At 38.4% G+C, this 144,179-nt stretch overlaps 1 protein-coding gene across 3 annotated transcripts; it reads left to right on the forward strand.

Moving 5' to 3' along the window:
* The first annotated feature begins 20,680 nt into the window (after positions 1–20,680).
* On the forward strand, positions 20,681–84,246 carry LOC128545596 (ephrin type-A receptor 5). Of its 3 annotated transcripts, XM_053516050.1 has the most exons (17): positions 20,681–20,959; positions 25,018–25,082; positions 31,631–32,294; positions 50,202–50,357; positions 51,853–52,188; positions 64,649–64,773; positions 66,130–66,289; positions 66,764–66,866; positions 70,469–70,536; positions 71,115–71,240; positions 71,625–71,810; positions 72,459–72,520; positions 73,205–73,414; positions 74,060–74,209; positions 78,594–78,787; positions 79,625–79,780; positions 81,554–84,246. In XM_053516050.1, the coding sequence occupies exons 1-17, from the start codon at positions 20,863–20,865 to the stop codon at positions 81,657–81,659; spliced, it is 2,964 nt and encodes a 987-aa protein (XP_053372025.1). In that variant the 5' UTR covers positions 20,681–20,862; the 3' UTR covers positions 81,660–84,246. The 3 variants fall into 3 exon arrangements, with proteins under 3 accessions (XP_053372025.1, XP_053372026.1, XP_053372027.1); XM_053516051.1 differs by lacking the exon at positions 79,625–79,780; XM_053516052.1 differs by lacking the exons at positions 50,202–50,357; positions 51,853–52,188; positions 64,649–64,773; ... (9 more) ...; positions 79,625–79,780; positions 81,554–84,246 and adding an exon at positions 37,521–37,554.
* Positions 84,247–144,179: the final 59,933 nt, after the last annotated feature.

Below are 144,179 nucleotides of genomic sequence, written 5' to 3' on the forward strand. Positions count from 1 at the left end.
TGTGTGCGCGTATGTGTTTGAGGTTTGTCTTGTTTGCACGTATAGTTGTAAAGGATGGAACTGACCCTCAGCCAGCTCCAAATCGAGACGGTCAGCAGCCAGAAAGACAGTATACATGGATCGAGTGCAAGAAATACATATGCAACACACACAGTTAAACCCTGCCCCTCATGCGCTTTATAGGATGGCATGAATAGACTGTGTATTCAGTGGGATTGATGTGTTGTGTGTATCGCCATGGATACTGTATCTCTTCAGTGGGGCTCGCTTTGCTGAGACCGGCATAAACATTTTCAACTTGAAAATAAGTTTTAAAAAATCATTAGTGATTAAAAACAAAAAGCTTTTTTTTCATATATACAACATCACCATGGTTGAACTGAGACTGAAAAATGATGATCAAATTAATGCATTAATGAATTATATAAATGAATTATACCCACCCCCCTATTTCAATTGTGTAATTTTGTGTAAAAGTGAAATTAAAATCATTGCTCATAGTGGGTCTTAGTATTTGTCAAATACAACCTCAGATGCATAACAACATATAACTTTTTTCACAGTTTCATTATTTATTTAAAGAAATTAAACAAATAAAAAAGTACTAACAATACTATGTAAGGGGGTTACTGCTGGCATGTGATTTTTTTAAATTATTTTTTTTTTAAGTTGCACCCAAGTGATCAGCCCTTAATTACCTGATCATTAGTACTGTAGGTGTGCAGACCTCTATAAAAGCAGAGGTTTTGGCAGTTTGCTGGTCTGAAGCATTCAAGTGTGTGTTACCACAATTCCAAACAGGGAAAGACATAAGCAATGGTTTTAGAAAAAAACAATTCTTGCTGCACATCAATCTGGAAAGAATTATAAAACCATTTCCAAACAATTTGAAGGTCAATGTACTGCAGTGATAAAGATTATTCAAGTGGAAAACAGGACAAGACAGATGCCAACCTTCTCAAAAGTGGACGCACATTCTCCGCAAGGTCAAACAGTCCAATGCTCAGAGAATTATAAAAAAAAAAGACCCTACCGGCCTCGTTGAACATATTAAATGTCCATGACCATACAATTACAAGAAGACTGAACCTGTACAGTTTGCTTGTAATGGTTGCCAGGAGAAAGCCTCGTCTATTTCTGATGTTCACAAAACTGCATCTGAACTAAGCATAAGGCTCCTGAAACAAAGCCCTATAGACGTGTGAGACTGAAGAGGAGTTGTTTGGCCTTAGCATGGCAGTGGATAATTTGGGCTTGTCTTGGAGCCACAGGACTTGGGCATCTCGCAGTCATTGAATCGACTATGAACTCCTCTATACACCAGAGTATAATAAAGGCAAATGTCCATCTGTCCGACAGCTAAAGATTGGCCGAGTTATGCAACTGGACAATGCTATGGCATGATCTAAAGAGAGCGGTGCATAAGCCAATCCCCCCCCCCAGACAACCCCCCCCCCCCCCCCCCCCCAACAAAAAGAGCTGAAACAATGTTAATTTTATTTTTATTCTGTTAAAAAAACTTTGCCCCAATTGTCTGCCTGCAAACATACTGTTTTGTTTGGTTCCAGTTTAACAAATGTAGTAGATTAATGCATTTGGTCTGCACAAATAGACCAAGTTAATAGGTTTGCTACAAAGCTCCTTGCCACAGTAAAACATAAGCCTAACCAATCCCGTTTGTCCAATCGGTATCAAAATATCTACAATGTTCCTGCCTCATCACTTCATTATCAAAACACATACAATAGCTTGTATAAATGTGATCTACATTAAAAATCTAATATTAATAGCAAACTATCTATCCAACAAAACAGAAACAACTGAATGAATCAGTGAAGTGACACTATGGCCCTTTATTTTCCAGAACTGCGTAAAAAATGACACAACTTAAGTCTGTGGAGGGACTTCCCACTCATCTGCTTAACTGGCCATTATCTTCAGCCATTAATGCAATTACACTTGTCTTCTTTATGAAACAACACTTAGCATTGTCATATTGTAATAGCTGAGTGTAGCGTAATGACACATTGAAGCACTTACTATGCCCAATACACTGCGTACTGTGGAAGAGCATCAGCTTACTATGATCAAGTTACTGTTCGTGATGATGCAGGTTGATAGTAATCGTCTCCATACTGGCCGGCACTCAGACAGTCTGATGGCTCCAGCGTGTGTTGATGCGATGAAGCAATACAGAACAATTTCCCTTGTATGTTTGTAAACTAATTACTGGCTTTAAATGGATAGATGCACATACATGACGGGAGTCAACTACACTCCCGACCAAAACAAAAAACTCACATTTTTTAGATTTTGTTGGGCCACCTTTAGCTTTGATTACAGGGTGCAATGTGGTGGCCAAGTCATGTGTGAAAATAATTGCACATGCTCCCAAAACCAGTTTTACACAATTTAAGTCCTGGAATATGTCTGTGCCGTCAGGGAAGAAAAACACCATTGATGTGACGCCATGGTCATTCAGTACATTCAGGTAGTCAGTGTACTTTATTTTATTGCCACATAAGATAGACCTGACCAACTGAAACAACCCCAGATCACAATAATACTTCCCAAAGGACAATGGGCTTGTACAATGGGCACAATGCATGATGGGTGCATCGGTCCATGCACTTCTGTTCCTGTCACGCCCATCACTCTGGAATAGGGTCGATCTGGATTCCACTTGACCTTTTTGAATCTTTATTCTTCTTAGCAAATTGAAGCCGTTTTTCTGATTTGCCTCACTAATAAATGGTTTTCTGTGAAGGCCATACAGCTGTTTTGTCCCAATCCTATAATGACAAGTCACTTTGGACTTGTGAAGATTCACTTATTTTCTCTATTAAACCCAGCCTGTGATTTCTAGTGTTTCACCATGTGTTTAAGTGATCTCCTACTTTGACGACTATGACGATCTTTAAACGACGACTCAAGACGTATCTGTTCCTCCAGTACTTGGACTAATCCCATAAAAAAAAATAAAAAAAAACTCTTCCCAGTTGTGTTTGACTAATGGCACTTAGTTATTCACCTCATTAACCCAGTGTAAGTATCTATCCAGTGATGTAAACTTTAAAGCACTTTTTTTAAGTCGCTGTGGATAACAGCGTCTGCCAAATGCCTAAATGTCAATCTCCCATTATAGTCCTTCATTATTTTTTCAAACCACAACATTGGACAGTTCTTACATCCAGTTCCAGTATCTTTATCAATCTCCTTAGTTATTATCTTTGGTTGATGCGGGTCCTTATGAATCAGTGACCTTTTGTTTGGTCAGGCTCTATAATGTTCACTCATTTGGCTTGACCATGCTGTATGCATGTTAATTCCATCTTTTCTGTCCATGGTACACTGAAGTAGTATTTTCCTCCCAGCATAGGACAGGTTCCAGGTTACACACTACAGCATCATTTATCATGACTTTCTTCAAACTGGAAACCTGAGACATCTGGCGGTCTTTGACAAAACATGCCTATGCTTTTTTAAACTGATATGTGGTGAGGTAAGATGTGGTTTGAAGCCTAAAGGTAAACTCTATCCTTTTATTCATCGTAGGTTATAGTCTGGCCTGAAGTGCCTTAGTCCAAATAGTACAAAAACCTAAGGATATTCCTACACAAGCAAGATGTGAGGAAATCATGTTTAACTGCAATGATGACAAACACAAGAAACAGACAATCATGAATTAATTTATGGCTTATAATATGCAATACAATGGGTTATCATTTAAAAATATATATATATATATATATGATGGACTAAGGTATGTTTAAAGCTGTTGTAAAATCCTTTATATATGGAGACTGTGACTGCATCACAATAAATGCACGTTGGTACAAATTGTTTGAACCTACAGTGTTTTGAACCAATAAATCTTTTAAACTTAATCCATTGTTCTGTCCAGAGAGTACCCTGTTTTTTTTGTCTGATATGTTGCTTAGCAACCAGGGATTACTTTTAATAGACTATGTTGCATGAAGGAGGTGTTGTTCATAGTGAATATTATTAATAATTATGCATGTAAATAATGATCTAACATGAGTAAATTATTTATTTTACTTTATTTTACTGTATAAAACACTGTACAAACAGCCACCATTTATTTTATTTTTTATTTTTTGGGATCGCCACACACTTAACAATCCATCAGTTATTGGCCGAGGATGCCAATGTGGATACTGGATGCCCTTCCTGGTGCAACCCATCCATTCCTTGGGGTTTGGCACCAGTGTTAATGATGCCCTGCATACCCAGTGGCTGGGTATTTTATATGGGCATAGGTTTATATGCCTTGCACAAGGAACCAATAGTGGCATCATGGAGCGAGCAGTGCTTGAACCCCAACCCTCTGATCAGAAACCTACAGTGGAGCCTGAACTGCCTCAGCCACTTTTGACCCAAACAACTAAAAATAAATATATATATATATATTAAATTATTAGTTTTATTTATTTATTTATTTATATAATAGAATCTATGTCATCCTATCTGATATTGAGGCTATGATACAACTTTGAATTCAGTGACTAATGTGATGAAACCTTTATTATATAATACACTAAGCTATAAGGAACAAGACTGGATCAGAAGATCCGATGTTCAGTTCTCCTAAAGAGTGATGTGTAAGACAGAATTCATAGCCTACTGAATAATTCTGATTTCTGATAAATGAAAATGCATGAACTTAATTGGTGTAAAGTAGCACTTTAGAGAGGCAAAATATCCGAAGACATAATTAAAGACAAAATAAAGTTCTGAGCATTTTTATTATTTTTATGCCATTTTAATTTTTATCTCAGTCATTTAAATTCATACGACTATTTTGATTGTTTTATGGTTGTGGGGCTAAACATAGCCTTTCTCCATAGGGGGCTCAGTTCTGTAGGAGGAATTGCAAATGCAATAACCCAACTGGGCGTCTCTAATCAGCTCTGTGTGAATGTGTGCTCGCGTCGGTGGCGGGGGTCTTTCATCCTATCTGGGTACTGCCGGGTCAACTGCTATCGCTCTTCTCCAGTTCTGCACAGGTCCAAGTGGCAAATCTGGCTAGTGTGTAGCAATTGGGAAATTCTGCAGTTAATAAAGCTGTCAGGAATGACACAACCAACTAAGCCTAGGCATGCATATAACCCAGTACCTCCCTTTTCTCTCACACACTCTCTGTCACTCTCTCTCTCTTACTCTTGGACAAGAGGGATTATGGAGATGAGGACGGACATTGTTAGGAACTGTTAGACACACCTAACAAAGCTGTTTTGGGCTGGCACTTAAACAGATGTGGCAGCCTTGTCAGCCAGAAAAGCATGTTTATTTATATATATATATTTTTTTTTTTATGTTTTCACTCTTTGAAGTTTTAATTGCCCTCCTCACTGTCTAGTCCAGCTATTGTTCTTTTACTGGTTTAGTAAAGTTGGCATTTAATCTGAGACAGGGTCTTGAATTACAGTCAAGTTCTGATTATAGAATGCATTAGATTTTACAGCTTGTGTCAATTAATCTTGATTATTTATTTATTTATTTATTTACATGGTTATCAAAGTGGGCCCAGGGACTGCCAGGGGTTCCTGAAGCATATCTAGGGTCTGTATATATATATATATATATATATATATATATATATATATATATATATATATATATATATATATATCTTTTTTTTTTTCCTTGTCTTTTCTTTTTTTAATTACTGCAGTGGAAAACCAACCCCCCTATTGTAATATTTATTATATTCTATCTTTTTATTTCTCTTTTTTTTTTTACTGGTCATGTAAATTGAATAGGTTTAATCCAAACAACACTAACTTACATTTTTACACCTTTTTATTCTGCATACATATATCATATAAAAAATATTTTTGTTCTTCCTACCTTTTTGTATATCACATATTTAATCATGGCGTATTGCACTCTTTTGTACTGTATTGTATTTCAATATACTGTATTGCATTTAACTGTATTGTGCTGTAATTTATTATGTTTTATAATTATAATATATGTTTTATTTTATCCTATTGTTGCACTCTAATGAATGCTATTGTAATCTATTGTATTGTGTTCCACAATGCTGTTTTGTGTTGCACTGTATTTTATTGTATTTTATTTTTATTGCATTGTATTGTGTTGTGTTACTCTGTGCTGTATTGTTTTGCACTGCATTGCATTGCATTGTATTGTATTGTATTCTGTTGCACTGTGCTGTATAGTACTCTCTAATTTTGAACATTTTTAGCAACATAAAAATCATGCCTTAGGTAATGTTTATATCAAACATCGGATTGGGAGAATGGTATAAAAAAAAAAAAAAACGAAAAAAGCAAAGAAAAAAAAACAAAGGCTTGAGCTAACAAGACAGCTTTTATATCTCAAATAAACACTATTTACAACAGTTGTAAGCAGACAAGCATCTCAGAATGGACAACATCTTGAACTCGAAGTTGGATGGGCTATTACAGCAGAAGTCTACATCCGGTCCCAGTCCTGTCAGCCAAGAACAGGAATCCGGGCTAAAGTAGGCACAGTCTCACCGAAACTAGACAGTTGAAGATGCCTTGCCTGGTCTTTATCCTCAACTGTCTCATTTTGCCTCTTGAACCATCGGTATGGTTTTACTCTATGCATTATACTGCTACTGCATGATTACTTGATTAGTGTTAATAAAATGGTGTATAGTTTATGCATATATTATGTAGATAGATATTACTGATAGATATTAGATATTATATATATATATATATAGTATACTATAATATATGTCAGTAATATCTATATCTAATGTTAAATTTGACCTACTGATATTTTAATAAAATGTGCTCAATTAGTAGAAATACAAAATCAAGGTTTGAAAACCCCTGAGTTATTCAATTATAAATGATGAATGTCTGATAAGTCAATTTAATGATCCTTAGTGCATAAATTATAACGTGGGTGCTCACGTGTAAATCTTCATCCTTATCACCGATTATAATACACAACCATATTTATACAAAATGATGCTATTTCTCTCATGCTGTGTGGCCCTCCTTTTTAACTATGCAATCCATGTTCCGGCGCAGATGCCAGACTTTACGACTGAAGGTTATGTTTGCCTTTTGTAGATCACCCAGCTGCTGGGTTTGACTGCAGCCATCAAGAGAATACACTTGGAGCAGCCGTAAATTAACACCTGCTGAAATCTGCGGCTCCGTGCCCTGACTCACCTAGAATGAAATGACGCTTACTGTATGTTGCATCAGATTCTGCCATGCAGTGCCATACTGAAACCTTCACACAGAGTCAGTTCTTACTGTGTTAATCACATATATGTGAGCAAGACCACCATCGAGGCCAATTTCGAAACCCTTCCACTGCAGATATATTTGATAATTATGACATTGGTGTAATTATAACCTCATGTCATCTATTTGCAACCATTTAAACCCAGCATGATACAACAATATACTTTAAGCAATGATGCACACATTTCAGTATTCATTGTTTCTATTAATGAAACAATGAATTTGGTTTATCATGGTACTTTTAAACAAGCCAGTCGCCCTTCACTGTAAAACATATTTAAAAGATAAAAATAAGCAGACATGTTGAAGTGTTAGAAATTAGGCATAAACTTTTTTTTTAATAAATGGAGTGTTTGTACATATTTGTTGGTGTGAAAGTAGCATTCAACTCACAGTACTGCATCTCTTTGGTGAAGCTATAAATACCCAGATCTGCGCCAGTACCTAAGAAAAAAATAATTTAGCAACTTCCTCATGAAGCAAGTTGGTTTTCACACTAAATCTAAGGACTTTGAGCCCTGAACACTGTCGGGATTCGTACATAAAAGCTGCGCCCCCTCTGTAGTCATTACGATTCTAGGTACTAATAAATAACTTGTACCTTTTGAAGCAGGCATGGCAGATCATAATAACACCAAACTTTTCACACACAATTCAGGGCTTTATAGGGCAATAGTAACATGTTTGAATCAATGACCCATTTTACTGGAATCGAATGTTGGTGTAGTGTAACAAAGGGGGTAATAAGGTGCAATTTTCTGTTTCTACGACTGCATTGTCATGGCATTGATTGACCTTAAGCTTTTGTAATGTGTGCCAATTTATACTGCCTTGGAAATGTTTTCATGACAAAAAGCCCAAAAGCAAATGCACCACAGAACAACACAGAAATTTCCCCACATCGCTGAGATGATGGAATTTATGAGCATCTGCTACTGTTTATTAAGTTTATCTCAGTCCTGAATCATGGCAGAAAATCATTAACTGATTGAAGAAGTATGGGGTCTGATCAGGGTCTTGGATGCATCGGAACTGCGGAAGCTAAAGCAACTTGAAGTGCATGCAAGACACAGACAGATCTGTATTAGACTACAACATGACTATGTTAGGGATTAAAAAAAAAATCATCACATCAATCTATTGGTATCATTTTTAATGACATATGCCTGGATTGTAATTAGGCATAATCATCACATTATGAAGTCTGTAGCCTGTGCACACACAGAATAAATAAAAACCCAACCGTACTGACTTGATTTAACAGATGGTCTGTTTTCCAACCCCCATATTTTCCTGGTAAAGTAGATCTGTGGTTAAAAAAGCTGAGTTAAGCAAACCAGTACCAAGACACTAAGTATAGCATTGTTATACTAGCTAAATGAATGTGAAATACACGTAAGGTTATGTTAACAGTCATCCATAACTAATGCCGTTTTCAACTGGCAATTTAATGGGGCACGTAATTAAGACCAAGAGAGGGAAAGCATGCCGAGCACGCAATTGTGAAACGCACAATGCGGTAGCTTATTATCATTGCAAATTAGCTGAAAAGCTTTTACTACTTCAAGAAGTAGGCACATTAAAGCCAGTGGTATTTAGTTACTTGTCTTAGGTATCTACATAAATTAGCATCTATTTTACAGCTTTATCTGCAGTACATAACTTTGTATAGTTTGCATTAGTTTGTGTTAGTATGCGTACTTGTCATGAATACGAAAGATTCTTTGTAGTTTTTTGTTTTGAAGACTTTGACAGACACTGATTGATTGTCCAACTTCATTATCTCTGTTTGTCCTGCACTGCACATGTTGAGTGGAAGTCCTAATTAGTTAATTAGAGACAGGGCCAGACTCATTGACTTCCTTTCAGATTAATGGGCAGCTGACTGACCCCTGACATAAATCATTTGGTTTAGAGGATGAAGGAGCTCAGCAAGGTCCCGCAAGCGGTATCTTATAATATATAATGCGTATATAACCACAGAGTACAAAAATACAATTATTTTTTATTATGCATTATGGTGCCATAACTTTATATGCATGTTAACACCTCTTAATTAATTGAATTTAAAGACTACAGTAATTCCAGTTGACGAAGACGTGAAGAAAATTTATATATATATATATATATATATATATATATATATATATATATATATATATATAGATAGATAGATAGATAGATAGATAGATAGATAGATAGATAGATATACATTGTGCCACTAGAAATATACACTGCCTGGTCAAAAGCATCACCCCATTTATATAAGGGTACAAATATTGGCCTGCATCAAGCGAATAAATCTTTTAAAATGCTAGAATTGGGTTAAGAACTGTACAATGCATTTTTTTAAACCTGGAAGATTAGAGCTGAACCTGCAGCTCTACAGAAGAAATATTATGGGGGGGAATCATGAATGACCATGATAAGAGATCACTTAAACATTTGAAATTGCATTGTAAAAGAATCAACAATATAAATCACAGCTACTGTATATTTAGTACTAAATTAAATAGCAAAAGTACTAGCATTTCCACACACACATAATGCAATGAAAACTCACAGGGTTGGGACTAAACAGCTTTGTGGCCATGAGAAAACAACTTGTCAATGAGACAAGCTTCAATTTCCTAGCGAGCATAACGATAAGACTTTGGAGCAATGGGAAAAGGTCATGTGGTCTGTTGAGTCTAGACTGCCCCTATTCCAGAGTAATGAGTGTGTCAGGGTAAGACAGGAACCATGTGCACTGATGCACCCATCATACATAATGCCAACTGTACAAGTCTCTGGAGGCAGGGTTACAGTATGATCTGTGGTTGCTTCAGTTGGTCAGGTCTAGGCTTAGCAACGTTTTGTGGCAATAAAATGAAGTCAGCTGATGACCTGAATGCACATATTGAACAGATTAAAACATTAATGGATTTGTCCTTTCTATTCCATAACTTATATTGGAAAAGAGTGGTTTTTGGAGCCTGAGAAATAATTTTCTCACACATTGTGTGCGATAGTCACAGCTAAAGGAAGTTGAATTAAATATTCGAGTGTGTGATTTTTCACCAAGATTAAAATACATAAAGAGAATTGCATTGATAATTAGTTTCTTTTATGTTGGCTGTCAATCAGGCCCATTAATTCATTCGGTTACCTACAAAGTATGAACGTACTGTATGTGCAAATAACTTTGGGAATTAAAATATTACACAAAAGAGTCATTAAAAAAATTAAAGAAATTTATTTTTTATATGTATTTATTAAAATCATGCATTACTTTTACTTTTGCTAATTTACCCATAAGATTACTACATACAGTTTATAGTTTAATATTATAGTTTATTATTAACTATAACCATAGCAAACATACAGTACATGTAATAATCTATGAATGTATGTATTATCTTTAATTGTTTTAAGCTAATTGGTCAGTAAAACCTCAGTATTTTGTCCCATTGTGATTGATTTTTTTGCCGGCCATAAAATTATCACATGTTCTTGCCTCATTTACTGTATCATAATTGCAAAACTGTAAATTATATTTTTTTTATTTAATTGACTTAAAAATGAGTAATCATGGCACAATTATCCAGTCTAATACATTGTGATACTAATAGTGTTTATGTATTTGATTATATGATATTTTATTATTATTGTTGTTGTTGTACTTGTTGTTATTATTATTGTTGTTGTTCTTGTTTATTGACACAAATTCAATTAAATAAAGTTTTATTTGTATAGCACTTTTAACAATTGACTGTCACAAAGCAGCTTTACACAATCAAAATAATTATTTAAGTTCGTACTGTATGAAATGGCATTAGGTAATTAAGTAACAAAAACAACAATCAATTCAAGGTCAGTTGTTCTGGAATAGTTCTTGCGTGTGTGATTTGTATAAGCTAACCCAACACACTGTAGTTTCGAAAGAACTGAGACGTGTAATTTCAAAGAGTTCCATGGAAGACTTTCAAAGGAGTCATGACTACTCTTGTTTTCATGTCTGATCAAAAGAACAATGAAGACATCAATTAGCATTATTCACTACTGCAACACTGTCAGGCTAAAATAAAAATGAAAAAATCCAGCAGTGACATGTGACCAGTTAGTTCATCCTGGTTAAAGTCCAAGAAAAGAGGAATCAATGGTCATTGAAACAGTGTGATACATTACTTCTCCATTACTTTCCTTTCTGTAACTCTTTGTTTAAAGACTCTGAAATGTTACCATTTAACTTTGTAAAGTAAGAACCAGGCAGTTAACTAGATGTCCCTTAATTGATTTATTAATTGTGAGTTTTGCAAACGTATCCATTTGGTTTGGTTAATCAAAAACATCCAAAACTTTATAATAATTATAAAGAGCACCATTAAACCCATTCATCTCTTGTACTGTTACCAGTACAACTACCACTTTCATGTTGAGAGTGACTCTTGGCCTTTTGGTTGCTCCTCTGACTAATACCATGCTAACCTGCCCACTAGACTTCAATTTTTAAAATAGTGGATATCATTTTTATACCCAAACCCTGACTGATATTTTTCTTGAAATTTGACCTACTGTAGACTTTAACAGCTCCTTCACAGCTTGTTGCACCAGACTTAATTGAGGGGTTTTACAGCAAAGAAGGTGAATACTTATACACCAACATAATTTATAGTTTTTATTTGTAAACAATTTTAAAAGACATTTTTTTCTCATAGCTTTAATATTATAGTCTCGTGATATTAAAATCTCAGTTAGGTCACTTTCAGTTGCAGTTTGAAACTACAAAATGTGACGGTGTTTATAGAATACTGTGACTACAGATTTCCATGTCAGTTACAACCCATTGTTGTTTCAACAGCACATTGCAGCATACCAATCTCAACTGTTCCACTGCTAATCATTAGTGACAGCACAACTATAGCTGTCTACAGGGAACCTTTGCTCTGCCTCTGACCCTACAAATATAGAGACTGCTATGACAACATGGCTTCACAGCTTAAACCCTTTCTTTTTCAATAACTTAATTTGTGTAAAAAAAATAAAATAAAATTTTATATAGGCTACTGTAAATACTAAAATTTTGCATAATCAGCCAATATGCCAATGTACAATATATAGCATAGCAATTATTAAGTGATGACAAATATTTAAGTGATTTTTGTATTTTATTTTATGATAATTAAACCTGCCACCAGCAAACTGGTGACAGGATCCTGGGCACCCGAGGCTCATGCCAGACACCACAACACACCCTCAGAGGTCTTGTGGAGTCATGCACCAAAGGGCGAAAGTAACCCTGGTGGCACAAGGGAAACTTAGACATTACTGGGAATAATCCTTTGTGTAGTTAATGACTAATGGTATGTCATACCTGAGTCATATACAGTAATATTTAGTTTTAAGTGAATGTCTTGAAATGCCATATGTAAGTTTCAAATTCAAGTTTTATTTGTCACATGCACAAATATATACAGTATGATATGTAGTGAAATGCTTATACAACTACCTAAAAAGAAAAATTTATTTGCTTAAAATAAATTGTCCTAAAGAGTGCAATTGCATTAGAAATAGAGTATTCCAATAAAGTAATAAAAATATAAATATTTTTATAATAATTTTATCTTATTCAAAATAAGATGAAAAATGTACAATATTTGAAAAGTTATCAAACATATATATATATATATATATATATATATATATATAATTAAAATAATATTGTAAAAAGTGTATAAATTATGCAGGATAAATTACAGATCGTACAGAATGGAATTAGAAACTCTAAGTGCACTTAGTCCTATACAATAATTATAGTACTTGCTGTGGTCTATAAATTTGAGCAAATATTTGTTGCTACAAGTCACTATGTAAGACAACTGGGATTTTTTTTTTTTTTTTTTTTGGCAAAATTAAATATCATTCAGCCTGTCTTAGTGTAAAAGCAAAACTGTGCTATAAATTGTTTAAATCATTATTTTTATAAAGGTTTTTAAAGCAAAACATTAGCTGAACCCCCCCCCCCCCCCTTTTTTTTTTTACACCTAAATACATTAACTCCCTCGGGGTATAGGCCTATCTGTTTATCCAAGCCATGTTTAATGAGAAAGAAGGAGCTCTAGCTGTTGTTTCCCATTGATGTTTAAATGTCAGGGCTGTTTCTTATGATGTTCTGTCCTTGGAATACATGGCATAGAAACATGACCAGACTGATATGGTACATTTCTGGTAAATGGAATATGATATCAGTTTCAGAAAATATTAATTTCATGCAAAAAGGCGACACTTAACATATGGGTTGTTAATCAGAAAAACTTTAAGGTGGTTCATTTATATTTATGTAGCGCCTTAGAATAGTGTTGGGGAAATTCATACTATCAATTTAATAATTTCCAATTGATGATCTTAAATTTTACAATATAGTTAAAATAGTTACATCTTAGAATATACTTACAATATCTTACATTTTTGTGCAATAGCAACTGCGCAATATCTTATGTGGGCCTTCATCCAAAAGTGAAAGCTCACAATCATATAGAATGTCTTAGTACGCTGTAGGACTACAATTTAACCTTCATTGGAACTAATGGCAAAATAGTGTATGTCTGAATTTTATCACAATAGCATTGGTGAACAAGCAGTGGAAGAAACAATGAAGAAAAAATATTATGTCTAAAGTATTTAAAAAGAAATACCCTGAAATCATAAATTAGCAGAGTCAGCTAAAACAGAAAGCTGTAGGTCATAAGCGGTCATAAAAACAACATTAAAAGAGCCCTGGAGTTTGTGTATGGTTCAGACTGAAGATCTGTCAACATATATGTGAACAGTTACTTCCCACAGCCCATTAGACTGAGTGCTTTAGTTCATTTGGTTTTATTCTGGTTCCTCTCCTTCCTGCTTTACCCATTATATTTATGAATTCCACACATACAGTACAAGCCACTTTAGATGTTTATATTGTTTCTGAGGACACCAAAGTTTGGTAGACTGATAATCACTCAGGGTCACCATGGAACATTTTATTAAACTTTGGTTAGGTTATTTGCTGGCATTTGTTGTAATAAACACCTTATACTGAACTGTGTGGTTAAGATGTTATTGCATTTAAACACTTGCGCGAGGGGAGCCAATATGAGTTTGCAGAGCACACAATCAGTGAGTATGGTAATTAAACATAAGCACATAAATTGCACTTTGACTGTAGACCCTAGAAAAGTGAGTGTAAACTTGAATTGCTTTCATTGTGAAATTTTCACCAATTATTTTAATTAAATGCATTTGATTTTAAATACATTAAACACAATGATCATACTCACTGATCAGTCGCACTCTTTATTACAGATAATGTTCAAATATCATACTATGTTTTCTCATGTTACTTGTACGGTGTTGTGAAAAGGTGTTATAAATCTTCATCTTGATATTTTTACAGCACCCAATTTTGAATATTGATTTATTAATTTTGTTAAAATGAATTCATTATCTCTCTTGCAAGAGCGTTCTGGGAAACACGGGCAGCAAGACATCACACGTTCCAGACAAACAAGGCGAAACAATTCAATCACAATTACCCTCAGTCAATGTTGAGTAATAGAATCCAAATAAAATTTACAAGAGAGAAAAACGAAATATGAAACCATAGGATATGCTTAAATTAATAAAAAAACACAACATTAAAATCTACTGATGAATAGATAATAAGACACAGAAATCTTGCAATAAGGGTTTTAATCTACCCTAAGGAAACAGTGACTTTAATTTAAGCTAATTTTGCAGAAGTTCGTATGGGGAACTGCACACTGCACAAAATTTAATCGATCTTCAGCTGCAGACGACAGAAAATGATTGTGTGAATAAATTGCATACTTATTTTTGCTCTTTCCTTTCTGTATTTTATGTACACGCAGATTTAATAGCCCAAGATAACAGCCCAAGAATGGTTTTATGAATTAAACAATGCCAATGATAAAGCCTGTGAGAAGTCAGAGTGCCAACCAACCCGAGCATACAGTGTGCAGTGGCGAGTGAGATTCTTACAGTCCGTAATAAATCTCAGTGCTCCATGTTATACAGAGTCCAGAAAGTGTAAGCACTGAGAAGACAAATTCATGTATAAAATATCCCCAAAATCAAATAAAGAGAGAAATGTTGCAGAAGCCAGTCTATTCTAAGCATTAAAATGTAAACAATAGTAAATTATTTTCTATTTAATAATTTATGAAGCATTAATTATAAAATAGAGGACATCCAGATCACTGTTATTTTATGGTACCAGGTTATTAATGCAGTAACGCACACCTGGTTTATTTCATATACTGTATTGTCATGTGATATAAGTTGGTATCTGAGCATTTGTTTTTTTGTGTATGAGTAAATGCCTGATGCTAGTATTTATAATGGTGCATCCTTAATCAAAACATTACTGTACAGTACAATATAGCTTGTATTTATGTGCTTATTCTGTTGTCTGACTGTTTCCCATTAAATTATCCCCGGTACATCTGACTATGATAAGAGAAATTACAATAAATGCCCCTTGCCTTGACTTGAGCAAACTGTATATAATAAAGGTGCAGAAGTTAGAATGGAAAGCATTAAGGTCATTCCTTCACCCAAGAATGTGATCACTGTAAGACAGATAGCAAACAGTGAGGTTTGTATATCTTATTTAACAGTAAATGCTTTTTATTTTTATGAGCTGAGAGCAGAACCATGAAGAAATGTGGCTATCTCAGACTGGCCTGCTCTTTAGAGTGGCATAATCATCATGTTATTTAATCATTATGTTAGCAGGGAGGGATAAAGCAGGTCATCAGAACAGGAGAGCTCAGAGAAAAAAGAGAGGGAAAAAAAATAAGCTCGGCTCAATGTCATAAGAGGTGTGTTTTTCATTTCACAGGTAGGATGAAAGAAAGGATATTTAAAATAAATTTATGATCCAAAATGTTACTTAACAGAATAATTGATTTGAATTGAATCGAATTAAATACGTGGCCATGAATATGACTACAAAAGGTACCCAGCTTCCACACCATATTTAGATGTAAATTGTTCCCAGCTTGATTCCAGGTGTCAAGGTATTATTTGGTCAAAACTGAAATCTACACGCTTTCCCTCTTACGTGAAGATGTAATCAATCATCCGAGACATGTTCAGACAACCAAGACATGGAGCTAACAAAGGGAAGCTTATAGCTGCCAGTTTCACAAGTTTACATTCTCAAACCCTGTTGAGATGTTCAGTATCTGTCAGTAACATTGCTGTCTGGAACGCTATCTAACTCTGTTATATATAAAATGGGCAAAAGTACATCACAGTACTAAAATAGAACTAGCAGCGTTGTTGAACCGGGAGTCACTTTCTTTGGTAAGGACCAGACTCGTGTGGGAAGATTTGGATTCAAAATTTTCAGCATAAAATATGTAACCATTGGTGGGTTGTTTTTTTTTTTTTTTTTTTGGGGGGGGGGGGGGGGAGTTGTATGTGGCGCAGTTCTGAGCGAAACAAAGACTCTCTCTATGGTACACAGATTTTCTCTCTATGGTACCCTTCAAGAGGTTCATATTGATACTCAAGATTTAGATCGGCTAAGGTAGAATAATATGCTTTGCCCAGTTCTCACATTATTTGCATTAATATATACATAGGAAGAACTAAGGCAAAATCTAGCTATGCTAAATCAAATAAAATAAAACCACAACCACAAAGCTTTGCTGTCACATGAGCCCCATTATGCCAGCTGTTGCCATAGCTTGCCCTAGCTAACCGTAGTTCTAATGTCTACGGTCACCATAGTCTGCCACAGCTGCCCTAAGGTGCTACTGTTGTTAAACCGTAGCTCTGCCATAACCCTGTTATAAATCTCTTGTGTTTCTCTAGCCCCTTGGCCAGCTAAGGCTGTCTAGCATTTACTACAGAAAGCCACAAATGGCCATGTATGGTCACACACATATCTCTACAGAAAACTATAAAAAGGTGTAGCTCTGCCACAGATTTTGAGCATGCTTCGAAAAGGTGTAGATCATCCCTGAAAGCTATGAATCCCTCGACACCCCACAGCAAGCCACGATCTTGCCATTGTAAAAATGTGACACAGTATTTTTTTTAATAGTAATTATTTTAATTTAATAAACATGTTTACATTTTCATAAGAACCTTTTTTGCAATTTAATGAACATGTGTGTTGAAGTGAGTCTGTGATGACTTAGAAAGTAATTAATGAGGTTTGCATGATGCTTAACTAAAGGCTATAAGCTTTATGTACTTGTTTACTATTTTAGCCTCAGGCCTTCACTGCACAACAAAGTCCATCGCTGATATCAGATGTGAGTCCCTGAGAGAGGAAAACAGCCGATTGATTCATCCTGAAACTAGTTTGTCCAGATAGCAGCAGTGAAAAGCTTTTTAAAAAAAGGTGAGAAGAATGGCATGGCTTAGACCAGAGCACATATCTGTAATGACCAGCAAGGCCCAATGTGTGAGAGACGTTCAATGAAGCAGAAACAAGTACACTTCCAGAGTAAATAATCAACATTGGAGAATAATAGGAAAAACACCTCACGAATTAGAAAGCATTAACACAAGGGAAGTTGGAAGGAGGACATCAAATAATTGTAGCTATAAGTGAAGTGAATGCAGACAATTCCAATGGACATTAAGCATTAGGAAGAATTAGGGCTAATATCAAAATGCAGGAACCCCTGTAAAAGCTCTGATACGGGTGTGCATCACGGCAGCATCGCAGGAAGTACCCCTGCCTTGTTATCATCTAACTGACTTGCTTAAGTTGGTTACAGTGAATGCACGAGTGCATCTGTCAAAATGAAGATGACTTTCCTACTGGGAAGTCTAAACAGGAAGAGAAAACAGGAAGAAGAGAAACAAAGGAAGCAGGATAATTTTAAGCACTAAAGATGATGAGAATTTAAGATGACAGCTGTAAACACCCAAGAATCTGCACTCTACTTGAATATTAATTTACATCTTATAATAGAATTCATTATTTTGTCCAAACTGTGATTCTGACTTGACTTTTAAGAGTCTGAAAATATCCTATGTAAACAAGTAAACATTAACAAAAGAATCTGCTTTGACTTGCACACATTTAATTTAGTAAGATATATACTGTAGAGATATAATTTTATTGTCAAGGCACAGTACAAGTACTCATCAATTAAATGCAGTTTAGCATCTGCCAGAAGTACAAATAGTAGTGTAAGTACACCAGTGCAAATCAGGTCACACAATTTAACATCTTTATTTGCAAGAAATTATTCTAAATGGCTAGTTAGCTGGAACGCAAACTATCCCGCGGGGCTAAAGTCTGGACTAGGAGAGATATTTGTTTTCAAATTCATGTGTCTAGTCTAGCCCTAATTAGACGTACAAAAAAAAGTTTGCATACCCTTAGGACAAAATGATTAAGACACAGACACATAGTTTATGCTAACAGGACATTTTATGTGGTTCACAGACATTACTTTTTCTTTAATAGCATATCACAAGTGAGTTAAGTGATCGGTGACTCTGTTAAATAGCATAGTGTACCATAGCATGTTTGTCTCTAGAATTTAAGTTTGGGCAGATGAAAAGACAAAAAATACCAGGAAATCTTAAGGTGTCCTGTTTCAGGGAGCCATGGCCCACATGGACTTACATTTCTGCTTTTCTGCTCATCACGGTTGTAAAGAGTGGTTAAATTGAAAAAAGAAAAAAAAATACATGTTAGCAAATAAAAAGATCATGAATATGGGGAAGTTTAATTAATGTCTTGTTGTTATTTTATTATAAATCAAGAACTTTACAATTCAGCCTATTTTTAGATCCCATTATTTACTTAAACCTTTAATGTTCTTATTTAATTAACAGGTCATTTGACTTATTTCTAGAAACAAGTGCTTAAAATTAGTAAGATTATCTGCCAAAAGAATGCAATTTTAGGCTCATGAGCAGAAATGTTCTATAGAAACGGGTTTTATACTCCGAGATGTTTTCATTATAATCTTATAATAGGAAGTACTAGATATATTTGGCTGTCTTTTAAATATTTTGAAGCATATTTGAGTTTTTATATCCATCTTGTCCTTTCGATCTTTCCCGTCAAGTTGAACAAGACTTTTCCACCCACAGAACTCCCACTCACTGGATATTTTATGTTTTCTGTGTAAACTCCAGAGACTGTTATGTGTGAAAATCCATTGAGATTTCTGAAATACTCAAACCAACTAGTCTGGCAACAATAACCATGTCATTGGTAAAGTCACTGAGATCACATTTGCCCCTGTTCCGGTGGTTGATGTGAACACTGACTGAAGCTCTTCACTTTTTTTTGCATTGTGTAGCAGCTATATTGTCAATTTCATGAATAAAACAGACTCAGTGGGCGCAAGACTAGCCCTCAGGTCGAACATAAAAGGTCTTTTAAACTCAAGATGGCTTAAGAGTACTTTATGTCATCTTCACAAACATAAGGTAGTACAAATTACTCTTTGATGACACTCTAAAGATGACTAAGGTATTTACTTTAGTTTCAAACTTGAATTTAGTCCTGGAGATATCTGTGGTGTTAACATTTTCAGGGATTGTTGGGTCCCCAATAGGTCTTTAAGTTTGTATGGTCTTGAAGACTTCCTGCAGTCATATATATATATGGCCACTGGGAAAGAACAGGTGTTTCTACTAAACCTGCGTAAAGAGTTCGATTCCCACCTCAGGTCTGTTTACATGGAGTTTGCATGTTCTCTCTCTGGTGGGTTTCCTCTGGGTGTTTTGGTTTCCTCCTACAGTCCAAACATGCAGATTAGGCTCATTTGTGTTCCTAAATTGCCCGTGTGTGTGTGTGTGCGTGCGTGCCATGTGATGGCATGGCACTCTGTCCAGGTAGTGCCCGAAGTTTCCTGGGATTGGCTCCAGGCCCCCTGAGACCCTGCAGTACAGAAAATGATTAAATGAACTATTTAGTATGATTTTTGGGTAAAAAACCAACAATCACTGGTTAGAAAAGACCGATGCTTTCTTACTTACTTTCTTTCTCTCTCTCCCTCTTTCTATCGTTATTTCTTTCTTTCTCTGTCTCTCTCTTATTTATTCTATCTCTCTGTATTACCTTCCGTCTTAACTTCTCTCTCTCTCTTTCGTTCTTTTTCTCACTTGTTTCTCCATTTCTCACACACACTCTCTCTCACACACACGCACGCGCGCACGCACGCACCAGCACTGATTTTGCTCATGAAGCGCTCTCCTCGTTTGGCTCCTGTCACCCGCGCGCTCACTGTTGTCTTTATTTATCACGCGAAGCGCGCGCGCGCGCGCGCAGCTCTGCTCCGCCCCTCCCGCGCGCGGCGGCGTCTGACAGCTCGCGAGCTTCGCGCGCGCGCGCGCACTCACACGCGCGCACGAGCCGCGGCGCTCAGCACTTGAGCGTTCCTTGTCCATAGCTCCGCGACTGGCGCGCGCCGCTCAAATGCCACTTGATTCCGCCGTCATTAGCGCTGATAGCGACGCTCTCATGTCTCCGGCTCGGACCGCGGGACGGATTTAGTACTGAGTCTGAATTTCAGTACAGTCGTTTAAAACGTTTATTTTTTCCCCGCTCCTCGTCAGTATGGTTTCGCGGTGGAGTTGTGTCTCTGTTAAAACAACATGTCTTTTCTTTTTCGGCTTTGCTGTTATTACCGCGCAGGGGGCACCGAGCAACGAAGGTAGGAAGAATATCTCATACGAATTCAGTGAAGCTTATGTCATGTTGTTTGAGAGTCACGAAAAAAACAAAAGAAGTACATCTGGACCAGAAATGTTAGTCTGGTTTTTAATGAAACTCTCTCTCTCTCTCTCTCTCTCTCTCTCATTCTATACACTCTGTAGTCTATTATCATCATCCATGTACCTGTTATAAGCAGCACTAATTCATTGTGCTTCTTTTGTTCTTCTTCATCGCATTGCTGTGATACAATGTTACAGTGATACGTTCTAAGTTACATTTTGTCTGGTTACATTTTGTCTGGTTACATTTTGTCTGTACTGTTTCTTCTTTCTTAAATTTGATTGCAACACACACACACACACACACACACACACACCATCATCATCATCATTAAAGAAGCGGTATGCAGACCTGTGTGAAAAAAGTTCCTCATGTCACCATCGTGTCTTGGTCCTCTCTATAGATCTAAACACAGACACACACACACACTTAGGAACAAAAATATGCAACGTTAATATTTCATGATGTACCCAAAAGAGCACACCTGGGTAAAGAGCATGTAGGTTATGTTTTTACCTGGACATGTGCATACAATGGAATTAGAGTCTAATTATGTACCTGAAATCTCCTCAAAAGGCACACGAAGTCCAGAATAAGATGTCTATTAACGAAAAACAGATAAAGACGAGGAAAGGTTCAGTATTTTTTTGCAGAAGGTCCTTAAATTTCCACATATTTAGCCAGATGTCAAAACAAGCACAGAGTTTTTATTTTCTTTGTAGAGAATTTAAAGATTAACCTGGAGTAAACTGTGTAATCTGTATTATCAGGATGCTATCAGCATGATACACCCCTCTCGTCCCACGCGCTTTCTTTTTCTTTCTCACAAAGTGCTACACGGTCCAATATGCAGTGCCATATATTGTGTTTCAACAGACCCATAAACCTATGAGGTGTCTAAGACACACACGATTACCAAGTGCTCATTTTGCCAAAAAAAAAAAACCCAATCAGAAAACCTGAAAATGAGAATGCCAACAAGTCAAAGAGTAGAATAAACAAATGTGTTCAAGTACGCATTTTAATATTGCTGTATCAGTGTTTCAGTAACAATTAACAATTGATCTATGTCTTAAAAAAAAAAAATCTTAATTAAAACCCAATGAACTATACCGGTATACACACACACACACACACACACACACAGAGTGGGGACAAGATATAAAAACATGCCCCTCTCACCCATACAGAAACCTAGACATACACTGCTAATACAAATCCTACCCCATATACACTGTATATGTTTATATATATATATATATATATATATATATATATATATATATATATATAAATGTGTGTGCATATACAGTATATTTGGGGTAGGATTTGTAATAACAGTCTGGGTTTCTGTGTGGGTGAGAGGGGCATGTTTTTATATCTTGGCTAAAACCTAAATCCAAAATTCCCCACAAGGGTAAGACTTTGTGACACTTGTGGGGACGTTTGGTTAATTTTTGGCTTATTTCAGTGGTTGTTGAGGTTTAAGTTTGGGTTGCACTTACAAGTAGGTCTAATGTTTATTAGAGTTGCATTAATAATTCTTAGTGTGAGGTTCTCATAAGGATAGTAAGACCGTGTGTGTGTGTCTGTGTGTGTGTGTCTGTGTCTGTGTGTGAGTGCGTCTAATGGTACGATCCCTGACAGCGGCAGACGAGGACAGCACTACTTATATTCCTGTAATAGATTTAATAATATCCCAGATGTTGTTAAATCTGCCATATTCACGGCTATACATATTTTTTTCTCATTGAATTAAGAGCTCTGTCTCTGTTCGGTTCATGTCGATGGCTTGTTCCCAGGGCATCTAAGATTGTTTTGTGCTTGTTCGTCTCTGTAGATAGATGAGTTACTACTTTATGTGAGTGCTCTGTCTTCCCCCTCTCTCACTTTCTCTCTCACTCTCTCTCTATCTCTCTCTCGCTCTCTGTCTTTGATCCTACACACTTGATAATCCCATCAAAACATGTTGCATCAGACCACTCACTGACTTGATAGGTCAAAATTGTGAACGAAAAACCCGACGTGTGATGTGCTGTTTGCAATTTGAGAACAAAATCTAAAATCCAGAGTGTGAATGTGTGTGCGTGTATATAAAAGCATTTTATATACAAGCCTACATTGTGATAATTATTTAATATAAAATAAAGCCTAGAAATAAACGATTTTTGTTACATAAGTACTATTGTACTCATATTTAAAAAGGCCAGCAGTATATTTGGTGTGATGTCCCTGACTTTGGATTCAGTTGGAAAAAGTGTGTCTGGGGGGGGAAAAAGTGTGTCCCCGAAGATAAAACAAAGGCGAAGAAGGAAAGTTGTTCAGGTTCATCAGCATGTAATACACACATTTACGCCTCTACATCCCCGGATCAGTTTCCACATGGCAAGAATCCACGTTCGTCATTTTTATCTCTGCGTTTTTTCAGCATTGCAGCATTTTAAACTGACTCAAAACACACAAAGCACAGGCGCTCACCATGCCAAGTGCCAACCATTCCTGTTTAATTATAATTGATGTGCTCTAATTTGTCATTCAGTCCTAGTGCTTTCACGCTGTCATATAGAATATGTAAATTGTTCAGATGACTGCTTGGAGTGAGCATATGGATGGTGCATGACAGGTATGTGGAGTGCGTGATTGATTGCCGCTGACGGAGGCACAATGAATCGTGGAGCAGCGTGGGGGCACCAGACGGCTCTGTGCCTCCATCGGCACTCACAACAGCACGGAACACGAGGAAGGATAAAAGTCACCATTCCTTAACCCTGGCAGAATTTTAATATGTTGGCCAAACGCCGACCTGTACTCTAATCTGCCATGGCCATGCAGATTAGAGAGTTTTTATTTCTTCTTTTCTAGACAGGTCAGACCTTTTTTTTTTTTTTTCTTTTAAACTGTTTTGTCTTGGCTTCTTTGTTCGAACTTTTTTTTTTTTGCCTTTGAATTATAAAGAAGTTTTTCTTGTTAGGTCACGATCGCTGGCTCTATTCATCTTTTACATGATCGCCTGTGACACAATAGCACCTTTTTTATCATTCAGTTAAAGAACAATGTCAAGAAAGAGCAGACTGGACGTTTTTTTTCCCCCTTCTTTATTCGCCGTAGGACGGACATAACCTTAGAACATGATCTAGTTCAGCAGTTTATACTTTAGACTTTTTTGTCCTAATTAGATTTACGGGATTCTCCCCAGGATATATTTCATCTTAAGTAGAACAATGTACACTGATATCTGTCATTCAAGTGGAACACATCTGAAACCCAGATTAATTGTCCCGAAGAGAAGGTGACACTGAAGAGAAGGAACGAGTCGTTTCCTATCAGACTCATGGCGAATGAGTATGATGTTTTTCCTGTGATTAGTTAATGAATTTCTGTAAAATTAAAGCCCGTCCCCTGATCCGGACCACCACCTGGAAAGTGACACTTTCCTTTCACTGTCACTGTCATTTTCCAATATTAGCTAGCCGTTCATTTCTTTTTTTATTGAGCTGTTGGGTGGTTTTATAATGCTGCCTGCTGTTGCCTGTAAATGATTTCACACATGCTAAATGGGGCTGCCACGTAACATCTGATTAAAGTCCAATTCACTGATGATCAGACAGACTGTAAAGGTCATGTAATTAACACTAGCCCTATTCATTTCGTAGAATCCTCCAGCTGTAGTCACAGCGTTGTGTTTCAAAGCTGATTTGAACATGACAAAGATTTATGTTGGCACATTTCCTCACACAGAGCACACACACACACACACACACACACACACTACAAGTGATTGTGTCCTACTCAGCTGGAAAATAAGAATGAAACGAATGAGTGATGGAATGTTAATTTTAAGAAACCAATTTAAAAGTAACAGAATCTACATTGTCTTTGAAGTGATTTATAGATTTTCTACAATATTTTGTATCACTGTGTACTCTGAAAGCCTGCGGTATCCTAATAACATACCCCCCTCCTCCACCCCCTCTCCTGTGTCCTGCTCTCCCACAGTGAACCTGCTGGACTCGCGCTCTATTATGGGTGACCTCGGATGGATAGCCTACCCGAAGAACGGGGTGAGTTATACACTGCCTCACTCCCGAACACTGCATTAAGATTGGGCCCAGGATAACATCTCAAGGTCTCACAATTCCCTTGAGAGTGGCAAAGATTCAAAGTGAAAAATAATAGAACACGAACACATCAGAGACATGGGGGAGAGAGAAAGAGATAGAGAGAGAGATTTATTTTTCTTAAAGGGAAACTGACTAGTCTTTGTTCTAATTTCATAGAAAACTTGTGAATGTAATCAAAGCTGAATAATTACGGGAGGTTATATAGAGAAGTTTTAGAACTAATTAGATTTTGAAACCTGTGGAACAGTCATGTGAATAAAATGATAGCAAAAGGAAGAGTAGAAATTAATTGGGAAAAACATGTCACAGATTTGTTTTCTGTATAAAAGTAATCAAATTTCAGGGATTGTTTGACTGGAACACATTAAGTTGCTACCAGACTAAACTACACACATGCAGCATAATGATAATTTTAGAAATGCAGCAAGTTTTATTATTTAAAAAGATCTCGCTTTTTTAGAATACTTTAAAATGTGGCCGGGCCAGCGTTAGTGTTTCGTAAAGTATTACGTCAAACACCTCATTAATAACAATAAACATTAAGAGCGGTGTTTTGAGCAGCAGAGAATGCGAAATATGAAATATGAAAAAACACAAACCTGACCAAAACTTGTACTCTTTAGAAAGCTCCATTGAAAATCTCTGCTCACAATGTGGTGAATTTAGGAGCGTTACAGTGCAGTTCCAATTTCTTAACATGAAGGTGTAATTATAAAAAAAAAGGAATTAAATTCCAAGCATATTATGCAGTAAGACATTACAGGCTGCAAAGTAAGAGCCTGGTCAACAGCCATGATGAACAGAGCCCTACCATGAACACATGCTAAGCGGGAATACGCAGGTCGAGGGTATGGCGTCAGACTTTTCAAAAGCATGTAAAGGATTTAAAAAAAAATGTGTCTTTTGTGTGAAGGTAAAAATGCAGAGTTGTTTTCAGGAATATCTGTATACATGTGGAAATCCACCAGATGAGAGCGTGTTATTTTCAGCTCCACAAGCCGTTCATGGTCAGCGAGTAACAGACAAGCTTTAATTCACAGTAAAACAAAGGACATCATCAACGCAACATCTGATCATAATGACATCACCATTTGCCCATATCCTGGTGCGATGGTACAGTTCATTAACAAAGCGTTGCATATGATTATGTATGGGGCCATCTGTTAGAGGACGCACTCTCTGTGTGTGTGTGTGTGTGTGAGTGTGTGTGTGTGTTTATATGTTTATTATATCCACTTACAGTCAGAATGCGTAGAAGAAAATTGCATGCCTAGACTCATACTTAAACACTACGTTACAAAAAGCCGCTTCCCCTTCTGTTTAGATCACGTCTGTTTTCGCTCAGATTAGCCACCGTCACGAGCATTGTGTATCGTCTGGGCGTCGTGTGAACGTTCACCCATCGCTGTATGCGCATGCAGCAATAGCTGACCCTGGGGGTGCTCAGTGGCCTTTGTGTGTGTGCCAAGCCTGTAGTCGCTGTTGACAGTGTGCAGTCACGGCTCAATTCAGCTTCCCGTGGCGAAGTGAAGGGAGAACCCGAGCATTGTGTTACCTGCACCTGCAACAATGCAGCCCACAATGAGCTCTTAACTCTCCTGTTAGTGTGGAAACGAATATATAGCTCGCTATACAAATATCCTCGACTAATATCAAGCTTGTGGCTCTGAGGGAGAAATAAATCTGTGCCAAATAAATGCCAGCTTCTTAAGTAACTCTCAGTGGTAAGTGATACAAAGCTGTGTAGTCGAATTGTCTAATTTGTATTGTTATATCTGAAATAGAACTATATACACAATATACATATATGTATATATTAGATTATATACGTATAATAAAAATTTAAAGTTTTTGTGTCTGTACATTGAAGATATTTGTAAAAAAAATTATTTGTGTTGAAGTAAGATGAGTAATAGAACACATCAAGAATTTTTGTCTGTTTGTTTGTACACACATCACATAAAAACTACTGATCGAATCCTAATGGGGTTTCCACATGTGTATTTGGCTGAGCTTGAGGTAACATACAGGCTTAGTTTCATTGCAATCGGCCCACGGGAAGACAAGATATGGAAGACTGCTTTAAAATTTAAATGGAAAATGCTGTTCTAGCATAAAAAAAAATTCAACCTTGAAAAAAAATCATTCGTTCATCTCAAAATTCAACAGATGGCGCTGTACATTTCTTAGTACTTTTGAGTTTGCGGTTGAAATCTACATTTAAATCTAATAAACGTGTTCTCGCACCTTCATTACGCGTACTTCACGGTAACAAGTAAAAATATTAGTTCATTCCAAAATTCAACAGATGGGTGTGAAATTAAATTCCATGAGAACGAAGTCGTGGGCACATCTAGTGTGTGTGTGTGTGTGTGTGTGTGTGTGTGTGTGTATATAAAAAAAAACTATATAAATAAAACAATATATATAGTTTTTTAACCTTGTTAGTTTACAGGTCATATTGCATATCTCTGGTAATTTATTTTTAATTCTTGTTTTGCTAATCTTCCGTCTAACGCAAATAATTTAGCCGCCTTTGGTTTTTCAGAAGCGTCTAGGGCAAAAAATAAGAAACAACTGTACAGTTTCACCACAAACCTCCTCCACACCTCCACCAGCAATCAGAGCGAAAAACCTTGTTCCAGCCGGAAATTAATCATAAACGGATAAAAATGTATTTCTGTTTTCTGCTTTATGTTGTCTTTAATGGATTGGGTGCTTGAAAGCTGGTCTGAATAAAACTCAGGATGTACCGTGGTGAATTGTGATTATTTATCATAAAGGAGGGAACTGTAACATGTTAATAGTGTTGATGGTGCACTGTAGATTAAGAAAATAAATATAAATATGAAGTAAGAGAGATAAATTTAATGCCTGTGATGTGGACAGAACATAAGTTATAAAGCACTCTACCCGTGACTGGTATTGGCTTCATATATATTTAGACAAATATATATTTATATATATAGACAGATGTTGTTTTTATTTTAGTGTTATTTCCATGCTAGTGTATAATGGTCCTGCTTCTCAGCACTGTGTGTAACAAAATGTGGCAAAAAAATTGCTGAACATGAATTTTGAAAAGCAGCTTTAGATCAACAAGAGCTTGTAGGCGGCTGATTTGTAATCACCTTTTATGTGCGTGATTACACTGTCTCTGGTATAATTAGGTCAAATGAGTGTGTAGCTCAGCAGCTGTTTGGAGAGACAGTCTGGCTCTGCTAAACGTCTTTCCTGCCTGCATTCAGCAGTGTTTATTGTGAGAGATTGTTGTCCTTTTTTTCCTGAAAGTCTAGCACCTATTCTGTTAAATATGTTTGTTTTCAGCTCTTGCTCCTTTAACTGCCGTCAGAACACCGGGTCAAAGAAGCGATTTACAGGAGATCAGCTAAATCCAGGCTTTGTGCTGGCTTGTAGCACCTTCAGTTTCAAACACTGCTCTTTTTTTTTTTTTTTTTTTGCCAGAAGACATTTATGTGACCCTTAGCAGAGGATCACTATTCCCTGGCTTCAACCTGCTTAGAAAGCCTCGCTCACACCCACACACACAGACAAACACACACACTTTCTTTTCATGTTGTAACCACAGGGAGTGAGTTTTACCCATGCTCATCAGGTCTGTGTAGCTTCTCCTTTGCTGAACGCCAGGCCTCGGTGACAGGGGTTAGCCAGGTGTCTCAGTAATGGTCATTGGGAAATGGGAGGTAATGACAGGTTATTGATTCAAAGTCAGCAGGTTGTGCGTGGAGGCTTGAGTGCTTTCGCTCCCTCGCTCTCTGCATGGTGCAGCTCCTACACTGAGGGAGAAAGGACCAATGCCAGCAGAGTTTGAAGTGCTTGGGTAAATTTGTGCTTAAGGCACACAAGAGCTCACACAGAGAGAATTGACGTTTCGCAGGGAAAAAAGCAGTTGCAAATAAGCAGTGTGGGTTAGTGGAGGTGAGGGAACAGAGAGAGCGCCTCAGCAGGAGACTCGCCAGAAAGGAGGTCTGGGGATTTAGAAGAGTCGAGAGCAGAGGATGATGATGATTCAGACACATTTTTTTTTTTTTTTAAATCGTGCCTGGAGTGTTGGAGTGCCTCTGTGCTCGCCAACTTTACTAAAGGCAGATTGGCTGTAAGTGATAGCCATTCTCACGTGAAAGTACTAAAAGGCGCTTTCAAGTCTGGACACTCCACATGTTTCCTTTTTGCTCATGCAAAGGAAGGGTATAACGCGAAATAGCTTCAATTTGAATTTACATAATTTTTTTGTTTAACTTTTAATGTTTTAGTGCTCTTAGTGATTTATATTCATGAGCTCAAAATATTACTTACTGTGCACGTTTCTTATTCCTGTTTTGTATTAATTTTTACTCATTTTCAATGAAGGGTGCCAATGCTGTTGGCGGCACTAGAATATTTAAAGGGTGAGAAAATTGGTGAGAAGGCTCTCGAGTGGCGCAACAAAGAAACAAAGAATCGATGTGAATTTTAATCCCAACAACAATCCCAACAGCCATTCGTAATTGAGAGCTGAGAGAACAAAAGAGAAAACAAAATTGGCCAGCTCTCTGGGAGGGATGCATAGCATACTGTCTCCACCATCAATTACAGCGGCGCTGGCCAATTATGGGCATCTGTGAGTTCATGTATGCGGAAGAAGGCAGATGGCGCCTTCCTCCGAGTGCTTATGCTGCCCGGAGACACAGCACCGAAGAGAAGACTTCTGGGACCAAACCAATTCGTGTATAAAAGAAGACGAAGAAATAAAGGAGACTCAGACTTGCACCCTTCAGGGCTATCTCTAAAGCTTCCTCAGCAGTTTTGACCAGGATTGTCAATTTCTATTTAGGCTTTTGTCCTGTTTGCATTGTAATCAGAGCAGTTTGTCTGTTGCAGACTTGTGTGATCTCCCTCCTTAGCTGGTCAGCTTAACAGTGTTCAGTGTTGCAGTGGCTCTTAGTGTCTGCATATCATGACCCAGCTAACAGAAGCACATTATGGAAATATGAAAGGATCCTATTTGCTGTGGTTCAGTGAGATTTTTATAAGCGTGCCCCCCATACCATCACCCCTTCTGCTTGGTGCATTAACGCAACCCATCTGAAAGGACTCCTGTGTTTATTAGTGGAATATAATCATTTATGGCTGAGTGAGCTTCAAACCATGTTATGTGGACATTTGGCTGCCTGGAATGAAATGGAAATTTGCCGTGAACAGAGCTTGGAAAAAAAGGGTGCTGCTAATGTGTTTTCTGAACCACATTTATGGTCCACCTTGACAGGGGGAAATGTGGTTAGACTATAAGTGGAGTAATAGATGATACAGTTGGAGCGTCAATGAAAAACAGCCAGGGTAATGTGTCAATGCTGCCATTATGGGGTCACCTATGGAGACGCGTTTTAAAGCTGGAATCTTTTTTTTTTTTTATCTAATTTTTTTCCCCCCTGTAAATGACTTTGCTTTTGTGTCACTGTTGTATTTACAAACCAGACAGAACCACAGTAGAGCTGTGGTATTGTGCTGAACTGCACATGTTCTTTGTAGGAATTGTGCTGTTCAGGTACTTTGCAAATCCCCAATGCAAACGAAGTCAAGGTACATGGATGTTTTTTTTTTTTTTTTTTTTCTGCAGAAATGATGGCACTGGGATACTCCTGAGACCAGCATGAATACTCATACTCATGCGATCAGTATGAAAAGTTCAGAGCCTGGAGCTCTGCTCTTTTCATGCAGCTCTGGTAACACACTCCCAATGCAATTAGCTCAGTTAAGCCTCGAGCTAGGGCCACCGCTTGGCACATGTGGTCAGGAGGGCTCGTCTGACTGGAATTGAACCGCAGAAATAGTAGTATGAGATAACTCGTAGTCTGGCTAACAATGAGCTTCGTAGCCGCTGAGTAACACACCTGCTGTGATCCCTTGTTTTTAGCTTCTGCTTCCTCAGGGACCAAAATAGTTGTGTGACATGAATGAATCATCTGTGCTACGTTTGCACTGTTCTTGCGTCGGACCCTTTAGCCAGACTTCTGCATGTTTCTGTGAGTGTCATCTCGGTCCGGTGGTAATGTGATGCCTCAGGAGGATCACGGTGGTCATTGATTGCAGTTTTAAAGAACACCAAGCCCTGTTTGCGCCCTTGGGCTACATTTAAGAGGTCCTGCCTTGTTAACTGCAGTGTTGTACTGTAGTTTTCCGGACTGGGTATTACAGGTAGCGCTGTTTTTTCAATCTGTCAGCTGTCTAATGTATTGTTAGGAGTGTTTTCTGGTTGTGATATCCAGAAATATAGAATAAAAGAGTAATAGCTGTGTTGTCTTCAACAATGTTATGGTTGAATGGAAACTACAGTATATGTGATTCTTACTGCAGCAACACATTTCATAAATCATGCAGATCCCTACACACTATGAATTTATTGACAAAAATGTATTTAGCTAATCCCTGAAAAATACTGTCTATCATTTCAGCAGAATTTAATTACATTTTCTCTGTCTTTTTGCCAGTGGGAAGAAATCGGAGAGGTGGATGAGAACTATGCTCCAATTCACACGTATCAGGTGTGCAGAGTGATGGAGCACAACCAGAACAACTGGCTTCAGACGAGCTGGATCCCAAACGAAGGCGCTCAGCGAGTGTTCGTGGAGCTCAAGTTCACCCTGAGGGACTGTAACAGCCTGCCCGGCGGCTTAGGCACCTGCAAAGAGACTTTCAACGTCTACTACTACGAGTCGAACGACGACGAGGACAGGAACATCCGCGAAAGCCAGTACACCAAAATCGACACCATCGCGGCTGACGAGAGCTTCACTGAGCTGGATCTGGGTGACCGAGTGATGAAACTCAACACCGAAGTAAGAGATGTCGGCCCTCTCACTAAGAAAGGCTTCTACCTGGCCTTCCAAGACCTGGGAGCCTGCATCGCCCTAGTGTCTGTACGGGTCTTTTACAAAAAGTGTCCCAGCGTGGTGAAGAACCTGGCCGTCTTCCCAGATACCATCACCGGGTCCGACTCTTCTCAGCTTCTGGAAGTGTCTGGGACCTGCGTCAATAACTCGGTGGCCGAGGAGCTTCCCAGAATGCACTGCAGCGCCGAGGGGGAGTGGCTGGTGCCCATCGGGAGGTGCATGTGCCAAGCAGGCCACGAGGAAGTTAATGGTTCCTGTCAAGGTTGGTGAACATCTTCATTATTATGCAAATGCAGGCTGGCAAATGGCACCGCACGTTCAACGTTCCTCCTTGAACCAAGCCTATGAATGTCACGGACATTGAAGAGTGTTCACGCCTTCGCGTAGCCGGGGAGTGCGGTGACATTCAGCTCGGATTCTTAACACGATCCCGGTTTAGTTGTACGCCATCGATTTATAGGTCATTGAAAGAAAAAAGATTTATGTAGGACATTTGAAGAGGAGTAGTGTTGTGAATATTGCCAGTCTTATTAGAAACACTTGGCATGGCTCAGTGGTTGAAGGGAATGATTAGATGAGAAAGGGAAGAGGTGTGTGTGTGTGCGTGTGTGTGTGTGTGAAGGGTTGACTATCTAACAGCTGGCGGAGGGTGCAGTGACTCCTGCAATGAATCATAGAATCTGGACAGCACAATAGCCCAGACCTCACAGCACCCTGCTTTGTTTTAGGCTGGCTTTGTCATTACGGTGAACAAAAGGCATCACGGGGACAGTTACTAGGATCAGGACTCTTCCCTGAAATCATGAATTCTGTATACATAGATGTTAGTCTTTGCTGGCTGATGGAAAAGGCATTGACCCAGTTTAAGTCATTATTTTTAGAAATGCTTACTCCGTTCCCGCCTCGAGCTAGACAGTTGAGCGTCAGTCTGTTTCGAAGTCATGAGCGGAGTATTTGCTTCCTGATTTCCGTGCGCACGCAAAAGATACTAGTAGTTTTACTAAAACAGGCTACAATCTTTTGACCCGTGTGTTGACAGAACAACCGCAGACGTTACTTTCCCCGTACTGAAGAAGTGTCATCATTGATTGAGTCATACTCTCTAAAGTGCTTGCAGCAACCTCTCCCCGCTCTTTTCGCTGCTGTTATTCCTATTTGTAGAGACGCTCCTCTGTGAGATACTATCCTACCTTGTATATATATTTTTTTATAGACATTTCCTACAACGGAAAACTCAACTTTGTTTTCCCCGCGTCCGTGTCTGGAGTCGATAAATACAGTACATCCTCATTTCGGTTTCTATGGCAACTGGAGACTTCTCCTCAGTCTTTGACATTCAGAGATATAAAATTTTTACACTTTCCCCCAATGTGAGCCAGACACACTGCAGGAGGAGGATGAAAGCCGGCTTTAGAGTTTTCACAGCTGATGAGCATGTTGCGCCTTTTCTCATCATTCCTTAGACGTGAACGACACCGTGCAGGAAACGGGCGACGGTAATTCTTGGGAGCAAATCCGGTTGTTATGGCATATAAAGTAGTTCCCCGTGTATTTATCCGTACTGTGTCTCGTGCCTGCAGTAATTCAGCAGTGCCCTTAATTCAGCCCCTTCCTCGAGCCACTCATAGATTATCAGTGCTGGCTGCTCAGTGTGCCGTGTGATGATGGAATCCCAGCAATTCACTTCTCCCCTCCACACACACACACACACACACATACACACACACACACACACACACACACAGAGCCATCTCTCTCTCTCCTGCAGATACTGTCTCTCCTTTGCTCTCACTCCTGTTCTGCAGGCATTTAATCATTTATCCTCCAGTGCGACATCAGGTGCTTCTCTCTTTCCTACGAGCCACACTGGTGATCAGCCTTCCCCGCAGCCCCCCACCCGGAGCTGGAGGCTATAATGATGGCTGGGACTGAGGGATAGAGAGGGATAGCAGAACAGAGGATAAGAGAGAAGAGAAGCCATGGTTACACGCTCCAGCGGTGGAGGAGGGCAATGTGTCCTGAGAACGATACGGGCCTTTCCTCTTCTGTCCCTATCCCTCGTTTCCCTGCTTTCCACAGATTGCTCCTTTTGTCTGCCTCCCGAGTTGGTGCTTTGCGATAAGACTTTTTTTTTTCCTTCTTCTTTTTTCTCCCCCTCCTTTTTTTTCTTCTGGAGCATGGTGTGATATTTCTGTGTGAATTAATTTCCATTGAGCCGTCCTAAGGGAACGCCCATCGGCCCTGCGCTGGAAGCTGCGGCTTTTTGCGCGGTTGCCCAGGTCACGTGCAGACAAGGCAGCAATGCGTTGAAAATGAATTTTGCCCAATCGTGTGTGGGATGGCCCCCCGTTCAGCAGGCACGAAGCAAGAGAGCGTTGCAATCCGTTCCTAATGAGACAAACAAGCAGAAGGAGTATACACAGCGTCACTCCTTATTCACAGGATTGTTGCACGCAATTACAAAATGAGTGTAAACACAAGAGCGGAATCCACCAGAGATGCACAAGAAAAGGAGCCACATGCTCTTCAGGGAGACATCCTGATATCATCCGGCTTGTCACTTGAACAAGAGCAATTTAACTAGATTGAGAAAGGAAATCGTGACGGTTTAAATTGTGTATAGTAACAGAAGGTGCAAAGGGATGTAAAGGGTGTACATATTGAAATTCCGCTCATACCCCTGGCCTGTCTGATTAACAAAACCCGTGTCTTATTCGTCTAAGCTCAGTCAGTACCTGATAGTTACGGTACGGTCTCGACAGCTCGGGGAATACGCTCAGTTGTAGCATAAAAAATTAACCTCCAAAATACGAACACCCAGAAATGTCATTTTTACAGCCCGGCTCTTTTTTATGTGCCTGTCTGATTTGGATGATGGACTACCACGGGCCGCTGATGGATGAAGACGTGACTTCTCTTTGGTGTAGTGTTCCGTTTTATGCCCTTACAAGAATATAGGTCACATTTCCACTGAGTGGCCAACTCACACTCCCAGGGGTCCTTCTCTGAGCACAAGTGAAAGCTCTCTGTTTATGGACTAACAAATCTGACGCCATCCACAGACACTTTATATCCAGAACACAGGAACAGAGGTCACTGAGCCATTTTTGAAGACTATTTCTTAACGTATTTCTACCTTAATCGCTGGACCTGTTATGGCTAAAGTAGGATAGACCAAGACACAAATGTGATTTTAAACAGACACTCGTGAATAATTCAACACTTCCATGACGTAGTCAAAGCTGGACACCTAAAAGTAGTGGAGTAGTGGTTAACACTGTGACCTCGAGGGTATGATTCCCACCTTCAGGTCTGTGTGATCGAAGGTTTCCCATCCCTCCCTGCTTGGTGGGTTTTCTCAGCTTACTCCAGTTTCCTCCCACAGTCTAAAGAAATGACAGGGTAGACTAATTGGCGTTTATAAATTGCACGTAGTGTGTAAATGTGTGGGTGTTTGTGACACACCCTTTAGGGTGTACCCCTGCTTGTGCCCCGAGTCTCCTGGAATAGGCTCCAGCCTTCCTGCGACCCTGTCCAAGATAAGCACTATAGAGAATTAGTAAAAGATACAAGTCTTATAGATAAAACATCACATTAGTGTGTTATTTTAAGCAAGAAATAACAAAAGCTAGGCGGCATAGTGGTTAGCATTGAAGCCTCGCACCTCCATGGTTGAGGGTTTTAGTCCTGCCTATGGGCTGTGTAATGTTCTCTCTGAACTTGGTGGGTTTTCTTCAGGTACTCTGGTTACTTCCCACAGTCCAGAGACATGCAGATTAGGCAGATTAGGACTGCACTTTTTCAAAACAATTTTGGTGCATCTTGTTTAATATCGACATTCAAAACTAATGGATACCATAAATATTTACCTTTTATTTTATTTCATCTTACCAATGACTTTCTGGGGCTGTGTGTAAGCAAGTTTATAAAGTTTACTATAAAATATTTATGGTAAAAACAAATGTCACAGGGCTCCAGACAAACATAAATCATGAACAGCCAAATAAAATGGTTTGGAGCCAAAATCTAACTTTTCATAATTGAACCAGGCGAACCTATGTAGCTAAACTGACACAAACTGGAGCTGTGGGTAAAAACAAAAATGTAGTTAGCTTTGCTTTGCTAGCGTTATCTGGTAATCATGACTGAATACTGACCAAGTGCGAATGGGCAACTGTAGATAAGAACTCGTGCTGTGCAGCAGATGCATGAGAAGAGAAGCTAAGAGCACGAGAGTACAGCAACATGTGTTAATACAACAGGATTAAAGATTACTGCATGAATTTTACATTTCTTTGTGATGGATGGTCCCAACTGGTGGTTGTCCATCCATCCATCCATCCATCCTTCTTCAAACGCTTATCCAAAGTCGGGTCGCGGGGGTAGCAGTTCCAGCAGGGAACCCTGAACTTCCCATTCCTCAGCCACCTCAACTAACTCTGACTGGGGAATCCCGAGGCGTTCCCAGGCCAGTGTGGAGATATAATCTCTACTGGCGGTTGTCTGGATAAACAAATGTCGCAAAATTAAAACATTAGGCACATAAGCAACCATTTTCCGTGCCATCTCGAGTCCTGTGTCAACTCTGGAAGCTCTGTTTTCAGGTGTTTTGGTCAGGACGAAAAACATGCCTCTTCAGATAACCTGCTTTAGCTAACTTCTTAGAAAAATTCAGTTATCCCTTGACAGGGTGGACAAATCACAAGTTCATAATAGAGCCCACTGGGAAAAAGAGTGTGCTGTCCAGTCCAATGATTTGGTTGTCCAGATGCATAACTGATTAGTTAGTTAGATAGGCTTAATAACACAAATTAAGTTCAATTAAAAGGTTAGCAGCTATGTTTTTATTTCGTTAAAATGTTTGTAAACATATATTGATATTTGAAATTATTGTTGAATTATTATTATTAGCCTTGTTGTCTGTCATATGTAACATCAAGTTGATGGTATTTAGTTAATAGGAAACGTACAGTATGCAATGGAATCCTATTTTTCTTGCTTCTGCCAGTATTACCTGCATATTCTTTATTCCCGGGTTAAAATCATCTTACAAAGACGATCACATTTAAACATACAGTAGCTACCTACTGAATTTATTAATAAATATTATATCCTTCTTATTCTGTGAAGTATCTGGACCTAAACTTCATGCGTGCTGGCTGGAGACGAAATTTAAACCCCAACCCTGGAGGTGTGAGGCAACAGTGCTAGCTGCTGAGACCCCGTGCCCCGTCCGTACTAAATGAAAGCATTTATTTATTTTTCTGCTTGGTGAACTTAACTTGGAATACAAATTCCTGCAGCACAATGGGACAAATGTTTTTCATTTGCAAATATGTGCAATGCTACTTAGTGCAGCCAGACTACATGACTAAAGGGAAAGGATGTCGTATGCAGAGAATGAAAATGCCAGCTCACTGAGAGGGACAGTGATGTGCTGAGTGAACTGCCAGGCTGATTTTTTTTTTTTTTTTTTTTTTTTTTACAGTATGACAGATAGAGAAGGAAAACATAAACATGGGGGGGTATAAGGATACACCCTTGCTTGTTTGGATACATTAAAACAAGGATGTCCTGAAAGAACCGGATCCTCCGTGATCTCCAGTATTTTCATAACTGTCATTTGTAACTGGAGGAAATGTCAAACTGGATCTAGTCCCTCACCACACACTTTCACTTGCCAAAAGGAAGACATGACAGAGATGTCAGGAAGCTCTCCCACCCTGAAGCACAGAGACGTGTGCACCCTTTATTTATCACAAGATAGGAAAAATAAATTTGCCGTCAGTTTATCTGACTAAAGTCGAACTAAAGTAAAGCAGCAGAGGATAATCAGGACATTTGGAGTAATACGAGAACAGGAGCCGTGCGTGGATGGCAGTTCCTCTGCGAGGAGAAAAGGGGGAGTGTCTGCTACTCTAGTCACTGTTTGACACTTTCTCAGAGGGCTGATCTAATCAGGGCTGCGGTGTCGGATGTTACGAGGTCATTTGTAAGCAGTTGTCGTAGACTTAGCGTGTGCGTGTGATGTGCTGGTGTTCACAGCAGCGTCGGAGACTGCAGTGCGGAGATGCGGATCTTAAGGGGAAATATTGGGGCATCATTAAGTGATAGCATTATACAGTCGCTTGACTTGTAAGTTCGCCTGCTTAGCTAGGAGAGGAAAAATATTTTTTTACAGTTTAATCGTTTCTGTGCAAAAAAATCTTTTTGCTGTAAAAGACACAATTTCAGAAGCACAAAGCTGTACAACGCTGTGTTTCCTCTCTGTATTATGTAAGGCTGACACTAACTGCATGCTGATTAACGCTGCACCTCAGTGCCTTTGCCTGCACAGTGCAGGCGCATTCGTCTTATTTTTCACTCAACGGCACTAAATCCAGCCCTCAGAGAACCAGCCTGAGCACTTCCACAACTAATAAAGTTGTTAGCGGTTCTGATTATAAGCAATTCACTTATTAAGCTATTTAATCTACTGTACACTCTTTTGTTTTTTTTGTTTTTTCTTTAATTAAATTTTTTGTTTGTTTGTTTTGGAATAACATGCAACAGTATCAAAAAAAGAGGTTCTGAACTGCTTTGAAGTTTTTTCTCTTTTCTTTAAATGTTTTATTATTTAGTATGATAATCTCTTTGATAAGCCCGTATTAAAAGAGAAAAAAAATGAAAGCAAATAAGGTGTAGATTTTTCAGCACATAGTGTGTATTAAGTGTATTATTTTAATAACACATATACAACCTTAACTAATTTTTTATATGAAGGTCTAATGAAAGGATTATGATTTTGTTTTTCACAAATACATATCACATTTTTTTTGCCAAATATTTTTTTTCACTATTATCCTGTTTCAGTCATGTTCACAAATTCAAATAATTGAAAACAAGAAATAAAAAAAAAAAATTATTCATTAAATGAATTTGTATAACGATGGTCATTGTTGCATAGCAGCTTTACAGAATCAAAAGAAAATTAGGGAAATGAGTATGACGTGTAAGAAAATATGTATAAATCGAAATAATAAATCTAACTTGGAAGTAAGTGCATTTGTAAGCAATAAGCCCAAGTCGAATCTTTATATTTAAACAAGGAATATACAGTATGATTCCTTTATTAGTTTAAGAGCCATTGTGCTTTAGTGTCTTACTCTTCCTGAGACATTGTTAGAGGAAATCTAAAATAATAATTTATGCTGCAGTCTGTTGAATGTATTGTTTGATACACAGAGCCTTGTACAGAAATTAATATGTTGTAATATGATACGATATGATACGCCATATAGACCATATCAGTTAAACTTTTCCCTAAATTGACTGACAGTTTCCACTATATATAATTTAACTAGCATTAAAAGTCAATGCGTCTTATCATCTGCCTCATGGATATAAAGGTTAATATCTTCCCTTTTTCATTTTGAACGATACTTTCAGATCACAGGTCAATTATTCGGGAAGTATTTTTTATCTTTTTGCTTTCTTTTCTCCCCATAACCATAAAGAATTAAAAATCGCATAGCAGAAAGGAAAGAGGAGTATTGAGAAGCATCTGGGCATTGCTCATGTTAGACACTGAGATGGTGCCAGGATCCTTGTGCTGAGTGTATTAGCAGATTTCCAGCTACATGTCATTGATTTAATGGAATTCAGATAGCAGATTTGCCGTTGCCAAGTATCAGGCTCGGCCCGCCCCGCTATTCAAACAGTGCGCTGAGGGAAAATAAATAATTCTAGCTCCAACAATGGCAAAGCACAAAGACCAACACTGGATGCTGCCAATCACACGGTTGCACATTGCCACTTGTGTGCTTTTGTTTTTGGGTGAGTTTACATGAGGAAAACTAAACACAAAAAGAGGATGTTTGTCTTTTTATTGGTTGAAAAAAAAACGGAATATTTTCTTGCCATTGTTCATGTTACTGTCTGTATCTATGTATTATCGGTATTCATAAAAAGACTAAATCTTCTGCCGCTTCCCTTGATTTGATTAATAATTTAAATTTCTCATGATATGCAATAGGTTGATTTCTTTCCAGTGTTATAGATACGTCCGTTGAAAGGCGTCTGTATAAAGAGCGCTTGCTGTTTGTTCTCCTAATTCAGTACAACCAGATTCCTCATCTAATTAGCACCCAATTGATTTGTCAGATCATTTATGTGGCTGTTTCATTAGCAATGCTTTTTCTCACTGATTGGTTTCTTTAACTCGCTGCACTTCAGTTTCCCATTTGAGCCCCATGGTTTCAATTATCGGACATCTCTGCCATGTTTGAAGTTGTTTCTAGTAAATTCAGTAAAGTCGTATCAGTCGATATATTTCAATCCAAACGCTCGTCCATTAGAGGGAGCGCATATGAAGCTTCTCGCCAGCTTGTTAATTGTCAGGCCCACCACTGTTAGCTGCATATTAATGAGGGATTAGCCTTTGTGCAGCACATTATGAGCTCCCCCTCCACCGTGACATTGAAGAGACATCATGCCACAGGTAGCAGCAGGAGGGGTCGGCTTCGCATCCTCAAGCAGCCGTCCCAGGCGAGCGTGACAAAAGCAGTTCACAAGGCTGAGATGAAAAGATATTTGATTTACAGCTCACTGTGATGATAAAGATGATGGTGGGTAAGAGCTAAAATGTTGGAGTTGTACAGTTTTTGTAGTGGATGCTATTTAAAGATTGTCTGTAGGTTGCGCGAAAGTCTGTAGAGCCTTGGCTACTCTGAGCAAACAGATTTAATGTCCAGGGGATTTTGTTTTTATTAGCAGTTACCTTAACCTCTGAAATTAAACCTCTTATTGTCCTCTTTTCTAAACAAAAATTTCTAATGGTGTCTATTTTATTAGTGCAGAGTTTTTAACTGTTGTGTGATGCATTTAGATGTAGGCTATTTCTTACCTTGCAATTTTATATTAAGGAGAAAAAAATAGATGTTTGCCAGACAGGAGTATCATCTTGTATATGAGAAGTAATAAAATTAGACCAGAAGCAATAACTCAATATTTGTACAACGACTTCCTGACTTTTTTGTCAAAGATGTAATCATGATATACTACAGTATATTAGAATCTCTGTCCAGAAAAGGATAAAAAAGATATCTGTATTTCCCTTAGTCTCTTTTAATGTGCGTACTGTATGTTATGATATTATGTCAGCGACCACTTTATGCCTCATCGCTTTGGTTTCCAAGTGACTGGGCAGCAAATTGGAACTTTAATTTGCCCTGTGAGTTAGGCCTAGATAATGTCCATGCATGTAAAGATTGTATAAAACTTATTTGGCAGTTACGTAAAGGTTGTGTAGAAAGGTTGTGTAGAAAGGTTGTGTCTGGAGGTTGTATAAGGTTGCCTATATGCCTTCACATGCAGGTTCTAGGTTAATACTTTACTTCTGGTTAAAATAACGTAGTTATTTATCAGTCTGATATATTGGTGATTATATTTAAAGGTTCCATATTTTACAGCTTTTTTTAACAAATTAACATAGGTCCCGAAGGTCCCCAAAATGTATCTGTTATTGCTCCAGCTGAAATACCCCTTCAGATTTCTACACTTCACAGTCCCTCTGTTTCTCTCCTTTTTCAAATCTGCCATTTCTGTGTCTATGTGGACGAGCTACTGCTGAGCCACGCCACCTTTAGAGTACAACAAAGTGAATCTTGAACAATACGTCACCTTTTAAGGAAGCATGTCAAACAAAATGTTAATCTTACTAACTAGTTAATATTTTCCAAAAAATGGAAATGTCTGTATAGACTTTTTTTTTGTGGTTATTCTTTTTTAATCGTGAAAAAAAAAAAAAAACATTATTAGATGAGTATCAATATCACCTGATACTTATGGGTTTAGTATTCATATCAGTATGGAAAAGAAAATGGAAAAGAAAAGTGCTGTCTCTTAATGATATTTTTTTAAATATGAAAAATGGTTTAAAAAGAATTTTAATTATTTCATTGCAAATTGTTTTGCAAAATAAATTAACTTCATCTGCCAGGTGTTAATGTGTGCAGTTCTCCAGGGAGAAACGTGACAACTGGAAGATACAGTGGGTGAGATTTAAAAACTGTTGATTTTAGTCCACGCATATGCTCAGAATGAAACAGCCACTATGTTTATGTTGATTCGTATTGTGCAGTCAGATATGCAGGAATATTAGTGTGTGTCTGGCTGCAGCGTATTGTGTATTGTGTATCAGAATGGTTTTAAATACTCATATGCAACCTTATATTGGTAAAGAAAATGAAAAAAGGAAAAGTACACACCAAACACTGACTCATGTTAGAACAGTGGAAAAGTAATAAATTAGAGGAAATATATTTTATTCCTGTAAATTAATTCAACAGCTGAAGAGTAAAATTAAAAGCAGCCAAAGAATATGAGACAGCAAACACGATCAAACTTACACTTGACACACCCACACAGAGATGAATATTAATATTTTGTCCGTGTGTGTGTATTGTTTTGTATTGTATACTTGTTTGCTCAGTTGCCTATGTGTAGTATAAATTATATTTTAAATAATTATTTAAACCCCCCTAACAAATGGAGTTAAATGAGCTGAGATGAAGAAGTCCATCAGATGAGTATCTATGTATGTTGAGAAGTAGCAGACCTGCTAATCATTTTTGCATAGGATCCCTATTTTACACTGAAATATGCTGCTATGGATTATGGCTAATACATAAGAAAGCATTTTTTTTACCTAGTGAAAAAAAAATGTCAGATGAGCTGCTCCTTCTTCCACAATACAACATTAGTTTGGATTGGGACAAACATTAAAATTCAGTGTATTGCAATACGAAACATCATGATATGTACTGCTTGGTCTCGCGATGTGTATTATTCCGTCTCCTTACTCCAGCAATTTTTCATTCTTTTTTTTAAAGAAGTTATCAGTCAGAAGTTATCAGTGTTCTGACGGGAGGGGAAAAAAAGGATAATACCACAATTTTTTTTTTGCAAAAGAGAAAAAAAGGGCAAATATTTTGACAAGAAGATTGAATTGGCCTGTATGTGTATCTTTGTCACTCTGTGTCAACTTGAATAGGATCACCTGTACCCCTGCTCATTCATGCAGTTATTCAATAAGCCAATCATTTGGCAGTAATGAAATGCATAAAATCATGTCAGTGTTTCCCACAGGTCTGAAATATACATGCGGTGGTAGCCAGCGGAACGCCGGGCATCACCTGCCGGCACAAAAGTGGTCTACGTCATATTGTACAACACACAACAGATCCATGTGACATTTAAAACAATATTTAGATTTATTTCATATTTCTATTAATTTCACATTTTAGAGATCCAACCTACCAACGTTGCTCTAAATCTACCAAAATTGTTAGAATAAGGCAAATAATAATAATAAAAAAATTAAGACCCAAACTGTCTACAAAGATGGCAGGGTTTGTCAGAGCACGTAGCCTATAAAAAGCAGCATTTTTTTTCCTTTTTTGCATTACTATGTTTTAATAATTAAATATATAATTTATTAATTTATTTTATATGCGGTCAGGATTGTTCAATTTAGAGTGACATCATTTTTTCAGCACAAACTAGGCAATATGATGAACTGAGTTTTATTTCATATTACAAGCAAAGTTTTATGGGTGTTTTTGGTTGTTTCTGTGACCTAATAATAAGAAGAAGCAAATTTGTGAGGTCTACATTTTTGTGATGTTATTCCCATATTCCGGTAGCAGTAAAAATTACACATATTAAACGTAATAATATATAAGAAAACCCAAATGCACAGTTTAATGTCTGTCAACAGAACTTCTGTATAAGCAGTTGTTTTTTTAAAACTCAGTCACTGACCAATGTTATGTTGTCGGCTTGGATAAGTGTCGCTTGAGTTTATAGGGTAATTTGGGGTTCCTGAGGTTTTTAAAGAAGAGCTCGTTCACCATCAAAACAGTTTTTTCTCTGCGGAGCATGTGCACCCTTCTTATTCTTTTCATTGTAGCTGGCACCCACTTCATTTACTGCCTCTCGGTACACCGCTCTCGCAGTAGCAGAATAAACAAGTACAGCAACGAGAGGGAACTGTCCTCTACTTATTGATCAGTCCCGCACAGCGTTGTTCTTTTACGTTTTTTTTTTTTAAGAAAGGGTAAGGAAAAATATACTTGGGCAGCTGTTAATACACCTTAAGGACCAAATAAAGCATACTCTATATGTGGGAAAAACTGACTGTACACTGATCAGCAGAATATTATGTAGGCGGCCCCCTTTGAGCTGCCAGAGCAGCCCTGAACCTTTTAAGGCACTGTCTTCACAAGACTGCTGAAGGTGTGCTGTGGTATCCAGCGCAAGACATTAGCATCAGCTCCCTAAAGCTCTGTAAGTTGTTAGTAGGGACCTTCAAAAATTTTGTCCAGCACATCCCACAAATGCTCTATTGGATTAAGAACTGAGAAATTTGGAGGCCAATGCAACTCTGTAAGCAGCAAGCTGTGATGCACTGTCTGTTCTGACACCTTTCTATCATAGCCAACATTTAGTGTTTCAGCGATTTTGTGCTACAGTAGCTCTTCTGTTGAAGCGGACCAGACAGGCGCGTCTTTGGCTTAGATCCTTACACCATTTCCCTTCTTCCAAAACTTCGACAAAATGTCAAGATGTTGAGAACTGACTGTTTACATACCGCCTAACATATTCCGCCCCTGGTCAGGTGCTACTGTAAAGAGGTAATCGAGGCTATTCACTTCACTTGTCATTGTGTTTATCGTCATGGCCGATTGGTGTAGATACAGCATCAAACAAAAGGGAAAAAATGTGATCTTAATGATTTTGACTGTTGCATGGTCTTTGTTGCCAGACAGTCTAGTTTAAGCACTTTAAAAATCCTTTGGGATTTTAACACACAACTTTCCCTATAATTTAAACAGAATGATGGAAAAAACAAACAGACTGAAAATGCCCAGTGTGATGCAGTTCTACAGGCAGAAATTGATGAGAGTGGTGCGAGAAGAATGGCCAGTCTTGTCCAGACTCAACCGGACAGTTGGAAATTGGAAAATGTTGTCTGGGCTTTATCTAATCTTCAGCTGTCCAAATTCAGTGAACCTGTGTCCATTGTAGCATCAGATTCCTGTCCTTGGCTGACAGGGGTTAAACTCGATGTGGTCTTCTAATGTTGTAGCCCATCCATCCAGAGATCGTGCATTCTGATGACTTTCTGCCCACAACACAAATGTAAAGTAAGGTTGTTTGACAAGTGATGAAAATTAGAAAGTTCAGATTAAAAAAGTTGGTTGCCCTCCCGCACCTGACAGTGCAGACGTGTAATAAGCGTGGATTCACAAGCGTAGAGACTGTAGCACCTGAACTGTATATATGCCGTATTATAGTACTCACCAGACCCATGTGGAAAAGACAGTTTAGACTTTACTGACTGAGCAGGTCTAGCGGTGGGTTGGTCTAAAGCGGACAGTATTAATGTTGTTAACTAGCTTTAAAGCATCCTGGAGGTTAATGCTACTGTATCTCATTTTTAATCATCAGTCGCCTTTGAATGATTTTGATTGTTTGTGTTTACTTGTGGCTCCTTTTTTTTGTGTGTTGTCCTTATTATGCATGGAGAAGACAAATCAGCATGCACAGATCATAATACTGTAGTGATGATATTTGCTGCTTAAAAATCAATCTTAAAATAGATTAGCTATTTAAATGCTAAAAGTGCAGACAATAAAGCGGAAGAAAAACATAAATGTGGAGGATAGAAACCTTCTCTGTATGCTTGATTAGGCAAGACCTCAGGATGTCCGTCAAATAGGAAAGAGCACCAAAATTTCTGTCAAGGTCATTAAGGTCAATGCTGTTTTGACAGACCCTGTATATACAGTACCTCCTCTTATGTATGTGCTGAATGATAAAAAAAAAAATAGGTGTATTTATTTAAAGAACGGATGTACTATCGGCTTAACCTTATTCGGTGGATAATAATCGACTTCTTTGTGTTTTGTGTGTGCATGTGTGTTTAATAAAGAATTATATAGGAAGTCCTAATTTCACACCAGTCCCTGGTGTAATCCAATCACAGGCTTGTACAAGGAGCATTACCGTGGCCCATCTCGAGCCCTTTATTTAATCCAACCTCATCTTGTTTCCATTAAGATTTGCTTTTATATCATAATGCTGCTCGTCCTGTGGGATTATCTCGGCTGGGGCCTGACTGAAGTGTGGGGAAATGGATTTAGCCATGCGGGGATCCATATTTGTAATCCTCAGTATTCTCTCCGAATAATGTATCATAGTCAAACGACAGATTGTTTAAATCAAGTGTGTTCTAAGAGCAGGCTAAACTCTCAGGCAGATCTGGACCAGACTGAAAGAGAAGCACAGGTCTACACACCGCGATCAGGGATGTTCAGTGATATACGTACAGGACTCTGCTCCACTGCTGAATTTCTAACATATGCAGAAGAAATGGCCAGAATAGCAAGACAATTGTTCTTCTTTCTTGGATTTGAAATTGCTTGAGGTGCACTTGCACACCCACTCAATTGCTCATGGAGAAATTTCACTGCTATGCTGTGCCTGATATTTAAGAGCCATCCAGATAAACTACAGCCCCATTAGCATGAGACGGTTCAGAGCCTGACATTTAAATCAGCCTTTGTCATTTTCACAGAGGGAGGTAGTTTAACAGCAATCGCAAGGTCATTGCAAATACACTGTAAATTGAAGTAGAGAACAAGACGTCCCCTCCCCCATCTCTCCTAAGGAGCAATGTTTTGGGGTTCATGTTGAACATTTGCCAATTGAGCTAAAATATTTTAATGTTGGAAGGTGAAATGCCTTGTTTGACAGAAAGTCCTGCAGATGCTACAACGCCAACATGAAATGGTACTACAGTTGGCTTTGTGCAGGTACTTTTTGGCTATCTTTAGAAGAATGCTGTAAAAAAAAAAATCAAGGCAAAAGTGGAGGAATGTTGAATCTGAAATCTGGGACTGATTGGGATTTAAAATTTCACATTGATGATAAGAATTATGGGTTAGGCATGATGTTAAGCTGACAGCGCGTTGTGTCATTGTATTTCACATATCATCTTAATTCTTGCAAAATCTCCTTTAAAAAGGTTCATATACCTGCCAGAAAATTATGCAAAGTTGACAACAGCCCACTAGGTAAATGCTTAGTTTTTAAGTAGACCATAAGAGCAAAAAGGCTGAAAATATATCCCTGTGTCAATCAAAGACTTTCCCTCCACCGTTATTATTAAACATTATGTGAAAGCTTAATAGGCTTTCATATTAAACAGTATGCGCTCGGCCAAACCGAACAGGGAAAAACATTTTCAGCCTGCAGACTCTCTCTCTCTACTAACAGGATGTCATTGTTTTGTTGTTGTTGTTTTGATGTGTTTTGTGTGCCATTTTGTGTAAACGCACACGCCTGTGTGTAAAAATCCCATGAGATCAGGAGTTCCAGCCAATTTGGCACCATCAGCCCACAGGTAAAGTCACAGAGATCACATTTTTCCCCACTTTCGATGTGAACATTAACTAAAGCTCTTGACCTGGACCTGCGTGATTTTGTACTCTGTGCTGCTTCGACATCATTTCCTGATTAGATGACTTGCATAAATGAGAGTGTGTACTGGTGTTACAGTGGAGACTATACAGTACGCATACTGGCTTCCAGATTTGTCCCTCAAAACCTCATGGCTACCACTTTACCTTTTTGCATTTGGCTTTAATTTATATTTAGCATGTTTTTAATTCAGAATTTCAGATTTTTTTCGGCAAACGTTGTTTATGAAAAAAAAAATGCGTTATGATAGATCTCATATAGTTTCCTCTGGTTTGTTTATTGGAAAACATCTCCGGTAATCAGAGGTGATTTGCGGCGTGCGAGTTCATGCTTTGTTCATCGTGTATGGCTGATTTGCACACCTCTCTTAAACCTCGCTCGGTGCATTGATTTATAGATTTAAATAACTAAAGCTGGTAAGCATGTATTGTCATAGCTGACAAGCTGCCTTATTTCTGAAGGAGTTCTCAAGTGTTTTTTTTTTCCAAGAACATAAATTTTATTTCTTAAATTGTGACTGGTAACCGTGACTGACTAGAATCCATGTAAAGAATAAAAAATAAATCATTTACTGGGCGTTCAAGTCATACCGGGACCTACAGTATATATAGATACAATTTCGTGTGAATAAAGGTGAAAAAACCGATTGACATTTACACAAGACTTCAAGCACAGTATGCTGATGAGACTCTTAGCCTCAGGAAACATTTGTATTGTGCAAACATTTTAAAGAAGGACATAACGTCTGTCAATGACAACACCAGCTGAGCCCAGTGCAGACATTTCCCTGAACATTCAGCGTGTGGAACGCCTGATCTTCAACTCGAAGATCAACTTGAAATCAACTTGTCATCAATTCCTGGGAGTTATCATATCTCTATACACTCCTGTCCTCGCTGCAAGCCATTTGCACATGTGTGGGCCATTAAAGAAGTTGCTAGGAGGCCGGGGTTTCAGACATGAAGCAGGCAGCCGATCATGGCTTCGACGTACTGAGACTACTGTACTTTCTACCTTGATGGTATCCAAGCACTAGTGAAACCCTGGGATAAGTGCATTAGTGTAGCAGGGGATTATATAAAGACATAAGGTTAGTTTGTCTCTCATAACTGTTATAATAAAAATGTGCAGCAGGTGGCAAACAAACATTTAAGGGCGTTCGAGTCAAACCGGGACTTTTTGATTGCGCATTTTATTTTCTAAATCAGCTTTTGCTGATGTTTGTCAAAAGAAGCCCTCATGTACCTGAGTGAGGCTGGATCATCTCACTGTCTATCAGCAGCACTGCTTACGGTATGATGCTACCTTGGGGTGGTGCTGCTATTACAGTCATTATAATCGAATTGACCAGCTGTTTTTTATTCTCTGTATGGATACTGACTCTGAGAAGGGACTGAAGAAACAATCTTTACTAGAGTCACAGCGGCTCAAGGTGTAAAGCACAATTTAAATGTCAACTAGATTTGACAATTAATTATTAAAATATTACTCATTTGCTTTTCTATTCCTGGTTTTCATATGAAGAGAAATTTCTTACAGCTGTTATTAAAACAAGCAAGCATTTTAAACTGAGTATACAGTAAATAAGAGTGTGTGAGGCTGGCGAACCCCTCAATCCATACAGAGGTCCATTTAGAGCTTCAGAGAGGAGGTAAGTGTAATGTGGAGGTCGGAGCATGGCATGCTGTGAATGACAGATACCTAAGTGTCTTCATCATTCAGGAAAGAACGTGATAAGGCTGTTTTATAGCCAGCTCATCTTTCAGAAAGTCACAGACCCGAATACAAATCAATATTCAGCATTTTAAAGTACATTGTGAGAAACAGAGCTTTGTAAGTGCTTTTTTTTTTTTTTTTTTTTTGGTACAATATACAGTTTTTATTACAGCTTGGTGTTGGATTAAATTTACAGAACTTCTTAATGCATGCCCAGGAAGCCTTAATTAATGTCTCTGTGTGCACTTTGCACTGCGGAGGCCATTGATAATATGTCTCTCTTTAGCCACAGCAATCCATTACCTGAATATGTTCTGCAGTGTCAGTGTGTCTGCCGCGCAGAAGTATCGGTTCTAAGCTGAAAGTCATTTACACAGTCATAAACACGAGACGCACAGGCTCCGCCTGTCTCTGCTGTCTATCGAACAGCTTTTACAAAATTTCATGATTTCTGTGGACGTTGTAAGGCTCAGCGAGTTTCCCAAAGCCTTTCGAATAATCGATTCCGGGTGTATCATTTATTCTTACACTCTTTGGTGTCTCTAATTGAGTTATAGTCATGGAAAACCACCTTGAGGCAAGGAAATGTATTCACAAATATATTAATTACTCAGCCTTAAATGCATCTTAGAAAGGGAGTAAAATTATAAATGCATCAAAGGTTTCATTTGTGCTAGAAATGATGATGATGTGGGACACAGTGCGGTGTATTAATGAGCGCTCTGCATTTCAGCCATCAAAGCCCTATTGATATGAGCACCTGCTCTTTTTTTTATGAAGCAGATGAATGTTTGACTTTAACAGCCAATGTTTCTCATCAAATCTAAATAAGTGGTACAAAGGCATTGATCAGTTGCATTCATAATGTAATCATTTCTACTTTGTGCTCTGCGTGTGTGTGGTGTGTGTGTGTGTGTTTTATCTGCAGTGTGTAAGCCTGGGTTCTACAGATCTGCTCTGCAGACTAGGACATGCAGTAAGTGTCCTCCTCACAGCTTCACCAAAACAGAGGGCTCCACTTCCTGTCAGTGTGAGCACGGCTACTACAGGAAGGACACGGACCCGACCAACATGGCCTGCACAAGTAATTAGTCAGAGCGCACTATTTATATTTCTGATCTGAAAGAAGAAATACAAGAAGACGACTTATCATAAAACAGTATAAAAAAATTTACAATTAGAAAATTATGACATCATTAAGTGACATGAGTGACATCTTATTATTGCCTTTGATTATATGATGGATACCTATACAATATCTTTCATTTTAAAGTTAAATAGAAAACACGTGTTTTGAGTATTTTTATGTTTAGGAACAGAACAATCAGTCAGTTGCTACTTTTCACTTTTTTGATCCATGAAATGACAAATGGGAAACGATTCTATTATATAGTTAAAATAATACACAAAAATTAAAATGCAATACAAACGTTGCAGATAAAAGCACTGTTGAAATCTTAATTTTCATCGGCTTTATGGTGTTGATTAATTTTCTGTAACGGCAGCTCTGACAGTAGTACCAACTAAAGAGTTTTATATTACTCATCATCTGTAATAATTTCTTTATCATTATTATTAACTGTTTAAGATTTTGATGCAGCTTTTACATATAGATATAACAAGTACATTTGTAAATGTGCAAAATTTTATTTAATAAGCTAATGTAAATATCAACTGTATAATTTTTTTTTTTTCTTGAGTGGAAATTCTGCTCTTAATTTAATCAGTACTATCAGATAGTTTATATGCCTGGATGATATACTGTATACAGTATATTCATATATAACATAATAACATATTAATAAGAAAGAAATAATAACACAGAAGAAATAATATTGTAATTATATATTTTCTATATTTAAAAATAGTATTATGTCGGTCATAAATCTGCAATATAGTGTAACATTTTTTTTTACTTTTTTTTATTATTTTAACTTTATTTTATTTTATCTAATTATACAAACATGACTGAGCAAAAAAGAAATAAATAAATGGGTCACATAGACAACGAACTAGCACAGATCCATATGATCATGTGTTTTTTTTTCATATGTTTCTGTGACCAAAAACAAATGCAAATGCGAAAACCCAAATGCACAGTTTGATGTCTGAAGCCTCCCCCGACACACACCAACAGGCTTCCATATAAACAGCTTTTTTTTATATATCTGTCTTTTTAAAGACTCTTTAAGATTTAAGGGTTATAAAACTATAATGTTGTTTTTCTTTGTAGTAAAGATAGGCTATATAATAACCAAATGTTGATTTGACAATAAGCAGCACTATCACACCTAGGGGATGGAAAGTTTTTATATGCATCACATAAGGCCGTTTTCGAGTCTTAAAATTTCTGTATAGTATATTCACATACCATCTCCAAGGATATGCAGGTTCGCATTATTTCATAAGCACGCTTTCAGCGAAAATTTGATAATAATCTGTATGTTTGGAGGGTTAAACCGTAAGCCACATGTGGGCCATAGAAAAATTGGAATGAGCCAGATTCAGTGCAAAGGTTCAATAGCCCTGTCATACAGCATGAATGTGCTTATAATAGTTTCACTCTACATTTTCCCCAGAGCCTCCTTCAGCCCCACGCAGCGCCATTTCAAATGTAAACGAGACAAGTGTGTTGCTGGAGTGGAGCGCCCCGGAGGAGACGGGTGGCAGGAAGGATGTGACCTACAGCGTGGTCTGTAGGAAGATGAGCGCCGAGTCGAGACAGCACGAGCCGTGTGGCAGCCACGTCCGCTACCTTCCCCAGCGCACTGGCCTGAGCAACACGTCAGTCATGGTGCTCGACCTGCTCGCTCACACAAACTACACCTTTGAGGTGGAGGCTGTGAACGGTGTCTCCGAGCTCACCAAACCACTGCGGCAGTACGTTTCTCTTAACGTCACAACCAACCAGGCTGGTGAGTAGACTGGACCAGGCTTGTCCAATTCGTCTGCTGTTGTGTCCATTTGTTTACAATAGAAAAGACTCCATCTTCGAACAGCATGAGTTATTTTCAGCTTGTTGTATCCACATTGTATATTTCCGCTGGCTTGAATGATGAGACCCGCAGGATCGGAGAATCATACGGTGAAGTCCACAAGGCATTTTACATGCAGTTGATTCTCCATGCCGCATAGTAAGATCCTTTCACGTGTACAATCAGAGCCAATGCAATGTAATCAAATGGCATTTGAAGTCATGATTAGTTGCTGCCAAAATGTATTTATTTATTTTAAAATCATTACATGGAAGCTTAGCAAGATTACAAGGGGAAAATGTTTAAAAATAGACAAACTCTATAATTTCAGGACATCAGAGAGTCATAATGTATAACTGTTATTATAGCAGGGTGTTTTTTCTTTCAGTAGGGCTCTTTAGTAGGGCCTAAGTATATACAAGGATAGCAATCCAACATGGTAATTAACCAGGCCTTTTTGTTTTTTTCAAGTTCTTGTAGACCACACAATTTATCCCATTTTTTTTTTGCTTTGCAAACCTGATTTGTCTGAGTTACAAATTTACAGTATAGCAGACAGTCTGCTATAAATATGAACCAACAGTTAACAAAAATGCACATTGTTTTTAGTGATGTCCCAATCCTACTTTTGCATAAAAAAAAAAGTATAGATACTAGAACACTTTTGAAGTCTGATACTGACTAAGTATTAATGTCGCAGTATTGAACAATTTATATATAAATCTGCAAACAGATCATTGTTACCAAGTTACAGTATACATACTTTTGCAATTATGATAAACAAGTCATCTTTGTCCATATTGCAAAAATATGAGGCCCACCTGCTGCACTGTGAACTTGAACCGAGACTGTTAGTATAAATAGTTTTTAACTAGGCATACTGTAGTTATTAGCTTGAATTCCTGTTAAAAAATCTTTACAGAATCTGGACTACGATAGGAAACGGTGAAAATAGGAAACAAAAGAAAACTGAAAAACTTGCAATACAATGCAACATTTACAGTATATTGCTGTATCACGTTAACGCTTTAAGCACAGCACTCACTGCCTTATGTTTAAACACCACCATCAAGATGCTGGCGAACACAAACAATGTCTTAATGTCTGATGAGAGAACATCAATTGACTATCGCTACATTTAGTCACACCTCTCTCCGATTTAAGTTTGTTTTTTGCTGTTTTTTATCCTTGGTAATTGGGTTCCTGGGCAGGCATAACATGGCAACACATTGGAGATTTTATTTACCCTGTGGACTAAAAATGTGATCCAATGCCTACACCGTACTAGTTTCACTAATGCTAGTCAGTGGTGATAAGTACATCCCTCATGTAAGAGTGTGTTCCACTGACTTTTTGTTTAGATAATGAAGGCTTACTGATGTGTGACCTGCTGTATCTGAACCAGGGTCTGTAATTAACATCATCACATCGTGGCAGAGAAGTAGGAGCCTGTTGCACAGCTGCAGTGTGTGTTTGTGTACAAGGGTGTGCGTGTGTATGCATGTGTGTGTGTGTGCACGTGTGTATGCTTGTGCGTGTGTGTGGGTGTGTGTGTGTGTGTGTGTGTGTGTGTGTGTGTGTGTGTGAGAAGCGGCTCAGCCACGATAAGACAGCCTTGAAATAAGGGATTTCACATAGTCTGTGAGGAGACTGATGTAGAATACTGAACACCTGCTTGCCTTGTGCGGCAGCGCTCAGGATAATCTGTTTGGGTCGATGCATCAAGTGGCAGTCATGTTTCATGTGAACTGCTGGCTCTAGGCTAAGCACCGTGTTTGGTAGGGTGTTGTTAGAACCTTTGTTGTGTGAAAAGTGGAAAACACTGTGATATTGGGATTCACTGTGCTGTGTTCTGTTCCAGGAAATATAAAAGACCATTGGCTTTAAACCTTCTTGTCTAGTATGATCTTGTATTCTTAGTAAGAATTGTTTTTCTATATATTTTTTTTATATTGTCAGTGTATATTACATGGTTATAATCTGAAAGAAAGAAAGGCAAAGCTTTGCACTGAGCTAAGAATAAATAGTTACAACAATTGCATGTACTTTTGAGCATTGAATAGCTGTCACTCATAATTGACTCTGGAACATGCTAGGCATGACTGCAGATTTAGCAGTGTATTGTGTTTATTAGGCTTGTCCAAGATAAAGATTAAATAATCTCTCCACAATATCACATTGCCACAATATACAGTAATTATATTTTATTTTATTACTGGCCTTCTAACCTTTATGCATTTTGTTCAAGAAATCAGCATCACGTTTACGAATCATTAAAGTTATTGTTTAAAATACTTTAAAAAAAACATTTTTATGCTCAAATAAAATGGAATATGAGTTAATTGGCATATGAATCTGAAATTATGTGTGCAGGTTATTTTACCTGATAATAAATCTCATGCACCTTTTTTTCTGTCATGACAGCTGAAGGATATTTTTGATTATATATTTAATGTGAAATCAAATCTACCAAGTTATGGTCAACTTAGTTAATATTAGACACATACAATAGGGTCCAAAAGCCCTCGTTGAAAAACTGTAAATAAAAGATTTTGAAATTTATAAATTTTATGTACAATGTAAATGTTCAATATGTTAAATCTTTAATATTTAAGATGCTGCATTATTGCTAGGTCATTATTTAAATGTTAGCTAATTTTGTAAGGTAACTGCTTTGTACAAAAGATCAGATTTTCCTAATGTCTAATCTCTGCTATTATGTGTTAAGACGATCATATGGATCATGGTGTTCATAAACTTGTATAGGTCATATCACTCCAGTGCACACTGTCATTAAAGCAAAAATACTATACTGTACTAGCAAATGTTTAAAATATCTAACAAATCAACAAATTAATAATATAATTTGTTGGTGTATTAATTTAGAAAAACAAAAACAAAAATTAAGCATTTTTCACTTTCACTTTCTGATTTTTGCCTGCCTGCATGCTATATATCCTAATTAATGTCAGTTAACTATTTATTTGGGATGACACTGAAATCTTTGGTCCCTAAGAGGGAAAACAAAGTTTAAATGTACCTACAACAGTAATGCCAGCAAAATCATGCACAAATCATACCTTTACAAGGTAATAATGGTAATAATCAAGTTTCAATCACAGATCAACAATGAAATTTGCAGCCATGTGGACATAAAAAAATTTATAAAATAATTACAGCGTTAACGTGGCATATGATTCTATCATAACGCGAAAATTCACATTGCAAAACACATTTAACCACAGGAAATAATGTAACTGCAGATAATCTATTTCAGTCACCCTAAAATATTACCTATATTACCAATTTAACACTATACAGTATATATATATTTTTTTATAAAATTTATATAACTAAATGTTAGCATTTAGAAAAGACACGTCAACAAAGTAAAATATAAAATAAATAGACATTAAATCTTACTTAAGCTTAATTTATTATTCCTCTTGGATCAAAAAACTTTGCTTTTTGTTTGTTTTCTATTTACCAGTTTTTAAACAAGCCGGTTAGATTTACCCCCTAATGTTACCTTAAGACAACTGCTAGGCAGTTCTCTTAAATGGCATGTTGAGATGGGGAGTGAAACAGAGGGAGTTTAAGGGAAAGAAATCATTATTTAGGCAGTATTTTGGCTGGAGCATTAACAGACACACTTTAAGAGAACTGTGTTATCTCTTTAAAAAAAAATTAAATATGGGCCTTTTAAAATCCATAATGCAGTTGTGTTTTTGTAATTGCCAGTGCACAGCTTGTATTATTCTAACCCCTGTTCTTTACATTACTTAGAATTAGCATGATGGAGATATTTATTCTCTTGTCTTTTTTTTTTTTTGGCCAAGTTCAGAATGATTAAGTTGTTTATTTTGATTTAAAAAAGCAAAAGTTAAATCCTGAGTAGAGAAAAAGAAATAGTGCACAACCCTACTGTATGAAAGTAGAGGTCTTTGTGTAACCGTGTCCCTTACGCCGGATGTTGCAGACATTGGTGATGTTAGGTGAAGCAAAAAGGAGCTGCAGAATTTTCTAGTGAGTCACCTCCGGACACAAAAGTAGCGAGAAGCACTGAAGAAGAAAATGAAAGAATTGACGAAAATCTGTTTTGACCTGCAGTTTTGAAAAAGTCAATGCTGACTAACCCTGAACCTGTGACACTGTGACAACCCTAACTCACATTTTTCTGATGAGTTTGTCAGATGATTATTGCCTCTCGCTGTAGATTCATATTGAAGTAAACACTGCTCTTTCTACAACAACCCGGCTCATCCAAGCTTATTAAAATGTTCCACTGTGTGTTGGTGACCGTGTCCTGCTCCATGCCTCCACTCTCTTTTCCACTCCAAGAGCAGGTGGCACAGGTGCTGCCGGAGCCAAACCATTTATTTCCTCTTGCTGTCTGTGTAATCCATTACTGTAACCTCCCAGGCCTTTTGCACAACCCCTGTGAGCCGCTGCTCCAGTCTAATTTAGGGTGAAATATTTAACATAATATTTGCACTTATTTTCCTGCTACTACGTCTCTGTCACCAAACGCACCACCTATGTGCTTCAGCAGTACACACACAAAAAAACAATATCACTGTTCTGATTTATTTTACAGGGATGGCACAGCAATGTACGATGCTTTACACTGAATAACTGGCTTCAACATCTGCCTCAGTCATTAAGGTGCTCTGAGATCAACAGAAGGTTTAAGGTCTTTAAAACACTATTAATAGAGACAAGAAGAATGATTCTGTAGCCCGAGACAGCCTGCCTCAACTCGGCTTTAGCTCATGCAGTGCGTGCGGAATTAACGTCACAGTCGCAAATGAAGCGCAGCCTCCTAGCATGCTCTGTAAAGAGGAGGAAGAAATCTGTTTTTCTGCTTTGAGGAGAGCGAGATTTTCATAACTAGGGCAGTTTGTGTGGATTGATCAAATGTTCACTGATTTCAAGTGAACTAGATTTCAAAACAAACTGAATCGCACGCAGGTGCAAGTGATTAGCGCTTTAGTCTTTCATGTGCCTCTGAAGTGTGCTCGTATTTCCCCAATGAACGTTGACAGGCACATAAGTGGTGGCATTTGCAGAGCTATTCTGTGAGCTTTTAATATTTGCCCATTCACAGCAAGTAATTGACATATCTGTCTGCAAAGACTTGCCACACTCAATATTCCTAATTATTCCCAGTGAGTTGGTTTTGGGGCGCGGTTGAGAGATTTCGCGTTTCCCCTCCATTCGTCTCCAGCGCGTGGCTATGTGTTATCAGCAGTTGCAGCTTAACAGATGGTGACCCAGTGAGTTATTTAAATAAGTCACTTATAAACATTTCCGCCACATGATAAATGCTCAGGCCATTGTGGCAAAGGCTTAGAGATAAAAAAAACTTTTTGAATGAGAACTTTGCTTATTTGTTTAGACAGTTATTCCATAATAAAATGCGCTTTTTTCCCCCACTTAATTTATGGAGGCACATTTTTGCACTTGTTAATAGTGTAGGGCTTCCGGCACTGTATTTCCACATCGTGACTGATGTGTTTAGTGATTCTGGCACTGATTTGTTGGCTGGTGCTGCGGTTTCATTCCTCCAGCGTCATTTTAAAAAGAACTCCAACTCCGCTGATTAGGAAAAAGAAAGAAATTCCTGTTCGGGAACACGCGATGGACCACACAACTCCAGGTTCAGGAGGTGATTCCAACTTTATGGCTGCTCTGAGCATCAACAGTAGACAAATTAGCACTTCGTACTTATTAGCTTGATTGTGTTAAATCTGTAATGCTGAATTTACAGGTTGCTGTTTTGAGGGAAAAATATTAATTAAGTATAAATCAGTACATAATAAAATAATACATAAACATTAAAAGGTTTCAGGTTTGATTCCCATCTCGTGTCTGTATGCATGGAGTTTGCATGTTCTTCCTGTGCTTGGTTTCCTCCGGGTGCTCCGGTTTTCTCCCACATTCCAAAGCCATACCAATTAGGCTAATTAGTGTTTCCAAATTGCCTAGTGTGTGAATGTTGAGGGCCTACCATTGTCGTACAAATGGGAATAAATAAAATGGTCGCCATTGGCCTCCATGGTCCCTAGTTGGACTACAGAAATTCTTGGATGGATGGATGGATATAACTATCTAATGTACCATTTAGTTAGATTAACACCAAATAATTAAACAAATTATGGCATTGAGTGGATTTTGGGGGTGATAAATATTTATCACCTCAACAAAAGACTTTTCAAAAAAGACTTTTGGCATGAGGTGGTGTATACCCAGGACTATGCGCCAGTTTTTTTTTATATAGGAATTTTAACAGTGGTCATTGTTGCAAAGCAGCATTACAAAATTAAATAAATGAAAATGAGTTTGAAAAAAATACTGATCAGATGGTATGATTTATACATTTAGACGGTGGCAAGGTAAAATTCCCTGAGATGACAGTGGGGAGAAACCTTGAAAGGAACCAGACACAACAGGGAACAGATCCTTTTTTGGGTGATATCAGAAGGCAGGGATTGATCTGCAGTCATACTGTGTGTTAAGAGGCTGGAAGTTCAGTATAACAGGATATTTGTTAATATGAAGCCGACTTTTGTTTTTTCGAGGCTCAGGTACAAAACTGTTCATGGGGTATTAAGTCCTAAACTATCTAGTGCAGTCAAAGTCGTAAGAGAACAGCTGTCAGGTGGAACCATCCCCAATTACCACATCTCATGAAGTCCACACGGGACCTCCATGCTATGAGGTCTCTTACCAGATGCGGGACACCAGAATGAGTCAGGCAGGTCTGGAGGGCAGAGTGGGTCTCGATCACTGGCAGGTCAGGTGCACCATGTTTAGCTCGACAGGGAGAGAGTGAGAACAGTTAGCTATGGTGACAGTCACATAATGTATAAAGTGAATGTATATTTAGTGTAGAGTGCAAGCAGGGATTCCAGCAGGACTGACTATGATAACATAATGAAAGGTAGAGCCAGAACACAGACATGAGGGCTCCCTGGGAGGTAAAGAATGTCTTTAGACTGGGAAGAAAACGCACCAAGCTCAGGGAGAGCATTTAAAGTCCACAGACCCAAGATGGGAATCGAACTCTCACCCATGTAAACTACTTAAATTACTGCTAATTGTAAAACATCAAATGTCTGGATTTTTATGCAATTAATTGTGCAGCACTACTTAGAATATTTGAATTGAATGAAAATTTGTTCTCAGTGTCAAAAATGATGTATTTTTCAAGCTTCCTGAGGTAAGTCAGATGTTGCAATGCAGCACATACTGTAGTCAGTGGTTAAGAAGGAAACAGAAAACGGTCTAACTTGTCAAAAAAGAAGTTTAACCAAAAAGTAAACTCAGTTTGATTACACATAGAGATATAGATGTCGGATATCCAAGGGTGCATTTTTTTTCTCTTTGCGCTCCATTTTAATATGTTCTCCGTCTGACAACTGATATGATATGTGAAGTGCATCAGAGGAACGGTGGGGATTTTGGCAGCAGCATAAACTCTGGTTCCTCTTGAAGCGTTGCATGATTTTTAAGAAGACCCATGTTCGTGCTGCCGTGCCTGCGTTGGCATGGGAGCCTGTTGGCAGGAGTCATACCTCAGTGGTGGTTTTGGCCAGCGGGCCGCTCAGCCCTGCCAGAGGTTTTTCATCTTGCCTCTCAGCAGGACTCCCTCCAGCAATACTTGTTTACAAACACATAGCCTGCTGAGAGCTTCAGCCTGGCACTGAGACCAGGTCAGATTGGAAACAGTGACCTTTCCTGCTCGCACTAAAACCGCACACCCAGCATGCTAGTCTCAATTAAATTACATGCAAGTGTCTGCCTGAAAGAGCTTGATAAAAAAACAAAAAACAAAAAACAATATAGCCTGCTGTCAGTCTTGTGCCACCAAAAAGCAGCAGTCTTCTAATGGAGCTTAAACGCAGCAGGATGCATGTTGGATATGAGTGATTAATCGAAGTCACTGCTACCGTGCGATCGTGTGATCTCTCTTACTGAAAATAGGAGCGTTAACACGTCTAGGTGTACATCTAAGTGTGGAATCAGTGACATGCCTCGCTGTTTGGCGTTAGCAGCTTCTTGGCTGGCAACGGTGCAGCGTTAACAGATTCACGCACTGCAGAATGGCAACACTTCCCAATCGGAGCTATTAATCAGAGCACCATCACACTTCCTCCGCCACACTTCCTCTAGTACGGACGTGTTCCATCTGCTAATGAGAGAGGATAGGAGATGCTGCCATGCTGAGTGCACAAGGATCTTGTTTGCACTTGGATTTCTTTTATACACTTTGTACAACAAAATTTGCTGGATCATTGCCTTAACTTTTAAATTATTAATGATGCTTGATTTGATGAGTGTTTAGATTTATTCCAAATAGAAAAATGACTATCAAATTACTTTGTCTGATGTCAGTTAGCTAATCACTTAATCCTATCTACTGCACAGGTAGATCAATTTCTCATTTCCTAAAATACATTCTTAAACAGTATTGCCATTTTTAGAAAGTTGCGTATTTGTTTATATTAAAATATAAATTATATTCCAGTTGTATGCACACAGAGTCGGTTTCACCGTTTTGACCCTCAACTCAGATGTAGCTGTTTTTGTTTCCTGTCGGTCCATCATCAGAAATATAGATCAAAATTCCCCTGGAAAGCCTTAAAGCTTATTGTGAATCAATAACTCAGAGGAGCTGCGTCTCCTGCCTGACTGAAAGTCAACCATTTAACAGGCTGCCAGACTCTTTAAGTAGCCCAGCCACCCTCCACAAAGCAGCTCTTTGCCTGCCAGCCTGCAGATCGGGTTGCCAAGTATTCTGTTTCAGGCTTTTAAGATAGGAATGATTATAGTTTTGTCTGGGTGAAAGGAGGGATACGGTTACTCCTTGTTTTCAAGAGGCGAGAAGACTTCTCTTCGCTTCCCCTATCACCGAACCCTATTGAGCTCTAAATGCTGCCCCGGTGCAGCCGGGGTACTATATCGGCACCTCTGGGATCATTTGAACATGCTTAAATAATACTTATCTCACGGCTACAGTCTGACACTTTAGTTCCTGAATACACAGCCGGCTCACATTTCTGTTTTATGTGCGTAGATGGGTGGCAGTAGGTTTGTGTGCGGAGGCCACACTGTAGGATTTTGTTAAGGCTGTAAAAACAGAAAAATGAGAACACTGAGGAGATAGAATTGATTAATTGCAGTTGTAAACTGTAGCTCTGTGGGGGTTTTACATATGCTGTCTTTAGTCAGTTTGACTTGAACCCTGCTGCGATTTCTCCTCATGTGGTCTTTTGAGCCAAGTTCAAGATCGTCTGAGTAAGGTGGTGTGGGACTGACCCTGAATCGACCCAAGTGAATCCAACATACTTTGTATTTTGGGTTGTAACTTTTTTTTTTTTTGTGAAGGGAGACTGAAGACTGGCTGATTAGTCTAAGGTACTGTATATCTGATTCTGGCTCCTGAGTGGTACACGTTCATCTGTAGATCATGAGTTCAAATCCCATTTGTAGCAGGGAGCAGGGCCATGCTCTAAGTGGGGTAGGAGCGGCATGCTTGTGCTCTCACATCTATCATAGTGACACTAGCGCTCACACGGATGGGACATTACTCCTGTCTGGGCAGCAGTTTGAAAAGTTGCGGTCAGTTAGCATCGCATGTCTCAGAGGAAGCACATGATAGGAGGCTCAGCCCCTCGTCTGTAACTGTCACCTCATTTTTTACTTGGATTTCGTTTGTACAGAATGGTCTGTCCAGTAACCTGGATCTTTTTTTTTATTTAAAAAATTGTTGTAGTGGGAGAAAGTCCTTTAACCTTGTTAAACAAAAAATGTTCTTCAGTAAGTCAGAATCAGAAACAGCAGGTCAGACTTTTGAAAAAAAAAAATGGAAAAATGATTCAGCCAAGAATATTGCATTCTGTGCATCTTAACAGTCAATATAGACACATTAATCTGATATTTACTATTATAAGATCAGCCTGAACCATGCATATAATTCTCTTTTCCTAGAGTTTTTGACTTTTCTAATTCTAAAATTTTTTTTAGAAAGCAATCTAAATAATCTGCCAAAAAGAACAAGAAAACTGATGCTTGTACAACAAGTCAGTTGTTATTTTTAACACACAAAGGTCAGCTGTTCTGAAATAGTTCTTGCTAGAACAGTATCGTCAAATGCAATTGCAAAAACCCATTAAGCTCCATGATGAAACTGGTTCACATGAAGACCATCCCAGGAAAGCAAGACGAAAACCTACAGTACCTCTGCTGCAGAGGAGAAGTTCATTAGAGAAATAACAAACAGCTCCTCAGATTAGAGCCGTTATGATTTTGAATATAGCCGTATTATTTTGTATGCGTTTAGCAGTTTTACAGTGTAGAAAGAAATAAAACGTATTTGATTTATAATAATAAGATAAATGTACTATTTTAGATATATTTACACTTAAATCACTATGAAATCGCCTCCACTGTATACTGACTCATGATGTGCAAACAAAGGATGAGATGTGTTCTGTATTTTTGCACTGGTAAACAAAAAGAGAAGTGTATGACCCTGGTAAGCAGCCAGAGAGCTTCAGAGAGAGTAGATCTCTTTTTTTTTGTTTTGTTTTTTTTTTCTTTCTAAAAGTGCTTTTCAGGTCTTATTGGCAGAATTATTCACTGAGGACGAAAACAAAAAGGGACAAAAACTCACATTTTTTTCCCTCTGTCTTTGATTTGTTTACAATCAAGCTCACTGTCTCATTGTCAGATGTGAGAGACAAAATGTTTTAAATGAGTTGTGTCTTTAATTGTCTAATCACTTACAAACTGCTGACGGAACGGAGTGTACTCCATGTTCAGATGATTTCTGTGTATCCTGCACACATTTAGAAATAATTGTTAAGCTTTTTTTCTCTGTCTCTGTATTTTTTTTATAAGTGTTGTGTAAGGCTGTGTAATTTTATGATTTTATGATTGAGTGACTCCAAAGCAGACCAGATGGACTCGTCAGTGTGCAAGTACCTGCAGAGTGCAATAGGCATGCATGTTACCAGCAAACTGCAGAGGAGGTTGTATATATGAACACAAGTTAAAACAACAGCATAAACACAGTGACAGCACAGGTAAGGTGACGGAGGGTGACCGAATTACTTTATGGACGATTGTACCTGTATTGGCGTGCTCTATAAAACAATTTCATGCTTGTTAATGTTGAAACAGTGTGTAGACAGTAATGGGAAGTTTGTGACTGAAGACAGATTGTAACCGGATGCAGGACTGTTTTAATACGCAGTAAATGGAGTGTGTAAACAGTGTCAGACCATGTCATCTCCCAAAGCCATTTTCAACACTGAATTCATTTCTCAGCAAGCAGCTGTAACAAAAAAGTGTGCTCATGCACCATATCTAATTGTCTTTACTGCTCATGTTTGGAATATTTCACATGCACTTTGTTGTTTTTTATGAAAGCATAAATAAAAAGCAGGTTTTGCACCATGGCTATATTAGACAAGCTTATCATTCAGAAGTGTTTCAGAACATTTCCTTCAACATGTATTATTGTTTCTAATAAAAATGAAATACAATGTAGGTCTAAATCATATACCAAAATGTAGTTTTAGATGATTTAGTTATTATTTTAAGGATAAATATTTTTTTACAAGATATCTCTATAACAAAAGTTTCTATTATGCAGACATTGATATGTATTGGGCGGTATCACTGTCAGCTTGTACCTTAAGGGTTTGGGTTCGATTCCCGGGCAGGCTCGAATTGTGTGCATGGAGTTTGCATGTTCTCCCAGCGCTTGCTGGGTTTCCTCCGGGTACTCCGTTTACTCCGGCATCACATAGACACTGATGGCTATTATAACAAACTATTCAAAAAAACGAGGGCTGTACCAAAAGTAATGCCAAAGTGAGAAAAACCTTTTTTTATTAACTTACATATCCAGCTCCCACTGTGCTACAGAATGTTTAAGGGGTGAACATCATTGACAAGAGCAATGTGCACAGATGGACGAAGGGGAAAACCAGAACTGAAGACGAAACACGCGGTGGGAGACCATCAGTTGCGACAAAGGGGATTTTCGAAAAAAGGATTCGAGAGTTGGGATCAACGATGGCGCAATTGCATCGTTTAAAACAGAGACTGTGCCGAGTTGTAGCTTTGTGTCGAGGAAGTGTTACTCTACTGTACCAACATCTTCAATTTGAACGACCTGTGTCAGTTAATAATAAAGCTGTACCCATATTCGCATTACTTACAGTTCAGCCTCTGTATAAATCTCCCCTTGAAACTTGTAAATCTGTACCATTATATGACTTTTTATGCAGTTACTCAATATTGCATCACTCCTTCGTATTGCATCCAGAATATTTTCCACCTGGACTGTGGAGTCAACACAAACAAAATCTTTTTTTTTTCTGTTCAGCTCCATCTCCCATCACTGTGGTGAAGAGAGGGAAGACAGCGAAGAACAGCATCTCTGTCTCCTGGCAGGAACCAGACCGAACCAACGGCATCATCCTGGAGTACGAGATCAAGTACTTTGAGAAGGTGATTACAGGAGGACAATTAACTTCATGCAAGGAAAGGGCTTCGTAGAAATTAGCTAGATATAGATCATTTTTGTATGGAATATTGGCATTGACATGAAATGATGAGATGGATGTGGATGATAAATATCTTTTGGCTGTAAGCTCTTAGTTTTAATGAGCTGATGTCTGGATTGTTACCAGGTGCGCAAGTGGATTTTGAATTGTAAAGTAAGGTTCAAGTGTGAGGTTGTTTTTTTTTTTCTCGAATAAAATTTCCCTATATATTAGGATATAATGGTAAAGACGCATAGATTTGTGTACAAACACCATGACAAGCAAATGATATGATTAAATGGTCACTGTTTGGTCAAAGTCACTGTTTACTCCTTAACCAATTTAGTTATGGCTCCAAATAAGACATCATTTAAAAGTGTTTGTGTGTGTCTGTGTATAGTAGTAATTTACATTACATGAGAGTAAACTTAAGACCAATAGGACACAGAGACCCCTGAGATCCATATTTCATTCTACAGTCTATTTTTATTGTCTTCCTCTGTTATGTTACAATTACACAAGAGAGCTTAAATCTATGAAAGTCTGTAAAAACTCTTCGTTTTTTCTATTGAGCTGAGCTGGGTCATGTTTAGAAAACTGAAGGTGCTTAATCACAGGCAGATTTGCCCCATATGATCAGTTCTGCTTTATTGCTCCACTGAAATACCTTGCTGATTCACATGTGTATCACAGTCGATCAGCTGATGCAAAAATACTCCTACAGTATGTACTGTATGATTGTTATAAAAATGAAAAGTCCAGTAATCATAATTTGGGCTTCTATATCACATATACATACCAAAAGTTGAGGTTAAATGAAAGCATGTTTAGTGCAGCGTTGTGACAGGCAGCAGAGCGAGCAGTGGAAACAGGTCCCCTTTTGACGACAAAGCTGACACAAAAAGGCTGAAACCAGACCTGGCGCTGATGCGTGGCTCAGATAGCTGCTCACATCGTGACTTTGGATGGCTCCAGTGTTCAGGACATTTAAAGAGACAATCGGACATGAAGCAGCTCAGCATCTTGCATGACCTCAGCACAGCTGTCTGGTCTGGGAAACACTGATATAAGGGGACTTTAAAAAGAAAAGTGGACCTTCCCGTAATGGATAGAGCCGTCATCATATAACTCTACCCCCATGCATCTGAGCAGCATGAAAGTGATGATACAATCTAGACACGCTTACACATTCACATTCACTCATTCTGTGTCTTATACAGAATGTATATATCATATCATGTATTATATATTTTTTTTGTTTTTTTACTTAATTTTCTCCATTGTTAATTATAACATTTTCATTTTGCTTTGTGCCCTAAAGGATCAGGAGACCAGTTACACCATCGTTAAGTCAAAAGAGACAGAGGTGGTGGTGGATGGGCTGAAGCCATCTTCAGCGTACATTTTCCAGATCAGAGCTCGCACCTCGGCTGGCTACGGAGGCTTTAGTCGACGCTTTGAGTTCGAAACCGGTCCCTACTGTAAGTCAGGATTGAAACATACACTGTTATTCCATATTTATTCACAGAATTGTAAACTAATGCTGACTGATTAAAAAACAAAGTCTGTTCTTATACCATTTGACCTGTTAAAGTAATTAGTAATAACATGGACTAAAATGCATTTAAACTGTATTGGCAGGTGATTGTTTTGCTCATATTATTTAAGGCACGCTCTTTAGATGGTTAGAGGTAAGGTTTGAAGTGAGCTGTGTCATGCTGATAACAGTTGTGACTGAGTTTGTGCTCCCTCCTCATTTACATTTATATTTACTGCATGTAGTAGATGCTCTTATCCAGAGTCACTTACAGAAGTGCTTGCTTGTTTACTTGGAGAACATCTCCTTAAGCTAGTGCAGATAGTTTTGAGTTTAAAGATACCAATGCTGGCAGACTATTTATCAGGAACGAGACATAAATAAATACGCATGGCTCACAGCTCTCGCCTCTCTGTAGTGTCCGCCTCCAGAGATCAGGGCCGTGTGCCCGTCATCGCCGTGGCTGTCACACTGGGCATCATCCTCCTGGCACTGATCACCGGCTTTTTGCTCAGTGGAAGGTGAGAACGTGATAGATTTTTATCGCTCAGCTTGATATAGAAATAAGAGGCGGTGTTAAGAAATCTGGGTAGTGTATAGAAAACGCGTAAATTTTTATACACAATTTACACATATTGATAAAAAGTAATAATTTAGAAAACTACAGAAAATTAAATATATAGTGCAGTATAAATCACATTAATATAATATTGTATTAGTATTTCATGCACCTCTCTTTATTTATTATTTTTTTTTTTTTGCATTTTTAAATGTTGTTTTTAATCAAGCAGTGCTTCACAGTATGATGTCAATCGATGTAACATGGTAATTAATAAGTGATGACAAATATTTAAGTGTTTTATTTTTGCCATTTTATTTTATGATGATTAAGCCCGCCACTTATAATTAGCCTAAATATCTGAAAGGCAAAGGCTAGCCCGTCTGGTCCGATCCCGCAGAAAAGCCAATGTAGCACAAATCATGAAAAAAATCAAAGCTGGAAATGATAGAAAAACAGCAGAACACCCAGTGTGCCACAGACTGCCAGCACGGCACCCAGCAGACAAACAGCCCAAGGCCGTCAACCTGACTTCCAAATTCCCCATATCCCAATCCACTCGCACACCCATGTGATGCACTGGACAAACACGTCTGATCCACAAAGGCTCCACTCCACAACCCACAGCACCCAAAGGATCTGCTGCCAACATCCTGGTGCCAGAGACCACAACACACCACCAGAAATGTTGTTAAGTCATTCCCCGAGGGGCCAGAGCTGCCCGGGTGGCACAAAGGGAATCTTTACACAATATTGGGCTTAATGTTTTGTGTTGTAAAGTTATGGCTGATCTGTGTACACATTCCACTTTTAAATCTCTTTTTTTTTTATATCCGACCTTGTGGTGTCTCGTTGTTGGCTTTGTAACAATAGCTAGGAGGTAGGAGTAGGAGGTGGCAATGTGACAATATCGTGTTTAGAGGATGTGTCTACAGTGTATGTGTCTGTGAAATGTGATATGCAGATCATAAACGGGATTCAATATTTGAAACGCGTACTGTCTTGGTGACTGTTACCGTTAAGACAATTGTCGATCCGTTAATAAGAGATCAAAAAAAAACTATATTTCTGTTTTAAAAGAAAACATGTTTTTACATAGGTTTTCTATTAAAATACATATTATGTTGTAAAATAAGACAAAGGACTTTTCCCATAGAGAACTCGTCTAGAAATTCGATGTGATTGGAGGGCTGCTTGTCTTTCTTTTGCAATCATTGTCCTTTTCCTTGGCCCTCCGCCCTTGAACAGCCCTTAATTCGATGCTGTCAAGTCCTTGGCGAGATTTACGCCAGGCGCTGGGGGCGGACCACAAAAACACACACTGGGAGCAGGCAGAATTTCTAACGAGCCTTCACACCACCACCACCACTACGCGAGCGGCAGCCCCGATTGTTTAAGCAGGTGCTGTGTAACCCCTCAAGGACAGAGCACGTTTAGGCAATTACTCCTGAGGTGTATCATTGTATCATTTTTCGCCCCAGCCTTGACACATTCGACTGACCTTTAATGTCCAAGGTATAGGATGGAAGCCCACACTGGTGCGGGAAGCTATCGGAGTAGTTAATAGCCTTTTTTGGCCTCATAAATGAACTACATTGCATTTGTAAGACGGTTACAGCAGGTAATGCTGAGCATGAGCAGTCAGACAGCCTGGGAGGAATCAGTGACACATTTAGCCTGTCAGTGGAATACTGATATCACACTTTGCTGTGTAATAATTAATTGTGCCTTGTCTTGTGGAAAAGTAAAACTTACATTTTCTGGGGCTGTCAGCTCTGTTTACATTAGCATGTCTATCAAGTTACCTAGCATTCAAGCATGGGATATTGCTCAGAGAAGCAGAATCTTTAAACGTAATTAGGTGGATTAAACTGTGACGTTTCATCAGAATTCATACGACATGTCTGTATTTACAATTGGGATTCATTTTATTTTTTATTTTATTTTTTACAGTTTTCTCCCAGTATAGTTTTTTGTCTAGCTATTAGCCATCTCTCCACTAACACATGGCTATCAACAGGAGAGCGTAAGAGCGAGCATGTGCTTCCTCTGAGACCTGTCACCACATTCTTTAAAACTTCTACTCATTCAACAGCACAGCACAGAAGAATACACACAGAGGAAGGCATACAAAGAGCTCACACGCTGCCCTGATTGGTTAGTGTCACGGCAACCAACCGCGCAAACAATAGGACCAATGCTTTTCTGTCTCTGTGTATTATGACTGGTCCAATCAAATGTGCTGGTTAGATATAGAAAGTTTGCAAAGTAGGCTAAAGGTCATGTGCAACACTCAACTAGTCAGCATCCATAGTTAACTTAGTAGTCTGTGTGTTCTTACACGGGGTCAGAGCTGGATAAATCATAGAGGATTACAGGAATATTTTCCTCAGCAAAGCACCCATCAGAGGACAAACAACAATCCACTAATCTGTCCAGCTCCAAAAGAGGAAACAAAAGCTTCTTGTGCATTGACATAATAAAGGAGAGGCGGTAATGCAGGTTTTCGTGCTAGCAACAAATTAATGGGTGTTTTTTTTTTTATGTTTAAATGAAAAAATAAAAACTAGTTGTTCAGGGTTATTGTCGTTCATGTCCCACAAGTTTAATGTACTGTAGGTGAAACTGCATTATTGAAATTATTATTGAAACAAGTGCTTGAATTACCATTGGCTCCATGGCTAACCAACTGGAGTTTTATAATATTAAGTACTAGTAAGAAATATATGTGGATGCTTTTCCACAGTAATAACAAGATACATGTAGAAGTAAGGCAAAAAAGTTGTATTAAGTGTTAGTAGAAAAATTAACATTTTTGAAAAAGAGATTTGTGGTGTACTCTTTTTAAAAATTAATTAAATTATGTTGTTATAAGAAGTTTAAAAAAACACATTTTCATTTTTTAAAGCTGTTCTTTAGAAAATACCAAATGAAATGTAATCCTGCATGTGTGCCATTATTTTTTTTATTTGTGGAATTATACTTCTTTGAGAAATAAAATAGCATAATGCTGCTTTTGAGAGGCCACAAGAGATCATCAGTTTCAAATCAAACATAATCTGTGGTAGCGGTTTAAATCGTCTTCCTTTTTGTCAATGTTTTTTTTTTTGTGAAGTAGAAAAATACATATGGAAGATTGGCTGAGACTGAAGACTTGCTATTGCTTTACTGCCAAAAAGCAGTGCAATAATGACCTTTATTTTACTTCCTTAGGATCATTGCACTAAGAATGTTGAGCAAAAGAGCAAAACTTAAATCATGCTATAAATCAGTGCATTGGTCTGCTGTACTTACAGGGCTCGTCTCTATTGTAACACGTGCTCGTGCACATGTGCTGAACCTCAGATAAAGCCATTACCTGCTTATCCGTTGTATCTTTCTGTCACCTGTCTCTCTTTGTCCAGTAGTGCCTCTTATACCTGTCCGAGCAGATTCAATTAGCAATGCTGCATCCAAAGAGAAAACAGAGAGAAAGAGAGCGATTATAAGATTTTACCAGCAGGCCGTGTCTCTGTGTGTATTTGTATTTAACCACAGTTTTGTGAATGGTGTTCTCTTCACCAGACGCTGTGGCTACAGTAAAGCAAAGCAGGATCCCGATGAGGAGAAAATGCACTTCCACAATGGCCACAGTAAGACACCACAGAAAAGCACATACACAGATTTCAGCTAAGAACCTGGTTGTAGTATTACAAAGTGACTTTAGGAGAGCGCTTCTGGAGATAAAAACAAATAATTTTTGCTTGTTGCTTTAATGATTGCAAATTTCGATTAATAAATAAAATTTCCCTACATTTTAGATTTAAATTGGTATTTCAATTATAACTCATTAAAATGCCCATGCACTAGGCATGTAATAAACATGCACTGTTAAAAAATCTTATAACTGTGCAGACAGAATGTCTCTCAGAAGTCTGATTACCACTGTTAGTGCAAAGTAGATTTTATCAACAACAAAAAAAACAAATGCTTCAAGATGCGGTTATGTCCAAATCCATCACTGTGTTACAATTTAGCATTGATTTTGATTTGGGATCTTGTTTTATACCCAACTTCATGTTGCAGTTTTCCCATTCCCTTATGCTGTCTTATATAACTCCTTTCGTTTAAAAAAACAAAACAAAACAACAACCTATAAAGTGATGAGTGTACATGATATCCTTTCTTTCCTTTATTTGTTTTTCTCCTCTCGATTTCACTTCCCTCTTAGTCAAATTCCCTGGAGTGCGTACGTACATCGATCCTCACACCTACGAAGATCCCAACCAAGCTGTCCACGAGTTTGCTAAGGAGATTGATGTCTCCTGCATTACAATAGAGCGTGTGATAGGAGCTGGTAAGTGAGAAAACACAGCAAGGCTCTAAAAGCAAATTCGAATTAAGCTGCAGATTGAATGACTGGAAAGTGGAAGGCTGCTTTGAGATTTCACATCCGTTTTTGTATACACTCAACAGAACGATGCTTTTGGGTTACTGTACCATAAAGTCAAGGATATACTTAAACTTGATATAGAGCTCAAGCCAAAACTCGCAATAAAAAACACTCCGCTCATAACTCAGTGGTGTAAAGTAGACATGTGAAAACGGAAACGGCTTGGCGCCGATAATGACTTGTCGTATATCTTGCATGGTCTCTTTCAAAGTGTTAACTTGATAAGGCATATTTACCTGTCCCTCTCAGTCTTCTTGTCCTTATTGTTGACTGTATGCTGTTTGTCAGGTGAGTTTGGAGAGGTGTGCAGTGGGCCACTGAGACTGCCAGGGAAAAGAGAGATCGTGGTGGCTATTAAAACGTTGAAAGCAGGGTACACTGAAAAGCAAAGACGAGACTTCCTGGCCGAGGCCAGCATCATGGGCCAGTTTGATCACCCTAACATCATCCACCTGGAGGGCGTGGTCACGAAAAGTAAGTAATGGCGGTCTGTCTTATTTTTTAATGTAGTTTTGTCTGCTGCTTACATTGTGTGAAAAGTATATTGTAGATAAGTACATTGTAAGTCTTAGGTTAAAAAAAAAACTATTTTTACATGTATTTATTTGTAGTTCTTAAGAGTTTTTAACAGCTTTCATTTTCTTTTTCTCAACACTTTAATTATTGCACTACAAATGATTTGGAAATGTACAAGGGGGGTTCAAGTCAAACTATGACTTTTTATTGTGCAGAACAACAGAATAGTTATGAGAGTAAAAACGACCTTTATTCCTGCTACACTAAAGCGCTCATCCCAGCCCTTCATCCGTCGTGTTTCAGGGATCCAGCATTCCGCAAGTGCAGTGGGCTCGGAGACACATAAGCCAGGATCGTAATTCGTTCACGTGCAGCCTTTTTAAAAATGTTTGCTCCATTATTAATTTGTTTAACTGCAACTAAGAGTCTTATCGTCGTACTTACTTATCGTAAGTCTTTTGTAAATGTCAATCGTGTTTACTCCCGGTTGGATTTGAACCCCGCTTGATCTTGTCTTATGAAATTATGTCTTTCCAACAATAAATAAGTCCTTCGTTCTTTATGCTAAAAGTACTACATATGCTTTGTTGTCTTTGCTTCCTTTAGGCAAGCCAGTGATGATCATTACAGAGTACATGGAGAACGGATCTCTTGACACTTTTTTAAAGGTGTGTTTTTTTTTTTCCTTACACTATAAATTGCAATTTAAAAAGAGACCAGATTTTCTACCTTTATTTCTTTATTTTATCTATTTTTTTGTTATACGTGTTATAGTCTTACACTAGGCTCATGCCCTACCCACATTTTGATAAAATAGATTTTGTTCCCAACTGTTTTTTTTTTTTGTCTAATAGTTCACAGCATGACAGATCCATCTTATTCTGAAATCCAGTTTCTCATGGTGGCGTCTGTCATAATGTTTCTGTCGTGATAAAAACTTCACAGATCTATTAATGAACACGCCACAAGCAAGTTTGTAGCACATGTTTATTAATACCAACGTAAATTTGTAATGAGCACTTTGTATCATGGATGTATTCATGGAAAACTATTATCATGATTTTGGCATGTGTGAATATAAATGATGTACAGCAGCTGCAGCTGTCACTCCAATGGCCGATTCAGTGACGCCCAAAAAAGCTGGCTAGAATAATAATTTAGGCATTTTTTTTTTCCAGGTTTAAAATTTGGTCAATATTTAAGTGACTTATTTCAATAAAAAAATGAATCAGAAAGAGTGTCAGAAAGATTTTCAGTGCAACTTGGGCTTGTGTCGCAGATCTGATAAAAAAAAAATATGATAATTTAATCACCTTCTTACGTGTCAAATGTCCTCATGTCTCACCCTGCAGAAGAATGATGGGCAGTTTACAGTGATCCAGCTGGTTGGCATGCTGCGTGGCATTGCCTCGGGCATGCGCTACCTCTCCGACATGGGCTACGTGCACCGCGACCTGGCCGCCCGCAACATCTTGGTTAACAGCAACCTGGTGTGTAAGGTGTCCGACTTCGGCCTGTCTCGAGTGCTAGAAGACGACCCGGAGGCGGCCTACACCACCCGCGTACGTGCTGACTTGCATTATCCGGCTACTCGGCTGACCTCCCTGCCATAAACCATCACTCCACATCCGTTTATGACGGAGCTGAACAGCCTTTAGCACATTCCTGCTCAATATCACTTGCTTTTTCTCTTTCTGTTTGTAGTGAGTATTGAACTAGAGCTCACCGTTTCTCTGACAGCATTACATCAAACGGTGGGAGTACATAATACTATTAGGTGAATGTTTGCTGTGATTGCGTTGAGTGTAGCTAAGGTCTACAGCAGAGCATTAAATGCCAGGCTGAATTTGGCATTAATAAACAGAACCGAGTGATCCAGGCTTTGAAAGAGAGATAATTAGTACCTCAGTGTCAGAGTCTGTAATTCAGCTGATTATTATTTCCCCTTTTTCCACCTTGGCATGTCATAGTAGTGTGTGTGTGTGTGTTTGTTTGTGTGTGCGCAGACTGAGGAGCAGCAAATTGAGATGTACTTCACTAATAGGTTCTGAGAGCTTCAGAATGGCAGACGTCCATGTGCCGCGTTCTTGCTTTTACCATATTTACCCACGCTGGTTTTCTCATCTGTGAATAAAAAATAAAAAGTGTTCCTAAAAATGCTTCGACAAGGAATGTTTCTGATGAACATTGCTCTGTTTACCATTCAGGGAGGGAAGATTCCCATCAGATGGACAGCACCAGAGGCGATCTCTTACAGGAAGTTCACCTCAGCCAGCGACGTCTGGAGCTATGGGATAGTCATGTGGGAGGTGATGTCATACGGTGAAAGACCTTACTGGGAGATGAGCAATCAAGACGTAAGTTTATAACCTAGATGTTGTGTAATCTGTCACAGCATGATTTTTTCATTTCAAAATTCATTCTTTTGAAATGAAATATGTCAGTCAAGTAAACATAAATAATGAAATGGCATAAGTGAATGTTTTGTCATTCTGCATTTCTATTGGAGGCATGGATATTAACCGGTATTGCATTTATTCTCCATTTAGTCTTGCTTTACTGTATAAAGATGTTCTCTGTGTGGTATAATCTTGCTGCAGTGTCCTAAATATGCATATGTTCAAGTTCTAAATGATTTAATTATATATAGCCTACAGTGGTGTGAAAAACTATTTGCCCCCTTCCTGATTTCTTATTCTTTTGCATGTTTGTCACACTTAAAAGTTTCTGATCATCAAACACATTTAACTATTAGTCAAAGATAACACAAGTAAACACAAAATGCAGTTTTTAAATGATGGTTTTTATTATTTAGGGAGAAAAAAATCCAAACTTACATGGCCCTGTGTGAAAAAGTAATTGCCCCCTGAACCTAATAACTGATTGGGCCACCCTTAGCAGCAATAACTGCAATCAAGTGTTTGCGATAACTTGCAACGAGTCTTTTACAGCGCTCTGGAGGAATTTTGGCCCACTCATCTTTGCAGAATTGTTGTAATTCAGCTTTATTTGAGGGTTTTCTAGCATGAACCGCCTTTTTAAGGTCATGCCACAACATCTCAATAGGATTCAGGTCAGGACTTTGACTGGGCCACTCCAAAGTCTTCATTTTGTTTTTCTTCAGCCATTCAGAGGTGGATTTGCTGGTGTGTTTTGGGTCATTGTCCTGCTGCAGCACCCAAGATCGCTTCAGCTTGAGTTGACGAACAGATGGCCGGACATTCTCCTTCAGGATTTTTTGGTAGACAGTAGAATTCATGGTTCCATCTATCACAGCAAGCCTTCCAGGTCCTGAAGCAGCAAAACAACCCCAGACCATCACACTACCACCACCATATTTTACTGTTGGTATGGTGTTCTTTTTCTGAAATGCTGTTACTTTTACGCCAGATGTAACGGGACACGCACCTTCCAAAAAGTTAAACTTTTGTCTCGTCGGTCCACAAGGTATTTTCCCAAAAGTCTTGGCAATCATTGAGATGTTTTTTAGCAAAATTGAGACGAGCCTTGATGTTCTTTTTGCTTAAGTGGTTTGCGCCTTGGAAATCTGCCATGCAGGCCGTTTTTGCCCAGTCTCTTTCTTTTGGTGGAGTCGTGAACACTGACCTTAATTGAGGCAAGTGAGGCCTGCAGTTCTTTAGTTGTTGTCCTGGGGTCTTTTGTGGCCTCTCGGATGAGTTGTCTCTGCGCTCTTGGGGTAATTTTGGTCGGCTGGCCACTCCTGGGAAGGTTCACCACTGTTCCATGTGTTTGCCATTTGTGGATGATGGCTCTCACTGTGGTTCGCTGGAGTCCCAAGGCTTTGGAAATGGCTTTATAACCTTTACCAGCCTGATAGATCTCAATTACTTTTGTTCTCATTTTTTTCTGAATTTCTTTGGATCTTGGCATAATGTCTAGCTTTTGAGGTGCTTTTGGTCTACTTCTCTGTGTCAGGTAGCTCCTATTTAAGTGATTTTTTGATTGAAACAGGTGTGGCAGTAATCAGGCCTGGGGGTGACTACAGAAATTGAACTTTTAACTGTGATAAACCACAGTTAAGTTATTTTTTAACAAGGGGGGGCAATTACTTTTTCACACAGGGCCATGTAGATTTGGAGTTTTTTTTCTCCCTTAATAACATAATCTTCATTTAAAAACTGCATTTTGTGTTCAATTATGTTATCTTTGACTAATAGTTAACGGTTTTTGATGAGCAGAAACATTTAAGTGTGACAAACATGCAAAAGAATAAGAAATCAGGAAGGGGGCACATAGTTTTTCACACCACTGTATATATATTTTTGAACATTGTGTCTATTTCTGCACTAATTTCCACAATAATGGCAAAAAAACTTGGGAGCATATCATTAATTCAAATCATTTGCAATGAACATAGACAAGCTAATTGATACATTTCAGGAAAAAAAAAACACGCCAAACTTATCCATTTTTACAACCAGGTCATCTTAGTGTATGATGAATTCTGTGCCAAGTCTTTGGTGAGAACTGACTACCAATTATTCATCCACGGTGGAGATGGCGTAATTGTTTTCCCAAGCCATTTTAATTGTGTGTGTGTGTGTGAATAGCATTTGAGATGTGGTCTGCCACAGGGAGGCTGAAAAATGGGGTCCTGTGTGCACAGCAGTCAAATGGTGGGTTTAGCTGACATTATTGAGAATGGTTAATGGGGATGGGAGCTGCATCGACAACAATACAGAGTGGTTAAAGGGGATGCGATATTCAATAGTCGAACACCCAGTGGGCGAGTCAAAGGCTGATAGTCTATGAACAGTACATTCATGGATGCAGGGGAACGCTGGAAATGTAGTCAGAATTAGGCTGAATTTCTGACTGCAGTGAACTCCGTGAACTTTCTTTACCTGAGGTTTTAGAGTTTCAGATCTGTTGGAAGGAAAGACCGTTTTTAATGCTTCTGCAAAACACAGTCTGAAGCTGCATAATGCGTGGCTGAGTCACAAAGATGGGGGACAGTTTTTAATTAGTCTCCTAATTAATTCTATTTTTTATTGGTCACATAATTGAATGTTGCAGTTTGCTACACCAGCTCGATTCTTTTGTTCTCTGTTATATAAATGTTCGTGTCATATTTGAAGTATGATGTCTTACGTCTGTGTCTGGGAGAGAGCAGCATTAAAAAGGAGGACACAATGCAGAAGTTTTCCGAGAAGGTCCCTAAAGGAGGTGCAATTTCAAGTCATGTTGTTGTCAAGCAGAACTGACCTTTTTTCTCCCCTTCTAGCCAGCCAGTGACAACTTCATTCGCGCCTCAGATCCTCTTCTCCTCTCCATCATTAATCTGTTTCACACGCTTGGGAAGGAGAAAGTTATTTGATGTTTTATTTAAGGCCTTCATGAGAGCTGCCTCAGATCTCTCGCTCTGCTGTACTCGACTCACTCTCCCCTGCTCCCACCCTGTCTCTTCTTCTCTGCCTATGTCTCTCTCTGCTTTTCTCACACTTGCACTTGCTCTCTCCTTTTTCTTTTTCTACTAGACGTTGCTGCCGGGGATTGGTTTCTGAGCCGCTCTTGTTTTGGCTTTCTCCTTTTGCCAACATAGCGAGAGAATTTTGTTGGAGGCTAGGAGAGAGAGAGAGAGAGAGAGATGAGGGTTTGGCATTTCGCCCAGTGCAGCAGTCTGATCCTAGCTGCCTGCAAGCTTCTGGAACTTATAGACCGTCAGCATACCTCTCAATCTAACTGTGTGTAATCAATATAACGGATTTGTTATATACATTTGGGAAAAGTTTTTAAAGATTGAAAAAAAACCCTTCTAAATAGTTCAACTGGCACTTTCTTTGGTGTGCATCGGATCTAACTAGAGTTACTTATAGGCACAATAGGAAAGTTTACATTGCGATTATTTAATATGTTAAAGCCACAGTGTACAGTGTAATGGATTTTGAGTTTGTTGTTAAGAATGAAAAAAATGTGATTAAGAGACAAATAAATCAGAAAAAAAAAAAACGCCAGAGCTTCGTGACAATCCTGTAGTGGTAATTCTCATTCAGCGTTGCATCAGCGGTGGGACAAAAGCATGCCTGCGTTATACACCAACTCAGATGTCAAACATAATCACATCACAACTCTATTCATGAAAGAAGCTCGAGTACATTTTAACAGGTAGCCAGTCAGAGAAAATGAAGACTTAGAGCATGATAGACTAAAAACAAGCAGATTTATACTCGTCATGGAATCCATACTAGGTACTGCATGTGCATTACATCCACGGCTGATGAGAAAAAAATGGAGCTATTCTTTCTGTAATATCTTAATGGTGTCAGATTATTATATGGAGAACACTTACAGTACATTTAAACTAGCATACTACTACAGTATAGTAATAGTGTGTCTTTACAGCTTTCATGTCCTCTCTATTGCGTCCTACTGACTGAAGCTCTTCTCACTTTGTTCGCGCTCTCAAAATATAAATATGACTCAGACTATATATAAGACTCGTATTTTCTAAGAGTGCTCATACATTGAACAAAACATCTCTGTTTCGTGTGTGTATGCCGATCAGATCACGTAACAACATTAAACATTTATACCCAGTATTGTGTAGGTTCCCTTTATGCTGCCTGAGCAGCTCTGGCCAGTTGCTTGCTGGCTGACTCTTAACAGTTTGACATAAGCCATATTGAGTATAATATTATGAATAGATTAAAAAAAAAGAAAAAGTTGGATGGTGCTTCTATGGTGCATGCTGTTTAATGTATTTTTCTGTATATATATCAGGTGATAAAGGCTGTAGAGGAGAGCTACAGGCTGCCGGGCCCTATGGACTGCCCCACAGCTCTCTACCACCTCATGATGGACTGCTGGCAGAAGGACAGGAACAGCCGGCCCAAGTTTGATGAGATAGTGAGCCTCCTAGACAAGCTCATACGCAACCCAAGCAGTCTGAAAAGCCTTGTCAATCCCTCTAACAGGTACAAAAGCAACATCTTGCTTACGCAGTGTTTATTCACTTCACCAGTTTCTGGCATTTTGCTCGCTACCATTTTGCTCGCTACCATTCTCATTTGCTTCTTGCTTGCTATCTGTCTCTATATGCTGCTTTTCATGTTGGCTTCGTTTATTGTATAAGCACAGATCCAGCTCTCTGTAAAGTAAATTCTGGTATTTGGTCATCTGTGTCGGTGAGCACAAAAACCATGTCATGTCTGCAAAATGCCGATAATGCAGCGTTAACAGCTTTTGTTACATGGATGACACAGGAAATCACGATTTAATGACACTTGAAACAAATAAGCGCCGGTACTTCATGATTTAATGCCGAGTTAAGTGGAAGTGACAGCGTACAAATGACTTCCAATTATGGTGATTACATGGTATCAGATATATTTTCTGCATTGCGAATCACTCTGTGCTTTTTTTAACATGCGGGAATCTATTTTCTGTAATTGTCTTATGGAATTATGTTACATTCAATTACAATCATTTAGTGTGGGGGAATTTATTTTGTTTGTTTTAAATACAATCTTTCAGTTAAGCTATTTTGCCCTTATGGTAAAATATGGTCATATTTTCTGTATATACTTTGCAGCTAAAATATTTTCTAAAATAATGAATAAATAAATATCTAACAGTGCTTACATGATGACCAATTTTAATGTTTGCATAATTAAAATGGCTTCCCATGCATGCACAAAAAAACATCCACTTAGGCTTGTGTTCATCTTGTTTTTCTGTACAACGTTCATATAGCATGCTAATGTTAGATTTATGCATTTATTCCTTCAACAGTCCATTTGTCTTTCCCACAGGGTGTCCAATTTATTAGTGGAGCATGGCAGTGCAGAGCTTTGTGCATTCAGCTCTGTAGGGGAATGGTTAGATGCCATAAAAATGGGTCGATACACAGAGCTTTTCATGGAAAGTGGATACACTTCATTGGATGTAGTCACTCAGATGACCTTAGAGTAAGTCCCCCCCCCCCACCCCCCGTTGTCATTTCCTGACAAAGCGATCATAGGAATTATCTGATGCACATTAACATAGAGAATAAAAATGTCCATTAAAAATGCAAAACCATTTCATTGTGGCAGGATTTAGATTTCTTTTGGGCTTTTAATTGCACAATTTTTTATCTCAGTATATTATTAGGCAGATATATGGTAAAACATGACAAGTGACTTTTCTTCACTGATATTATTTTCTCACTTTTACTAAGATGATTGTAAAAAAAAAAAAAAGATCTGTTTATAAGTTCAACTGATCAAATGATAGGTTTTGTTTAACCATGTCGTAATCACTGTTATTCTCACAGACCAAACAAAACCAATGAAACAAAAGTACAGTTAAAATAAGGATTAGATTCTAATAATAATAATCTTGAATAGTGCTGTATTAGAGCCAGGCACACTTATTGAAGAATGGTAAAACCATTAAGCCTGGAGGAAATAAAACTTGTAGACAGGTTTAGATAAATGAAATATGTGGTGTGAAACAAGTCTTTAATTACAATGGATAAGGATCATTTTCTCACGTTAGTTATCATTTAATAATAAACATTTCTTGATTCAATACTTGTGGTTTTAATTACAAATGTTGGTGTAGGATCATTTAAAAACAAATGCTTAAATATAATTCCAATATGTATATACTTAATTTCCTGAATTTGTATTTGTATCAACCATAATTTTTTGAAAAGCATCTATACTTTAGCTGTTGTGTTCTTTTTTCTGACTGTTGAGAAGCTGTTTGAAGTGGACAAGTTTTGACATGGTGGCATGGTGGTGTAGTAGTTAGCACTGGGGTCAAGGGGTCAATTCCTGCCTTTGTGCATAGGTTTCCTGGTCCCGCAGTCCAAAGACATGCAGAGTGGGCGTTCTGATTGGCAGTCCCAAATTGCTTGTAGTGTGTAAATGAGTGTGTGTACCCTGTGATGAATTGGCAACCTGCCCAGAGTTTGCCCAGTAGAAGTGGTATAGAAAATGAATGAATGAATAAAAGTTATGACACTAGTGCCAGCTACAAGATTATCAACTTTATTTTAATACATTATTATTCTGTATTAACAAACTATAGCAGATGCTTAAAAGAAAGAAAGAAAAAAAAATATCGTCATATATCATTAATGTCGTAATTTCCTGGGAGGCTAACTTCATTTAGCTTTTTTTTTTTTTTTAAATGCCTCAGCACTTTCAGGAGAAAGAGATTTTGCGGTTTCTCTGTTATTTAACAAGCTGTGACTTTTTGGCCTTACTTTCGATAAAAAGAAAGGGGCTGATGCAGGAACAACAGTTTATAGCTGCTTTAAAGTTAAACTTTTTTTTTTTTTTTTTTTTTAAAACAACAGATATAACGTATGAGGCAAATCACCTCTAGCAGTATTTGCTTGTGGACTGTAGCACACCAGTCCTTTCCAGATGCTGTCCATGAGGTTTCCCATTTCCATCTCCAGAGGACCATGTACTGGCAATTTGGAAATGGCAAGTAGCCTAATCTCCATATCTTTGGAGTATGGGATGAAACCCGGATACCCGGAGGAAACCCACCTACTGTAGCACCAGGAGAACTTGCACACAGACTTGTGGGATTGTCAGTAATGAACCCTGGAGGTGCAAGGCAACAGTGCTAACCACTAAGCCACTGTGCCGCCTATAGCAGCATACCCTGTTCCTTATTTAATAGCAACTGATGTTTTACAACAACTATAGAAGTGTTTAATTATACTATTGACTGTTTTACAGAGATGTAAGGAGGGTTGGAGTCACTCTGGCTGGGCACCAGAAAAAGATCCTCAACAGCATCCAGGAGATGCGAGTCCAGATGACGAATGCCACTATTCCCGTCTGAGGCAGCTCTTAGAGCTGGAGATCTACAGTAGTAGCCTAGCACTTTTTCACCAGGGACACTTATTTATTGAATATGGAACTACTAAACTCTTAAAGGGAAACAACTCGATATTCCTGCAGAGCAAAATGAGGATCGATTCAGTGACTGGACAGAGTTGCAAACAGTGTGTGTGTGCGTGTGTGTGTGTGCGCGTGTGTGTGCGTGTGTGTTTATGCACAGCTCGTCAGCCTCTTGACAGCTCTGACAGGACCGAGTCAGACGTGTTGGCAATGAAACATTTGGAAAAGTGTGGCACATTTCCAGGTAGGACCACTGAGCGGCTGGTGGGAGTCTCCGGGCTGAATGTATAGCACTTTTTCAAAACCTCATGCAACGATATTATTACCTCCAGAAATCCACAAACTCTCCAGTCTACCTACGATGACAGATGTTATTCCACAAGTTCACTCGGAGGAAAGGTCATGCAGTAAGACTTGCACCATATCAATCGGCGAAGGAAGAAGCGGCTGTGTATTACAAAGCAATATTAGATTTCATGCTTGATACCGATTTCATTTTCTTTTTGGATGCGGACGAAGAAATGGTTGCATATGTACAGTTTCCATTTGCACAGTACGTGTCTTAATCCAGGGGGAAAATGCATTTAAAAAAGTATTAGGCTTCAAAAACAAATATTTGGCACCAGTTACGGTAAAGTTGTATGTGTAAATAGTGTACAGTTAGCTAAAGCAATTCGTTCATGTGGGGTTCATATACTTTTAGCTGGAAAACATTAGTAATAAGATGTTGACATAAAAATAAGAAATGTTTATAGTGCTTTTGAGTAACAGCAGGTCATTTTACATTCGATGTATGAATTCTACAAGTGGCTTTGTGCTATTGACTTCTATTTATTTAATTCAACCCAAACTTAACTAGCATATGATTTTACTACTGTTTCTCTGCAGTTCATAACAAATAATATAATTATACAGGGGAAAAATAAACAGTAGCTCTGAGTGTCTTTATGAACTTGAGTTATCGAGGTCAGTATTCTCCCTGAATGTCAGTACAGATAAACAGCTCCTCTATAGCCGCTCATGATTATTTTCCACTTTTACGGTCATTATACAGTAAGATCTTTGCTAGAGGAAACTGTAGTCAAACCAAAGCATCACATGAGCAGCATAGATTAATGAGGTAATGTTTACTGTAACAAGTGCCGTGTGCTTTGTGGCATGAGCACACCGGTCAGTCGAGGAACGAGGACCACGCAGGTTCAAACCGCTTAGTGTGAAGTTTCGCTTGTATTATAAACGGCGCCGAGACTCAGCAAGCACACAGACATTATTCGTCTCATCTTCCATTTAGTTTCTAAGTGCTTCCACTTATTTAGCAGTTAGCATAAACTATTTTTTTATGCTAACTGAATGTTCTGGGTCGAGTCCCATCAGTTAAGACAAAATAGTTTCTCAGTTTATGATTATGTAACACATTTTCCCAAAAACTAATAAGGCAGAACAAACCCTTTCAGTTGTGTGGTGCATTCGCGCACAACCGAAAGGCATTCGAATCACTTGTAAGGTGATTTTTCATTACGAATATTGCGTTATTTAGTATTACACATGGAGCTTAACTGTTGATGTTTTTGCAAAGATTGTTAAAAAAGGGATATGAAGGAGAACTAACCGAACATCAGCACACACTACAGATGATTTATAAAAATACATTAATGTCTGCGAACTATTACGCGAAGTTTGCTGTTCTTTTTTTTTTTTTTCCTGTTGTCAGCACCTTAGACAACCTCTCTACTGATAGTTCATTTGTACTGAATATTCACTCTTTAACCAGCAGCATGTTCTGCTAAGTGTTTTTATTCAAGTTGTATTTTTTAACCTCAAATTAAAACTAGTTTTATTACAACAAAAAAGGGCCAAGGATAAATTAAGCAATCCTTTATTTCTAAAGTGACCTTTAATTTCTGTATTTTTGGACTGATCTTGTTCTTAGATTTAATCCTAATTAGACGTTAAAGCACAGGTAAATCATTAAACATGCAATTTTAACACAGTTTTCCTGAAAGAAGAACATGAACTATATGCACACTATACGCCTCTCTCACAATGAAAGACCGTTTCTGAATTTTAAATTGGCGTACAGCAGATGTAGTTTTAAAACATGATCTGCAAGATCTCAACACGGATGAGAATTACCTCATACCATCAACAAGACAAACCTTTTTAATTGCTGAAAAGCCTGACAGATCCTACCATCTGATCACTGAAAATGTGACTCAAACCACATTGAGGGTTTTACAGAACGCCACGGGGCCTCTTGAGATCTTCCTTATTAACACCGGCATGTAGGAGAGAAACATTGGAACAGGCATGAAAAGAAAATGTGCATGATATTAAGGTGAGGTTTGCTCAAACGTTATTTTCTAAGCATAAATATGTTTTATCCTGTCATAAGCCACAAATATTTTAGGATCAGAATTGTTTTGAGGGAAAAAAAAGTTACAAGCACAGAAAAAATGTTGTGTTGCTGTTGTGATTATTTGTCTACGCCCTTTTATTGTGCGTTTTGTTTGTGTAAATGTCTTTTGTAGTGTAATATATAAAATTTTCTATTTTTTTCTAATAAATTCAGAAGAAAATCTGATTGGCTTAAGTCTTTCTTTTTTATTCGGTAACAATAAAAAGTTTTGGGTTTTTTCCCATTGCTCTGGATCACATGACCTATTGCTCCAATCTTAATGCTTCTTAGCAGTTAGATTTTAATTAGTCTTACCTACAAGAGGTTTTCCTATGGCCATACAGCTGTTTAGTCCCAATCCTGTGAATTTTAATCACTTGTGCATGTGGAAATGCTTTTATTTGAAAAATGAATCACAGTTTTGATTTCTATTGTCCTTTTTTTCCAATGCAACTTCACCAAGAGCTCAAGTGATCTCTGATGTTTCATGATTTTTTAAAAACCACATTTCTTCTTCAAAGTTGACAGTTTAGCATTATAATTCCAGGTTTTACTAATACAAGGAACAGCTCTTAACTTAGTTCCAGTAGTTACAGCACCCTCCTTAGTTGTTTTCTTTGCTTGATGCATGCCAATAATTTAACAAAAGTGACAATTTAAAACAAAGTAACATTATTTCCATGACTAAGGGGATACATCTTCAGGTAAAAAAAACTGTTGCCAGCTAAAATGTATTAATTATTGTAGTAATAATGCATTTAATAATGCATTAAATACTCAAGGGAAATATTTGCTTATCTTTAATCGAATGGCAACTTGTTTGGCCAGGTAGTAAATTATAGGCATGAAAAATTACATTTTGGTAAAAAAAAAAAAAAAAAAATTCTGAGAAATCTTGTTTCTCTTTCGCTTGTTTCTCTTACTTTCTTTCTCTTATTATTTTCTTAAATTTTTTGATAACAGACAAGAATATATTGCTGAAATGATATGCATGAGGTGGCATGGTGGCTTAGCGTTTAGCACTGTCGCCTCATACCTTAAGGATTGAGGGTTTAAGTCCAGGACATACCCTGCTTTGTGCCTGAAGTTTCCTCGGATAGGCTCCAGGCTTCCTGTGACCCTGTATATAAGTCGTATAAAAGCTGAATGAATGAATGTTTAGCTTGATGCATTTCATTTTAGTTGTTCGAGAATTCATGCTAGTTGATGGAAGTTTCTGTTGGTGATGTTTTTCAGTACAGTTGTTTTTTAGTTCCTGCATTTTAAGGAGGATTTCTACCTTGAGTCTGGCCTGGAGTTAGTGTGTAGCTCAGTACGGATCAGGTCAGCTGATGGACTTGGCCAGTCAGGAACATTCCACTGTTTGGTCCTACAAAATGTTTGACTTGATTTATTAGTAAGTCTTAGGACAAGAGTTTATATTTCTATCCAGAAAGCACTCAGCTGGCTGTGGGTTTTCAATCCATCCAGGCCGGAGCCACACCTGATCCAACTTCCGTTGTTTGAAGTCATTTAATACGAGACCAATTGATTACCTGAAGCCTTACAGCGTCATTGATGTGAAGCTGCACTCTCACATAGCAATCGGCTGCCTTTTGTGCCTGTTCTCATTTCCACAATTTGGCTGAAGTACGCAGGTGTGGGCTGAATATTGGGGTGGCTGACCTGAATATTTCTAGATGAGATACAGTCGAGTGCAAAAGTTTGCATACCTTTAGGGCAGAAGGAAGAAGACAAAGAAATGTAATTTAGAGCAACAAGACATTTAGTGTGCACGGTTTTAGCAATTTCCCTTCATTTTGACAAGGAAGAAATAGTATACTGTAATAGTGATTTAGTGTAAAGGTAAATATGATTAGTTATCATAAAAACAACAGTTTCAATGGGGTTTCTGATTTGAAACATTTGAAGCAAGGTGATCAATAACCAGGACAGTCGCTTGTTTCTTAGTTATTTTGTGACAAATCAGGAGGATAAAAACTGTCCTGAATTGGAATTTATTAGCTTTTCATGGGAATATTTAATAAGCCGTCGAATTAGGTGCTGATGCACATAAAGGAGGCCATGCTTTAAAAACAAACCTATCAGAGAGATCAAAACTTTAGAAACAGCTAACCCTTTTTCGCTTTTGATATTTTTTACTTTCACACATTCAAAAAAAAAAAAAAAGGCAAGTGAGGAACTCTCTGGTGGAGAAACGCATTGCATTGAAAAGTCTACAATCAAGAGATACTGATATGTATGTAAAGACACAGGGTCCACCTCAAATGCAAACCACTGTTAACACTGAGAAAAAAACTAACTAGACATGGCTAACATTGATTAATTAATTGATTCAAATGAAATGAAAAGAAAAAAAAAAACTGCCTGCAAAATACTGATCCAAGGATAATTTGTACCAGAATAATTGTAAGAAAAGAATATAGAGAAGGAAAGAAGGGGTTCATGTATTCAGAAAACACAGCGAATAAGCAACAAATGAAAGGTGGCTGAAGTAAAGGAATGAAAGAAATGTGTTCAGAGTGACCCTATATCATCCAGCATTTCAGGGTAGGAAGGGAAGCACATGAAGCGATGCACCCATCATGCATAGTGCACACTGTACAAGCCTTTGGAGGCAGTGTTATGATCTGGGGTTACTTCAGTTGATCAGGTCTAGACATGATGGGGCAATAATATAAAGTCAGCTGATGACCTGAATATACAGAATTACCAGGTTATCACATCTATGGAGTTTGTCTTCCCTAAAGACACGACTATGTTCAAGGACTCAAATTGTAAAGCATGGTTCTAGGAACATAAGGAATCATTTTCACACACCAACTGGACACCCCCTTGTGCAAAATACAGTATTAGAGCTTATAAGTTTTTTTTTTTGTTTTTTGTTTGTCTGTTTTTTTGGAAACTTTTTTATTATATATAGCGCTTATCATGTGCTTATATTCTAACAGGATAATGTGTGTCTATTATGGCTCAGGACTTCAAATGTACATTATGAAACAAACTTTTTAGGAATACATGACTTAACATAACATTTTTGTGAAGCAGATTCTTCGGGGTTAATATTTTTATGATAAAAGTGTGTATGTGGGGAAAACAGTGCTGTAAACAATTTTCGATCATTTATTGTTACTGAAAACATCCCATGGACACAATTTATCCAAAAATCTGAGAAATGATTGACATGTCCAAAATGGTCTTTTCTATAGCGTCTAGTTTAGTGCCTTGAGTTAAAATATAACGCAATTCCAACAGCACCAGGAAGAACTGAAATGGAAGTCTGAGGATTTGGACACCTCCATTTCTCCAACAGTGTCACCTTAATCGAACTCTGACCCCCCTCTCGCCACACACTCACACACATACACACACACTTCCATCCCCAACACATCTACTATATATGTTAATGTCATACACTTATATATTTCAAACCATTACGGTTGTTTGTTATGGTACAAAATTTCATTTTAACCCTTGAGCTCTCATGGGAAATCGCACCTCTAAACATTGCTTTAGGTGTTAATTATCAATCCATGTTTTTCTAACCTCTGGGGCGAAATATATCGAAATAGTGTGGAATTCCATATCAGCAATAAAAATTTTTTTAGGAAAAGCTTCGTCTGTACCATTTATCAGCGACTGCTTTCGCTCGTGCTGCACTCAGGTCTTTCGGAGGAGTGTTGCTGGAGGCTGTGGAAACGCGGCTGGAGGTGCGAGTCCCACGACGTAGCCCTTCACTCCTAATGCAATTTCCTTGTCTGAAGGTGCCACTGGACTCTCGGTCCCGCGAGTCATTTACAAATCATTCCGATTTTAATCATTATGAATGACCTTCATCAGAGACGTTTGTTGCAGCCAGGGTGGGGGATTTCTACTCTATAGTTTTGGACTATAAAGGACTCCTGATATATTACATACGTCTTGGCTCATTCTCAAAGTTCATTTCTTGCACTCGTTTTCTAGGAATCATTTAATTAGTTCACAGTTTCTTTTTTTCTTTTCTTTTTTTAATTCTGATGTCTGGTTAAGCTTGAAGTTCGTATAATTGGTTAGAAGTGCAGTTGGAAGAATTATTTCAAGGCAAATTATCATATTTTGTTTTATTAATAATAACATTCTAGTCTTATAGCTTCTTTGTTGTTGTTGTTTTTATTGTGTAAACGATGCTTTTTATTTTCTTTGATACATAATTATAATAATTACAACTACATGTTCTGTGATATGATGTAAGGTTCCTTTTTTTCATTATTACTATTACTGGTGCCCTGATCAGTTATATTATGGTTATTTCCAGCTGACATTCCAACTTTCCATTCCCTATGACACCAAGACTTTTTCCCTAGTAACATCTCTACTGAAACCCAAAGTCATTTGATGTCAACAGTGTCCCGTGTCCCAGCACATGCCTGGCATTATATATCTTCATCTCTTCCAACCAATTATCGCCGGGCCCCTTTGTCTGCTGCATGCTAATGTGTTTGAATAGATAGCAGCTCTCCAGAGCCACATGGCTGGTGCAATTATCTGCTCCTTTTGCTGCGGGGCGCCTGCTTTATTTTTCCATCCTTCACCAGCTTACATCACCGTATTGATCTCAGCTGCGGTATGTGATCCCAATAAAGCTGCCCCATGTCTCCGGTGTGCCCACTGTCACCTCCTCGGAGTGCTTTCCCAAGCACAACATGCCTTTGGGCTGAGGGTCATCCTGTTTGTCACTGGAGGAGGACTTTCCCAAGGTCTTGTGGGTTTTTAAGCCGTACTAGTCTCCTCTGAACACCCGAGTTCACTAAATCGCTATTGTCAGCACAGGAGTTGACAGGGTTATTAGGCACGTTCTCCTGGAGGTCGTCCAAGGTGAGATGGAATAGTAGTTAACCTGCGACCTCCCCAAGCAAAGGCATATTAATAACAGCCAACGTGTGTAAGCCCGACCATTATTTTTTGATAATGAGCACTGCCACTGCAGCTTTCTGAGCTAAGCTAGCACTCCTTCTTAAAATGGACACTTGCTCATCTGATATACAGCAGGACTTTAAACTGTGTGCGGGTATGGAGGATGTGTGTGTATAACTCACCAGACAACTTAATGCAGCTTTAAAATACGACCTGTTGTTCTGTCTCTTGAAATTGATTCCCTGGTCAAGGTGACTGATTGTGCAGTCCTGTTACGATTGTTACAAGTAACTTATTTTTATCAGTAAGTAAACCACACCTTTCATTACACTTCATTTTGATTAAAATAAATTAATAATTTTACTGTATATTCTGCTTCTATTTCTTAAAGATTCTCACTAGGGCTAAAGTCTGGATTCATAATCTCTCATGCTCACTTGGTCATATGCTCACTTGCCCCCTTCTGGATTTTTTTTTTTGCATATTTGTCATGTAAATGACATTATCAAACTACGTAATTTTAAATACACAATGATAACGAGTTAAAATCAATGATAAGTTAAAATTAAATTAAATTAAATCCATTAAAAAATTATTATGGAAGTTTTTTTAAATTATGATTTCATTTATTAACCTACCTGGCCCAATGTGAAAATTTTTATTTCATTGCCACACACACCCAGGCCAGATCACTACCAGGCCTGTTGAATCAAGAATCACTTAAATAGAACTCGTCTTGCAAAGCAAAGCATGCTAAAAGATCTCACATCATGCTCTGATCTAATAAACCACATGGAAATCAAAGTACTAGACATGTATCAGTCTGGAAAAGGTTATAAAGGCATTTCTAAGGATTTTGGACTTCAGCGAATCACAATCAGAGCCATTATCCACATGTGGAGTAAACTTGGAACAGTGGTGAACCTTCGGAGTAGTGACAATCTACCAAAATTACTTCGAAAGCACAACAATGACTAGGTTACTAGGAATTTAGGTCAGTATGGTCCGCAGTACTGGAAAGAGTGAAGAGCAGCTGCCTGCCAAAACCCACATTCGGAAACCAGTTAAGGAATCACTTTCAGCAACAAAACACACCTGATAAGTGTGTCTAAATAGTTATAAATTGCATCTAAAACATCTATTTTGTTCTGTTCACAGCTAACACAAACTACAAAGCTAACTAGCTTCTAACACAAGACCTAAATCTCTACTTAGACATAACTTAGTGTGTGGATCAAGGGATTGTGCACCCTAGATAAGTGGAAATATGAAGTAAATCTCATAAGTTATTCTGGACTGTCCTGCACCTGCATAGTTTATTTCCCTCACCTTTTGGCTACGTAGAACTCATAAAAATTTAAACAATTTTCACAACTGTAAATGTTGGTTGCCAATCACAGTTGGTTAGTTCCACCGGTTGTGGGAGGACATGTGCACTTTTGGCCTGATGAGCCAAAGAGTAGAAGAAACTCATAAAAAGTAAAACAATTTATTCTACTGTTCCATCTACACAGTATGGATTAAAGTATTTGGCCAAACTTGTTAATTAATGAATTCAGGTGTTTCAATCAGGCCCCTTATCCCCAGTGGATTAGGTTAATTTCAGCATACCAAGACATCTTGGACAATGCTGTGCTTTAAACTTTGTGGAAACAGTTAGGGGAAGGCCCTTTCCTCCTCCAAAAAACTGTAAAGTCATTAAGGGCTATAAAGAAATGGGTTGATGAGTTTGATGTGGAAAAACTTGACTGGCCCAAACACAGAGCCCTGACCTCAACCCCATCAAGCACCTTAGGGATAAACTGGAACGGAGATTGCAAGCCAGGCTCTCTCGTCCAACATCAGTGCCTGAACTCATAAATGCTCAACAGAATGGATGTGCAGGAATTCTTACAAAAGCACTCCAAAATCTTGTGCACAGCCTTCCAAGAAGAGTGGAAGCTGTTATACAGTAGCAGTAAAAACTGGGAACTGGTTTCATGTATATATTTCTTTTTTTCTTTTAGTTTTGATCTTTGCTCATGTTTGACCATGGAGTTTGGCAAAAATCTTTTATTTTCCATGTTGTCCATACCTGACAATGATTCATCCATATCTTGCACCCGAATAAGATATGACTCTGAGGATAGGAAAAAAGACAGCACTTAAATCTGACTGCCTTTGGCGTCCCTGTGTTACACTCGCTTCATCTTGTCTCATCAGCAGTGTTCCTGGGAGTCACGGGAATGCTATGGTGATGGTGTGAGTTCACAAATGATCCCCCTCATTATGCTGATGAGCAGGGGGACTGCTCAAAGCCCGGCTGCTCACGGCCACTTTGTCATCCGTCCGCTCCCTCCAGATGGGCACGTTTTCCACAGCAATCAGGGACACACAAGATGTGATTTTCAGCCATGATGAATAATGGTTATGTTTTAATATGGGATTAAAATGTCTGTTTCTGCTGTAACATTCCTTTTCAAAGTGGGCTGATTTTTATTCAGCTGGGTTTCGCCAGCCTGTCATTAATTAAAGATAAGCCTGGTATATAAATCAAACTTGAATAAGAGATATATGACTTTTCTAGATGGAGATTAGTTATTATTATTCACGTCAGGTAATGCAAAACGTAGATTGTAAAAGGAATTTATGTACATTCACATGAATATATTTCAATGTAAAAGTAGTAAATGCTAATCTAATTTATTTATTCGTACTTTGTTACAGAGCCTGTGCAGTCAATGACTATCTGTATCCCATGACATTCAAATGTCGTTAGACCTGGCAGGCCTGTAATGCACTCATTGGAAGATCCTTCTAGTTTGTCATCGGTAAGTGAAATACATGATTATTGATGTCTAGGTTGGATGATTAACTTGGCCAGTGGCCTGAAAAACATCAGTGTTGCTTTATTGCTATGTTTCTGATTGTTGTCATGAAGCAAGATGAAGCACCTTAATTGCACACCAGGGTAATTATTTGAAATGACTGGACTATCCCTTAGCTCTATAATAATGAATATAAATGATAAGATGATGAACAGCTGTCCAATTCTCCTGGAACTCCATCTCCCATGATTCCTTGCGGATTATGACGCCTCTTCTCAGGAGAACGACTCAGTAATTCCATTCACCTGCACATCATTGATTAATCACCTCAGCAGCCTTAAATACATCTCATCGTATTGGTGGTGAATGAAGTCCTTTACTTAAGTAAAAGTAGCACTACCTTAAGGAAAATTACTTTAATTCCAGTAGAATTGTTACAAGTAATTTATTTTTATCAGTAAGTAAACCACACCTTTCATTACACTTAATTTTGATTAAAATACATTAATAATTTTACTGTATATTCTGCTTCTACTTCTTGTGGCTACATTTTTTTTTCTTCATTTATTAGGAGTGGGCTCAACAGGGCTCAAAGATTCTCACTAGGGCTAACGTCTGGATTTAGAATGTCTCATGCTCACTTGGTCATATGCTTACTTGCCCCCTTCTGGATTTTTTTTTTTTTTTGGCATATTTGTCATGTAAATGACATTATCAAACTATGTAATTTTAAATACACAATAATAAGTTAAAATTCAATTAAATTAAATCCATTAAAAAATTTATAAGGAAGTTTTTAAATTATGATTTCATTTATTAACCTACCTGGCCCAATGTGAAAATTTTTTTTTCATTGCCACACACACCCAGGCCAGATCACTACCAGGCCTGTTGAATCAAGAATCACTTAAATAGAACTTGTCTTGCAAAGCAAAGCATGCTAAAAGATCTCACATTATGCTCTGATCTAATGAAACACATGGAAATCAAAGTACTAGACATGTATCAGTCTGGGAAAGGTTATAAAGGCATTTCTAAGGATTTTAGACTTCAGCGAATCACAATCAGATCCATTATCCACAGGTGGAGTAAACTTGGAACAGTCGTAAACCCTCGGACCACTGTATATATAAATTTTAATATAATATAAATTTTGTTTACACTTGAGCCACAGTTGAAAAAATTTCTATGAGGGCTATCTAAGTGGCTGTGAAAGACTTATGAGCTTTCTTTTTTGTATTTATATTTAAATTAACATCTCTGCAGATGACTATCATGCTGTTACTGTACTATGAAAGAAAAAAAAACAGAACCATTTTTAAATAAATATCTCAGATATCACTTTCCCATTCTTCAATGTATCTGAATCAATGTTTCATATGTGTGCTGTGTACTGAATACTGGAGTGTCTTTGCATAGGTTATGATCACAGCTAGTTTGCTGAAATAAAACTTCATTCCACCTGACAACTGTTTCAACAGAATCATCATTAGCATGTAAAGCTAGTTCAAGCTGCTTCTATTTACCTCAGTCCAAGTGGTAATCTTGAATGTTTACCAGTTCATGATATGAGAGCATTTAGCTAATAAGTTCCAAACACTACAAACTAAGGTACAACAGCTAGCCAGCTAATCAACAACTTGGAGTGAGTTGGTAGCTCCAGTTTGTATTGCTTTTGTTGAATTGCCGCTCAAGAGTTAGCAAGCACTGGGGAGGCACACGGCATAATCGTAGTAACTATGTAAAATATTAATTTAAAACACATACACAATGAGAGATTTCTCTGCTAGAAGTTAACACTAATTAAAGAACCCATTAAAGAAAATGACCACAAGCACAAAAAATAAGCTTACGTAGCCTATTAGCGTACGGATTAGATCAGATTTTTACGGAGGTGGGCCGAAAAAAAAGGGTTTGAAAGTTCTGTTCAACTTTGTCAGCAAGTGGTGAGTCATTTTTGCAGTTGCTCAATATTACAATTTAAAGAAAAGGTTTCTTGAAGGTTTAAAAAAAAAAATCAGTCAGAACCTGTAAACTGATTGGCTATATATATATATTTTTTTCACTCCTGACAGAATGAATGACGGATGTCGCATAATGTAGTGGATATATTACGAAATAAATTACAAATACTAATGAATTACATTTACTTTGTTACTGTTCACCACTGGGCTTCTGATTTTTATTATATAAACTGAAATATGCTAAGCTGAATACCATATTAGCCAACAGTGGGGAAAGTGGCGGTGTTGCAGCAGCAATGGGAATCACAGAGGAATGAGAGGTATAATTAAATAAATACACACTCTTGTAAGTGAGTATTAAGTAGGTTTGCACAAATTCTCATCATCGCACACACGCACAACACATTATATAGCCTATAATATATATGCACACAGTGTATATAAATAAATTATGCTTTATAAGTTTAATGTGAGGCTACCCTAGTCTGATGAATTGGACTACATGTGATCACCTTTTATTCACACACCCTTCTGTGAGCCTTGGGTGCCCATGACCCAGTTGCTGGTTCATTGGTTGTCCTTCTTTCAACACTTTTTGTAGGTAACCAGTGAATACCAACAAGATCCCACAAGGCCTGACGCTTTGGTGACGCTCTGACCCAGTCATTTAGCCATCACAATTTGGGCTGGTCAAAGTCACTTAGCTCCTTATGCTTGCCCTCATTTCTAACACATCAACTCTGAGAACTGACTGTTCACTTCTGAGTTAACTATGCCATTGTAATGCAATAACCAGTGTTACTCACCTGTCAGTAGTTATAATATTACAGCTTATCAATAAGTGAAGGTGTTCTATCTATGCATATAAATGTACAGTATTTATGGATATATGAGCGTGGATACTGTATATACAGTATAGGTGTTCTAGTATCTATATCTATCTCTTAACCTTTTGTTATTATTCCTATATATTGCGAATATACTGTATATCGTTGTAACCTAGTTTGTAGAATCCTACATTTATGAACTATGATGTTAACTGAGTATAATATTTCAACTATACTAATGAAATTATGCTTCATGCAAATGTATCTTATGTAGATGTTTCCAAATGCTTGGTGATAAATTACCTTCTAACCCTGACACAGTCGCCGCTCATTTGATCTGAACACACTTCTTGTAAGATGGATTTGGCTTTTAAGCGGTTAATGATGTGGAATCCACCAAATGGCTTGAGAGATGTAAATCACAGCAAAACTCATCTAGTCTATAAAGGATGACCCAGGGTTACATCATGTCAAGTTTTGAAAGGTTAGCAAATTTGAAGAACAACATTTTTTTATAGTTTAATTCTCAAACAGCCAGATGCCACAGAATGCCTTAAAGCTGCTTTTTTTTTTTAATGAAATGAAGACTTTTCAATTTGTAAAGCCTATGGAGTGCAGGATGATTGACTGAGTAAGGTAAGATTTTTATTCCCCTCCCCCCACCAAAAAAATAAAATTAAATTAATAGTCTTGCTGATTGTTCATCAGCACTTTTTTCCCCTGTGAACTTTCAACTTTTCACCTGATTCACCTTGAAGTGACAGTGAGAAATGTACTCGGCGTATACTACTGGGTCGAACAGGAAGGTTGGCCTTTCATCACTCTTTGTATTTGCTCTGTTCTACAGCAGTGCCGCTAATGACCATAATCGATCATCAGAAAACTGTGGCACTTCTATAAAGTCCTGCAGTCCTGACTTTTTTTTCTTTTTCACATCACTTGCTGCGCTTCTTTAAGTGTTAAAATTCCTTCAAATGTGAACTGTGATAAACTACAACAGATTAAGAAAAAATGAAACCAGTGAAACACTTTTCTTTTTTCTTTTTTATTTAATGAATCACATTTGTACCATTTGTATAATATTTATCCAGACTATTCATATTAATAATACAGTAATTCATCTGCAAAAGTCTAAAATCCAACTTTATTTTGCATGCTCAGGACTACACTTATCAATTCCCCTTTTCTTGACTTTATTGCAGTGACAGTTTTACAGACTTGTAATGATTAGATTGGGGATTAGCATTAAGTTAACTCACTCACTCTAACTTACTCTCACTACTATTTTATCCTGTATGGAGGGTCGTAGGGGGCCTGGAGGCTATTCCAGAAAGACTTGGGGCACCATGTGGGGTAAAGCCTGGACGGGGTGACAATCCTTCACAGGGCACACACACTATGGGCAATTTGGGAATGCCAATTACCCTAACCTGCATGTCTTTGGACTGTGGGAGGAAATCAGAGTACCCACTGGAAACCCACCAACATGGGGAGAACAAACAAAACTCCATGCGCACAGACCCAGGGCAGGACTCAAACCCGGACCATGGAGATGCAAGGCAACAGTGCTAAACACTAAACCCCCGTGCCATCCATAAAGTTGTTCAGAGTGAGTTAAATGAAGAACTCAACTGCTTATGAAATAGTAGTGTAAGCAACAATATGCTGAATTATTTTTTTAATGTTAAATGAAAAAAACTAAACCATAAAATGATGTTATTAATGTTGCTTTGAATCCTGTGATGATGATAATTCGCAAATTAGTATCGTGATTTAAAATGGTCTATTAAAAAAGGGACTTAAGTTGGTGGGAAACTCATGTCATACACTGTGATGTATGACATTGAACTGTATATAGTTGATTATAAAATATGCTGGGTGGCTGTACAGTGTGTAAGTACTTATTCGGGCAGATAATGGAGTGAACAGAACACATTATTTTCAGGGTCACTCCGCATATATCATTGTGTTACAGTATATCATTAGACCCTGTGCAATGACAATAAAGAATCCAACTCAAATCCAACGTTGTATATTCTCTGTAGCTTTAGTGCTGATGTCATTTTGAATTATGTAATTGATAACCAATCATTATTCTTTTGATACCTATGTTGTGGCTAATGCATGCACGTATCTATATATAATAGATTAAATGAACATTTCTCTCATATTTTTTTCAGGTGACATACGATATTGGTAAGGATAAACGTAGCTACCATAGTACTTGTTATTCCGTAGTCTGCAAACTTTGACCAAGTATGCATTGAGCACATCACTGACTGCTAAGTCTTAATTCAGATGGGTGAATTTCTGTGTTTTTCCATGCATTTGTGTTTAAATTTATTTGCTTGGTACGGTAACGCATGATAGATCGATTTTATCCTTTTGGTTTAATTTGCGTTATTACCCAATTGTGAGCTTACAACACTGAAGACAACCAGCTACTTGGTAATGGCATGTCATTGGTGTGTATTGTATTTTGTACTGTAAACTCTTATGCTGAGCCCCAGTGGATCAATATATAAGGCATGTGTCCCATCTGTGGTGTTTATGGTTAGCCAAGTGGTGCAGCTGAAGCATGCTGGGCCCATAACCCAGAGGTCGATAGAGTGAAACTATCCTCTGCTAAGACCTGTGCTTTTGGGGCAGTGGTAGTTCAGAGGGCTAAGACACTGAGTTACTAATCGGAAGGTCGTATGTGCCACAGTTCCATAAGTTGACATTGTTGGTCCCTTGAGCAAGGCCCTTAACCCGATCTGCTCCTGGGGTGTTGAATCATGGCTGACCCTGTGCTCTGACCAGCAGTATGCTGAAATATGCGAAGAAAGAATTTCACTCTGCAGTAGGGTACATGTCACAAATAATGGCTTAACTTAACTATATTGTGTGAATGTTAATTTTTTTATCTTTCAGTTTAGCTAGTTTTTTTTTTTTTTTTTTGCTCTGAATCACTCACAAAAAATTCACAAATTGTGGTGAGTCCAGTGGTTATACCATAAGACCTTGTGCTGGAGTGTGCCAGGGTAACCAGTAGTGTTTCATAGCTTGTTGACATGGACTACAAATATTTTTAAAAGTGCACAAATTGTGTAGTGGAGATGCAGCTTTTTATGACTCACAGGTCTGCTATATGGTTCCATAGACCTGTCCATGACCTTCAATCCTGGGCAGCCATAGCCAGCCAGCCATGGGGCTTTACAAACCCTTGAAGACCCATGACAGGGCTACAACAATGGTACAGTTATGGTATAGTTATTAACTTTGCCTGGGCGCGTACCTACAGTATGTTCCCAGGGCCCTATGAATGGGAGCGTACCGATGTCTCCTAGGTCATTTTCTGTTAACAGAAAAAAATCTTTTATATTCTGTTTCAGACAAATGATACATTTTAAGATAAAATAGTTTCAATTACAAACCCGATTTAAAAAAGTTCGGCCACTGTACACATTGTAAATAAAAACAATGCAATGAAGTGAAAGTTTCAATTTTCAACATTTAATTCAGAATAGTATATAGATAACATATTAAATGTTGAAAATGAGACATTTTTGAAATGTCATGCCAAATATTGGCTCATTTTGGATTTCATGAGAGCTACACATTCCAAAAAAGTTGGGACAGGTAGCAATAAGAGGCTGGAAAACTTTTAAATGTACATATAAGAATCAGCTGGAGGACCAATTTACAACTTATTAGGTCAATTGGCAACATGAATAAATAGAGCCTCTCAGAGTGGTAGTGCCTCTCAGGATCACCAATTCCCCCAATGATGCGGTGGAAAATATTGGCCCAATATCAGAAAGGAGTTTGCAATTGCAAAGAGTTTGAAGTTATCATTTTCAGTACAGTGCATAATATCATCCAAAGATTCAGAGAATCTGAAACAATCTCTGTGTGTAAGGGTCAGGGCCGGAAGACCATACTGGTGGTGATCTTCGGGCCCTTAGCCGGCATTGCATCACATACAGGAATGCTACTGTAATGGAAATTACAACATGGGCTCAGGAATACTTCCAGAAAACATTGTCGGTGAACACAATCCACTGTGCCATTCGCCGTTACCGGGTAAAACTCTGTAGGTCAAAAAAGAAGAAGCTATATCTAAACATGATCCAAAAGCGCAGACGTTTTCTCTGAGCCAAGGCTCATTTAAAATGGACTGTGGCAAAGTGGAAAACTGTTCTGTGGTCAGACGAATCAAAATTTAAAGTTCTTTTTGGGGAAACTGGGACGCCATGTCATCCAGACTAAAGAGGACAAGGACAACCCAAGTTGTTATCAGCGCTCAGTTCAGAAGCCTGCATTTCTGATGGGATGGGGTTGCATGAGTGCGTGTGGCATGGGCAGCTTACACATCTGGAAAGGCACCATCAATGCTGAAAGGTATATCCAAGTTCTAAAACAACATATGCTCCCATCCAGACGTCGTCTCTTTCAGGGAAGACCTTGCATTTTCCAACAAGACAATGCCAGACCACATACTGCATCAATTACAGTCATGGCAGGATCCGGGTACTGAAACAGCCTGCAGTCCAGATCTTTCACCCATAGAAAACAATTGGTGCATCATAAAGAGAAAGATGCGACAAAGGAGACCTAAGACAGTTGAACAACTAGAAGTCTGTATTAGACAAGAATCGACAACATTCCTATTCCTAAACTTGAGTAACTTGTCTCCTCAATTTTTCCCCTAAAACAATAAAATTTCTTGGTTTAAATATTTGATATGTCATCTATATTGTATTCTGAATAAAATATTGAAATTTGAAACTTCCACATCATTGCATTCTGTTTTTATTCACACTTTGTACAGTGTCCCAACTTTTTTTAAATCGGGGTTGTACGTGCTATATACAGTATATCAAGGGAACATAGAACCCCGGAAACCTACTGTAGGACCTTTGGTGACATGGGACCCTGCAAACACAGGACCCCAGAACTGGGGAACACAGGGCTGTCTCAAGCTCCCATTGTATGTCATATAAATCTGGGGACTATTGGGCTCTGAGAACATAGAGATAACCTAGGGATGGTATCACTGGTAACTGAACTTATGGAATTTTGTGATTTTCCTCACAGGCATCATAGACCCTCTTGGCACAACATAAAACTATTCTTAAGTCAGTTTTTTTTTTCTTGCATAATACTTTTTGTCTTAGCTCATCATTGCTACACCATAGCTAATGACATCTGAGTGTGTCGAAGCAACAGCAAACCACAATTTTGAAATCGAAACAAAAATCAAGAAGTGAGGACCAGGCTTAAGCACCTACTGTAGCATTGCTCCTGGTAGCATATTTACGCCATGGAGGACCTTTTTTTTTCAGGAGCTTCACTCATTGAAAATAGAGAATTCATCCAATTAATCAAACAATGGAGGATTTATGAAACAATGTATGGAAGTCCCTAAAATCTGAAATAGGATTCAATGAAGAAGTCGGAACTAGTTTGAGTGCTTTATACCCAGGAATCCTAAAACATTGTTCTTTAACTAGGTTGAACTTTGAGCCATTTAGTTCAAAGGTATTATTTAGTAGTTCCTCAGAGACACAGACATGACCTCTCTGTGTGATGTTCCTGTTAAAGTGTGTGATGTAATGAAATCAGAGTGAAAGACAAGGCACCTGTGCTAGCGCTTCTATTATCCACGTCTCGCTTCTGGCTCCTCATAAAACATGAATGAGTTTTCAACCATAAAAGACTCGATTTTTCTTTGATTTACACGAGAAATAGAAAAGGTGAAAAGTCCAGAGGGTAAATCTTTTATGGTCCTTGCACAGGATAATGCATTTAAAATAAGCATCTATAAACTGGAAAAAATAAATTCTATGCGCTTGTAAATGTGCAAAAAACGCCCGAGCATTGCATTGGGTTCGGGTTTTAGACTCTGTGATCTGTGTGGATCTTTCTGGGGCATTTAAACGAAGAAAAAAAACGAATACACAAATAAACAGTTAAGCGAATCTCCAGACAGATGCACAGAGTCATCATTGTTCTATAATTGGTGTTTTAGAAAAACGCACCAAACTGAAGTGCGAACAGATTTTTAACACCTCACTGACACAACAGCTTCCTTCTGTTGCTTCTTTAACAGCTTTTTTCTTTTTTCTCACTGCCAGTGTGATCACTCACAGTCTCAGTTTGTACTCAATGTGCCATGCCATTTTATTCCAGCGCTTATGTTCTGTGCTCTTAAAGTGAACATTTTAGTGTATATGTTTTAGATAATTTTTGACCTGAAAGTAACACGATCGGGAAATGTTGACGATAACTGTTAGTTTCTTGTAAAACATGCCTAGTTTAAGCTATTCGTTGCGGTTCTTTTTTCTTTTTGTTTTTACACCCACTTTGCGAGCATGCAATTAAGATCAGTAGGCAATGTGTTCCTGGGTTTGACCACCAATGTTAAAAAAAAAAAAAAAACGCACCAACACAAAGCATAGACCAGTGTTATGGAAGTGATTGTCAGGGTTTAGATTTTCGCCAGCTCTTCAGCTTTAGCCTTATACTGAACAGTATTTATTCTCTCTACCGCTTATTCTGTGAACAGGTTCATTAGGGCCTGGAGCTTATCCCAGGAAACCTAGGGCACATATAAACACACTCACTCACTCACTCACTCACTCACTACGGACAATTTCAGAATGCCAATTAACCTAATTTGGATGTCTTTGGACTGTGGGATGAATGTAGTGTACCTGGAAAAAAAACCCCACCAAGGACAAGGAGAACATGCAACAAGACGGGAATCGGACCCGTGACCCTGTACTGTAGGTGCGAGGTGCAAGTCTGGCTCTGTTTGATCTTCCCTTGTTAGATTCAAAGCCATCTTGGGTCTGAAATTAAATGTCATATCAGAAAGACGTCTATGGATTCAGACTTTGTGTATATAGAGGAGCCAAAAATGTATACACACTACAACATGATATATATGTATCCTTCTGATGGTCACATGATTTATGATGGTGCGACTGTTAGAGGAAACATAATACTGCACACTGCTGCCATATTTAAATAAATTAAAAATAAAAAAACATCATAAAGAACGACTGCTGAAGTGTGTGTACATTTTTTGGGCTCCTTGGTATATACTATTTTATATCTACTAATGCAAGTGTTTTTTTCTAATTTAGTCTTTAGGAATATTTCTCCAGGCTTTCTGCAGGACTGTTTTTGGCTCTAAATTTCAGTTCAGTCCCTGTACCTGAGTAGCTTCAAAGGAATGTTTTGTGTTTGTTACGCCACAGAGTGATCTGTGACTCATGAATTCCTTGACTCATGAACCAGTGAGAATTGTGTGCAGATGATGACAGATGATCATTAGTGGTGATTAGTATACTGGTGATGCTGAGTGCTGAGTGGTTGGAACAGACGAGAGGGGAAATGAGGTTGCTGCTGAGGAGGTTACATAAACAACCAAATTTTAAACTGTATCTTTAGGCACTTTGCAGCCTGTCACAGTAAAACATCTGTTTCCAGTTCTTTAATTGAATCCTCATTTTATTGTATTTAATATGAAGAAAAGAGTGAAAAACTCTTGGGGATTGTAAATGTCACACATTATTTATTTCAGATTTTGATTATGATGTTCCATTTCCTAGCCAACATTTTCGCCAGTATTTAAACTGTTTCCACACTTGCAGATTTACACGCTCCGAGACAGTACTGTAGGTGAACTGTGCCTGAGTATGCCATGCTGTGCTCGAGACTTGGTACCTTTTTTCCAAATGAACCCAAGCATGGTACACCCAGTGTACTTGAGTGTACTGTACTTGCCAACCAAGTGGATCCATGCCGGAGAGCCTAGTGTGAAAGCAGCCTTTGGATAATAATGAGGTCTGAGTTAATTGATTATTGGCTCATTTAGTATTCCATCAATATGGATTTGCATTGCTAATGCATTTAACTAAGCTTAATTACATTTAATGGCTATTTTGATATAAACATTCTGAATATTTTGTGTAAAAAAAAAAAAGGCTCAGGTCATAAGACATTGTTAAGTAGTGAGAAGAAGAGTGTAACATTTTTCTTTCGTGTCTTTCTGTGTTTTGCAGACTCTGAGGAGGTGGGAAGGTCAGTACTTTACAAAAAAACAGCCAATGTCATGTGAAGATGAGCAGGGGCTTGACTCTTCATGGGGGGTCGACAGCGCAGTCACAATCCTGCCCTGATAACGGTGAGAGAGGGAGAAAGAGCAAAAGACTCAGAGAGAGAGAAAGAGAGAGAGAAGAGCTGACAAAAGCACAGATTCCTGAAGTGAAATCAGCATTTGCTGTCAGGCTCATGACAGCTCTATTATCGATTCCTCTCCTCCTCCCTACTGCCTGAGTGCACACACACACACACACACACATGCAGGTTCACGCACACACACAATTTCCTGAGAGACATGGCCACACAGATGCCAGACGGCTGACAAAATAAAAATTCACAAAGCTTATTTCGCTCCATCTTTTCCAGCTCGAATCATTCATCCCTGATGAGACGGCTGTACATTTGCAAGTTCCCAATCATGCATAATTAGTGAGGGATCTTTTTTGGATCGTACATTTTGGAAAGCACAACTCAAGCCTATAATGAGGTACAATGAATATTTAGCGTGAACTTCCCATGCACTCTTTCAAACTTCAACTTCTGGTCAGAACTGCCATTTTAGTATGATAAAAAAGTGGAACATTTTAGCATTAGTTCATGATTTCACTCATTTAATTATTTAATAAGTATTGTATATAATTGGAAACTATTACTATTACCTGGTGGTGTAGGAGTTAGCACAGTGACCACGCACCTCCAGGGTCGGGGTTCAAATTCCAGTTTCACGTCTTTGAAACATCTTAGTCCTAAAAACAGCTCCTAAGGTAGAAATTGTTAAGAGTGCAGAGGAGGACTTTTAATAGGCTTAAGAGTTTTTATAGCAGAGGACAAAATGGCGGAAAGAAAAAAGCTAAAATTAAATACTTCTCTTCTGTTCAATTTGTTTGTTTTTTTTTTGGGTTCTTTTACTTCCTTCCATCTCTCTTGGATTGTTGGCTACATACCATCCAAAAGTGCAACTTAAATAGATTATCCTGCAATCACGTAAATTGGTAAAAGCTGAGCAATTTTGCTCCCATCAATCTAAAATGAATTACAAGTAATAAAATCAGTATGGTAAATAAATGTAAGAACTTAAATATAGTAACTACTGCATCATGGAAATTGGTAGCTTCAAAAGTAGACACATTTTCAACATTTGGCTGTTTTAATGAATTTGAAGATATTTAGCCTAAGACAAACTTCGCATAGTAGCCTGTAGTTATGATTATACAATTTCTTTATATGCAAACATTATGATTTTGCTGTCTCTTCTATTATCGTGTATTCCATTTTCTCAAAGAGCGCATTTCAAGACCTTTACAGAGGTCAGAGGTTATGTTTTTATCAACAAATCACAGTCCTTGATTTGCCTCATCATCCCTAGCAACAGTCAACCAGACCCCCAAGTCAACCAGACCCCCTCAGTAAGATAAAGGTTTTTGTACTTTCCTTACTCAAAGTTGCTCTGCGCAGTTTCCTAAATCACTTTTAGTCTAGGACTTTTTAAGCTAAGATAGGAGCTCTCTGAGATAACTCTAAGCAGGACGTATTATCGTATTGTCTATAGTAAAGTTTTGCTTTAATCGTAAATTACTTATCCCACTTAATTCAATTAATAAACTTTTATTAGCATTTGTTTTATTAAGTTGACAACTTAATAAAAGCTAATGAAGTATATAATAAAATAGCTTGTGTCCACAAAACACAATTTTAAAGGAAATCTAAAATGTAGATTTTAAAATCTAGAGCCCCCTGCTGGCTACAAGTGTTCTACAGTTACAGTTAACAGTCCCCCACCTTCTACCTTTCTCCAATTCCTCCTACACTCTCTCCTCTCATGAAACTATGCATGCCTCATGAGTTGCTCATAAGAGAAAAAGATTCAGAGCTGAGGAGTTTCTGTTTCAGATGAGAGCCAGTTTTTATCCCACAAGGCTCAATACTTAGTCCTCTTGTGTTTGCTCAATCTCTTTTTGAGATCATATCCTTACATGGATTTTTATAGCTCTGCTCTCCAGATACACTCAACTCACCTCCTTTCCTCCCTCAGACACTCAAGTCTCTGCTCAGATCACCACATGTGATCTAAGCTAAGATGGCTGGCAGATCGTCAACAGAACTTTTCAGCAAAACTGAATGGCTGTTCGTCCCAGGTGATGCATTCCCATGTCAGGATCTTCCTGAACTATCAGATCACACCTTCTGTCACAGCAAGAAGCCTTGAAATAACCCTGGACAATCAACTTTCCACTTTCTGTCGTGGTGCTACTCCAACACGTTTAGGCTGATTTCTCCTTTACAACATCTTAAGGACTTTTTAATTTTCATTCACTCAGATGCTTGTCATTTCCAAATATGGACGATTGCAACTTGATCCTAGCAGGTCTGCATCTGTGTGCAATTTAAACTCAGCCACCGATCCAGAATGCAGCTGAACAACATGTGTTCAACCTTCCTAAATCCCCCCATTCCTACACACTTTCCACTAGCTTCCTGTAGCTGCCTGCATCATATTTAAAACACTGATGATCCTTGTCTACAAGACAAAATAAACCAGCATCCACATCCCTCAAAAGTACCTACCATATGACCTGCACTACTCTCCCACTGGTCCTTTAGCACTGTTTGATTGATCCCACCATCACTCAGGGTACAAGAAGACATGCATTAAAGCTCTCTTGTGTTCTGAACTCTCCCTAGATATCCGAACAGCTGTGCCACTGGTTGTGTTAAACAGTGATTAAAGACCTCCTACTTAATCTATCCATCTTTAACACTACAGTACATATCCTGTGTAGGGGAGCCTGAAGCCTTTCCCTATGGCACAAAGCAGGGTACACCCTGGATGGGGTGCCAACCCATTGTAGGGCATAATCACACACACAATCATACACGATGGGCGATACGGAACTGCCCATCAACCTACATATAAGGTCAATAGACTGTGGTAAGGAAACTGGAGTAGCCAGAGGAAACCAACCTCCACAGGTACAGGACAGAAGGCATGTTTTAAACCGCCAAGACAGTGCCAACCTCAAAGCCCTAATGTCACACCTACCTCTTTATGGAGCACTTAAATTATCACTCTGTTAAAAAATTCATATGTTGTCTGTAATTTTTTTTTTATACTACGGTGTGTCCCAAAGGTCTCCATACACAGGGCAATTTAGAACTTTTTAGCAAATGGTAATCTTATTTACAAAACATTCTCTGGATAAATGCCATTTCTGCGTAAACACACACAGTTGTTTCTCCCACTTAAACATATGAACTTGTGTTAACACATCTGGTGTTAAGGATGTAATTGCACTTTAAATGTGTTTCTTTAAAATATCCTTGTTCTGTATCTGTTCCTGCCTTTAAGTGGCCTCACAGGTAAAAATCAAGGATCTTGCAGGCCATTTACCTAATAAATCGGTACCAGTATGTATTTATTGATCAAGATTGTAAAGCAGGCAGCATGGTGGCTCAGTGGTTAGCACTGTTGCCTTGCACCGGCAAGGTCCAGGTTCAATTTCCAGCCATGTTTGATTTCTGCCACTGTGTGCACGGAGTTTGCATGTTCTCCCAGTGCTTGGTGGGTTGCCTTAGGGTTCTCCAGTTTCCTCCCACAGTCCAAAGACATGCAGATTGGGCTAATTGGTGTTTCCTAATCGCCTGTAGTGTGTGTGTGTGTAAGTGTATGCGCCCTGCAATGGATTGTCACCCAGTTCAGGGTGTACCCTGCATTGTGCCCTGGGATAGGCTCCAGGCTGCCCATAACCGTCTATATAGGATTAAGTGATATAGATAATGAGTGAATGAGATTGTAAAGCATTTTTGTAATCCACTCTGGATATGGACATCTCCTCCCAACTGGTATAAATGCACATGTAAATATTTTATTTCTGCACCATAAACAGTAAAAAAAAAAAAAAAATCTTAAAGTACTAGCCAAACATACAGGTATGACATGGTATTGTTGTTTATTATATTTTTATAGTCTAAAACTGCATTATTAGTACAAGTCTAGAAAACACTTTTACAAACTTGCATTTTTAAATGGAAGAGTCATGAGACATTAACATAGAGCACTGACCGATCCACCTCTTATTTCTTCATACAGCTCACGGATGTCGGCATACGATCTGTTTAGGGGCCGAGTCCTTAAGGCGAAAATTTATATAGGGAAACACATTTACCATAGCAAATAATGTAAATGCAGATAATCCGTTCCAGCCACCCAAAAGTATTAGCAATATTACCAATTTCCAACATTATAATCATATTTTGCATATAAAAAACAATCAAAACATGTAGAAAAGACATGTAAATAAAGTAGAAGATAAAATAAATAGATAGTAAACCTTACTTAATTTTAATTTGATTCCTCTTGGAACTGGCTGCTTTTAAAACAAAACTGAAAGTGGCTCTGTTTTCTTTTTGCTACCACCTATGTGTCCCAAGAAGGTTTTGTCTTCATTACATCTTGTAGAAAAATCTTGTAAACTCACTTCTTTTGACCTTCCACTGACTCAAACAAGTTTTGCACGCCTCCCAGACATATGTGCAACTTAGCCAGCATTCGGTTTGGCTTAGTTCGATTGCGTGTGTGCCAAAAATACTTTGTGTTTCCCGAGACAAATTTCTTGCAAAATGTCAATTCTTAAGGCGAATTTTTTTAAGTTGGGGCATTTGTATGTTGAAGTACCACTGTATTGTGCTTCAAGTGACCGACTTTTCTTGTATTTTAACGCAGACTTGAGGAGTAGTTCTCAAGTTCTCAGTAGGTGCAGATGATTACAGATGATCAGGCCGGTGATTAGTATACTTGTGATGCTGAATGCTTGAAACAGATGAGAGGGGAAATGAGGTTGCTGCTGAGGCTTTTACAAAATGAACCATTTTTTAACCCATTTTTGGGCACTTTGCAGCCTGTAACAATAAAACATGTGTTCCCATCTCTTGAATTCTGTATAATTTAATTTAATTTAGGTTAATAGGAACAAAGGAGTAGTGGCCTAAGTCTTTTGCGCAGTACTGAATGTGAAAAACACTGAAGTTGGCAGCATCAGTATATTACTTTAGAGTCCGTGCAGACTCTAAAGCTGAACATTTATCCACCTCAACCGAACTCTGGGACATTACCACATGTGCCTTTTCAGCATGCAATCATGGACTCACAATGGAACTATTTCTACAAAAACTCTGAGCTGTGATGAAATCCAATAGAGCTGTCAAATAGGGCTGCTGAAGTCTATTCCAGGAGACTTTACTGCAGATAGAGTCATATCTGTTTAAAAAATTCATCTCCCTGGCCACCTGCCCTTTCATTCAAGCATATGGATGAAAGTCACAGCTAATAACAGCCACCGCTGCACAAAGACATCACCATCTGCCCCACACGAGGATCAAACATAGTCCTGCAGGCCCAAGACAAGGAGGATCCTACAGCTGCTCAACATGTGGGGTCTGGCTACAGCATCCTCCGTTGGTCACACACACCAGCTAGCCAGGACACAGGCGCACACACACTTTGCTGGATAATGGATTTTAAAGTAATAAGTGTGTGCTTGTTTTGTTGCTGCTTAACATGATGCTTTAGATGTTCTGTTGGCCGAGGTCAGTTCTTTTAAGTGTGTTGCAACACAGATGTAACTGCATGTCACTGATTTTCAGTGTTTATGGAAATGAACACACAATAGGCCTTCTTACGCTTTGAGAACCTTCTAAGAATATTTTTCTTTTATATATGGCGCCATTCAGGGAACTTCTTTTTCTTTCCTTTTTCCAAGCACCAGTAAGTTCAACATTTTTATTTCACCTTGTCACTCTGAGCTTATCAATGGAAATGACCTGATCATTGTTCCAAGAAATATAGAGGACGGCGTGTTTTGAATTCTGGATTTTGACTGGTCAGAAGATGTTGATTTATTTTTCCTGGTCAGATGGTGGACTTTGTTTTGGTTTAGCTGCACAACTGGGACATTAGTCATATAATAACTATAATAATAAACAAATATAATATACTATTTTATTTGAATACTGTACATTATTGTTTCTGTAGTAAGAGCTCAAACACAATGACTTGTATGGTGGACGAGCTACTCATTTACTAAAGTTCATAAAACATCACTTTGATATTATAGTATGATGTTTTTTTCCCAACATCTGGGGCTTTTTGGAGGTCTAAACATAAAATTCTTCCTGTTCATGTCATAATGGTATTTGCATGTCCCCTTTAAATGCATGTGTCCACTGTGCCCTCGGTCTTTTTGGTGTGCCCGGGTGGCGATGGCACTATTTCTTCTTCTTCTTCTTCTTCTTCTTATTATTATTATTATTATTATTATTATTAACTTCAAGTGAAGGAAATTTTTTTGAAACTGCAATTACATAAGACATAACAGGAAATTAACTTGTTTCATAAATGTTCTGTAACATTAATTATACAACATTTAGTTCCAAAAGAGTAATCTGACTGGATAAGAGACATTCCCCAAGTGGTTATAATAGGGCATAACAGCACTGGGATGTTTAACTATACAGTACAGTTCTGTAGGTACAGTATCACTTTACATCACTAGTATTCTAACAATTAATCATTAATCACATCCACTGCCGGGCGCCAGCATGAGTAAAAGTAGGTCAGTACAGTCTGTAGTACTGGAAGGAGTGGAGAGCAGCTGCCTGCCAAAACCCCACCGACAAAACCAGTCACTGTAGCTCTTTCAGCAAGAACACACGTCTTGAAAACATTGTCATCTTAAACAACACTTTCTCTCTTTAATAATTGCTTCTAAGTCGTTCTGATTTGCCTCTGAACCGTCTGTTGTTTTGTTCACGGTTTAAATGAGCTACAAAGCTACATCTGATCAAGGGAAATGCTTTGTGTGTGGAACAACAGATTGTTCACCTTACTGTACATAGCACACTAGCTTTACTGTATATTTAACGCTATTTAGGATTCAACCCCAGAACCTGAAAATTAGCTGGTTTTTTATTTAAGTGGAAATATAAAGTAAATCTCGTAAGGCTGTCCACCATCTTCATGTTTCATTCTTCTCACCTTCTGGCTACATAGCACTGGTAAGAATAAAGATTACTCTCACCCTGTTAATTACACTAACTGTCGGTTGCCAGCTGCGCCTGTTGTGGTTAGTTAGTTGGTTCTGCCACGTGTGGTAGGATACGTGCTGGTGATGCATAATAACTATAATAATTAAACTAATCGTAATCTGTTGATATTCAATGGCGTTTGTAGAACTCTTTTGTATAAAAACAATGTTGCCCCATAAGATGCATCACAGCCGTGTTGATATTCAGTACAACCGCACGCCTTCTTTAGTGATATTGCTTAAATTTAACTATAATATGAGGCGTTACTTTAACATATAAAACACATCAAAATCAATATTTCAGGACCTGCTCTTATTGGACAATCATCATCGTCAGAGTGTTAACAGCATCACGACACAGCACATCATTTATTATTTTACGAATACCATCATGCTGTACATAGAAATAAAATAGACAATTGTAATGAAGTTGGTCACATTCCTGAAATATTCAAATCAGTAGAACATCAAGTTAAAGAAACACATTTCACTCTCAAGGTGTTACATGAGGTTACATCAGTGAAATCCATCCTAAACTGTTAATACGATAGAAAACGGCAAGTAATCTGGGGTGCTTAAACTGAAAAGGTATAAAGGAAAGAAATTCTTGCAGTGAAAAAACCATCCCTCACTCTGCGCTTTAGCCTACAGTACAGTATATCCGCACTAATACACACTGTAACTGACTTTCTACTTCTTGCTGCTCGATGACCTGCTAAGACATCTGACAGATGGATTTCACCAGCGTGTTCTAACGCTCTCACACTTCTGCCCCTGCTTGACTGGTGCTTTCCATATTGGACTCCTTCGCTCCTGACTGCTGTCATTACCGTTCACTCCTGACTGCTGTCATTACCGAACAGAGAATAATCCCGAGACAAGCTTTTCTCTCTCATTTGCTCTACAGCTTTAAGTCCATTTTAATGCTATTGATTTGCGCTGAGATACAGTACTTGTCTGCTCCGAATGCAAAAGCTCGTCAAGCGCTGTCTGAGGTATTTACGTCCTGGACATAATGTGTTTGTGTGTCTGTGTATGTGTGCATGTGTATGTGAGCATGTGTGTGTGTGTGTGTGTCACTGGCATGCATGGCAGCACGGAGCCTCAGCTGTTGCTGGATCTCCGAGCAGGTGGGGGAATGACCGTCTGTAAATGAGCCGTCTCTCTGGCAACAATGAAAAGATTGATGCGATTAGTTTTTCATTATGTGCCGCCTCCCTGAATCCTAATCATTTCAGATGGTATGTCTGAAAAGCGGAAAAGAGAAAATATTTCACGTGCCAGTGGACAGAAAATAAAATGCACTTTTAGTCTCACTGTCTCACTGATCAGGACTTCTCAAAAAAATCCTGAAAGTCTCAACACACCATGATGAGATTTCATATATGCCATACTGTGACCTTTCACCATTTTGTTGAACTTGACTGATTTAAGAGAAAACCTTTTTCATGGCTTTAAGTATGTAGCAGAAGGAAAAAATAACTTAGAGTTTGTGTGACAGTCACAGAGACATAGTTCACTCCTACAGTATGTCCAGTTGTGCCCTGTATGGCACTTGGGCGAGACTGTACCCGAATTTTGCACGGGTAATTAGGTACAACACATGGAGGTGGACATTCAGACAATATGAAGGATTATGGGTAACTTGTGGATCCAAGCCATGCTCAGGGCTAACCATGTGTTCCAGGGTTTAAAGTCTTAGAGAGAGGGTGGATTATTTGTTCATTTCCTCTCCAATATGGTGTTGCCAATTCCCACCCACTAGCCAGCTCTCCCTGTTGTCTGAAACTTGTGCATTCTCTGAGACAAATAAAGCCATTCTCCAAATCTTTTCAAGCTGCTGCTTTTGCAGCTTAACATGGCAGTGAGGCAGTAGAACACACATACTTTGCATACATGAGTTCACAGACCAGTGGATAAATTACCAATATGAGGTATGGGGAAGGAATTAGGTTTTGTTAACATTTTACATTCATTGTTTTATAAAAACTTATGAGATAAGATCAGGTCGGGTTCATCAATTCAATTCATTTTTGTGAAATGGAGAAAAGAAAAAAGTCTTTCGGCTGCTCCCATTGAGGGGTCGCCACATCCCACCATCTGGACCATATGAGCTGCACACAACTTGGCACAGGTTTTATGCTGGATGCCCTTCCTGACGCAACCCTTTCGCTTTATCTGTGCTTGGGACCGACACTGCGTCCAGTGGCTTGGGTTTGGGCATTGAGTAAGAACTGAACCAGGACCTTCCACATGGCAGACGAGAAACCTACCTCTTAGCCACCAGTGCCCTCAGCCACACCATTCTGTTTAAGGTTCATAAATCTTATTAGTTCTTATTCATTTATTTTCACTATAACTTTTTTTTTCTAGTCAGGGTCACAATGCTTATGAGCATTGAACATGAGGTGCGGACACCTCAACCCTGAAAGGAATGCCAGTCCATAGAAGGGCTTCATGCTTACACACACATTTCCACCAAAAGACAATTTAGCATGTTTTTTTTAAAGGCAACCAGAGAACCCAGAGGAAACACATATAGAGACCATGCAGTAACCTTAGCTGAGGATTGAACTAACTATGGAACTATTAATAAGACCTATTATTAATGCATTATAAGATGTTTAACAAATCTATGAGTTAAAATACCTGTTACATTTATTATACAGTATTTTCATGAAAACGGATTTATTAAATCCAGAGAACGCTGAATGACATTTTTAATGCTTGACAAGTCAGTGAGGCGTCTAAAGCTTGTGGAAAATGACTTTATAATCTAACCCTGTTCTGAAAGCCATAATAGTCAAAGATGCCTGTAGATTGTCTCTTATTAATTCCACTAGAAGTGGTAATGGGAAAAAATTGCACTAGGAAAAAAAGGGCAAAATTAAAATAATTTAAGCATATAACCATACATTATATGTCTGATATGGCATATGACTTGGTCTTCCTGGCAAAAAAAAAGGATAAAATAAGACAAGAAATATGAATAGTCCCAATTTGCATAGATAAAAAAAACTGTTGGGTCTGGCCTAAAATGATGGTAATAAGATAGTGCCGAGCCGAGCGTGTCTCACAGCGAGAGATGGAACTGCATGATGTCTAAATCCAACACACACACTGGCTAAGTCATTTGCATCTTGAGTGCTGCCAATAGTCATCACGACGTGGTGTAATCTCACACATACAGAAAAAGTGTTAAAAAAAAGAAGAAGAATCTTGAGCTAGGCAATTAGGATGCTGACTTTCTGTGTTTGGAAGAAGACTGTAATAATTATCTATTATATAACAATTGTGGAGGTGAGAAGCCTCCAAAAGGAAATAAACTGAGCTTAGCTAATGCTGCTGGATTTCAAACACTCCATTTAATTTCCAGCACTTAAAAGATAGCTTGCTCTTAGTAAAGCTTTATAGCCATTCAAAGCAAACGGGCTTTATGGTGAAAGGCGAAAAGTCTTCACTACAAATCACATCTTCCTCATCTTTACCTCTTTAATTGTATTATGCAGTCATATATCTCAGCGTATAATGGCCATGGAATTGGGGTATTCTTATAATTTTAGCACAGTAGGTGCTAATTAGCAGAAATGAAACCCAAATGGATTAGTCTTGTCATACGCAGAGTGGAAAGGACTCAAAATAGATACAATAATTGAGCTTAACTACTATACATGACATGCACAATCACAAACGCTTTTCTTTTTTTTTTTTCAGATCAGAAGTCATTTGTGCAATGTAGCATAATCGAATAGGACTCACTATGCAATAAAGCGCTTCAAAACGGTTTGCCAAATGGTATCACCTTCCCGTTGAGGAAGATTTTCTCGCTCAGCTTGGAACAACAAGAGTATTAACATAGAGTTATGCTGAAAACCAGTAGTGACCAGATACCAGCACAAACAACTGAGGGTCAAAACAAGAGAAAAATTAATAAAGGGGCAAAGAAAAATAACCAACAATATGGTCGTGTAATACCTATCTAAAGTTGTCGTCCAGCTCCAAGTGGACAACTTGATCTACTACCATGGCCACCACAGACTACAATTTACAACTATCTCTGATCTAAAACTCCTATTTGTAGATGCACAAACAGAACCTTAAACATTTCAAAGTCCACACATGGTTCAGTGGTTAAAATGGAGGCCTGAGATATCTCAATTCCAGTTTTAGAATTCCACAACTGGTTCACACACCTTCTCACATTCACATTCACTTTACTACTGATCACATGCATCTGAACTTAATCAACACTACGCACTATTTAAGGCCCGCATGTACATTCTCTCGCTGTGAAGCATACACACCATGTGTTCGATACCACTTGCTACCAATCCTTGTTTATTAATTGTCTCTACTTTTCCCAGTATGTGCTTGCCCGCCCTCGCTCATATTGTTCACAGATTGCTTGACCCTTGCCTGTGTCTTGACCTTAACCTTGATTCCCGTGTTTAAATGGTTTGCTACAATTAATAAAGCTCTGTGTACTTGCCTTCCCTAATCATGCAGGTGTTGTTTGAAATCAGAAGTGGAGGCGATTGCAAAAAGTGAAGAAACAGCACATTCACAGTCGGAGAAGCTGAGAGAGAGAGAGAGAGACTCTTTAATTTAGCTAATTCAAGCTTTTTTTATTTACTTTTGCATTTTTAATTGTTAGGGGAGGACTTCTACCGTTACTTAAGTAATATTTATTCTTTTATGGTGGCATGGTGGCTGAGTGACTAGTACTGTCACCTTGCACCTCCACGGTCGGGGTTCGATTCCCGCCTCGGGGCTGTTTCCATGTTCTCCCCATGTCTGGTGGGTACTCCGGTTTCCTCCCACAGGCCAAAGATATGCAAGTTTGGCTAATTGTCCTTCCCAAATTGCCTGTAGAATGAATGACAATCAGTCATCAAGCTGGAAACCCAATCCCTGAAGTAACTGCCATAGAAACAACCGATATATCTCCAGGGTGGGGAGTCCCCGTCGTCCAATGTGCCTGGATGGCATGCTGAACTCAAGTACAGGATTTTGTGTACTTATACTCTGTATATGAAATATACTTTATGTCCAAAGGTGTGCAGATTAATATGTGCTTGTAGACTAAGTTCTAGATTGTTATTGTTATAACCTTCACTCTTTTAAAAGGCTTTCCATAAGATTTATTTCAGGTCGGACGGGGTTTTTACCCAGTGTGTGAGGAGTGAGGAGTCCTGGGCATGTAGTTGGTTTTCCATTGAATCCAAAAGGTGATAGGTGGAGTTGAGGTCCTGGCTCCATGCAGGACATGGGGTTCTTTCACTGCAACCTTCATGGACCTTGCTTAGTTCACAGGGGCACTGTCATACTGGAACAAGTTTGGACCTCTAAGGTCAAATAATAAAATAAAAACATATCTACATATTTGTCATACACACAGCCATACAGTATTATGTGCAGTAAAATGGTTATCATTAGGCTGAGATAATGTGTAGTGTCTATCATAGAAGTCCATGTGAAAGGGTTATTGCTGTAGAAACAATAACATATGTTAGAATAAGTTAATTCATATAAATGCGTGATTAAAATTATAGCCAGGATTTTTTGTTCGAACTACTGTTATTGAAAATAAAATAACACCTTCTGACCAATCAAATTTAATTAGGTGTCTTAGGCGAGGACTCCCTTGACTGAAATTGTTCTTGACTGCAATCAGGTACCCCTCTGCTACTCTGATACTACTAATTATATCCTAATTTTACATATCTGTTCTAGGTGTTAATCCATAATTACACAGCAGGAGCTTTTTTGTTGTAGTTCAACATCTGGCTCTTATCATCATCAGGTCTCAAATGGGAATGAACAATAATGCAAAGAGAAATCCCAATTGGTCTACTTGCATGTATTTATTTTCTTTGTCCTCTAACCTGCCACCATCGCATTCAGGTCTATCAGACAAATAATAAGTGATAGTACGCAGTTAATGAGAGTGAACTCTTCTCAAAATAAACGCTCGTGCCCATTCCAATCGGCAGGCTGCTGTCATTAATCAAATCCGTCTGATAATGGCCCGGCCATCCCGCACTAAAGGATAGGAGATATTGCAGAATATATTGGATGACGTTTCAGTGTTTCATACTCTGCCAAAGAGCTTTTCGCTGTAGTTCGTAACACCCTAGTGGTACCTCTGCTGTGATCATATGCCCTGGCTTTAGATGCGTCCATTAAACACAGAAACCTGCGCTGCTATTGGAAGGAACCTAAAACCTTCAGGCGTTCTGGCAGAGCTGGATCAATAGTGTTGAGAGCACGGTTTAACTTACTTCGTTTAATTAAGCTTCCATTCGTCTGGCATAAACAATCATGATAGAACCCCACTAAAACTGCTTAGGCTCCTGTACAGACATTCACAGACATGCACACACACACACACTCTTTGAGGATCCAATTATGGCTCTCAGCTAATGCCTCCCCCTACTGGATGAGCCCTTGATACTGTGTGAACCTTTTCTATGTGTTGGTCTTTACATCAAATTTTTTTTTATGTCATCCAAAACCATTAATATGGATGGAAGGGGGGGGGGGGGGAGAATCATGTTTCCTGGATCATGATTCAACAAAAACAAACATCAAAAAGTCATGTCCTTTCCTGATTTTACATCACATACGGTACCATACTGTCATAGCTCACCAAATTATGATTTTTGGAATTTATGTACAAAATTGCCAAAGAAAACTATTTAAAAACTGATGATGATGATGATGATGATGATGATGATGATATAAGGGGTTTGTTAAGTTATGTTGAGATTTAAACATTTTTTCAAGGGTTCTTTGAGTAGAAAGGCATTATATAGAACTTTTTTAATATATATTTTTTTCAGCCAGGTCAAAAAAGTGTCCATTAATAATACCCGTAGTTTTTACTGAACGAAACATGCAGGGATGGGAATCCATAACACTGCAATAAGACTGAGTCAGTATCCTATGATGAGACAAGAACAATTAGCCTGAATGAATGTACTGCTATTAGAATGAAATCTTCCCAGCAGTTGTTTGAATAATGAAGCAAATGAAGTATTAAAAAAAAGATTTTCAAATATATCTCAATTACACAAACAGTGAGTATTATTCATATATTCTTTTTAAATCCAGCTTAGATTTTCGGTCCCTAATGCTAAAATAATGCTTCCCGTGCTTGGTGGGTTTCCTCTGAGTACTCCGGTTTCCTCCCTAAAGACATGTGGTATAGGCTGATTTGTGTTTACAAGTTGCCCATGATTGGGTGTGTGAGTGTATGTGGCTGTGCCTTGTGATGGGTTGGCACGCCACCCAGGGTGAGTTCCCTGAGATATACGGAATAAGAGGTATGGAAAATGGGTGGATGAAGGGATAGATAGATAGATGGAAACAAAACAGAATAAACATTCTAGGGTCTTTTAATTGCAATGCCTTTGAGAAAACATTGTGGTTTTTTGTTTGGCCACAAAATATTATGAAACTGCAAGACCATAAACTGAGAAGCTTTATGACACAGTATTATTTTTATGACCATTGCCATGGATTACGTAATATATATATATATATATCAAACAAAGGTTTATATACTTCAGAATTCACATAATGCCAGTAATGCATAATGCCAGTATACTTCAGGATTCCAAGACTGTAATAATGTGTAATATTATCCATCATCTCCATACTTGTCTTTCTGTGGTCACAGCGGTCGAATTCAATTGTTTTGTCTGTCTCACCGCCTCAGCTGTAAATACAATACAGTAGTTTCCATGAGTTAAGTAGTATAATGGAGACTAAATAGATACAGTATTCTTAAAACTGAGCTTGATGCTTTCATACATTCTTCTACAATAACAAAAAAAATCTCAGCTGCTTCTTATAGTTATTAGATCAGTACATACTACAAATTATTATTATTTCTTTGCTTCAAAGTAGGGCTGCTTTTTCTCCTCAAAACAATATTGTTTTCCAAAAGGAGCGTTTTTATCCATCATACCAGTTTTACAGATCCTGTGTGTGAAAAATAAATAAGCATCTCCAGAGATTTGTCTGCAGTCTAATGGAGCAGGAAGAAAGGAGTAGAATGCATGCATGAGGTTTTAGGTGCGTAAAGCCATTGTCTTACAAGGCACACCGGCTCTCTTACAAATAATAGCATGCTTATCAGGTGTCAGCAAGATAAATGCATCGAGACAATACAGCTCTGTGTACTAACAGCTGTTGTCTTAGGGACATCTGGATGAGGAAGCATTCAGGAGATGCTTATGCAGAACAGAGCTGTAAATAAATATAACTTAAATAGACAGAAAGAAAGAGATGCTGTGCTTACCAGAACATTTTTAGTGGAAGAGGTATCTAGTACGTAATGCACTGATAATGATAATGATAATGATTATAATGTAGTGGATTATTCGAGACATTGTAATTATATGGGGGTCTCACTCACTCACTCATTGTCATCTATACCATTTAATCCTGTATATATATGGTGACAGGGGGCCTGGAGCCTATCCCAGGAGGCTTAGGGTACGAGGTGGGGTACACCTGGGACCCCTGGACTGTATTTAGCACTGGGCACACACATACACACACCCACACACACCTAATCTGCTTGTCTTTGGACTGCAGGAGGAAACTGGAGTACCTGGAGAAAACCTATCAAGCACGCAAAGAACAGAGGCGGGTATCGAACCTATCCAAGAATTGAACCCAGACCGTGGAGGTGCAGGGCGATAGTGCTAATCTCTACACCACCATGCTACCACTATATGAGGGCCTAACACAACATAAATCTACCATCAGATCTTCCTCATGAGAGGTTATATATATTTAGAGGTTATATATTTTCAAGTCTGTGTTGTTTACATATTAAGCCAAAATATTTTGACATCCAATTAAGAATGTTTTCATCTTACTTTATTCATGTACTTTGATGTTTAGAACTTTAGCACATGCACAATATATTAGTAAACTTAGTCTAGACAGACTTTCTCTTATTCTCACTCATCCTCTATGCCACTTTTCTCTACAGGGTCACAGAAGGCATAGAGCCAACCCCAGGAGACTTGGGGCACTAGGCAAGGTATACCCTGGACAGGTGCCAGGCAAACAAAGGACATGAACACACACTCTTTCTCTCTCTCTCTCTCTCTCTCTCTCTCCCTCTCTCACCCACTATGGAAATTCCACTATAACTGGAAATGCTAGTTAGCTTAATTTGCATGTCTATGGTCTGTAGGAGGAAACCGGAGTACCCAGAGGAAACCCACCCAGCATGGGGAGAACATGTACACAGACCTAATGTGGGAATCAAACCCGAACAATGGAGGTGCGAGAGGCGACAGTGCTATCTGCTCCATTCCACTGTACAGACTTATTAACAGTGTCACAGTTATTTATTTCTTGTGTATTTTTTTTTTCACTTAGGTTTCATAACTGTAGCTCCCGATCCAGTTACTAGAGCTGTACCCTGGTGCACTTCAGGGTTCGCCTTTAAAGCAGACTACCAGAAATATCCAAATTACCAGAATGTGCGTTGCACATCAAATACTACCGAACGTTCTGAATTAAAAATTGCTGACTTTACCGTTAAAGGTTCATGCATTTGGATATATTAAGGCTATAAAACAAAGCTTTATATCCAGTGTTAATATACCGTCCTATTAGTACCATAGCGCTGATGAGTTCTTGAATCTGATGTGTGATATTCATTACTATCATTTCTATAGTAACAACTTACACAGGGACCTGTACAGCAGACACTTCATATTAAGTAAGGCTAATAATAGCTAAAGTTTTATTAAGGAATAAAAATCATTGCTTTTTTTTGTACTAGTCAAAGATTTTAGACACAGGAATGTTTTAGCTGGATGGATACAAATGCTTTAGTTAACGTGTATTATTTAATGTCAATGCTGTCAAGGATGTAGGTGTCAAATCAGCATTAAGAGTTTTGTAATAAAGAAAGGCTTTTATTCAGTGACTGATTTCTGAACATCAAATTCCTATGTACATCATTCACCAAGTTTGAACAGACAAAAGATTAAAAGTGTTCAAAATGTATGACATGCAAACCTGAAACGTGTAAAATGACCACATTACAGTGATATTTAGCCTTTTTCGTTTGACACAGAAAGAAAAAAGTGGATAATGTGTTCAGCTTGGTGGTCCCAGCTGACTTAATTAAGAAGTGTGAGCTGTGGGCTGAATGGCATAACCTTGCAATCATCATTCTCTTTTTCTCCCAGCTCTCATCCTCACCCCCTACTGCTGCCTCTCTCTGTTCACACTCACCATGTCTTCTCATCTTTCTCTCCTGCTTAAAATTTCCTGATGTGTCTCACGGCACTAAAATGGAGCAACAGCCTAATCGAATCAGCTTCAACTGTGTGAGGAAAATGGCGGCTGAGTTAAGGGGAGACATGCCACCAATTAACAGACCCCGGGCCAGTGCCACAGGGAGAGATGGCACATGGTGTAGATGGGTTTGTATTCCAACCTTTTCATCTATTTTTCCCTTTAAGTCACATGACAATGCTAATCCTTATGTATGTGAATGTGTGAGAAAGATATATATATATATATATATATATATATATATATATATATATATATATATATACTGTATATATAATTGACGATATCTTGTCTAGAGCTTTCTCAAGCTAAGATCTGCAGGTTGATGTGCACAAAAAGCAGATAAAAAAAGCAGATGAAATGCACAAAAAGCAGATAAACTCTTGTTGAGAACGCTCTCGGGTTATGAAACACATAGCAGATGGCAGATGATTTTAATGAGTCTGGGTGACATTAAAACAAATCTGATGAGCAGTTACTCTATCTAAAGAAACACCTCAATATTCATATCCATTCTCAGTGATATTCCTTAAAGGAGTGAAAATAGTATTTAGCAAGTCTTCTAGTCAAAACAGCTATTGATGAGTGTGTTCCTGTGTTTGGAAATACGCTCTGTTGAGACCGAGAGTCTTGGATGGGAATATGGTGCACTTATAGCACACGTGGGGTTTACATTCGCCGAGCGTTGAAGCAGCTGTTGAACATCAGGATCCAGAGGCGTGCGTAGGGCTTTCCTGTTCATGACTGATTTGTTTTCTTAACATAACCCTGGACACTATTAGCAGCCTTTCTAATATCTATTATATATACTTTTATAACATTATCCATCATTGGATACAAATAAAAGACTTTAAACATGTCGTAGTAAATCAGCTTTCTTGATTTAACTCGTATGGAATTTCTTCATTCCGAATACGAATAAGTTTAGTCTATTGCTTACCCTTTTCAAACTATACATGATCTATTGATTCTGAAGTCATGCTGACTCACATGTACCTATATTTCTGTATTCTTAAAGTATATTTAACACCACCTTTGTGTCACATCAAGTTGCAAAGTGATTATTATTATGTTTTATTATAAATATACAAAGTTTTGTGCAGTTTCATTTTTGTACATTAATATATTTTATTTGCCATTTATTACATTTAGGTAATCAGCTGACTCCATGCTATCGCCACATAACTGTGTTGAACCGAGACCTGAACAAGTAAAATAACTCTATATTAACTTTAAATATTAAACACAACTGCGATGCAACTTCACCAAGCCTAATGATATTTCTTTCTTTTTTTTTTGGATTGCTTTCCAGCATTCTGTTCAATGCTGAAGACGTACAAATTATGCATTAATCTCCTTTGAACAGTTGGTATTAAGATGTGTCTGCTGCTTATGCTCTGTAAAGCCTTCACAATAGCTTTAATCAGAGGTGGTGTAAATTAATGATTTCTCAGGCTGGTAACTCTACATATGTATGTATGTATATATATATATATATATATATATATATATATATATATATATATATATATATATATATATAAAGGTACATTGCTTACCCTAACTGTTTTTTGAATGAAAGGTTTCAAAGTACTGCACACACCATTTAAGGTAAAAAAAACAAACAAAAAAAACACACATATTAAAGTTTCACAGCCGGGAATATTACAGTTTAGTCCTGCTTTTTCTGGCAGTCCATTAACAAATGAGATAAACGTTCCAGTTCCCCCGGGCCCTGGGCTTTCTACGCTGGTAGAATAAGAAGAAAAAGTCTATAAGTTGATCCTCTGCATTATGATCCACTAGATGGAGCAGCAGAGCCAAGACAGGTCTCGAGTCATGTGATCCATGACCCTGGGTTGCTCGTTCCCATTATTCAGCAGACGATGATTGAGAGCATGCACACACCGTAAATCTGGACTCACTTACACTTCTCACACTGGTGTTATGATATTCATCACAAAGGCTGTACTGCCTATGACAAAACCTTCTTGTTATCTAGAATTCCACAAGGACACGGCCTAAAGCTAATCCTTTGCAGCTCTTTATTTAGGTTTTAAGGAAAGAATTGGCCTTGTGTGAATATGATTTATTATTCTTTTAAATCTTTGTTTTGTTTTGGTTTTCAGGCAGACAACCCTTTTAGTTTTACAGGTCTCTGATAGGCTGTCTTTTTTTTTTCTTAAGTGCAACCACAAGTCAAGTGATTATGTAGTCACTTTGGATGGGGGGGGGGGGCAAAAAAAAAAGAGAAAAACAAGAACCCACAGTCTCGACCCATTATTTGGAGGCTACGTCTTTGTTAGTAGTGCTGGCGACAGAAACAGCCAAATTGCTCATTCACTGGCCCTGCGAATATGAAAAGGTCATGTCCTTTATAACACAAAGAGCAAATGGATATCACATCGGCACACTACGAGACTGTGAACAGTAAACAAACAGGAATTATTTAAAGTAATGGCTCAAGCAAATGTAATTGGTTGTTGGTACAAAACTAATGAACCTTAATGTTTGTTCCGTTTCAGCAATGATTTTCCTGACCAAAGTCAGGGTTGCATGTTTTAAGATTTCTCAGGCTTCCAACAGACATAAATCCGTTTCAGAAGGCGAATACATTTACTCTACCCTTAATTGTACTGTGAGACAGTTTTCATAGGGAATGACGGAGAAACAGACTGCCTTATTAGATACAGCTTAATGTGATTATTGCATGGGAACTGACTGATAATGCAGCGTCTGTTGGGTAGGATTGTTTCTACAGGGCATGACGTACTCGCGAAGCTTGAAGGAAGACAGTTTTACAGTTTCTTAGTGGGTGGCAAGACTAACATAAATTACAAAATTCAGCTACTTCTGGCCAGCTCTGAGGGAACTCCATTAACAATTAGTAAAAGACTGAAAACAAGGCCAACATACAAATCTGCCAGGTCTGCAGAAGGTAACTAAAAGTCTGCTTTTGATCATCGGCCAAGTAAGTGTACTTATTGTACCGGGGAAGAAAAGTACCCCTAACGAATAGAGAGCTCGCGTGCAAAGCGAGCGCTGCTTCATGCTGGTGGTGCTGTGGAACAGTCGGCTTCCCTGACGCGAAGCCAGCTGGGAGCCATCAGGCCCTGCAGTCTTTCCACATCCCCAGAGTTTGCATTTGGACTCCTTGTAGATGTGTCAGGCGGCAGGACTGACACCTCACGCCTTAGCTCTGTGGTGAATTCTGAGGTTTTCTTGGGACACAGATAGGCTCTAGAAACCAAGACTTATTTTTGATAGATTTAAGACCAGTAAGTAGTTATGGATTCGGTTAAGTTGTGGTTCTCTTAAAGGGGAACTTTGGCAGGAATAGTAATGTACTGTTACACTGTAATTCTCTAGACATTTCTTAGTCACTGTAATCTGCACGACTGCAATGACGGCTTTGCGTGCGACTTCATTTACGTAACTAGATTGACTTGAACACTTTATAACAAGATTAGTACAAACCTTCATATCAACAAACTCAGCCAATCTGGATTCACGCTAATTAACTACACGTGACATTTGCTTGCATCATTTCTATAAATTCTAACCATTCCAATCTTGTTTGTCTGACGAAAGTATTTCACCTTGTCATGGTGTGCAATATGACCCTGAGCGTGTTTTTTTCTTTTTTTTCTTTCAGTCAGCTGTTTCTGATTTGCCTTGGCTTTAGTTGGCCATCCATAAGATTGAAGCTTAAATCATTACAATGCCTTACTTAAGCATTCACCTCATTTCATCCCACAGTCAGTAACCATCTGATGGCAGATTGTACTTCATTTGCAAATACAGTAGTTATGCAAACTGGAAGTGCCCCCTTTTCACTATTATGGCTTTTCCTTGGAGATTCATGACATATACAGTAAAGGCAATTAATTCCATTTTAGTTCCATGTTGTTACACTAGGAAATGTGAAAACCTAAATATGTAAGAAGCACAATATATCTCACTGTGTATACCTTAAGGTACTTTGTGGACACAAGTTGAAAACACGTCTCTACACATTCGACCACAAACTTATTTCATTTAAAGAGAATGAAAGCCCAGTTGTTCAGCGACTAGACGTACTGGCGCATATGCTTTTGCTGATTTCTTTGCGGCTCATTTATGGAAGCAGGATTTCTTTCATTTTTACTTTCTATGACTAAACTTTTGCCATCTTTTCATCACCAGCCATTTGTCATCAACCATTTGTCATTAACCCTTTACCATCTTGGCACTTTTTACACACATTGCACGGCTAAACAATGTGCCCTTGTAGTCGGAAACACTGAAGTGCATTCTCTGGCTCTGACTAACTGATTGTGGTGTAAGAGGAAGTCATGGTCCACTTTTTGGATTCCATGAGAGCAGGTGGAGTGTAATGGTGAATTACATTTACGCAGTTAATTGTTTGACACATCTCATATATTTTATCTAGACTTGGCACAGAGCATTAAGGAAATAATGAACATATTTTCCATCGGTTTGGGTAAAAAACGTTATTTCTATAAACTGTAACCTCTATTGATGGAACCTGGAGGGATGGTGCTGAAAACTGTTAACTGTAAACTGTTTATTGCTGGAGAAAAGCAATAAATGACTGTGATCAGGGATCTTAAACGCTTGTTGCATCTTGAAAAATCAACAGTATAAATTACAGCTATGTGTAATAGTGAAAGTACACACAATAACTTACAGGAATGGGATTAAACAGCTGTGTGTTCATTAGAAAACTACTTGTTAGTGGAGGCGGTCAAACTGAATATGAGAGTGAGCAACTTTATTATATTATTTTGCCCTGGGCAGTTGCAGGAGTAGTCTTAAGGGGACACCAGTTACTGAGCGTTGTTTTTCAGCTTTTTTTTAATTTGTTCTTGTTTTAGAGTTCTGTGAATAAGATTTAAGTTTTTACCAATAAAGGTTATAGTAGTAGTAGTAGGTACAAAGAGGTATCAAAAAGTTTTTTTCTGTTTTTTGCCATATGTTGTCCTCCTTCAGATACCTTCGAAAACTGTCAGTAGAGTTCGCTATTGCCAGTCCTTCCCCTGGGGACGAATTCCTGATACACAATGCTGCGATTGTCAAAAAAGACGATTAACATGCATTTGGTTGAGCTGCAGACCTGCCTCTCCCTTTCCATTTGTCCAGATGTTGGGCTCTTCCACTGTAAAGACTGTTGCTTCGTACCCATACATCCAAGTTTTGTGACTGGTTATGATCCTCGACATGTACTGTAGGACAGGTCATCCATGGGACGCTGTCGGAATTCTTGGCAGACCTTAATGCAATGTTCCTTTTACTCCAGGGTCAGCAGCCTGGGGATGAACTTGGCAGTAACACAGCGCATGTTCTGTATGACACACCTGACACGTCTGTATGACTCTTCTCTGACGATCTTCATACACATGTTGCCAAATGATTTCAACATTTTTGGGGATTGAGCTTGTTGAAGGTCGTTCTGATCTCTCGTCGTTTTCCAGTGATGTTCTTCCGCTCTTGAAAAGTGTGAAAAATAGCACGCGTGGTCGGAATAGCACCAGTTGCACAGCTTCCGACGTACTGTACATGAAAATCAGTGCTCCATGTGACTGAAGAAATTCCTTAGTTAAGTTTTTGTTTCAATTGAGTTTATAACAGTTGTTCTTGCTGTAGTTCTTGTAGTTATGGTTTAATAGTAAACGTACAGTAGGCCTACTTTAAATTATATGCTACATGCTTTAATATAAATCTTGGAAAGATCATATGTAACCAAGCTTTAGTTTAAATTGGTGTTATAGTAGTAGAAGTAGTAGTATTTGTTCTTGCTGTTGTAGATGTAGATGTAGAAATAATATTTCCAATATTACCTGTAGATTAAAGATCATGGGTATTATTCGTACAGATTATAGGATTATGACTATTTATGCTCTAATAAATGAAGGTATAATAAACTGATGGGTTTAAAGCTAACCTGTGCTTAATGACTAAGTTGGCTTCCCAGCATGCACTGGGTCTCTGTGCATGTATCCCAGCTGTCTGGGTAAACAGAGAGCTCAGCTCTGTGGGTGAGGAACTCACCTCCTCGGGACAACAGGCCCATGCTGAGAGCATCTGTTTCTGCATCACAAGAGAAGAGGCAGCTGCTCGATCAAAGCATGCCACATCTTTTTCTTCAGAATTTTACTAGTTGTTTTTCAGCACACTGAGATTTTCGTCCGCCATTTTGCACATTGTCACACACACAAAAAAAAATCTGCATTTGTTTTGGATCTTGATCTATAGAGCGTGGACTTATTTGGGAAGAAATGTTCTCGAATGCACAGTTTCAAAACCTGAAATTGAAGCTGTTTTAACTATAATAATTGAATGGCGTTATTAGGATTGTTATTAAAGTTATATTAATGTGTGCACTTTTGATCCACCTAATGCCATTTTCTGAAATTAGTTTGCTTTGGCCGTGGGGAATTAGTGTCAAACCCAGAACGAAAACAATCATCTGTTTCTCCAGCATAACCCCAAGCTATTAGCTATTTCACAGCAGTTACTTTATGACCCTCTGCAATGACCGAAAGAAGCTGAACAGAGATGTCCATTGCCCATGTAGTATTATCTTTCTTTCTTCCTAAAAAGCACCTATCAGGCCAGTGTACACACAGCTCGCTTTGTGATTTTTTTTTTCTGACTTCCTGTCAAACAGAGGTCTTTCTTATTTTAACAGATGTGGGTAGGCTTGAAGCCCATCGTTCCCAAGTGACCCCGGTGTGCACTTCCTGCTCTGTAGACTAACGCACATGACAGAACAGTCTCACATTGTGCCTGTATGTTATTTATTCGAATAAATTCTTGTCATTTAGAAGTCACATCGATGTCATTCCTTGGACCTGGAATGTGTTGGAAAGCTTGTACTTCAGCACGGATTTTTGCGATTGCATTACCATGTGTTAGTGCAGCAGTCAGGCTAGTACATTCTCAAAGATGAATTTATGGGAACTCAATTCGAAGAATATGGACACAAGCATTTTTCTTGGATGCATTGCAGAGCAAATGGTGTAGATGCTTTTAAAGTCAACAGAAACACTTGTGTGTACTCTCAGTTAAAGGATTAACATGCTTTGAGTGCTTTCACCCTGGGAGACCGGTATGCGATCTAACGCTACATGTGGCTCTACACTCTTGTTGAGTCTCTGCAACTTATTGGAAGTGTATTAAATGCCCATTTCACCCAATTTCTCTTAACATAACCAACAAGTTCCACATCTCCTCATCCACGAGATTTCCATGGTATTCCCAATGCAATGCCTGATATGAAGGTTTACAAAACATCTTTATTACATGAGCAGCTGGGGTGTGTTTAGATATTTTTTTTTTTATGTTCGCCTGCATTGCATTTACACCCTTGTTTTATTGTTAGACCCTGCCCTGTTTGTAGATTTAAAAAATGCAGTTTAGTGGGCAAGTCACAAGTGTGTACAAAGGCAGGGCACAGTATGCAATGTGGTAATGCAATGAGGGAGGGAAGCGTTTTCGATATTGGTGTGAATCACAGATAAAGACTTGTGACAACAGGGATTGTAATGCATAACAGTTTCAGAAAGGAAAGATTAAATCAAAATGATGATGATAATAATAATAATAATAATAATATGAAGTATTAGTAATAATAATAATAATAATAATAATAATTAATATGAAGTAGTAGTAATAGTAATAATAATAATAATAATAATAATAATTAATATGAAGTAGTAGTAATAATAATAATAATAATAATAATAATAATAATAATAATAATTAATATGAAGTAGTAGTAGTAATAATAATAATAATAATAATAATAATAATAATAATTTATATGAAGTAGTAGTAATAATAATAATAATAATAATAATAATAACAATAATAATAATTTGAGCAAACAGTCAGCCCAGATCAGCCCTATTAATTTGAGCATCCACCTAAGGGAACATATGGAACATGTGAAGAGAAAGTCTGTGAATGCCACAAGCCATGTGTTGTTCTTGGCTTAGGTGTTTATATCGTAATAAAAGAATCAGCCCACTGATAAACGTTTGTAATATTTATTACATTGTCTATAAATGTTAATGTGATAAGTACTCAAAAAGTAAACTTAATGTAATAATAGTAAAGATTACTGATAAGTACTATCAAAATGGCCTGACTTATTACGTGTTAATGATCCCAATCACTATCAATTCATCCTCAGAATACCACAAAACTGTTTTATTTGCATGATATAATGTGGCGTGTCTCATTATCTAGGAGTCTTGATGCAGCATCATGCCTCTAGCAGGGTTGAACCACAGCGGATTAAGGTGTAAATTCTCTTTAATAATCACAAATAACACACTTTAATTGTAATTATAGTACATCTTTGAATGTTGTTATTGAATTTGCTATTCAAATTATATTTGTGTGTGAGTCTTTGAACCACCTAATGTAATTTTGTGCAAATGCTTTGTTTTGCTGTGGATAACCGCTGTCACAGCCAGAATGAAAATATAGTCCACAGCCAGGTCCATAAGTATTTGGACAGTGAAACAATACAGTGGTGTAGTGGTTAGCACTGTCGCATTGCACGTCCCAGATCCAGGATCGATTCCCGCCTCTGTGTGTATGGAGTTTGCATGTTCTCCCCGTACTTGATGGGTTTCCTCTGGGTACTCTGCTTTCCTCCCACAGTCCAAAGACCTGCAGTTTAGGCTAATTGGCATTCCCAAATTGCCCATAGTGTGTGAATAAGTGTGTGTAAGTGTGTGTAGGTGTGTGCCCTGTGATGGATTGGCACTCTGGTGTACCACGCCTCATGCCCTACGTCTCCTGGGATAGGCCAGTGACCATGTATAAAGGATAAAGTGGTATAGACGATGAGTGAGTGAGAGTGTCTCTGTATGCCACAGTGTTTAATCACAGTGTGGTTAAAGTGTATAGTTTCAGTTTTATTAGAAGTGGTTTAATGTGAGTTGTATTGACTGAGTAGGAATAGCAGATTTTTTTTTCCCCTAAACTCTCACTGTCTTAAATTTTACAGATTCCAAGTGTAGAGTTTGATTCCAAGTGTAGAGTTTGATTCCAAGTGTAGAGTTTGATTCCAAGTGTAGAGTTTGCAAATGGGAATTGTAAATATGAAGGCCATTACTAAGCCCGAAAGAAAAAAAACAAACCTATGACACAGAGAGAGAGCAACACCCCAGAAGAACACTAATGTGGATGATCACAGAACTCTGTCCTTGGTGAGGAAAACCCTCTCACAAGTCATGGATGCTCTGAGAAAGGTCTGCATTTCATTGTCAAAGTCTACAGTAAAGAGACACCATCATGAATTTGAATATAGAGAGTTCAAAATCATCAGTAACACTTAAGAACAGAAAGGTCAGATTAAGACTTTGCTTAACACGAACCTGTTCCAAAATGATTGGAAAAGGAGAATGTGGTAAGGGAAAGGTATGGATATGTTTTAAAGCATAAAATTTGAAAATGATGTCACTGGCCAAATACTCGAAGACCTAACTGTTACATTATGTTAAAATCTATCTATAAATACTGATAATGAAATCATATTATAAATTTAAAATAACTAATGTTAGCTGATTGCTACATGCAAGTATACAATCAAATAAGGACTAATAAGAGTAATAATGATTTTGCATGAATAGGCATGCATACACTATAAAACATGATCCAAAACAACATTTAAAATCAAACAAAAAAGAAAAATATGAACTAACTGGTCTCACTTTTTTATGTAATCCATTTTCATACATGATGTCATGCATGTCCATTTGATCATGTTCTCACTGAAATCAATGGCCCTTACTATTAGACATACTTTTATTTCTAAAGGTTGTAATGTCCATAACAATCCAGCATCTTCTGATCCTTTAAAACTGATTCAGTAGTAATGCTTCATTGTCTTTCTCTCCACACAACAAATGGTGCTGTCGTATGGGGAAAGCCAAGGAGGATGAGTCTGTTTTTTCTCGCCAAACAGAGAAGCTTCATAGAAAGTCAGTCACAGCTGTGGGGAACTCCTATTGTCAAGAGAGAATGAAATGACGCTTGACCTCCTTTTGTCTTTAATTCTAATTTCATTACATTTAAAATTATTGGGTATGTGCCGAAATCGATGGCTTACTACAATTCTTAGATCTCCGCACGCCCATCGTGATTGATTGTAGGCCGTTTGTAGGCTACTCCCAGCAAATGTCATCCAACACACCAAATTACTGGTCAACTACACCTGGATTCAATCGCACAAATACACTACAGTAAAAAAGGACACATTGTTAATGCAAACTATATGCTCTGTGTAATATCTTATCAGCTTATTACCAAGCCTTGTATTTTTGTGGTAATTTTGACCCAGTTTCTGGTTTTCTGTCCTTTGATCCTGTTCTGTCCTCATATACACCAATCAGACATAACATTGACACCACTGCCAGGTGAATTAAATAACATTAATTATCGGTTACATGACAATAAACTGGTAACAAGTTCATGGTCACCTAAGGTCCATTTACACTCGTGAGGTCCAAGAGCCAGCCTACCTGGTCCAATCCCAAAGAAAAGCCGATGCAGCACAACCTGCCAAAACGTCACTGCTGGCCATGACAGAAAGGTATCAGGACTCTCAGGGCCTGTCCACACGGAGACGCGTTTCGCTGTATACGTATATATTTTTTATCGTATTGGCGTTTCGTCCACACAAATCCGCCGTTTTAGGAGACTGAAACTGCTATTTTTTTAGCAGTTCCCAAAGTGGATAAATCTGAAAACGACACCCTTGCGTCTTCGTGTGTACGGCCAATCCGTATATTTTGGTGGTTAGGTGGTTTTAATGTTTAATGGTTTTGGCTAATGGTTTTGAATCAGTTATGGTTGATTGGTGTAAATTGTTCGCTGATCATCTGAACTCTACCTGTTTACAATTACTGCTTTTTATACCATTATTTGTTTTTATTTCCTGAATTATTAAAGTTTGGACATCAATCAACAATGTTTGCATCCTTGCATCTGTCTCTGACAAAAGTGTATGTATTCATATTATATTAATTTATTCATTTGCATATCTCGTGAATAAACATTAGACAACGATCTAAGTAAGTCCACATGTTTTCGTCTGTCTAACACGTTCAGCTCCAATCATCATTTAACCTTTCAAGGATTTAAAAACGATTCAGAAAACGTGTTTCAATAAAGAAAATGAAGGAAAATCTGTTTCTGAGCCATCTGTTGATAATTTAAGATGTAGTCAAAACAAACTAGCTAAAACACTAGAGTCATTCTTGTAGCATGAAAGAAATAGTAAGGAGCCCAACCCATCCAGCCAGATGTGACGTCCATGGCATCAAAGTGCCATTCAATGAAGGGTGAAGAGGTTATTAAAGTCTAAATGTGCTCTTCAGGTCCACAGATATATTTATAGCCTTACGACTTCCAATGCACCTGAATATTTTTGGCTTTTTCAGGCCTGGGGTGTGGTTCTGAAGTCCAGCCCTTCCTCAGCAACACTGTAGTGTCTTTTTTCTTTCCAGCTAAAAGAGAAATCCAAGGTGAAGCCGTTAGAGATGAAAGAAGCTCAGCCAAGCCCCATCCCACCGCTATGCTGGATTAACAGCAGGCTTTTTCCTTCACAAGCATTCTTTTATGAATTCAGGAAATGTGCTCCTTGAGATTTGCTCCGAAAAAATGACTGAATTTTTGCTAGACAACAATGTAAGAGTATGAGTTAGCCTGTCTCCTGGGCCCAGACATTTGATGCTTAATTACAGTTAGAGACAGCAGTAAAGTGTGTGAGTTGGAGACTGATTCATACTTATGGCTGTCTGGGAAAAGGCATCCTGGTGTGTGTCTTTAAGGGAAAGCCTGCATGTGTTCTAATTTAGTGTGGTACTTTGTGATTTCTGGTACTAATTAAAAATATGACACAATATACATTTGGTCATTTCGACGATGAACAGAATGCATATATAGAGTGCTGTTTTTGAATAAATGATTCAACCCTGAAGGATCTAAAATTAAATTGTCTTTAATTGAAGTGTAAGCAACAAATTTTTTACCAATGTCATCTGCTTTCAGTTAAAATTTATGATTGATAGACACACTATAAAAAGATAACCCTATACATAAAAGTCTATCTCATAACATTGACCTGTCTTAGTGTCTATTACGTTTTTCCATGAATTTTTTTTTTTAATGAACATTATATGTGTAAACATCAGTAATCACTGTTTTCAATCAATTTCTTTGGCAACGTGTAGCTGATTGAAGCCACAGATAAAATTTTTACATGTTTTATCTTCGGCGTGTCTTATTAATATACAACAGTGTTCCAGCATACTGTAAACCTTGCCTGAATGGTTTAAGTGTGTATTTGCCAAAGTGTGTATTTCTCATGGCTGAGTTTTACATAGACTAAATGTTATTTGAGACAGAGTTCTGTAAACCAGCTGTTCGAAGGAAGCGTCTACATATCTACACATCCATATCGTCATGCCAGAATAACACAATCCTTTCACTCAAGCGATTCCTCTAATGGCATTAAGCCACATTAACTCACCCTGAATGGGGTCTTTTGTGTTTTTTTTTGTTTTGGGAGGGCAAAAGTGAGCTTGATGGCCAGAGGCGTCTAGACCAAGTACTCTTTCACCAGTACAAATCTGTAGCCCACTTGATGAAATGATTCATTAAGGAGCGTGTGAAAGGCTGAAGTTACAGTACGTTACCTCACTCTTTCCACAGGAAGCCTGGAAAAAAAGTCCTTCATATCAGATGGACATAACCAACATCTCTCTAAAGACTTTCTGACGTCTTGCTTCCTTTTCACGTATATACTAATAAATACATAACTTTAAAAGCACATTGCCTGCAGAGTAACAGGTTGTAGAGTCAAAGTTTAATGATTTTCCTTAATATTATACCAAAAAAACACAACTGTCTGTATGTATTGGCCACTTGTTCTCTTTTTCCCTCCTTTTTTTTCCTGAGGTCTGCTTTTCTCGTCTTTACCTGGTTGCCCATCCCCCGCTCCCCTCAGCCGGAGGACGGAAGAGAATTTTGTCTGCTAGTTGTTTCCAGATGTAGCCTGAACCCTGAGCTTGCTGTGACTGCCTTCATAGATGACTTCTTTCTTCTGAGAAAGTTTTAAGCTCCAGAAGATAATCTCATCTTTCCCAATTAGGCATCGCTAGGACAGAGGTTGAAAAACGTAATTTAAAAAAATGATTAAAAAAAAAAAACACTGAGGAGGGAAATGATTCAGTCAGCGACTCAGTCTTTGAAGCAGCATATGGTTTTATGCTGACGATTTTTTTTCTTTCACAGTAAAAAATATCACATTGCTAGCCAAAAAAGGCCCATCTCCAACACACCAAATCACAGTGACGTACAGTTCGTTAGCATCTTCATTTGTTACATGTTATATACCTGGATATTAATGTTGTAAACATGGCAAAAACATGCAAAGTTTCAAACTGAAGGGTTTATTCGCAACTAATTCAAACGAATGAAACCAAAAAAGCTTGTCGGTATTTACTCAGTGACTAACCCTGATCTGTGTAATGTGTTTCTTACATAAGCTCTTAGTTTATTTGAGTAAAAATGAAACATTGCCTTGTTTTGGTTTCATGCTGAGGAGCTGACTATCACAGGCCACAACCTCTCCAGAGAACGATAGTAAAGTCCACAAAACAGTTCTTATTCCCTCACAAGGCTTGTTGGGATTTGTTACACAATGTCCCACACCATAGAGAAGATACAAGAGTGGGCTGTGATACATTTAATAACAATGGTATGATGTCCTGAGCTTGGATCTGTATTCATCATGTACCTCACCAAAGCCACGTCTTTTTACTGCTTGCATCTGTTGTCCTTGGCGATGTAATGTGCTGGGTTGGGTTAACAGTTTGCTTCGAGAGTCGCTTACATTTTGGCTTAAACGTGGTGTAGCGACAGACACGAAAAGCACTGATTTTACATGAGATTAATGAATAAGTTTTGAAACAAAAACAAGACGTGCAGGTTTTACATCAGTGATATCAACATCAAATGAGGGAAAGGGGAGCGAGGTGCTTGTTTTGTAATTTTATGCATGGCCTCTTGTGTGTTGCACTTCGACCTGAACTGTCTGCCATGTCTCCGAGAGAAACTCCAGATGACTGCGGCTCTCCGAGGAGGAGAGAAAAGTCAAAAGGATTTAGCAAGGGCTTGGTGGAGGATCTGTCTGCTTGACGGGAAAAGGGCACAAACACAAGGGGCTTTGGAAATAAAATCTATGTCTAGGATCTGGGCAGGATGAGAGGCAAAGAGCCTGAAAACAGTGACGCACACAGACACACACACACACACACACACACACACACACTCATACAGACACACATGCACTATTCTATGATGTGGTGTAGACATCAACCAAGCTCTTTTGAGGCCATTAAGCTACAGAAGCTGTAAAAGCCCACATGTCGCGTCTCCTCTAGCACCCACTCCACCACAAAGCAGCATCATCACTACTCCTTAGTTGATCAAGAACCGTTAATAACCTTACATTTCTAAAACACACTGTGTTTTAGAATTGACAAACTGCTTTTATATCAATTGTAGATGACGTGCATACATTCTGCACACTGGATATGAATGCATTTAATAACATTTCATTTCATTTCCATCCTGTTCTCCTCTAGACTGTGTGAGTTAGTGTGAAAGTAAAGGAATTATTACATAAATATTAAAATAGGGCTTCCTGCCTCATGAATGAAGCAAATGTAGACAGATCAGAAAAGATTCACAGTGTGCAATTAGGGCTAAATAAACAAGAGAGCAGATGGAAACATGTCAAACAGGTCATAAACGAAACCAAACACACTCTGCAAGACCAAAGAGCAAGATGACTCGAGCTGAACAACAGAGTGCCAGTGGTGATAATAGACGAGAGGTCTAAAAACATAATAATATCCAAGCAAATTATACTTGATTTGTTAATAGCAGATAATGAGGCCAAAAAAAGAAACCTTATAATCATGTTTTCTTTATCGCTGAAAAACAGAGGGTGCTTGGTGTTGCTAGCCCATTTATTTTGGCCACCCAAATACTAATAGAATGGGGGAAAAAATATAAAAAAAATAAGCACTTAAACTGCTTCTAGAGGAAGTTTGGGTGACTGTTCTTGAAGTCTATATCTGTTTTGGCCTCCTGTTGAATTCTATATCTCTTTTGGACGCACCTTTTGGACGCACATACAGCCTATAAGAGAATCCATGGAATTATGTAGTAAATAAAAAAGTGTTAAATAACCCAGAATATGTTTTATGTTTTAGATTGTCCAAAGTACCTGTATTTAGCTGTGATGACCGCTTGGCATACTCGTGGCATTTTCTCATCAGATTTTAATTTACAGGTGTGCCTTGTCAAGAGCTAATTTGTGACATTTCTTGCCTTTTTAATGTGCTGTATAAACATCAGTTGTGTTGTGCAGAGGTGTAACAAATAAAGATGACATGTAACAAATAAAGATGGTAAAGAACTGTGTTGTGCAGAGGTGGGTAGCGAGTCATGAGCCCTATTATTGCTACTACAATCACAGTACAAATACATTTTATGGCATGAAACACTTAATTAAGTAAAGAGAAGAGAAAAAAAGATGGTCTATCAATACTTTAGGAAAAAAAAGGTCAATCAATCCCAAAAAAAACTCAAGGACTTTGAATGTGTCCCCAAGTGCAGTTGCCAAAACCCTCAAACACTATGATGAAACTGGCTCCAGTGAGGACTGTTCCAGGAAAGGAACACCCAGAGCTACCTCTGCTGCAGAGGATAAGTTCATTAGAATTACCAGCCATTAGAGGAGACTGTGTGAGTCCGGCCGTCATGGTCAAATTGCCACAAGGAAATTATTGAGTTTGATGGGTCCAAATTTGAGATTTTTGGTTTTAACTGCCATGTCTTTGTTAGGGGGTGAACAAATGGTTCTGAAAGTCTGGTTCCCACTGTGAAGCATGAATGTGGTTCTTGCTGGTAACATCCCATCTGGTTTGTCAGACTATCATTGTTTTTCCAACAGGACAATGACCCCAAACACACCTCTAAGTTATGTACTGTAAGAGCTATTTGTACAAGAAGAAGAGTGCTGCATCAGATGACCCCACCTCCACAATTACCCGATCTAAATCCAATTGAGATGGTTTGGGATGAGTTGGACTAGAGAGTGAATGGAAAACGAGCAGCAAACAAGTACTCAATACCTCAAGTTTGTCGGGAAAACTATTCCAGGTGAATACCTCGTGAGGATGAATGAGAGAATGCGACCAAAGGCCAGCCTGTCCAGTCCCATTTCACATAATTGCCAATGCGGCACAATTTATCAAAAAAGTCAACACTGGCCTTGACGAGTATCAGAACACCAAATGCATCACAAGCTGCCCAAGGCCACTGACCCAGCCCCCAAACTTCCTACAACCCACAGCACCCACAGGATGTGCCAATGTCCGGGTTTTAGACCCCACTTCACAACCTCAAATGTCATGTGGAGCCATGCCCCAGATATGCATGTATACAGAATGGCATACAGTTGAGAAAATAATTTTTGGATCCCATGTAGATTTTGTAAGTTTGCCCACTTAAAAAGAAATGTAAACGACTGGAAATTAACTTGGAGACAGAATATCAATCAAAAAATCAAGGAATTTTTTTTTTTACTCATTTTATAAGCTGTATTATGCTTCTTAGCCATCTTATAGTTAGCTGAAACCTTCCACATAAACAAAGAAATGTGAAGGCCACAACCCTTTGTGCTCTCGTCTCCAAGCTTAGTCACTGGTGTAATTACCAAGCTATCATGCTGTTTTCAGTGTCTGTGGGTTTCTTTCTATAGCACATTCAGAAATTCAGCGTTGGTCAGAGGTGCTTAAGGATTACAGTGGCACTGTGCCTTGCTTTGCCGTCAGAAGTGATGGCGCACTTTCCCTAAAGGAAAATCTTGAACCTTCCATACAGTTTATCCTTATTTTGGCTCCCAGGGACTCCCAGGGCTTAAATTTTGTATGTGATGAAGTTACAAAGGAATAAAATATTCTGAAAAGTTGTTTGCAAAAACATATTACCTCTAAATCCATGTGGACTTTGGAGCACAATATTGCTTCTGGCAAGTAATCGGCATAGGAAACGCATTTCTTACATTTATTAGCCTAGAGATGACAGACATGTGGTTAGACTGCAACCATCATTTTTATCAGCGTCTTCAACAGAGAAGGAGGGCTTCTTTAAACGTGATTTCCTTTCCTCCTTCTTTTCTAACTTACTTACTTTCTTATTTTCAATGCGGAACATATTTTTGATATTTATTTTTAGCTGTAGTGATCCAAAACACACAGAACACTGAATGGATTCAGAAAGATAGCTTAATACCTGCGTATTGCTTTTGGAGGAAGTAGATGTGCTGGTGTGCATATTAAATTAATTTTAAGGGATGTTTTTTTTTTTCCAACAGTAAAACGATGCATTGTGCGAGGGATCTACATAGTGAGGAATACACGCAGAGGTCAGATAATTGCAATGTTTGCTTGTTTTTATCACAGTGTAAAACTCCATGAGATGAGTCTTTCAATGGTCTGCACTACTCACCAGTATCTTTTTAGACCCGAGGTGCGAAGTAGGAGGCTTTGATGTCAAACCTGCACCCCCTGGTGTCAAAATAGACATTGTTAAAAGGCTTCCTGACACTTAGCATTATCATGAAACATGACAGAGTTGTGAATCCACCACTAATTTACCTAAATGGTTAATCTTGGTTGCAAATATAATGGATTGAAATGTAAACATGCGTGTGAACGAGCGCATCTGGAGAATGAATCTATTCGCAAACTTCATATTCTCATGTCATTTTCACGAGCATTTTCAGCAAAGGCTGATGATGTAAGCATGACTGATAGCTAGCATGTGCAGCAGATTGTGCACACTTGGATGCGATCTTGCAACATAAAATATCAGACGTGCACGAATGATTGTACTTTAGCCGCTCCAAGGAGGCTTTTCTTCCCCTAAACATGCTCGCCTTAGATCGCCGTTCATCTGCAGCCAAAGTGAAGGTTCCAAATGTAACTTTTTCACCCCAGCATTTGATCCAACCTCTGCAAAGTCCACATCACAGGAAAGGACCATGTTTTACAAAACCCCAGCCTGCCAAGTTCTCCGTTTATGAAACGAGTGAAAAACCTGAGCGCAAACTCTAAGTCTTAGCAGGATAACAAGGCTGTTCTTCTTTCTCTGCCCTGGCTTACGTCGGTGGTGCGGGTGCAAGCCAAGGGTCCCACAGTCAGCCGTGACTTCAAAGCTGTAACCCGAGTCTCTTTGCGACTCCACAATAAATCAAATAAACTGGTTTTGGAGGGGGTGACTAAAGTAGGGCAAAGCAGGGGCAGAGAAAACAAGCAAGTACAGGATTGAGATCAAGAGAGACTGAAATAGAGAGTCAGAAAGACTCTCAGAAGGACAGATAGTAATAAAAGGATTCCTTGTATCCATCAATAATGAGGCTAAAGAGGGACGTTCTGTGGTTAAATCATATATTTGCCATGTCTTTTTTAGGATGAGGGCCACCAACGAGAAGGTCTTAAATTTACTTCACAGCGGGGTGCCTGGGATAAAAGAGGTTAACAGAGGATACCTCAGTGTATGAGAGAGATGCATTTAAGCTTTCCTCTGAGCAAGCCAGAGAATGCCAGCTATTTGTCTGAGAACACACAGGAATGTGGAGGAGATGACGTTCCACTGATAATGACCCCAAATTTTGAGTCCAGTGTGACTTTTATCTTATAACCCTGCAGCCACACTGACCTCCAAATATACGTGTCTACTTGTAGATATGAGTTGAAATTTTTTCCTTTACTCAAAAATTGCTTTTTTTATATATTTCTATATCAGCCTCTATGAATGTATATCATATTCAAATCCAAGCAAAGCAGCAGTGAAGAGAAACTGGTGTAAATGTCTTGGAGATTCGCATACGGATTGCAAAAGTTGCTGGAAGCAAGCCCCAGTGAACCTCATTGGTCCCCTCGCTCCAAGCCCTCCGCCCTTCATGCGTGCGTCCCACAGCTCCTTTCACACGTGCGTCCAACAGTTTTATAGCTGAGAGGAGACTGCCGCCAACTTAGTCAGCATCGCATCTCAATGGGTGGTTGGTTGTATCCTTCCCTCTCCCTTTCTCCAAAGACTCACTAAACAAACATCTCTTTATCCAGCTGATATATATATAAACCCCCATTGTTCTCTTCAGCTTGGCCAGAGTGGCGGCTCACTACATGTGTTGTTTTTGCGGTGACTAATGCTTTCACATGCAACTATTGAATTAGGTCAGTGCTTGAAAAGTTGAGCTCGAGGAAATTCTTGAGATGGCATGTAGTGGAGTAAAAGTGTCAGCTGGCAGCGTAGTAAGGCAAGGCATACAAGGCAGAAATCACAAAGTGCTGAGTGGCTTCGGGTGCCATGAGAAGGCCGGTATAAATGCAAATGTGTTCATATATTTCAAAAAGAAAATGAGAGAAGTGTTCCAGCTGTGGAAGTTTTAACTGCACCATGAATAAATTCATGCTAGAATCGTTTCTATAAAGGTCCAAATCACTGTTTCCGAACAGCAGGAGAGGCACAGATATGTGCAAGATGACTATCAGACAAGCAAATGGGGGAAGTGAAAGTGAGTAAAATCTTATCTGAGTAAGACATGATCGCCTGGGTACTCAAAACTGTAGTTACCTACGTAAGCTTCATTTTAGAGTTACTATATAAAAACAGACCTTACTCACTGAATACATAGGAACCAACCTTATAACATTCACTTCAGTATATCAGTGTAGTGATATGAGTGATTAGGTCTGTGACTAAATTGTGTACAACATCTATTTAAATGTGTTTATCTTGTGTTTAAGTTGTTACAGTAGTAGAGTCAGAGTTCACACTATTCCACCAAACCTCCCATTAATACATTGCTACTGGTCAATCACTGTGGACATCCATACAGTAGTAAGGTTTCTAATTTCTTTTTTTTATTGTCTCCCTCCCTCTGGTGGGCTCGGTAGCTAGCACTGTCACTTCACACCATCAGGATTGAGGGTTTGAATTTTGCCCCCGGTCTGTGTGTGAGAGTCACATTTTCTCCTTGTGCTTTGTGGATTTTCATTAGATAATCTGGTTTCCTCCTCCCCAATGCCCAAACCCCAGCCAATGGATGCAGTGCTGGTCACAAGCTCGGATAAAATGAGAGGGTCGCATCAGTAAGGGAGTAAAACCTGTGCCAGGTTGTTGTGTGGATCGGATGTAGTGACCTCTCGACGGGAGCAGCTGAAAGACTAACACCACCCTAGTTTACTTCAACAGTCTAAAGACATGCAATGTAGAGTGTAGAGTCTCCAAATTGCTTGTATTGAATTATTTAGATGTGTGCCCTGTTCTAGGTTGGCACCTCATGTAGGGTGTACCCTGCCTTGTGCCCTGATCTCCCTGGTCATAGGCTGCAGGTCTCACAACTACTAATCCATAAATGTCTCTCCTTTCTATCTCCTTAATATCTGTTAATCTACCTAAAGCATCGGAGGCCTGTTAAGTTTAAACGCAGTCTGGCGTTGAACTTCTTTTAACAGTGGACATGCAGCAGGAAACCATTATGTGTAGGAAATTACTGTATAGTACAACCTAAAATTAGTGTATGGAAGCATATACCATTACCTTAGGAGACTTTAATAAAACAGAACAGAGTTAATGCCCGACAGGACTGTTTACACGTGGTGAGCGTCTGTGAGCTCACAAGGCTGACCACAGACATTTTATTCTGGGTGAGATGCCACGGAGTAACCAATTGCTTCAGGTTGAAAATGAGATTCATGAGTGACAGAAACAACCAGAAACCAAAAGGGAGCATGTACTGAACCAGTGTTTTGGTTAGCCTCAGAAACATTTATACTGTATGACTTGATGCCCATGAGGAACGCATTTAGGCTTTTTAGACCTCCCCGATCCCCAACCCAAATTTCCCACATAGTATCTCATTTTTGAACTTTACAATAGAAGATGCTTTTTGCTGGACCATCTGCAGGACATCTGTCCAAAGGTTGAAACCTTGCACCTATCACCATTATGTGACAGGCTTCTTATCCTTATAGACTACTGTTTAAGTCATTGATTGCTTTCCTGACATTTTCTTTCATCAGAGTGTGTGAAACAAAGACTAAATGTCAAATCTCAGGATGTTTATTACACACATATGCATGTCACTGGGTCCCTGATGTCTTGAAGAATGCAATTAACTACATTCTGATTGGGTTGGATAGCATGTCGGTGGTCATGCTTCCATGTCTTGCTGTTGGCATTCTCCATTATGTGCATGTATTGCTGCATGAGAAGTGCCCTTGTATAGCAGTCTTTACATGTGAAAAGGTATTATTATTCCTCGCTGATGTTTCCCACACTGACACCAATGTTTCAAAAACATGGTACATATATTAACGCGGTAACATATCTTATTGTGATGCAGTGCACGGGGCTACAGAGGAACAAGTGGAAGAGTAACACTAGTTTGTTAAGGTAAATTTCCTGCACAACACAATGGAATACATACACAAACCTAACCATACAGAAGGGCAGGAGCTAATTTGTTTAGTGTAATTCATTTAGTTTTTTAGTTTTTCAGCATTGAGTGGTGACAACAGAGACTTAAAGGGTCTGCACTTCTGGAGGTGGACGTTATTACATAGTCTGGTAGTAATAATCCAGGTGCTATGGTACCTTGTGCCAGATGATTGGTGAGAAACTTCATGACTCTTAGGGTTTCTGCATGTGGAAAATGTTAAAGAAAACCCCTGATGATTAGCTTAGTCTGTTGCATGGGCTTGGTGCCCGAGACATTGCAATTCCCATAACAGCTGCTCAGGATGCTCTATAGGCTTTCAGTGGACAATATGGTAAGCATGCTTCTCGGTTTCTGCATGAACTTGAGAAACCGATGACCTTTCTGTGCTGGGAAAGAAAGTTTGAGGGTCCAGCAGTTCTCCTGCAATGTGAACACTAAGAACTATAAAGCATTTGGCTATCACCAAAATGAAAGCAGGAGTCCTCTTGAATTCCATATAAGGTAGCAGATGGTTGGGTCAAAAGTTCCCCTACCTACTCGATGGACTATACAGTATAGTGATTATGGTGCTAGTGTGTCTCACCACCATTTTTTTTTTTAGAATATTTGATGGCTATCCAGGGTATTAGTGCTACGTTGCCAGATGCTGTTGTCAACCCCTTATTTATGAGGTCAAGTTCAGGGACATTAGGATGCCTGCAGTTGCAGAAGGAGGTGTTAATACCCAACAAAGATTACATTTCCATAGCAGCTTCTGCAGCATGATACTGAAACTCCTTCTGAAATGTCCTGTTTTGTCCTGATGGGCTGGTATGTCACATGCAAAGGCCTCTAAATGCAGTTCATTATGATCTGTTTAAGTAAAACAGGAAAGCAGAGGAGACATAGTTGAATTTTTCAATTGAGTGGGAGGATGGTGGTTGTCACAAAATATGCACAGATGACCATGTGACACAAAGACTGTTTTTGGAACTGCCAAGTATGTTGTCAAGAACAGCAAATGGGCCAACTGTGGACAGGGTCTTTCTGATATCATCTGTCTACATCTGCTTGACCAATATCTGGTCATTGGGGGAAGGGTTGGTCTTCTGTGCAGGCTCATAATTTTGTGCCATTAAGGAGGGGCAGGGTGGCATTATCATTGCAGGAAAAAAATGGTGTCAGTTTATGGGTATGTGAATAGATTTTGTTTCCTGAGCCCTGCCTGGTCACCTAAAAATGTAGCCTTGTTTTTCAGCAGACCACATAATGTTTTTGAATTGTTGTCTAAATAGCTAATAATCTCATATCTGCCACATATGCTGTAAACATGGCAGCACAGTGGTTTAGTGGTTAGCACTGCAGTCTGTGGGTTTTTGTGCATTGAGTTTGCATGTTCTCTCTGTGTTTGGTGGGTTTCCGCCAGGTACTCCAGGTTACTCTCACATTCCAAAGACATGCAGATTAGGCTAATTGCCATTCCCAAATTGCCTGTAGTATATTAATGCGCATGTCAATGTTGAACGGAGGTCCTGCCACAATAATACAAATGGAAATAAATCCAATAGTCAACCTATGGTCCCTACTAAAGAGATTTCTTGACGGATGGATGGTGCTGTAAAAATGGTTCAGTATGTTCAGCCCCTTGGTCTCTCATAGAATTAACTTTGTTTAAGCACAGGCAATAAGTTGCACTATATAACTGGGGTAATCGACGTAACAAAGTATATCTAAAAATCAAGACATAGAAAAAATTTACAAAAGCAATAAAAGAGAGTAGTAAACCTCTCTCTGTAGTACACCAATATTTAGAATTTGCTGTTATCATGCCCAGTGCCATGCTCCAGGGTGACTGAGAGAGAGAGAGGTATGGGACACAGGGGGGTTGGGACAAAATGGTAAAGTAATGGCTTCCTTATGTCAAGTTGCACCCATCTCTACATAATGGGCCCTTTTTTTTCGAATAATGGCTTTCCATTTGCACTGATGGAGTGTTAAGCAGCAGACTGAACTGAAAGTTGTTGTCTTGCCTACATTACAGAACTTTAGCAATGTTTATTGTAACCAATGTAGCTTTTTGGAACTATTCAGAAGCTATATGCGAACAGAAAAGCAGTACTTTCCACTTTCGCTATCCGGTAGACTTGAAGTATTTGGCAAGTTGTTGACAGCAGACTGAGTGACTTTCCATACGCAGGAGAACAGAGAAAATATTCAAAGCTTCAGGACTGGTTGGCTCAGACAAATAGTAGCATTAGATGGATCATCAGGAGCACTACAAGGAGGTATTGATCAACCTAAAATATTTACTGGATGTTGCAAACAAATGGTAGATGAAGACAGGTGATCAGTAAGTGTACAAAGCATGAATAATTTACTTAAAGAGATTATTAGATGGCTGCACATCATCTAGTTCATATATGGGCTTGTTCATCCAAAGAATTTGGAAATTTGGATAACTTTAAGTAACACAGAGTATTTTTTTTT

This window comes from Clarias gariepinus, chromosome 17, assembly GCF_024256425.1.
Source record: "Clarias gariepinus isolate MV-2021 ecotype Netherlands chromosome 17, CGAR_prim_01v2, whole genome shotgun sequence".
Taxonomy (NCBI): Eukaryota; Metazoa; Chordata; class Actinopteri; order Siluriformes; family Clariidae; genus Clarias; species Clarias gariepinus.

Bases quoted from the DNA above. Each gene is read 5' to 3' on its own strand.
- LOC128545596 (XM_053516050.1), top strand. From the start codon at position 20,863: ATGGTTTCGCGGTGGAGTTGTGTCTCTGTTAAAACAACATGTCTTTTC. The intron at 71,811-72,458 runs GTAAGTAATGGC...TGCTTCCTTTAG, and splicing joins GGAGGGCGTGGTCACGAAAA to GCAAGCCAGTGATGATCATT. The intron at 73,415-74,059 runs GTACGTGCTGAC...TTTACCATTCAG, and splicing joins AGGCGGCCTACACCACCCGC to GGAGGGAAGATTCCCATCAG.